The 140001-nt window shown below is 46.4% G+C and overlaps 10 protein-coding genes across 15 annotated transcripts; 5 read left to right on the top strand and 5 right to left on the bottom strand.

Moving 5' to 3' along the window:
- Positions 1-1857: 1857 nt before the first annotated feature.
- LOC105696267 lies at positions 1858-12287 on the bottom strand. Of its 3 annotated transcripts, XR_001103701.2 has the most exons (8): positions 11509-12287; positions 10429-10683; positions 10062-10254; positions 9721-9934; positions 9322-9461; positions 7357-9074; positions 5319-6793; positions 1858-4613 (listed from the first exon to the last, which is right to left on the bottom strand). XR_001103701.2 is itself a non-coding variant. In XM_012418622.2 (7 exons), the coding sequence occupies exons 1-7, from the start codon at positions 11889-11891 to the stop codon at positions 5986-5988; spliced, it is 3558 nt and encodes a 1185-aa protein (XP_012274045.1). In that variant the 5' UTR covers positions 11892-12287; the 3' UTR covers positions 1858-5985. The 3 variants fall into 3 exon arrangements, 2 of the variants coding, with proteins under 2 accessions (XP_012274045.1, XP_012274044.1); XM_012418622.2 differs by having other exon boundaries at positions 1858-6793; positions 9874-9934; XM_012418621.2 differs by having other exon boundaries at positions 1858-6793.
- A 764-nt stretch (positions 12288-13051) lies between these two features.
- On the top strand, positions 13052-17933 carry LOC105696294 (kelch-like protein diablo). Of its 2 annotated transcripts, none has more exons than XM_012418671.1 (6): positions 13052-13298; positions 13814-14263; positions 14526-14841; positions 14979-15676; positions 15749-16091; positions 16256-17933. In XM_012418671.1, exons 2-6 carry the CDS (start codon positions 13944-13946, stop codon positions 16445-16447), a joined length of 1869 nt encoding a protein of 622 aa, XP_012274094.1. In that variant the 5' UTR covers positions 13052-13298; positions 13814-13943; the 3' UTR covers positions 16448-17933. The 2 variants fall into 2 exon arrangements, with proteins under 2 accessions (XP_012274094.1, XP_012274095.1); XM_012418672.1 differs by having other exon boundaries at positions 13956-14263.
- A 2034-nt stretch (positions 17934-19967) lies between these two features.
- Positions 19968-21468, top strand: LOC105696296 (26S proteasome non-ATPase regulatory subunit 7). The gene is made up of 5 exons (XM_012418673.2): positions 19968-20226; positions 20308-20400; positions 20476-20654; positions 20734-20937; positions 21013-21468. Exons 1-5 carry the CDS (start codon positions 20052-20054, stop codon positions 21301-21303), a joined length of 942 nt encoding a protein of 313 aa, XP_012274096.1. The 5' UTR covers positions 19968-20051; the 3' UTR covers positions 21304-21468.
- A 280-nt stretch (positions 21469-21748) lies between these two features.
- On the bottom strand, positions 21749-29556 carry LOC105696297 (protein artichoke). The gene is made up of 11 exons (XM_012418674.1): positions 28902-29556; positions 27501-27700; positions 26527-27296; positions 26051-26451; positions 25255-25961; positions 24656-24980; positions 23970-24236; positions 23690-23843; positions 23358-23570; positions 22369-23295; positions 21749-22300 (listed from the first exon to the last, which is right to left on the bottom strand). The coding sequence occupies exons 2-11, from the start codon at positions 27668-27670 to the stop codon at positions 21768-21770; spliced, it is 4467 nt and encodes a 1488-aa protein (XP_012274097.1). The 5' UTR covers positions 27671-27700; positions 28902-29556; the 3' UTR covers positions 21749-21767.
- Positions 29557-29711: 155 nt separating this feature from the next.
- LOC105696299 (L-threonine 3-dehydrogenase, mitochondrial) lies at positions 29712-32957 on the top strand. Its single transcript, XM_012418677.2, has 6 exons — positions 29712-29900; positions 30223-30593; positions 30673-30936; positions 31041-31301; positions 31609-31875; positions 32489-32957. Exons 2-6 carry the CDS (start codon positions 30437-30439, stop codon positions 32650-32652), a joined length of 1113 nt encoding a protein of 370 aa, XP_012274100.1. The 5' UTR covers positions 29712-29900; positions 30223-30436; the 3' UTR covers positions 32653-32957.
- Positions 32890-35305, bottom strand: LOC105696298 (DNA primase large subunit). The gene is made up of 8 exons (XM_012418675.2): positions 35119-35305; positions 34853-35041; positions 34457-34794; positions 34158-34388; positions 33936-34073; positions 33485-33863; positions 33204-33368; positions 32890-33056 (listed from the first exon to the last, which is right to left on the bottom strand). Exons 2-8 carry the CDS (start codon positions 35001-35003, stop codon positions 32989-32991), a joined length of 1470 nt encoding a protein of 489 aa, XP_012274098.1. The 5' UTR covers positions 35004-35041; positions 35119-35305; the 3' UTR covers positions 32890-32988.
- A 197-nt stretch (positions 35306-35502) lies between these two features.
- Positions 35503-37186, bottom strand: LOC105696300 (nucleoside diphosphate-linked moiety X motif 19). Its single transcript, XM_012418679.2, has 6 exons — positions 37096-37186; positions 36891-37032; positions 36490-36823; positions 36181-36410; positions 35934-36089; positions 35503-35863 (listed from the first exon to the last, which is right to left on the bottom strand). Exons 2-6 carry the CDS (start codon positions 36972-36974, stop codon positions 35630-35632), a joined length of 1038 nt encoding a protein of 345 aa, XP_012274102.1. The 5' UTR covers positions 36975-37032; positions 37096-37186; the 3' UTR covers positions 35503-35629.
- Positions 36973-37753, bottom strand: LOC105696301 (succinate dehydrogenase assembly factor 3, mitochondrial). Its single transcript, XM_012418680.2, has 2 exons — positions 37373-37753; positions 36973-37302 (listed from the first exon to the last, which is right to left on the bottom strand). The coding sequence occupies exons 1-2, from the start codon at positions 37547-37549 to the stop codon at positions 37126-37128; spliced, it is 354 nt and encodes a 117-aa protein (XP_012274103.1). The 5' UTR covers positions 37550-37753; the 3' UTR covers positions 36973-37125.
- A 231-nt stretch (positions 37754-37984) lies between these two features.
- LOC105696302 (membralin) lies at positions 37985-115982 on the top strand. Of its 3 annotated transcripts, none has more exons than XM_012418681.2 (13): positions 37985-38382; positions 39297-39734; positions 39820-40055; positions 40149-40365; positions 40481-40622; positions 40806-41049; positions 41147-41237; positions 52657-52714; positions 60527-60610; positions 75931-76063; positions 109464-109563; positions 112855-113173; positions 113498-115982. In XM_012418681.2, exons 2-13 carry the CDS (start codon positions 39465-39467, stop codon positions 113683-113685), a joined length of 2082 nt encoding a protein of 693 aa, XP_012274104.1. In that variant the 5' UTR covers positions 37985-38382; positions 39297-39464; the 3' UTR covers positions 113686-115982. The 3 variants fall into 3 exon arrangements, with proteins under 3 accessions (XP_012274104.1, XP_023288985.1, XP_012274105.1); XM_023433217.1 differs by having other exon boundaries at positions 37987-38382; positions 113501-115982; XM_012418682.2 differs by having other exon boundaries at positions 37987-38382; positions 40815-41049.
- LOC105696303 (cytochrome P450 9e2) lies at positions 54056-57481 on the top strand. The gene is made up of 2 exons (XM_012418683.2): positions 54056-55547; positions 55756-57481. Exons 1-2 carry the CDS (start codon positions 55333-55335, stop codon positions 57062-57064), a joined length of 1524 nt encoding a protein of 507 aa, XP_012274106.1. The 5' UTR covers positions 54056-55332; the 3' UTR covers positions 57065-57481.
- Positions 115983-140001: the final 24019 nt, after the last annotated feature.

Raw genomic sequence — 140001 nt, forward strand, 5'->3', positions numbered from 1 at the left:
TGCAACACGACTGATATTCTAATACTCTTCAACTCTGTTCCCCGCCCCCGAGCGGCGCCACCGGTAAACTCGAGCGATCCTAACCTCAGATCCGCGAGTCAGTGGACGCTTCGAGGGGGACACCTTCCTACCGGTCTGCGATTCCTATTCTAGGTTCTCTCCCTCACTGCAGAAAGCCGCGAAAGAATCTAAGCGCCATCGAGAAATCTTTCCTTTCGCTTTCCACTTTAAACCGATCGTGACGCCATCTTTAGCCGGCGAGTCGAGTAAACACCATACGAGTATCTATCGGCTCGATGTGTTCAATTATCCGAGAGCAATTCCCCTCGGTAAGTATATTTCGATTAATTCTGCGAAATCTAAGAGAACGCACGATTTTAATTATAGCGTTTTCAGCTGGGCTACGTTTTATTGAACCAGTGTTGCACAAGTGGAGGACGAGTGTACACATTTTTCGTGTAGTTTGGTACACCGTGATATAGTGCTACCGTCTCAGACGAACGAGCAAACCTTTAAAAATTACATTTGTCAAGAATATAAAAAAAAAGGAAAAAAAAATGGCCCCTTTGAAATTTCATGTCAATGACGCGACCGTTTTCATTAACTATCGCAAAGATTTTTTCATTTCTGCTTGTCATTTGCCGCTCTCGATCCGAACTTGCGTTAGTCCTCCATGGGCGCCGCCATATTGTATTTTTCTTACTCTTGTTCCCTGCGACGGTGGTAAAAGTTTAACAAATCGAGTATAAAGTAATCGCACCATCAACCCGGCACTCCCAAGCTAAGCATAATACTCTGACACTGTTGAATACGTTTAGTGATGCTACTTTACACAAGTGCAGTTTAGTGTAGTCCAAATGAAAACGCTATTAAACTCGTTACATGCAATCTCAACGAAACGACGTCACAGAAACTCATAGAAACTCGCTGATCGAATCACCGGCCGTTAAAATACATTTCTGTCTACGGGCTCACATTTCATTCCTGTATATATTTATATATCACTATGCCGTACGACAAACCCTGATTATACAACTATACAGAATTAACGGCGGTTTTCCACAGACGACGACAAGCTACTCATCAATAACGAGCCCCACTTCCACCGCCAACTTCTTCGCTATTGGAGTCCTGCAACGCAATAAGGAAGCCATTACTGCGATACATCTACGTTTTTTTTCCACATCAAGTTAACCTTCTTCCTTTACAGGAAATGATATTCGTCGAAGAGATGCAGATCGATCTGGAGTCGTCGTCGTCCATGAAAAACCGCCCTCTACCTGGAACCCTTCCCAAATCAGCTGCGATATTAGTATCATATATGCAATACTCCTATATTGTTAGGTGAGCTTGATAACAAGAAAACCAAAGATACACCTGTACTTGAGGGAGTAAAAGTGGTGATGGGAGCCCTTCCCTTCTCCGTTTTTGGAGTAAGGGTCAAGCTCGAGTGTACGAGTAGTGCAATCTACGAATCGTCATAATATGATTATTATAGAACCAATTACCGTTTGCGGCTCGACCAGCGTTTATAAAAGTATTACATGTACGATTAGTATTGTCTGTTCAAGAAATCCCCAGAATCGGCAGAGCTTGCCATATCGATCGATAATCCTTTCGAACCGGGTATGCCCACAGTGGAAACCACCGATCGTGTCCAGACCATAGACATAAAAAAAACTAGAGTTTCGAGCCAAATACATTTGAGCGACAAACTCGTTAGGAATATAGGGACCAAGCATTTGCCTGTGGAGTTGAAAAGTAAAAACCAGATGAACCCGTCGTTTTGTTTCATATATGCAAGTTGAAAAAAAATGGTTCTTCTTAAATTTCGTAACGGTTTTTCATTCTAAAAAAAAAAAAACGTAATGATAAAAGACCAACGACTATTTTTTTCCTCCTTTAATTTTGCTCTCAATGTAAAAGGTAGAAAGACCCATTCAAATCTCGCGTCACGTTTGGACGTGGTAATATGGCTGTCCCCCTTGTTTAAGTAACCATCTTATTTTTTTATGCTCGGTTCCTATATTCCTCTGTCTATGGTCCAAACTCATTCCAATATGGCGGCCTAATATCCCCGGTAGGCGCAGAGGTCATAAAGTAGTCCGAACCGCAGGATAATTAACAAACCATTGCTCGCCTTTATTGCTCCAACAAAAGGCGTGACCGACCCTACGGCAACGGGATACCTTTAAATACCGACAAAACAATTCCTGCTAGAAAATTGCTTCGTACAAAAGTGCGCCAATGGAGTACCTAAGATTAGCCATTTAATACAGCGAGAAATCGAACGACACGGAGTAACCACAGATGTACAATGGCGGACACGAATGCCTCCCCTGCAGATACGGCATCGCCTGTGCAGGGTGGGAGGGCATTGATGTCTCCCAGTGTACGTCTATACGTTTTGTGCGTGCAACTGTAGACCCGGGTCTTACGTGGTATGTCTTCAATTCCAAAGTTTTGTATTCATCCAAAACAACCGGACAATGAACGCTACGCCTACGAGGGCCGCCATAAGGCATTCGTGAAATACTCGTAACGCAATATTTGTCCAATTATTACGGACGAATGGAAACCACCAGCCGTAATACTTCCCACCGCCATTAAAGCGGTGTATAACAAGAACGGTTTTTATCCTACGGTTACTACTACTAGTACTACTGCTACTAATAATAATAAGAGAGAGAGAGAGAGAGAGAGAGATAGAGAGAGTGACCGTCTTTGCACGTCCCTTGTATGCTATTAATTTTGGGAAACTCGAATAAACACTTTAACAATAAAGGACCGATGTAACGCATTCTCGGAGAGGATACCCCTTTTTATCGTATCAAATAGAAATCAAAGGTGAGGCTGATAAAGGAATCACGGATGATCAATTACCGGAAAAAGGACCTGCCGTTGCACACATTCACGAATCCTAAAAGACAACGCAGTCGCTGCATAAATGTGGAGTAAATCCTTATCTAATACTACGGCAGTGTTTTGTGGTACAATTTCAATACTTGCATCTTAAATTTCCCATCCGATTAAAACCAAAAAAAAAAACGGTATTTCGGAGATCCGAAACATGACGGCGATGTCGTCACTGCCGTTTATGTCAGTTCAAAAAAGAATCGTACATTATTTTCGTGCAAAATTAGGGAAGCCTTTCATTTATCTCGAATTGTACGCCGTTATATTAATTAATAAAGAAGAATCGGGAGAACAGAAAATGCATGCAACGACCACACTGATGTTCTTGACAATGTTCGTCTCATAATTTAAAACAAAAAAGAAAAATCTTCAGAAGCCTGCTCGCATGTGGAAAGAAATTGTGACTCGATCGCCCGTTAATTGAATGCTACAAAACCCTCCTTTTGCTTCAATGATACCGTTTTCAGTACGTGTTAATTTAAATAAAATCGATGAAATCGCAACCGGACGAGGCGCGATTTAAAATACGAATGGTGGCTCTTCGGTGATGGGTTCGCCATTTTCGAAATGAATTCCCTTAATTCGAACTTTATTGCACGAACGAAATCCCTCGTATCGCACCGAAATAATTAGATCGTACCGTTAACATAAACACTTGAACATAATTTAGACCTACGGTAAGATTTGCCGATGATATAATTTCTCAAATTACCCCGAAAGTATATTTAAAGTAAATATCATCTACGTTAAAATTACCCTAAAACGATCAATCTAAACCAAATAACGAAAGTCGTACTATATAATAAACAAATTAATTTTAATTGCACTTTCCAGATAATTTCTCAAGATTTATATACTCTCATTCCTAAAAACTTTTAATATCCAAAACATGTTATATATATATATATAGACATATGTGAAGAACTTTCTCAAATGTGGTAAACAATTTAAACATCTTAGAATGCTACTCTCTGGGCTCTACATATAAAATACAGCGGTACACTTCTTTTTTTTTTTTTTCATTTCGAACAAATGAATTGTCTATGTGTCGTTCTTCCTTGAACATTTGATATGTCTCCGAGATGGATCTCAGAGTAATCGAGGACCCCGATACCAAAGAGCCACCAAACTGTTTTCTAGATCACCACCAGGAGTGCCTCCAGAGTCGTGTGATCGATCAACAACATTAAAGAAGCTTCCTTCGCAGCGAGTTGAAAACATCTTGTCACAATTGCGTACGTCCTAATCATCTAGTGAGGTCCTAAAAAATAATTTGTACAACGGAGTCAACTTTTGAGCTCTCCGATACCCTGAGGTATATAACTCGAGTTAAGAACTTCTCTAAACTGGGCATTCCAAGTAGTTAGAATAAAACACCTCTTCGACCCGATACAAGGTATCAGCGAATAAAACAGGTTACCGTATTCTCTTATCATTTTCACACCCTGAAAGTATCACTGTTAATAAACATATAAATTTTCTCGAAGGTTTAGACAATTAAGGAGCACTGTAGCACTAGTGACACGGCGGAAAGAATATGGAGTGTGACGTAGAGGTCCTGGTGTGACAACCAACGGCATTTGAGATAATCCGAAAGACGTCTAATTGAACATCAAGGAGGAAGATATCCACGAGACGAACACCTTTCCTTTCAATCGAACAACCTCGATTATCGGTGAAATAATCTAATGGCAGTGCTGGAAAAATATTTAACACCCATGAAAGTACGTACGATAGAAACTTCGAGAGGCCGTGCGTACAGCTTTAAAGAATACTTTTTTTTAACAAGAAATCGCCTCGAGGGAGTAAAATTAAGCACTGAATACCAACGCGGACAATTCTTCTGTGGCAATAAAGGTGCGCTTTAATGCCACAAATACGCTGATCGGAGATCTCAGGAGATCTTATTTAACCTAGATTTAGGTTAGAAATGCTTAGAGGTGTTTAATTGAAACAAACGGTGCGGCATGATTTCGGAATAAAGTGTTGCGATTTCTAATCCAACGTAGTGGAAATAAACGAGCGTCAATTCAGTCTCACATGGGCGACTGCGCGGTTTCACAAGTTCGTCGATAAAGGGATGGTAAATCTTTCGAAGTTACGTATTATTCAATGAAGAGTCTCGAACGACCGTAATAAAGAACGAAAAACGTTACGTACCCCCAGGTTAGCGATAAGGCTGTTAACCTTTCCGAACGGAGGTTTAAATGAAATTTTATAAAAAGCACAACCGAGAACATCCACCCTATGGTTACACATTCGTTTGTTTCCATCTAACATTCCTAAGCACTGCGTTGCATGAATACCAACTCCTACAACGTAACAACCCCACCCTGGAGTTGAAATTTAAAAGGAAATCGCAACTGCAAGGAAGGTAAAAATTAGATGATCGGAGACATTACCTTCTAATATATCCAAATCCACGGACCAGGTCCAGTCATCTTGTAGATGTGCAGTGTTGACGTGTGATTCTCTTCGTTGATGCTACGCAAACGACCCAGCATGTTGACTACAGACAGGATCCCTGGCGAAGAAATCAGTCTGAAGTAGCCGAGGGTGAGCCATCTTCTAGGTACACCACTGGATCCACTAACTGCAACTGTTTCACTTCGACAGTTGAAAGAGTTGAGCGTGGAGTCTGAGAACTGTCTTCTAGATAGTTTGCAAAGCACAAAGAGAGCACCTCAGAGCAGCGGAGTGCCCGAGTAGAGCCTTGACGTGTAAACAGGTGTTCAGAGTGGAGGAGCTCGGCGAGCTAAGACAGTAGGGTCCCTTGGAGTGCTCCTTCTTCGGCACCCTCTTCATCAAAGATGTTCAGGAAGTGATCGAATATCGTCGGAGCGATCTAATCGTCTCCGAGGACGAGTGGGTAAATTCCTCCCTACGTATTGGGTTCGGTTACCTCGTAGAAGAGCAGTGCCAATGGGTCCTGAGGTCCGTCAAAGTTCCCCGAAGGGTACGTGGAGTGTTCCTTCTTCGGTACCCCCTTCATCAAAGATGTTCAGAAAGTGGTCGAATATCGTCGGAGTGATCTAAATCGTCTCCAATGACGGGTGGGTAGATACCGCCCTATGGATTGGGTTCGGTTACCTCGTTGAAGAGCGGTGCCAATGGGTCCTGAAGCCCATCAAAATTCCCCAAAGGGTCCAGGTCGTCGGTCTCCGTATTCGTATCGGTAGCTAAGAAATCAGTCTCGAGTAGTTCCGCGCAAACGTTCCTGCAGACGCCATTGGACCCATTTGGAGCAACCGTTTCGCTCCGGAGGTTCAGAGAGTTCAGCGTGGGGCTGGAGAGCATCGGCTCATTGGTCTCAGGATAGGTCTCTCTCAGTTGAACGGTGTGCAGAGGCGTCGAAGGGTAAGACCTGGACCCGTTGCTATCTTCGGTGTAATTTGGGGGGTACGAAGACAGAGCCGGCGGCAGCGGAGTGTTGGGGTAAGACCTGGATTGGATGATCTGGATGTTTAAATTCGACGTGGGCAGGTCCTCCAGGACGATGGGGTTGCTCTCGATGAGGGCCTCCTCTCCAGTGTTGTCGGGCAGAATTTGCAAGTTCTGCGTGCCCTCCTCGTCGAGGATGTTCAGAAGGTTGCTGATGTTCTCCGAAGTGATCTCTTTGTCTCCGATGAGGAATTGCTGGCTGTCCGATATGAAGTTGGGATCGACCTCGTCCAGAAGATAGGTCGACCCATTGTCGGCCTGGCCGATCGGGCCGACGAAGTCATTAAACTCACTGGGCACCGGAGTAGGAGCTATGGAACTGCTGGCCGATGGATCGAAGCTCTGACTTTGGAACGATGGCAAATGATATTGATGAGCGGACACTGGAGACATTAGATTGGGGTTCACCATCCGATGAAGAGGCACCGACTGGGACCTGCGGCAAGAATGCGAAATGTTACGTTTCCACTGTTTTGACATTCGACTACTTCAACATTTATTCAGACGGCACGACGACTACTGTTTTTATTAAAGCTCTAGCAACCGTGAGTCGGCCATCTTGAATTACAGCCTCAGAAGCGAAAAAATCGCCTGAAATTCCCCGCCGGTATTTTTCGAAGCGAATGACATTTTCCAGCAAAAACTAGCATTGGAAGAAACGAGATATTCAAGAAAACGTATCAGTGGGTCTTTTTTTAACGGATCTTGCGTTAGGAAACGATGTATATCAATTTACGAAAATCGACCTGCCAAGGCCAGGAACGATTCCGGGCATTAATCACAAAATAGACACAATATCTTCACAAACACGGACCGTCCGACACGTCTACCACATCCATAGATTATTTTAGCACCAACTTGAAAAAATAAATAGTGTAAAAGAATACCGGAGGGTAACTTCATGAGATTTTCCTTGCCTCTGACATGATTCAAAATGGCTAACCCACGGTTGCTAGGGCTTAAAAGATCTTCACTATCAAGGAACTCTCAATCCAGCACCTGTAGTATAGCTGCTCGTTGGTGTACTGCTTGCCATCGTGGAAAAGCTCGCTGATCTCCTGGTCCAGAGGCTGGCTCTTCCGATAGGCTGTCTTAATTTCCTGTAAATTCTCCTGACTCGGATAGTTTATTACCAGCTGCTTCTGCGGAGCTAAGTCCGAGGGTAAGAAGGAAGCAGGCTGCGGAGCTCCTCTTTCCTTGGACACCGGAGTGGTGACTTGTTGAGCAACCGCCACGACAGGAGCCTGTACTTCGGTGGATCTGATGCAGGTCAGCGGAGACTGCGGTGCTGACATCTGCCTGGTCAATTCGGGACCAGTGGTGGGCACTACGAAGGTCTCGGTCCTGGCGGTGTAGGGCACTCCACAGGATGTAGACCGGGAGAGGTTTTTCTGGGTGGATCTGGACCTCGAACTGGATTGAATGTTGCTCCTGGATCTCGGGACCGGGGTGTTCCTGGGTGAGACGAAAGGGCTAGCATTCGCCGAGTTAGGCTTCGAGGCCCTCCCGTTTATCGGGGAATGGGGTCCCGGCGAGATCGGCGTGAAATTGAAGATCTTGCGCCGAGTGTTGGGACTCTGGGGGACGGTATTAGGCGTGTTGCCCGAGTCTTGGATATGTTCTACAACGTTGGTCTCGAAGCTGACCCTCCTACGAGTGCTGGTGTGGCTCAAGTGGTTCAGCAGGGTGGGAAGTATCAGATTATGCTTCGAGGCAGGGTCCCTCTTTTCGGTGCTGACGATTCGCGCAGCCGCTCCAGCCGCTCCGGAGTTAAGTTCCATCGGGACGTGGGCGACCCCGGCCTTCAGGTTCTGCTGAAGGATCAGCCGGAGCTGAGAGACCTTGTCCGACCTGGAGATCCTCTCGGTCTCCGCGATAATGTTGGCCTCGACGTCCGAGCCGGAAGAGTTGCTCTGCTGGAAATACTGGAGCAGCTCTTCCTCCTGCTCCTGGGAGTTGTTCCCGCCGTTCAGGTAATCGTCCAGGGAGTCCGGATCGATGGCGCAGAGTTTCTCGTTCCTCTCGGTCCCGGCAGCCTCCTCCTGCACCAATCCGGCCTGGCTCTTCACCCTGACGGAAGCCTCGGCCGAGGCCTCCGCGAGACCCTGAGTACCGTTCGCCTTGTTGTCGACGGTCCGAGTCGATGACTCGATATCACAGTCCTTCGGTTCGCCCCGATCGGCCGACGCTTTGCAGCGGGCCGGCTTCAGGCTACTGGCAAGGATCACGGAGACCTTCCCGGGGCGCTGGGTGGACGCGAGCTTCGCCAACGACGAGGACGTCGTCGCCGACGACTTGCCAGCCTCCGCCAGCTTGGCCTGCTTCTCCGGACTGGACTCCGAAGGATGCTGACCGGTGGCTGGGTTGCCTCGTTTCCTGGGATTGCGCGACTTTGCGGCCTTCGGGGAGGTGATGTCGCTCGCCAGCACCAGCACGGCCTCGCCGTTGCTCCTAGACTCGTCGAACGATTGTACCGATAGGCTATCACAGTTGGATTGCAGGGAGACCACCGTTGGATCGCTGCTCTGGGAGGCCGATGGCTTCAGGACCTTTCGCTGTCGACCGGCAGGCTGAATCGACTGGTTCTGCTTGCTCGGTGCCAATCCACCGGAGGATGGATTCGCGCCTTGCGGTGACTGACTCGCTTTGCTCCTCTTGCCTCCCTTGCTACCTACTCCACCCTTATTATTATCTACAGTCTTCTCTTTGTTCTGATTCTGCAATCATTCCAATACGATTTGCGTGATAGTATCGCCTTATCGTTTAACCTGATTATCTGCTTCGATACAGCGATATTGCATAATTTCAATGATATTGCACGCGCATTAAGTTACATCCCTTTGGATATATACCATATGGAAAGGTATTACTTAACCGATACTACTAGTGGAACCCGATTATTCGACTGTTATCTGGGCAATTTACACGATTTCCCTGCAAGGCATACTGTAAACAAACGTGTACCTGTAAAACAGTATCAAGGTGTCTATGCTTCTGATCCCGAATGTGTTCGCGCTGTTGTAGCTTACGTTGCAGCTGCAGTTGCGCTTCCCTCAACTTCCCAGATTTCACTGGTGTCGGTGTAACAGCGAGTGCCGGTATTTCTGGTGTAAGAAATCATATTTTAAGTTTTAATTTCTTTTTTTTTTTAAACACACTTGCCATAGTATCTACACCAGGGCATAATTTAAAAATCTGTTTCTCATAAATAAGTAAACCCGCGGTGGCAATAAGAAATGAAATTTGTGCGAAAAGAAACTGTACTTTCACGTTTATCTAGAATTCTAGCAAATGAAACGAAGGGAACACAAAGGAGACGCGTTCTCCGCGATGCCGAAGAAACCTAGGAATGGATCTTTCAACCTTTATCGGTGGACGCTTGGCTCTCGCCGGAAGCACATAGGATGCAAACAGCAGCTAGAGATCTCGTATCGACGCAAAGGTTGTCGACGAGATGACGCGCCAAGGCGCTCAGCGTTGGAAATTTCAAGCTGAGCAAATTTTCAGCCCACTCACGAATTAATGTCGAGGCTGCGCCTAACATTTCCTCGGTGAGGTTCTCCTCCTCCTCGTCGCCCTAAAAATTACGTACATTATATTCATCGGTGACATTATATTACAGTTAGTACTAGGATATCTAATTTCCTACCATCAAATTATCTACCTACAGCTAACTTTTTAAGTTAACTTAAATGTCAACTTACAGCTGGCACGCCAGTCACCGATGGTAGCGTTGGGGGGTCCAATTTGATTCTCTTTCGCATGCCAGCATAGCAGTAACGAGAGTTTCCACGCGTACCAAGCCTGCGAGGTCTCACTCTAGGATAGACTTGCTTCATCACCTTCCCAAAATCCGCCGTCGACAGAGGTTTCATGGAGTTCCTTATACAAAACATGCTGCACAAAATATTTCTCACTGGTTATTTCGTACGTAACAGTTTGCCGTGAAAATCAAAAGGATTTTAGACTGCAGCAATATGAATCAAATAAAATCCTTTAACATAAAACACTCTAGTCGAAGCTATAAGAATTACAGTTTTGTAAGTCACGGAATGACGTAGCCACACTTACTTATATTCGTCGTAAACCTCCTGCTTCGGTAAAGAAACATCAGGATCCTCCTCGAGATGCGTCTTGATCCACATGATGGTCTGATGGATCTCATAACGATTGCCTAGTGGATTCAATGGCAGTCTCAGTGGATCGACGCTACCTCCTGGATTGGTCAGCGACAGCGGTAACTTCAGGTACAGCAATAGCTTCTCCTCCGTCTTAAGTTGCTCGACTTGTGAAAAGATATCCTGAACGCGGCACTTGGACTCTTCCCTACATTTTAAAGAATGTAAATATATTTTTGTGTACAAATGCTTCTAAACGATCGTTTGGTTTAAAACAAAGGATGACCACTATTTACTTACTACTTACTTTGCTTTCCTGTTTCATTTTCACATTCCCGTGAACAAAATCATTTACTAACCATAATAATGCAAGATGTTTATTTCTCTTAAGGATATATATGACAATATACCTTGTATTCCTTTTCAAGACAGATATTGCAATCTGATAAGAGGAACTTTTTTTTAAGCTTACCAGCTTTGTACAAATATTTTTAAATTCCATTCGATTAAGATATCTACGATCACGTAATACTCTCTAAATCTACTTTTGTAGGTCTACTCGTCACCAGGAAGAACGATCCCAGCGAAAGAAAGATTATGACAAAACGATTACACGTGTAAGAAAAATGCTTAACAGAAATAAGAACATTATCTAATCTCGGACAAGCCGCAGGCTTGAATTTGACGAACTTGCAAATATTTGCGATCCAATGCACATTCGTACCCATTGGGAAGTGCCCGTATCGATCAAGGATAACATCTTATGGGCACATGGTATAAAAAGGTTAACCGATTGATATAAATCCCAAATTATAATAAATCTAGGAAACACGATTTAATAAAACCATCTCTACCCGCTCTTTCTTTTTGCCTCCGGAGTAATCCATATAAAATCTGATGAAATACACGATACAGGGAAATGAAAGGGAGAAAAGACCTTCCTTCTACCATTTTGCCTTTCCAGATTTCCAAGATCGTCCTCGCATCCAAAATCGGAGGAGTACCGATAATCTCTGCCCCGACTTCCACTCACCCGATACTATCCTCGATCATGAGCCTGATCTTGTCGTGCTTAGCAGCAGGACCGTGATGAGCGAGGCCGGCAAACTTGCTGGAAAGGACGTCCTGCAGGAGGTTGGCCCCTCCGTGGAAGCCGTTGGAGACCTGGGCTCCAGTCTGGGAAGGCCTGGGGTTCCGAAACCGATGTACCTCCAGGGGAGCACTCCGATCTCGGGTGGCATCGTCGGCGCCGTTAACGGTCGCGGGGGCTGGGGCGGGGGCGGGAGCGGGGGCGGCGTCAGTCTCGTCGGCCTCGGCGTCGGCGCGTTCCTTCTTGATCTTCCTGGCGTCCCCCGGGGGCTCGGCGTGCTCGGGTTCGAGGAGCGGCTTCGACCGGGGACGGTTGTCAGCGCTCATTGTCTCGGCCCGGCCGCCCTAACCTCCGCCTACCTAGGCTCGAGCTGGGGCGCTCGCGAGCTCGGCGTCGTTCATATCGGTCGCGGCGGCGCGCGGCCTCTGGGCCCGGGTCAGCCGCGCTCCGCCATCCGGTCGGCGCCCGCCGCCCGCGAGTAGCATTCGAGCGGAGAGTACCGTGTGCCCGCGACCGCCGCTCCGCCCGCCGCTCTCGGTCCCTCTGGAGTCGGCTGCCTCTGCCTCGGCCTCGGCCTCTGGAGCGGGCGCCTCTGGCTCGGTCGGTCCGTCAGCGGGGGCCTCTCCTTCACGGGCGCATCGGACGCCGGCGAGCGCGACGGCGACACGCCAGTCGGCAGACGCTCCACTCGCGCGTGATCGCGCGATCCGCGAATTCGCCGGCAGACCACCAACCACCGAGTAAGCCGCGAGTGCCAGGCCCCGCCATTAGACCGGGGCATCATGGGAACAGGCCCGCCTGCCCCGACATCTGCTCCGGCTCCGGGAACTACAGCCTGACTTGCGCGCTCGCCACTTCCGGTTATGCCTTGCGTTCAGCAGCAGAGATGAGTTGGGAGACTGCTCACGGTCAGGGTCACGCGATCGCTTCTGTGCTGCCCCCCGGTGGAAAATGCGGATGACTAAGGCACTTGCCACCTGTTATCCTTCAGTGGCGGCGCAACACATTTCTAGTGGGGGCTCGCGCAATCGCGATGGCAGATACAGGGCGTTTATTACGTATTTTTGACGAGAGCGCTCACTTTTCGCACTTTCATCTCACGTGGGTTTATGCGCCGAATTACGTATTTGCTATATGAAGCGAGTGGCTGTGATTTATTTCAGAGGAGATACGCGTTTCTATACGTATCTAGGAGTTTGCGATTTTAAAGGGTTTTAAACTGTTTTTCACGGTTTTACTCGATTTTAAACTCTCGAGAATTTAAATACATTTATCGTGGAAATTCTCGAATCAGTAGGTAACGTTGGAATCTGTGATATAACAAGGACCCCGTCTATGCTAAGTATGGATCGGTTTAGTGCACAACCGAGGCGATCGCGACGCACAGTATAGCTGCGGAACAGAAAGCATAACTATCTTGGAAATTGTTCATCTCGGATCATACATTTTTACGATTGGCAGCACTGGGGCATTTTCGCGAGTCGACGTCGCCGTGCCGAGCTCTGTTCGGGCGAGTCACTCGGGCGTGTCGAATATTTGTCAAAATGACAGTTCGCGGGTGAAAATTTACTCGCGCGAGCTTCTCCCTTTTGGCGAGTTGTCTCTTCTGGGCTCGGCGAGCAGAAGACTTCCTCGATGCCCCAAGATCCGCAGCCTCTCTAGCCACGATTCCGAGGCCTACCGATCGCAACCTTTCCTTATTTCTCACCTGCTGGTTCAATAAATTATCAAAGGTGAGCATCCGTTAGCGACACGGCTCGGCTTTACTCTCGTTAGTTAACTGGTAACTGCCTGTCTCCTCTTATTAGGGATTTAGACTCGACGCGCCCGACGACTCACTCTTGTCTAACTCTTATCAGTTTTCGGTAAAGCTGAGATTTACATATCAGTCACCAAAGGTAGCTTGATAGAATGTTTCGTGAATCGAAAACACAAACTGAAAAGAATGTGACAACTCGACGATATGTTCCTACCATTGTGAACGATATTATTTGATTTATTTCACACTTCAATCGAGGTTAACTATAAGGTATAACGTAGTACGCATGGAGTGCAATGCTTGTTGCGATTATCAAACAATTCCTGGTAGGTTCGCTGCATAGAGCACGTTTTGATCAGAGGTCCCACAATGTTGGTACTTACGATGTCTGAAATCTATGTTATATTATGTTTTAAAGCTTTCGGATGTGACGACGGAATGTTTGATACCAATTAGAAATTGTAATCACAAAATCCTTCGCTCCCGCAGACGTACAAACCTCACGATTGATCCATCGTTCGCTGTAGCACGCACCGTACGTTCTTGGCACAAGAATAGGGGACCACGGATCCTTGGAGCACGCAGCAGTCGCTATTTGAGACCAAGTGGTGGTCGGTGAATGGTGTTGCAGATAGACTCGGTGTGGACCTGGGCGTCTCCCCCACAGCGGCTCCATCTTGCCGGGGGCAGCCGTGGTGGCGGGACAGGGAGTGCTGCTGTGGGTGGCCAGAACTCTCAGAGGATGGGTGAGATGATGGTTGAGCGTCCACCTTCGCCAGCGCGTCTTAGCCACTCCTCTGAGAAGCATCCACGTGCCACCTTAACCGAACTCAATGTCCTACGTCGTCATCGGGAACTCTGCGATGTTGTCCTCAATGTCGGGTGTAGAAAGATATTCGCGCACCGAGTCATACTCTCTGCGTGCAGCCCTTATTTCAGGTAATATAAACTTGGTTTGTACTATAATCTCGCCCTTTGGATTGTATAAAACAGAAGTACTTACTTTTTCTATTTCTAGTTTATATGTTACAATTGTGAATAAATTTTGTAGGGTCGTAACGAAAGTACTTATACCGAAAGCAGAAACAAAAACAAAAGAAGAAAAATCATAGTGCAAAAGTTCAAACGATGTGAAACCTTTTCATGTAGTGAAAGCAAAAATAAATATTCATTACAATCTTAATATTTTGTTACTTCACAGAGCAATGTTCACTGGTGAGCTGGCAGAATCCCGCCAGACCGAGGTGACAATCAGAGATATCGACGAAATGGCGATGGAACTGTTGATTGACTTCTGTTACACGTCACACATCATTGTCGAAGAGGCCAACGTGCAAACCCTCCTGCCAGCAGCTTGTCTTTTACAGCTAGCAGAGATCCAGGATATCTGTTGCGAATTCTTAAAGCGACAACTGGATCCTTCCAACTGCCTTGGCATTCGTGCCTTTGCCGATACGCATGCCTGCCGTGAACTGCTACGCATTGCTGACAAATTTACACAGCATAATTTCCAAGAGGTTTGTTTATGGTATCCTGCAGCTTTTCAACTAGAATGATAATTATTAAAACATTTATAGCTGATGATCGAAGTAGAAAGTATAAGAGTCGTCAATAGTGCCACGAATTTCACAGTTTTAAATATTCTGCCGTACAGGTGATGGAGAGCGAAGAATTTCTCTTATTGCCAGTTAGCCAATTGGTGGATATTATTTCATCGGATGAATTGAACGTGAGGACCGAAGAGCAAGTTTTCAGCGCCGTAATGAACTGGGTGAAGTATAATGTGACGGAGCGAAGACAGCATCTGGCCCAAGTCCTGCAACACGTACGGTTACCCCTGCTGAGTCCTAAGTTTCTCGTAGGAACTGTGGGCTCGGATCTTTTGGTTCGTTCCGATGATGCCTGCAGGGACCTCGTCGACGAAGCAAAGAACTATCTCTTGCTTCCGCAAGAAAGGCCCCTCATGCAAGGTCCTCGAACCAGACCCAGGAAGCCCACCAGACGAGGGGAAGTCCTCTTCGCAGTGGGTGGTTGGTGCTCCGGAGACGCGATAGCCAGTGTCGAAAGGTTCGATCCTAATACAGCAGACTGGAAAATGGTGGCTCCGATGAGCAAAAGAAGATGTGGAGTCGGGGTAGCGGTTTTAAACGATCTTCTTTATGCCGTTGGAGGCCACGACGGGCAGAGCTATCTGAACAGTATCGAGAGGTACGACCCCCAAACCAATCAGTGGTCCTGCGACGTAGCACCAACTACCTCCTGCAGAACTAGTGTCGGTGTAGCAGTGCTCGATGGATTCCTCTATGCCGTCGGGGGGCAGGATGGAGTTCAGTGTCTGAATCACGTTGAAAGGTGAACCGCAGTGTTACATAGCAGTTGTCAATTGATTTTTCCTCTCCACTGAGGCTGAGTCCGTTTCTTCAGGTACGACCCTAAGGAGAATAAATGGTCAAAGGTTTCACCGATGACTACGAGAAGGCTCGGTGTGGCTGTGGCGGTCTTGGGAGGATATCTGTACGCCATCGGAGGATCCGATGGCCAATCGCCATTGAACACCGTAGAGAGATACGACCCCCGACAAAATAAATGGTCCCAGGTCTCGGCGATGTCCACGAGGCGCAAACACCTGGGCTGCGCGGTCTTCAACAACCTCATCTACGCGGTCGGTGGGCGAGACGACTGTATGGAACTGTCCAGTGCGGAGAGGTACAACCCACACACCAATTCCTGGAGCCCCATTGTTGCGATGACTTCTAGAAGAAGTGGAGTAAGTTCCCGATAAAACGATACTAGCTTGTTATACGGCAACTTGTTACTTCATTACTTAATGTTCGCTTTCATATGTACATTGGCGTTGTAGAATTCTTCATTAAGGTATTTTGACCTATTTTGAAATAATGATTGATGCAACGAGGTTAATTATTGATACAGGTCGGCCTAGCTGTAGTCAACGGTCAACTGTACGCGGTGGGTGGCTTCGATGGCACGGCGTACCTGAAGACGATAGAAGTCTACGACCCGGAGCAGAACCAGTGGAGGCTTTGCGGTTGCATGAATTACAGGCGGCTAGGCGGAGGTGTGGGAGTGATGCGTGCACCGCAGACGGAAAACTACATTTGGTAGCTCAGGCCCCCCTCTTCAGCCCAACAGGCTGAATCTCCTTTGACACCTGTGACTCCTGTCACTCCGGTCACTCCTCCTGCACCACTCTCCGTTCCTAATGTCGCCGCGGCCAGTCGGAAGCGATATCGCCGCTCAATGAGCATCATATGAGCCGCGAGACGCTTCGAGGGGATGACTTGTGTATTTTCTCACGGAATCTTGTCTCGAACATAATTCCTAGGATTTAATTTAATTATACGTTCTCGATACGTACTTGGTACCGACATCGATAGACTAACTTCCGCAATGTGTTCATTTGGCAAGTCGGAGTCTACCGTCGTTTCGTCAAACAAGATTTCATTTTACCTTCTTGTTTTGTTTTGTTTTGTTTTTCTTTTCGTCCAGAATTTGAAGAAATCCCGAATTTCTAAGATATCCTAAAGATTTATTTATACAATTCCCTGGGAGAAGGACACAGTTATGCCTGGAGAAAGATCTTGCCTTTCTCGATTCCATCTCTCCTAAGTTCCCCGGCATACTTAGTTTTAGACGTCCAGTGACTAGTTCGATAACCAGATACGCAGATTTTCCTCTTCCGATAACAAGAATTTCTCTCTTTCGTGATACGTAACACCGTGGGAAAGGCAATTTCTTAATATTCGCAAGCTTGGTTCTAGCAGGGAAGATCCCCCGAAAAATTTTCGATAAATCACCAGCTTCCATTCTCATCGGTCATGCAAGGAACACTTGGTACGATTGCACCGGTGCATAAGAAAACGGAAAACGAGGAAAAAAATAAGCTACAACGGAGGGCTGCTTCTGCACCCGCACGCGCTGAAACGAGGGGCAAGACGCTTTGTATGTTCGCTGGAGAAGCCAGGGGAGCGCGTGAAGCTTGTTTTTTCTTGTTTAAGACTGACCGAAAGGCGAAATACTGCTGCTGCTGTGAATGCAAACCAAAAAAGGAAAAAAGAGAGAAAGGAAACTCCCGGAGGGAAAGGAAAACGCGCAAAGACCACACCGGAGTCTAATAAGACCCCTCCAATTTCTGCATCGAGCAGGCTGTAAAGGACTCCGTGAAGGCTTTCGCTTTGAGCTTTGGGCACCGTCATTGGAGATCGATCGTATTCCGAGAGTGCATCGCTTTACGGTCTTTCGATCGGCTCACGCTTGTCTTACGATTAGTTCAAACGGTCAGAAAGACCCGGACAAAAATGGATTTCCGTAGAGTAGGGATCTGCGCTGTCCTTCGACACAGCTTCGCGACGTTACTTTAAGAGAGAATCTATTTATTTCCTCTGCCAGGAAGTTACATCTCCGCGGCCTGGTTTTCTCTGGTCCATGTATACTCGACGACGTTAGCCTTAGCAAAGAACCGAAATGCGACATTCGATAGTTAAGGCGATGCGAAAGTGGCGTCAAAGAAGACCCGTTTATGAAACTTTTCACCGAACATGGTGTACCAAATCGTTATAAACTCTACAACGTGAACATGGAGGCTGTAAGGAAGGACCTGACATGCATGAAATTTCAATCTGTCAAAAGTTTGTTTATAGATATTTTTTGAAAAATTTTCTCTCTGCGTTCACATTGTAATGTTTGAAAATTCGGTTCGGTACACACCCAGTTGGAAGTAAAGTTTAATGAAAAATTGAACTTCCGGATGCCACTTTTACATCCCCTTAAACGCTCGCAAATTAAGTAAACGTCTGATCGAATAATCCTTTCTAGATGGAAATCAAACGTAAACGTCAAAAGAAATCTTTTCTCTTCCGTAGTTGAAGTGTGCAGAGTCTCTTCGCATCTGGTTTTATGAATATTCTGTATCGAGAGGTCACAGAACGCAGTACTTTAGTCTTCTCTCGATGCACCTTTCGCCAAATTGTGACAACGATTCGTGCCAAATGGACTCAGCGAAAACCATGTCACAAGGCACACCGAGTTTACCACACCGGTAGGCTGTCGAGCTCGTTAATGCGATTAATTTGCCTAACCGCAAGGTTAATTTAGAGGAGGCGTAACGCAGAAGTGGTTGTGAGTTTAAAAGCAGGAAACCCTTAGCTCCTAGTTAGCGTAAGAGTACGTCTCGTTATGGTTTAACCGCACGCTTCGCTGCACCTAGTGCAATCCGACGTAACGCTGCAAGCACAAAAGTTAGTGGGTTATTAATTATCGATTAATAACAACTAGGACGACTGCGACGACGACGACGACGACGACGATTGAGTTGCGGTTAACTCGACGTGCACGCGGACTGCCTAGAAAGAAAGGAAGAAAGAAAGGAAAAAAAAAAGATACGAAAAGGAGAAGCTCACCGGCGCGACTCCGTAGACACGTTTTTACCCCCCTAGCTTCGTGATTAAGATAGCGACGTTAATTTAAGACCGTTTATTATTATTTAACTTACGCCGAATGTCGTCGAGCGACAAGCTGACCATCGATGCATCTGCTTACTTCCCTAGAAATTACCTAGAGATATAGTGCTCTCAATTTGGCACTATTCGGGGCTATTTTAATAAGCGCGGAGAGATTCCCTCGGAGACATTGGGGAAGCAGGCAGGTGTATTAGTGTCGTTTTAGTTTAAAAGGCATGCCTCTTCGGTAGCTTCGCATTCCTATATACCAATCGTCTTGCAAGATACATCGGGTAAGCTTAGCAATTGAATGCACCGTTACTTTACGTACTAAAGCTCTCGACTAAATTAAAGTTGCGTATTAATTGACTCGCCAGGAAATCTAAATTCGTTATAACGTCTTCTTATAGGTTCCTTGTAAGCCTTGGTGATAATTTGAGCATCTCCGGATAACATGGAGATTGGTATCGTAGGGACGACGCTGCGTTTCGGGACTAGTTGCGATCATTGTACGGTGAACCGTCGGAATGAAGAGTCTAGAAATTAAATTTAATAACGTTACATTAATGAGCGATTCTACGGAACGGTGATATTGTAGTCTCGAAAGAAGTTGACATAAGTGAAATTATGGTTCGATGACTGCAACATGTTCCGGGATGGGCTTGGATCTCTACCGAGCTTGGCATCCGTGCTAGTTACTTTTTCCCGGGATCCGTAAGTTATTAAGATTGAACTGTGAAGTGATCCGTCTGCAGCTTTCCGTTAGTTTATAAGGAAAAAAAAAAAGAAGGAAAAGTAAAACGATGGAGGCGCGTGCGTCCGCCCTCCCGCACGCGCCGTGGAGGAGTACACACACACCTACTCGTCAGACCATACTCACACATACGTACACATACACAAGACAAATTTTTTTTAATCTTTTGTAAAAGTACCTTGTAAATGAGCGGTTGATTTTGTATATATTGGAATCTGTCCAGAATGTTATTGAGAAAATATATTGTTAAATCTGAGAAACGGGGGCCACGTGAAAATCCAACGGTGTTTTTCATTTCCTATGAATACCGAGAGCGTATAAAGTGCGGTTAATAAAAAAGTGAATCATCACTGGATAGTTGGTACTTTTGGTGGCAAGCCTGTAACAGAGACTGTATGTAGTACATACAGCCGCAAGTCATTGTTGGCGGTGTGAAACTCGAGATATTCCCGAAACGAGAGTTGGCGAGTCTTGACTGGATTTGACGGCCCCGAGAAGTTGAAACAAGCGGCCAAAAATGCCGAGTCAAGAAATTGCCACGACGAAGGTTGTCGTCCACCCGCTCGTCTTGCTGAGCGTGGTGGACCATTTTAATCGAATGGGGAAGATCGGTAATCAGAAGAGAGTCGTTGGAGTGCTTTTAGGGTGCTGGAGAGCTAAGGGAGTCCTTGACGTCTCCAACAGTTTTGCAGGTTAGGATCTCGTATTTCTGAAATCGTTTTATTTTACTGTATTGGGAGTGTTGATGCTGGGAGGTTTAATTGTACTTTTAGTTCCCTTTGATGAGGACGATAAAGACAAGTCCGTTTGGTTCCTCGATCATGATTATCTGGAGAACATGTATGGCATGTTCAAGAAAGTCAACGGTAAGTCGTGGGTTTATTGGAAAGAGACCGTTGTCTTTGTTTATGGCTCGTAATGGTTTTTGTTTGAATTTGCAGCTCGTGAGAAGGTGGTAGGCTGGTATCATACTGGACCAAAACTCCACCAAAACGACGTCGCTATTAATGAACTTATTAGACGGTATTGCCCAAACTCTGTATTAGTGATTATCGACGCTAAGCCTAAAGATCTGGGACTTCCGACGGAAGCATATCAGGCTATCGAAGAGGTTCACGATGTATGTGTGTTGAATCGATCATAAAAAGTACAAAATTATACTCCGATTAGAAGTAATACTGTGAATTTATGGTTTGCAGGATGGTTCACCGACGTCGAAAACATTTGAGCATATCCCAAGTGAAATTGGAGCGGAGGAAGCCGAGGAGGTCGGCGTGGAACATTTACTGAGAGATATTAAAGATACTACGGTTGGTACTTTGAGCCAGAGAATTACGAATCAACTTTTGGGACTTAAGGGACTTCATGCGCAAATCAGAGAAATCAGAGATTACCTCCTACAGGTCTGTTTTCTATTGGTGAATTAAATACATCTTAATATTTGGAATTTTTAAAACATTGCCATTGAAAAATTACAGGTTGGTAATGGCAAACTGCCAATAAATCACCAGATTGTCTACCAGCTACAAGACATCTTTAACTTACTTCCAGACATGACGCAAGGCACTTTTGTCGATTCTCTTTATGTTAAGACAAACGATCAAATGTTGGTAGTTTATCTAGCCGCCCTTGTTAGGTCAATAGTTGCGTTACACAATCTCATTAATAATAAGTTAACGAATCGTGATGCGGAAAAGAAAGAAACGAAGAAAGACGATAAGAAAGAGGAAGAGAAAAAAGATGAAAAGGAGAAGAGTAAGGTAAAGTGATGAGTACATGTGCGAGCTATTGAAATTGATTTGTTGCGTCGAATACTGCCACTGTCAGGGGCGAGTCTTCTATGCAGTTTGTACGTCGCCTCGCGATAGGACACTGCATTAATTGTACAGAATGTACTTTTAACAATAAAAGTCGCCAGTTTAAAGTGTAACCAATGTAAAAAGGTATGGCGAACATACTTTGATGGGATGTATTCCCCACTTCGTTTGGTGTGTGCAAGAAAGTGTTAACCATTTTATACGAACTAGGTATTGTATTTTTTAAGTCTTCTGAGCCTCTACAAGAATGAATCGTAACATTAATAAAGCATCATTACCTACATGTGTGCCATTTAAAAGCTTCAGGCGATGGATCCTGTTCCACTGTCGTTAATATTCGCAACGACTTTATTAAAATTATCTTATATTTACACAAGTTAATTTAAAGCTAAAATAAAGCTTTTCAACTTGTCTCCTCATTCTACCATTCGAACAAGGATGTACACTTGAGTCCATAACAAAGTCCACCAACCACACTTTGCAACTCCTATATTTTTATAAACCTCACCAACGTATGGCTCCACATTACTATCGTTGTAATGCTGGAAGTACCAACTGAAGGCACTATCTTCTATTTCCCTAAGACGTTTCTCCGGAGACAAGGTCGATTCATTCTCTGTCTTCTCCTTATACTTAGTGCTTTCCACTCTGGCTGTCTCAATAAAGTCTATCGGAGAGCTTTCCGTATCATTCTGAATTATTTTTGTCGACACCACCAGACTAGGTGAGGACACTTTGGTAATGGTTGGCCTCCCTGAGGAACGAACCCCTAATGGAATCTGTCCACCAGGAACCAGGAAAGCTGACAAGGCGGAAGCTTCCATGGCATTGCTGGATCGAGTCGTAGAACAAGTAGTGCTTTCTTTTGGAGTAGAAGTTGAAGACTCTCTCAGGGAGGATTCCAAAGCCTGTGGTCGATCCGTCCTGATAGCCTCAGCCTGGATTTCGACTAAAAAATGGTAAGTTTTAATATATCAATTTATTAATTATTAAAAGGTATCTCTCCAAATATCCTACCATCAGGGCCATCCATTTTCACGCTGGAAGCTGTAGGCTCCCTAGAGATGACCTTCGAGTCCTCTTCGAAGTCCCATGAGCTGGTCTCTTTTGAGCCGAAGACCTCCATCGTAGCTGTCGCAGACTCCTTCGTAGAAAATTTAGGTGTCGTCCATACAACTTTACTGGTATGTCCTTCGCGTGAACCACCTGAAGTCCTACTCAATGTCGAATTTTCTCGATAACTCATGGTCTCATAAGCTTCCGTAGAAGATGAAGCTTCCGTAGCTCTGAGTCCCCTCGACTCAGAAGAGTTAACCCTCTTCAATAAATTCAGACTCGCGTTTAACCGCTTTTCCAGGGGTCGAGGAGTGGTCCTGATGTTGTCGGAGACCCTTGGCTTCTCAGTCAAATTTTTCTTGCGAGTTTGGCGAGGATCAGGCATGGGCATGAAGCCAGACTCGCCTCTGGGAAGTGGGACGAAGCCACCCCGATGGATCTCTGGCTCCGTAGGTGGAAATGCTCCGAAGTGACCTCGACCTGGCCTTGCGTCGTTCTTTCTTTGGCTCTTCCTTTTGGAGTTCCCCCAGAGGTCGAAACTGAGACTCGGCAAAGGAACCCCGAAGAAGGTGAAGCCGGAGCTGCTGGGAGAAGGAAGCCCCGTGGAAGATGGGCTCGTCTTCGTTAAGTTTTTGCTGGGAACCTTCGAAGATGACGTCGCTCCTGTAATTTCTACAGGTCGACGAGGGGTCTCGGGAGATGTAGAAATTATTGTCGATGGCTCTGGAGTCGCCGTAGACGAAGGGCCACCCATTCCCGAGTTTTCGGACACGTAGTCCAGGTACTCATAGTCGTAGAGGTACTCGGTACCATTAGCTCCGTGGACAGGTCGCACCTGGGGCGTCGTTGCCTCCTTCAGATCCATCCACAAGGAACCTCCTCCGTACACTGACATCAAGATCATACGATTAATAACTGAACTTTGCAGAACATTCCTGAAGAATGCTTACGAGATGAAGAAGAAATCGCCGAGCCGTCTATCATCTCTGTCTCGCATCCAGGAACTACTGGCTCGAGTCTTCGAGTATCTCCTTGACATTCCTGGCGAGAAAGTCTCACTTCCCTGAAGAGGGACCCATCGGCACATCTAGGACCCTCGGCTGAAGCTTGCTGTAACCAACCTCGGAGCCAGAGCATCCCACACGTGCAGGAAAGAGGATTACCTTTCAACAAAATCCAGGTACAAGTAGATACATTGCTCATCGTTTAATATATTTAATGGCTAAAATTGAAAATATTTACGATAAATAATTAAGCTTCTTCAGGAGGGAATTTAACATACCGTCTATGTCCAGGACGGCGATATTGGACCGCAGCTTTTTGAAGGCATTCTCTGCGACCGAAGCCATCCTGTTACTTCTGAGACTGAGGACCCTGAGTCGCGGCATGTCGTCGAAGGGCGAACCAAGTATCCCGCAAATCCGATTGTCGTCCATCTACAATAGAGATCGCAATTAGAATTTCTACGAAGGCGTAACGGGGAGATTACTCTCCTCGTGACGACGAAGTTTCGCTCTCTACAAGAAAGTCGTTTCCGCGCCTCCACGCTCGAGCTGTCTTACCTTCAGCTCGACCAACCATTCCATGTTGGCCAGGCTCTCGCTCGCAACCCTGGACAGTCGGTTATGGCTAAGGTCCAGAACCTCCAGGGAGGTCAACCCTTCTAACCCGACGTACTGAAGATCGGGGAAGAGATTGTAACTCAGGTTCAGGAACAACAGGTGCGGAACGTCCACGAAAGCGTCCGGCAAGATCTCCCGGAGACGATTCTCTTGCAACTCCACGCTGCGGAGCAGGGGAAGCTCCATAAAAGCACCTCCTGGTATCATCTGTTAACAGCAAAAATATAATTCAATTCTGCGACTGCTCCAAAATGTTCAGCGATATGCCCCGTAACCCTACACTGATAAAAATGCCCACGTAAATTTACTTAATTATCGGTTACATTGTTATTTCGGTGGCGCAATAAATTGCAGGAAAATTACACCGTCTCTGCAATGTCACATCAGGCGACTAAGTTAAGTTAAAGAAAATTATAACGTGATGTTACAGTTAATTCAAGTAAATATGCACTGACACGGTAAATACGCAAAGTTACGTTAGTACATTTTCTAATTGGTAACACCTCTTTGTCACGATTTTTGGAGTGGAACTTCATTTCTGAGGTGTGTAAAGATATATGCAAATTCCCATCGATCTTTAACAGTGCAAGATGAATTAAAAAGGTATGCTTTAGGATGGTCAGCACCTGTAAAAGGTTTTTTCCTAGTCGCAGGGCCTGCAGCTCCGGCAGAGCCCTGACTGCGCCCCTTTCGATGGTCATCAGTTCGTTGCTTTCGAGATCAACGAGACTCAATTTCGGTAGGCCATCAAAGGCTCCGCTTCGCAGTTCCCTGATTTTATTCCTGGTCAGTTTGAGCTCCAACAAAGACGAGAGGCTGCTCAAAGCTTCCGGCGACAAGCCGTTGAGTTCGTTGTAACTCAAGTCCAAGATGCGAAGAGCGGTCAGACCGTACAGGGATCCAGGCAATTCCGTCAAAGCATTATGCGAGGCGTACAGTTCTCGAAGCTCCCTAGAAACACGAGGTATTAGTCGCAGCTTTAAGTTTAATGAATTTTAATTAAACACCCTGATTGGATACTTTCGTTCTATAACAAGTACTTTCGTTCCCCAGCGAGAAAACCTTGGCGCGACACAGCGAGCCGCGACCACACGAGTGGACTTTCTACCTAATTGTCGGTAAAGACCGACATACTCGTTCATTATGCAACGTGAAAATTGCCCAGTGAAACTAGTTTTTTAGTTGGGGAGCGACCCGATGGAATAATCGAGACGAGGGGACCCACCGGGTGCCGGTGAAGACAGCGTGAGGGATTTGCGCCAAGCCGTTTCCGCTCAGGTCCAGTTTCTGCAGCCTTGAATTCTCCTGGAAAACGTCCGGTCTGAGGACCTCTAGACGGTTCCCACTGAGACTCAGATCGCTCAACGACCTTACAGGTCTGAGGCCACGACCATGAATGGACATCAGTCGGTTCTCGTCAAGGATCAACCGTTCAAGGCGAAGAAGGCCGTCGAAGGTGCCATCTTCCACCGACACCAGAGCGTTGAATGCGAGGTCTAACTTTCTTAGATTTGGAAGTTCACTCAAGGTGCCTGGTGGTATCCTCTCGATCCCGTTTGCACTGATGTCTAGGGATCTTAGAGATGGAAGCGCCAAGTCCCTCGAAGACATCGACGGCAAGGCGACGATCCTGTTCAGGGATAGGTGGAGGTGCTCGATGTTCCTCGGCAGACCCGGTACCACCTCGACGAGTCTGTTCCGACTTATGTCGAGCTCGTAAAGGTTCGTGAGATGTGAGAAAGTCATCGGATGGAGGACGGAAAGGGCGTTTCCTGACACGTTGACGTGCTCCAGGGAAGGAGTGCCCAGGAAGGACTTGGGGTCCACCAGTCCAATCGCATTTCCACTGAGGTCGAGTCTTCGGAGGTTCGGCAGGCTCTTCAGCAATCGAGGGTCCAGGTGGCGGAAGTAATTTTCGGCGAGATCCAGACCCTGGAATAGAGAAGCCAGAATTTAAGCAAAGGAGCTCTTCTGTAAATTTCCCGTAAAATATTCAAAATAGAAGGAGTAGAGCTGCCTACCTTCAAGGCTGGCAAATTCCAGAACGGTCCCTCGAGCAAGTTCGACAGGGAATTATTCCTAAGCCTGAGTTCCCGAAGCGCTGGCATAGCGGTGAACGTCTCCCTCTGGAGGAAACTCAGGCCGTTATGGTCCAGATGAAGGCGTTCCAGGGTAGGGTGACCCCGAAGAGCACCGAAAGGGATCTCCTCTAGTCTGTTTCTACTGACGTCGAGGAACTTAAGCCTTGGAAGAGCCTCCAGGACCGATCGCAACTCGGCTACTCGACCTAGATCGTTGTTGACGAGCCACATCTCCTCGAGCCCGCTGGCACTTCCTCGAGGGAAAAAGTCAGGGTGTATTCGGCGCACCAGGTTGTGATTGAGGTCGACGACTCGCAGGGCAGGTAGTCTCTGGAAGGCACCTGAAAAAATGAGTATTTTTACCTACCATCCCACGAAATTATCCGATTTTACCTGAAATTGTTCAACTTTGTCACCTGGAAATATTTCAGTGATGGCATTCCGGGACAGGTAAAGCCTCGACAAAGTAGGCAGGTCGACGAAGGACGTTTCTCCTAATCTCGTCAGTCTGTTGCGATCCAAGCGAACGACGGTAAGCATTGGAAGATCTGCAACAGCTCTGCCAACCATGGCAGCATCGCTCATGGCATTGCCAACGAGGGAAACGTCTCTTAACTCGGGTAAGGCAATCATCGCTCTAGGATGTATCCAATTGATCCCGCACTCCGTGATGTTGACCAGGGTTAATCTAGGCAGATCACGCAGCAGACCAGCTTCCAGTCTGACCAGGTTCTTGCTCCCAAAGACGTGGAGTTGTTCCAAGCTGGGCAGATCTCGGAAGTTCCTCGGAGTCAGTTCCAGCAGAGCCGGGGAATTGACTTGCAGGTACCTCAACTTCCTCAGGCCTGAGAACTTCGGCAACCTCTTCATGGATTTGCTTTGCAGAGTGATCGCCTCCAGGCTGTGCAGATTCTCCAGACTGTCTATCGGCAGAGAGCGCAGATCAGGCTCCACCAGGAAGAGCTCCAACAGCGATCCATGAAGACCCTCTAACCACCCCGAAGAGACCCTCTCCAGGCGATTATTCCTCAGCATGAGCCTCATGACTCTCAGACTTCCAAAAGCTCTTCCTGGAAGACTCGGTAGATTATTATTTTCCAGGATCAATTCATCGATGGAGCGACTCGCGTAGCGACCCACCGCTTCAAGGCCTTCGAGGACCTTCGGCAATTCGCTATGACTGCACCTAAAATTGTACCTTCATTAAGACGCCTTAATTACCCTCCGGCAGTTGGTTCCAAATTTTGCATACAAGTGTTAGACCGGTGGGGACTAATTGCAGCCTCGAACTAGGTTCAATATTCGATGCGCAACTTTGTCTGAGACGAGTCCATGTACCGAGGTGATTTTTTTAGCAACCTAATTAACCGATCTCTGGATTCTCTTTTACCAAATCTGTATTTCAGAGTCCCTCGTCGAGCATCTACATGGCAGGATTACTTCTTGGGGAGGGCATGCGTACATAGGAGTATTGGAATGAGCTACTGCGACCCCCGTGCAGCAGAAGACGAGGAAACTCGTCGTCACCAGGAGACCCTCGGTCCTCCTCGAACGAGCCATAGTGGGTAACAGGACTTTCTGTCGAGTAGCCTGAAAAATCGTGAAAAAAAAATTAATATTTTAATCCTAAGAGCGGGATGGATGCCACAAGTACTCGCAGAATTGTTGCTATATTTTTCATTCTATTCCTGGCTCCTAATCTCCGTTTAAACTCGCTGTTAACGCGAACCGCTGCTGGTCTTTGAAGCTATTCGGCTGCGCTTCACGGTCGCAGGCGACAAAATTGATGTTCGCATACCGTAAGCATGGCCCGACCCGCTACGACAATTCCTGTTTTCCGTAATAATTGCGCTCTTGCGTGTGCAAGGCGTTTACGTTGAAGTCTCCCGAAAGGCGAGCCTAGAAGGTGGAGGACTTATGTGTTCCTCGAGAGCTGGCTTTTACGGCGTACATGTTAAAAGTTAAGATAAATTCCCCTCTAGGTCATTAACTAATAGTAACTTTGTTATTGGAAAGTATTATTGACGCTATTGTACCGCGTTAACTTTAGGTAAAAGGAGAAAGAAAGCCGAGCGGTCTTGCTGGAAATAGGGACTCGAAGGACAGAGCACTTCGTTGCACCGGTGAAAGTGATTCCTACTTCCTGCACATTCTTTGCAACCTCTAATCATACGTAGTTACGTAAAGCAGTTAAGTGGCAAGACAATCGTCCAGTAGTTATCGCAAGAGTTCTTTGATCTTCGCCCGATGTTCGATCACGACGAAGAAGTTGCGTACACCTTAATTAGATATCCCAGTCAAATGGTATTCATTAATTCACCGTAGTAGGAGATGAAGCGATCGTTTATACGGCCATTAATCCTGAATGAGAAATTCCGGACGGTGCATCATCGTCACGGATGATTCCTGCATAAATTGGTTTCACTCTCGGGTTTAAATCCAAGGTTAAATCTTGCCCTTTTAATGATACCATTTGCGGCGTTTTACACTTAAGAGGTGTCTAAATTACGAATTAAATAAATTTTCATCCACGCTGATCGCCAGGGTGCTTCTTAAATATATTTTGTTCCTTTTAATGGGTTTTTGAGGGGGAAAAAAAGAAATCAGGATATTTAAAATCCTTTATCCTATCTTATTATTACTCTTGGTATATTTTTTCACGACTCTTGGGGAACACTTGCGAGGCCTATAAATTAGAAAAACAGCCGACGACGTATTATAATACTGCATTACGTTTCGTTAATTTAATTCTATTCTATTATGTCTTTATATATATTCACTAGGTACCCACCTGTGCAATTGCAAAATCCTCGAGTACGAGTAAGAGTGTCCTCCGTTGTGGCTCGCCTCGCCGTCAGCACGGAGCATCTTTCAGGGTTTGATTCTTAACACGCACTAAATTTCCAGCAAAGAAGAAGGCTTCTTCCCCGATGCAGTCCCTAGGAGCAGGCCACGGGGAAAGGTGGCCCGGTAGGAGGGCAGAGTGGAACGTGGAATTGCGAAGTGTGTATCCAGAGACCGTGAAGAGACGCTTCCAGGAAATCTTCCCTTCCCCCGAAACCTCAGTTAAATCTAAAAAGTGACAAAACGAGTACAGTAATTACCTAACTAGGAAGTTAAGAAAAATGTCCAACACCTTAGGCACTAAAATCCAGGGTACATCATCACCCTGAATTTTTTCCATCGCCGGTATCTAATACTCTCCGCAGGTAAATTACTCCAAATTAATTAACTCATAATTTACTGTAAAATCTAGTACATAAGTTGTTAGAATTTCAGGGCGAGTATCCAGGATTTCATGAGATAGGGTATTTGATTGTCGACCATTAGCTGGTATTGCCACAAAGGGAGAGTTGGGAGAAAGAAAAGTGAACGGGTCCAACTTCCACCAGGAGCTGGCAAGAGTCAATCGCGCGTAGAGCCGCAAAGACAAGCCCCCTGAAGAGTGCTCGGATCGGTAATCGCATGAGACAGCACGTATTAAATTCAAAAACCGGTTGCTAGCTGATTCCGATGTCACGGACGTTTTAGAGCGCGTAAACAATTCGAGTCCCTGGATCACGCCATCCAGCTTCCATCGCCGTGGGAGGTGCTCGCGAGATCCTGATATTACCCTGATCTTACCTGCTATCTTTCGCTATTTTCGGCGCTCTTCCGAGTACATACTATTGTACATAAAGGCTTATATTCGACCTCCCGTTTCAGGTTATGCGTGTCCTCGTTTCACAGATACGAGCTGCCAAGGAAGACCTGAATCTACACAATCAGGCCCGAAAATCGTTCGGTTCAGGTATTCGCTTCCTAATTTTTGTCTAAATTTTGTCTACCTACATTGAGAAAAAATAAATAAATAAATAAGATCCTGCGATTAAGTACGTGAAATGGATCGAGCGACCCTTTGCACCGATCTTATGGAGAACATTCCTATTTCTCATCTACCTTGCCATGTGAGGGATATTTTTACACATGCGAAACACCGTATAATTATGTTAAAGTCTACCCTAGCATAGGTACGCGTATAGATGGATGTTGTCTTCTCGCTGAACTGGTTTTTAAACCGCGTTGCTCTATACATACACATAATAGCGCACGATAAGGTGATCTTTCTTCAGTTGCAGGTCGACTGCCGAGCAGAAGGAGTCGCTGTTCGTGAATACTCGAATAGCTCGGTGATCGGGGTCCAGCCCAAGGCCGTTAGTTCCTCCCATTTCCCTGCGGCGATATCGAAGAGTAAGAGAAACGTTGGTAGGGGACAGAATTTCGCCCCGTGAGAGAAATCCGTCCACTCTAAAACTTCCGTTGCTTGGAGCTGCGACTCGGATTAAAATGATCGGCAGAGTTTCGCTTCAAATTCGAAGCCAGGGAGACCTGGGAAGAGTCTTCAGGAGCTTCAGCGTTTCCGTTCCTCGTCGACACACATCCGTATTCGGGAACGAAGGCGATTCCGAGGCTTCCCGGAAATCTCCGAGGATACTGATAACAGGCAAGTCGTACAAATTTCAAGTTCTACGTTGACCGATTAGTTTTTACTTTCTGTTTCTGTTATCCTGCCCATCATTCAGGTGGCCTTGGACAGCTGGGCATCGAATGCGCGAAGTGTCTCCGGAAGATCTACGGAAGAGACAACGTTATCCTCTCTGACATCATTAAGCCTTCCGATAACGTTACCCAGGACGAACCTTTCGCCTTTGCGGACATCCTTGATTTCAAAGGACTGCAGAAAATCGTGGTGAACGAGAGGATCGACTGGCTCATCCACTTCAGTGCTCTTCTCAGCGCCATTGGAGAACAGAATGTACCTCTGGCTATTAAGGTCAATATCGAAGGTACTCCGTCTTCCTTGAAATTATTTTTCATATTTCTTAGAGCTTGGACAAAATTCGTAAGAATTTATCACATATTTCCTAGCCATGTGGTGCGTTTTTTATAGGCATGCACAACGTCATGGAGTTGGCTAAGCAGTATCGACTGAGAATCTTCGTACCTTCGACCATCGGCGCGTTTGGTCCTGACTCTCCCAGGAATCCGACTCCAAATATCACGATTCAACGTCCTCGGACAATTTATGGGGTCAGCAAGGTCCACGCGGAACTCTTGGGGGAATATTATCACCATAGGTTTGGCCTGGATTTTCGCTGTTTACGGTTTCCAGGAGTCATCAGCTGTGACCCACCGGGCGGCGGAACTACCGGTACCTGAACTCGAGCAAACGTTCTTCATTAATTAATTTAATATTAATAACATCCATCTATAATTTATCGTGGCTATTTGGTTCAAAGTAAGCGTACCTTGGAATCTCTCTTTTCGGCCACTTTTTGGAATAACCAGACCGGCTCGGCTAACTGCACCATCATCGAAATACCAGTTTATCGTCATTAGGAAATTTGTCGTGCACAAGAGCACCGAGTAATTTCTTAAGATAATCTTTCCGTCATTTCCTTTTCACTTATAATCCAAATCAACCGGCAGTTAGTACGTTTGCATTTCTCTTTTCGCAGATTACGCAGTCGCGGTGTTTCACGAAGGGTTGCAAAATAAAAAATACGAGTGCTACCTAAAACCGAAGACTCGTTTGCCCATGATGTACATCGAAGACTGTTTGTCGGCCCTCGTCAAGTTCCTAAACACGCCTAACGAGCGATTAAGAAGAAGAGTTTATAACGTCTCGGCGATGAGCTTCACTCCTGAAGAATTGTTCGAAAAGCTGAAGCAACACGTTCCCGATCTGGATATTACGTACAAACCAGACAAGCGACAGCTGATAGGTAATTATTTTCTCCTAAAAGGATGGGTTTAATTAAGACCAAATAATTTTTTTTTAAATGTCTTCTTCCTCGTCGACATTTGTTCCGTAAAGGAATTGGCCTGTAAAGTAGAAATTTAAAATGAACTGGAATAAGGAGCGACGCGACTAGTGCATGTGCGTGAGATCGTCGAACCGCAAAGGTACTATTTCTTAAGAGCAACAGAATAGAGGTGACTGACATAATTCTGGTGCTTTCAAAATAAATTCACCACTAGAAAACACTGCTCTTTGACCAATTACAGTTTTGTCGTGAAGCTGCACTTTTAACACCTTTGTAAATTCCGAGGAAGGATAAGTAAACTCACGTATAGATGTCTCGAATTCAATTTACATACGTTTCAATTCTTCCTCCCTAGTTATGAATTATGTAATTTGCTAATCAACATCAATTTTTCTATCGATCTTATCGATGCGTACTTTCAGCTACGTCGCTGGTAACTCGAGAAATATTTATCCTCACCTGCGGAGAGTTTTTTTTTAATGAGCGATAAGGAAATACGCTCACTACTTTAAGTGAGGTAATCGGAGCTAACGTCATTGCGGTGATGTTAATTAGATGTTTACGTTTACAGCTGATACGTGGCCGCAAGTTTTCGATGACAGCGAGGCTCGCAAAGATTGGGGATGGCAGCATAAATATGATCTTGACAGACTCGTTCAAAGCATGATTAGAGACGTTACCGAGAATTACATACCAAAGTACCAGACTTTGAAAAAAGTTCACAGCTACGTGTAATGGTCGAAGAAACATAAAGTGAAACGAATACTCTGACAAGCTGTTCTCACGTGGATATCTGAAACCGATACTACTACTTAAAAACGTATTTAGCAGAAATGTAATCTTTTTTTAAAACATTGCTTATCATTTTTAGTGAAGTTTCACCTATGTCTGGCTGATGCATCGGCTGAAAAATAAGTGATTAGTTTTTTAAGGTATAATTTAATTACCATATTGTCTCCCAATCGCATGGAATTTTGCTCATAAATATTTATTCACATTAAATTGTAATATGAAAACTTCTGTAAAACTATTTATATGGATCAACCACATCTTTTCTTGAAATAGTGATTATTATTGTTGTGCCGTGTCCATTGGTTCGTCGACATCCATCAGTCCCTTGTCTTTGGACGGTTGAGTATCTGAAATAGTTTTTTAGATAAGGAGCTTATAGGCATTTAATGTAATCCATTTTTTAATTGTAACTCTTTAGTTAAAGTGTGAGAGGAAGTGCGATTATTGAATACATAAAATCATATATTATCTTGGAAAAGGACTTGCGAGCTCACCTGGTGCAATGGAATTTCCAACCAATAGTTCACGACTCTTGTGAAAATATCTGTTCGGATGTAGAATGATTTCTTCTTCCAGTGTATTGTGTAGTTTCTGAAAATATTTGGAGCACGCCACTTGGTAATGGCCTTCCTTAGCTGTATCTGCAATCTCTGTAACCGCTGAAAAAGGTAAATTTTATAGACATTTAAAAAAGGATAAGAATCTTTCAAAAGAACAAACAGTATTTTACAGGTAAATATAAGAGATGTTATTTGGAAGGATGTCTATAAATTACCAGCAGAATACAGTCCATAACCAGTTAACTTTTGCTTCAGCTCCTCGTATGACACATGCCGGAACGGACAACCATGGCATTCGCCAGGTCCGACTGTAGAATTTATAATTTTGTTACAACTCATGGGTGTATAGTTTGTACGCTTTCCTTCTTTGCCATACGAATGTCTAATATGATAGCTATATTTCTTGTCAAATGTTTCCCCATCCATATTGTGACAGAATTCTGTTTTCCAAAAATTCATTGAATCTTCCAGGGTGACGCCAATACCCTTGATAAATAACCCGTACTGCACACGTCCACTATTTTTGAGATGATGTTTGGTACGTAGAGCTTCATGTAGCACCCTCATGCAAAGGGGATATGAAATTTTGGACAACTGGAAATTAAATTATCAGTAGAAAAGAAATAGATAAATAAAAGTTTTGGAAATAATAACCGGTATCCATACCTCATCTAGGGAATCGATAGAAATTTCAGTGGTGTCCCATTGAACATTATCCTTCACTGTATTAGTTTTGCAAAGGTTTTCCAGATACGTGTATATTCGTTCATCATCGGAGCATTTAGACAGGCTGCGATGAGCATACTGTTAAAGTAAAAAAAAAATACTCAAGGTTATTTAAAGTAAAAACTTGGAATTGAGATGAACTGAAATAAAAATATTTGACACCTGTAGATGAGCGCACAAACTCCTTTTGTAATGTGATAGGAACACCCACACTAATTCAGTTTGAGGCACATATGCAAATCCATCCTTAAGGAAAACCTTGCGACTCCTTACCAGTTCAGTCACATTTTCAAATCGAACTTTATAAAACTCAGTTTTATCAATATTAACATTGAGCCTTGCCGTCGAGTCATGCAAACGTGTTCTAATTTTTTCCTTCTCTTCTTCAGAAATCTTGAAAAATAATCAAAGAAATGATCGATAAAAATGCGATGGTTTAATTATGGAATCGAAACACTTACCGGTAAATGACCCAAACCACTAATCTCTAGGAGCCGATCTGTACCTTCTTTGTTTAAAGCAGAGAACCTTAATTTAAATAGCTCTACTTCTTGAACGGTAAACCAACGCCTTAAATCATTATTTCGACAGAAGGATAATCGTGCTATAAAATGAGATATATGGTCTCTACGTCTAGCTTGAAGCTCTACGTCTGTATGTCTTGAGCATCCAGAGCCATTAATTAATTTAGCAAAATAAGTCAATCCATCTTTATTTAAAGCATCGCACAAAGCTTCTCTACGTTCAACTGGAGATTTCAGATTCTTCCAAGAAAGGATAGTCTCCACTGACCTCAGAACTGTACGACAATAACATTTGGTTGTATTACAATAAAAAAAGAAAAGAAATTATCTCACCTTTAACTCTTTCTCTGCCAAATTCTTCGAATTCACTGAGAGAAATCTCATCCATAGGTGGAAGTTTATAAAATTGCATGTCATGGGGATACAATTGTTGCAAATTACTAATTTCTTTCTGAACCGGAACATGCTTCCTAACAAATTCCATCTTCTGTATTTTAACCGAATTAGTTTGTTGCACGTCACCTGGAGCAGAATATGATTATACGTTTAATCAAGCACATTTATTTCTCTTTTAACGTAAGCTCATCCATACGACTTACAGTCCTCCAAATTATAACCAACTATTTACTCCCGCCAAATTTCGTAAGCGGAAAATAATGGCAGCGCCATCTGTCGTATATAATTTAAACTGGCCAATGCTTGTCTTAAATGGTAATTATATTCCCTGGATAACTTTCCAGTAACTCTTCTTGTCACTTCAATTCTTTTTCGCTGGACGGTGCAACGAGATTCGAACATTTTTAAACCTTTTCGCTGCAGAAGGCATTGAAATAATTGTGTGTATACTTATTTTTTACGCTATTGACTAAAACTCTAATATTCAATAATAAAATAAAAATGAAACGATAGCAAATCATTTTCTACCTACAAAATTGGTGCCTCTACAATATTTTACACATACACAAAAGAAGCAAAGGAACGAATGGAAACAGAAAAACCAGTACATTTATTTGTAACTAACATTAAAGTTATATCGTCAATTTTTGTACATAATATACATACACGAAGCTGTCTAAACTGTTTTTTAAACAGTAATTCTTCATGTGCTTCTTATAACATCGACGATACATTTTCTTCTATACTTTTGAAGTTTTCAACTACTATTCTTCTCTCGCCAGAATCATGAAATTCGATTCTGTTCTTTACAAAGGATATTCTCTGGAAATCTTCTATGGTTTTATTATCTTCAATAATAGCCTCTGTTTTAATCAAATCTACTTTTGCGGGATACATGGAATCCCCAGGAAGAATGGCCACAAAGCCATTAGCTAAACTCACTTTCACCTATGAAAAAAAAGAAAACTTATTAAACTACGAATCAGTTCATTATTAATTGAGGTACGTGGCTACTTACTGGTAGCCACAATTGCGTTCCTATTGAATTGCGTAAAATGGCACATTTAAACAAGTCATTTATTTGTTTGAACTTTGACATCCTCGTTATTTCATACAGCTGCGGTGATGGTAAAAAAATGTCCGCGTTGGATAAGAAATTATTCGGATAGTCCCACTAGAACAATAGTCAATGTTAATGATTTATACATAATTTAGTAGCGTTCGTATATTCACAAGGTTTTTTGCCTGAAGTTTCTTTTAATTACTTGGAGATCAGCCATTTCTGTGTGTTGCAGCTTAGTTTGAGGTAATGTTGGTAAAGCAGCAAAATAGAAAATGGTGTTATAACGTTTTTTATCCAGGAATGCTGGAGTTAACCAGTTACTCCATTCCTGAAGAGCCCATAAATCTGGAACGCACTGTAAGGACTCGCACATCTCATAAAATTTGGAGGCATCTTTTTGTACTTTGATTTGCCATGAGTTCACCTCTTCACCTGTAATAAATATTTTTTCTTGACATATTCAATTCTGCACATGCAAATATTTTACAAGTGAAGAATATGCTTGCGTCACCTTCGATGTACTGCCCCCATTTTAAATCTTCAGGGTCTTTCTTCTGCCGACATAGGAGTATGCCGCTCTCTTCAAATGTTTCACGAATAGCAGTTATACGTAGCGATATCTCCTTACGCAGTTCGTTAGGTTCAGATTTGAATATAAGAGGTCGATTGTCCGATTGAGGTAATAGAGATGTAAAAAAATTATTAGTTAATCCAAATTTTAGAAAAAGTTTCTGCCATTTTAAATCTGCATCAGCTATTTCTGTAAGTCCACCAGGAAATACATATGCCCCTGGCATGAAACTTGATGTCTCTTGGCGTTTGAGACATAGTAATCGATAATTACACTGAAATCATAATGGAAATTGTAATAACGAGTGATCGATACAAGTATCTAATGCATTATACACTTACGCTTTGACAAGCCAATGCTTGATCGAACTGTGAATTATGGCGTACTGCCAAAATCAAGCTGGCTGAATTTTTCCAAGCTTTCATTTGATAAATTATAATACTTCTTTCAAAACTTCAAACATAAGAGAAAGCCTACTGTTTACTATAATGTTACTGTAATTAGTAAACAGAAAAGTGTCATATTATAGTAAGAATAATTTCATACATTTCGCAATAAATAATTATTGAATCATTTTTAAGTCTCTCCCTTGCTTTCCGATTTGCCTAGTGCCGCTACCATTAATTCATATAATTGATAGACTTGTTCATCTCTAAGTTTATCTAATTCTTGTATCTCCATATGTTTTCCTAAAGGTTTTGCAGTACGTGGGCCCTGTAATCCAAGCTGCTCGGCTAATGACACTGCATAATCCTAAAATTCACAGAAATTTATGATTCGATTATAAGATATTGATATAACATACTCTGTCGCAAGTACTTACCGCCCATTCATTGATAAACACATTTGCTTCTGTCGGTGAACATTTTTTATGCCTTCTGAATTCGTCGCGAACGTAAGTATTCCCCAGAGATTGGATTTCTTCGGGTAGACCTCGATGAAGTTTTAAAATGGTCTTATATAACATTCTCACACGTTGCACGTGTGTTAAACAGTTCATAATTTACAAGTCAGTATCCATATTCAATCAGGATTTTACATAATAAAAAAGACAAGAATATAGTTCTCCGATAAATTCTCAGTTACGCAACGTCAAGTCAGTTATCTCTAAAAAGAAAGTAGGAATAAATAGATGCTAGAATAAGACTACATTATCATACAATTATGCAGTCGATAAGTTTTAAGGTTATGAATTATTTAAAAAAAAGACCACGGTACAAATTAGCGCTGCCATCCAAATAACTCGTTAAGAATATACACGCACTTCAAGCAATCGCCACCAGATGTCATAGAAACACTTGTCTCATTGAGTGACGCGTCAATGCCTATCTCAGCGCTACGTGATAGCATCAGAAAACCGTCGCATAGAAATTTCCCAGAACCTTCGCAATGATTTTTATTCTCCCTGGTTTAGTTCGCAAAAGATCTCCTAGGTTAACATGGCGCTTTTGTCGCCCCTGCGTTGTTGGCAGCGCCAGCGATCGTCGGTTCCCCGAAAGCTCGCCAGGTGGCCAACGAGTCCGTTATCGGTGTCCGTGTCAAAACATAGGATGATGAAGCGAGGTCTCGGTTTCCGCTCGGCTTAGTTTCTTTTGGAGTGATGTTTCATTTCCCGAATTGATTCCGCAGCCGCGTTTTACTGTCGCTTTCGTGCCGGTACCTAACCCCAAACTCGGGCCCAGCACTCGAGCGCGTCAGGGCGCCCTTGGCAGGCCGACGGCCCCGCGTCCGAGGCGAGTCCAGGCCGAGACAGAGACCCGGAGCTGCCAGTCGTACGATCCGTCGCGACTCCGAGCGACTTCGAGGATCACGGAAGCTCGCCCTCAGTTCACAGTGAGTAGCGATATTTAAATCAACCCTGGCTGCATGATTCAGGCCTTTTTCCTTCCGTTTTATTACGTAACGTCGACATACGACCTATCCGTCACACCGTATGTTGTGTGTTTACTCTCACCATTTGTTTAAGCACGTTCCGTTACTCGAGAGAATTGTAGGGTTCGCTATGAAAAAGCACACTAGAAGCTGGGACGCAGATCTCCAGAGAGCTTACAGAGTTGTCGGAGAGATCGGTCAACCGAGAGGTTATGGCAAGGTGACGGAGTGAATCGATGCAACCTTTCGGAGCATTGGCCAAGATGTGGCGATTGAAAGATGAAATGTGCTATTTGAAAGTTAATTTTCTTCTAGACGTGTGTAAATACTTAAGTCGAAAGTATAGAATTAGGTTTAAGAGGTCTGGAGAGAAGCGATTAAGCTTGGAGTATTTCGGTCGGGTTTCGTTGGATTGAGTTATTATTTTTGGTAGGTTGTTTTTTTTTAAAAGGATAGATGAAGGCTATGCTTTAAGGAAGTTTATGTATTCTTTTGGTAATCGATATCATGTCGGAACGATGTATTGTATTTATTATGGCATGTACCTTATTAGTTACTACCAACAGTATTTTTAAAAGGATTTATAGGGTAACATGCACAGGTTTTTAAGATAAAATGATTTTGGTATGGTACGATAATGCAATCAAGATAATCCATATATCTCATACTTGTGCAATGAAATGCACAAGTGAAAGTTACAACCTTGGCACCTTCCTATGGATTTCATGTTCTTTTTATTTAATGATCTTGTGTCTGAGTACTCATTGAATGAGACAGATGATTTGTATCATTTTAAAGATCACAGTTTTATATCAGTGTTAACAATGTTTTTTAAGATGAATAGCGTAATAATTGATATTGATTTGTATTTGCAGGAACAGGACATTTTGGAGAATATTCCTATTCCTCTGGAAATGACAACGTTCATACGAGGATATCCACCAATGAGAAGCATTCCAAAGACTCCGCTAAGCACCCACTGTTGAGGACCTCTTGGACACAGCGGAGTGCCAGCCGAAGGAGTCCAGAGGTGACTTCAAAAGATGCCAGATTTAGATGTCGCCACTGCTCCGGCAGCGAACAATCAGGACGCCTTGGTTCAGGATAATAATCATAGCCTAGCCGGTGCCATTGGGCCCGTTTTAAATAATAATATAATGAACAGAGCCAGGAACAACAACAACAATCAAAACCCGCTGTTTAATATGCGGGACAGATTGTTTCACGCTTTGTTCATCAAAGTAGCCTTAGCTTACGCAAGAGCCTTTCCAAGGCCTGTCCGGAGATTCATAGAATTCATAGTTTTATTAAAGGTAATTAATCGTCCATTTAACATGGTGTGGAATAACATTTACCGTATGAGCAAATGAAAGTTTACCAATTTGTTTTTTTTTCCAGGCAATAATGGCATTTTTTGTGCTGGCATACATTCACATAGTGTTTTCGAGGGCCCCGATTAATTGTTTGGAGCACATTCGAGACGAGTGGCCTCGAGATGGTATACTCAGGGTCGAGATTTTGAGAAATGGAGCAGAAGATTATAGTATAGAGAAGAGTTACGCCAAGGAGGAGAAACTGAGACAAGAAAAGGTCGACGATCTGACCAGTGTCCTAGGAATTTTAACGAGAGATGGGTAAGTTTTGTTTCTTATTTATTTTTTATTTATCCAAGGTTAGCCGGATTGAATTCAATTGTTATTAATCCAATTTGCTTCGCTCTTTTGCAGATTTATTAATATTGAGCCCTCAGCGGTAGACGATGACCGGGAACCTGTCGAGATTCCTGAGGAGAGGGACAGGAAGAGCTTCAACACTACGGAGACAGAAGTCGACACCACCATTCCCACCGAAGTACAAGGCCCAAATTTGAGTACAAACAATGCTACGATAAGTCCACCATTGTCTACAAAACTTTGGAATGGGCTCGATACAGACGGTCAGGAGGTAAGAGGTTTAACAGAAATTGGATTGTTAATGGGTCGGGGCTTCAACCTACATTGTAAATTTGTTTAGAAGTTACCTTGACTAGTAACGGGTTGTTATTCCCTTCCTGTTTCAGCCGCCAACCGATACTTCGATACCGACCACAGAAACACATGGAAACGTTACCGACGAGTCTAATGCCAAGCAACTTAACGAAGACAATATAATACAGCCATTGAAAGGACAGGTGTCGGAGGTGGAGAAGATTGTTCGGGCAGGTAAACATTGACTTCTGTGTTCGTTGAAGGTGAAACATTTTCTTGAAGAGTAGTGCATAGCTGAAGGGGATGTGCAACGGAATTTAATTATATATTTATCGAAACTTTTTTGAGAAAATGAGAAGATAGCGCAGTTACGATGCTTAGGAATGCTCAATCTCAGTATCATTAATTCAAAATTAGTGTTTCCAGAGGACGAGTACATCGTGGAGTATTCCCTTGAGTATGGTTTTCTGAGGCTGTCGCCTGCTGCTCGGCAACGATTGAATATCCCCGTGAAAATTGTCACGTTGGATCCTCTGAATGACAAATGTTTCGGCGACGCATTTTCGCGATTGATACTCGACGAGTTTCTGGGATACGATGATTTGCTGATGGCCAGTATCAAAACCTTGGCGGAACACCAGGATAATAAGGGATTTTTGAGGTAAATTGATATTTCAAGGGTTTTTACTCGAGTCAGGGGGAAGATCTTCACGGAGACATTGTTTAGACTCGGCTGAAACTTTCGTTGTATCTTTCAGGAACGTCATAACCGGGGAACATTATCGATTCGTGAGCATGTGGATGGCGAGGACCTCGTATCTCGCCGCGTTTTTCCTGATGCTCGTATTCGTAAGTAGAGAGAAATTTCGATTTACATATTGTTGCAGAAGTAGCGATCGAAACTGTCTTTTAGAGTAGACATTTGCGGGGAAGCTCTTCCCCGAACAGATTTCTCCTAGGATTAAATAGAAATGGATGTGTTACGTATGAACAGAGGTACACACGAGATCTAAGAAAGAGGGAACGTATCCACGGACATTTTATAAAACGTCGGTGTTTCCTCTTTCGAGCAAGTCTTGCGGCGAGTAACAATTGTTTTATAAGAAACGTTTAAAAGGTGCGCGCGTTAACCATTTCCGGAGCTTCCGGATGTCTTTCGCCGTGGACCATTAGCGGCTCGGCGTTCGCGTCAGTATAGTGATACTAAAGCAAGATGAAGCGGGGGCGCAAGTTTAGGTGTAGTAATTTCGAATTTTCTCATTTTGCGGACGGTGGGTTGCCTCGCGCGGAACGCGGGGGCAACTGTGCTGTCGACCTCGTTTAAAAAATTCATAACCCGGCTACGAAGTTCCTGCCCGGCGTCCTCTTTGTGCCGAAAGGGCAGCGGGTAATACTTTGAAAAATGTTTACAGAAAAATTGGGCGCGGGAAGCCTCCGCTTTAACCTTGTTTACAGGGCGGAATATCCGGTTTTAAATAAGGCGATCGCTTTCCGCGGTCATCGTCTTCATTTAAGAAATCCATCCACGTCCTTTGAGGATACTCCAGGATACTCCAGGATACTCGTCGACCGTTTATATAATTCCCTTTACATAAGAGGCATCGTATCGAGGCTTTCGTGAATTCCTGGTCAACCTAGAGCGAAGAATTTCGAGGGTGGCAAATAACTGCGAGACCAAGTGCAGGACCACGGTCTTGGTTTCCCCAGTTTTCCCAAGGATCAGACCAAGACCATTTAACTCGCACTCGAGGAGACACAAAACTAGCCAAGGATAACCCCTGCGAGGTCTCTTAAAGTCCAGCCAGGAGACCCCGTCGTCTCCTGGAGGGGCTGGGATTTCCAGAGGACGACTGCCGGGCATTTCCAGGGGATCCCCCGGGATCCTTCGCGTCCCGATCCAGATCGGAGCCGGGGGCTCGGGCCGGATTTAGTTTCCAGAGAGAGAGGGCGTTCCCGGCCGCCCGGAGGAGAGCCACCCCTTTCATCCTGGGATCTCGCATGCGTCACCTATACGCACGACCGGGCCCCCGTAAGAGGATATGGCAATCAATTCAAACTAACCACTCGGCGAGGTAACTTGCGGAACCTCCGGGCCTCTCGTCCTGCCGCGTCCTGGCGCCTGCGACCCCCTTTGGCGTTGAGCCGTCGGTATAAATCAACGTTATTAGGGGCGTCGTATTCGCTGCGGTGCCCCCGGCCCGGTCATTTTGTATCAAATTATCCCGAGATATATCGCAGAGCCGCCCCCCTCCGGCCTCTGCCGGAGACGAAACGCCGTTCGTCATGACGCGGACGAACGCCAGAGGGGGAGAGAGGAATCCCGAGGAACTCGGCCGTTCTCTCTCTTATTCGAGGACCTTATTTGCCCCCGGAATAACGCCATCAAAGGGCCGCGATTAAGCCCGATCAGCTGACGAGGGGCCCCCCTTGATCGCCCCTTCGATCAGGGCTGCTTTCGAGATCTTCCGAGCCGATACTACGGAATCCCTCGGATTTCGACGACTCTCGAGGTTTGGATGATTGCGGAGGGCGGTGCGCCTCGAGTCGCGTAAATCGATTCAGAGGGTGTTAGCGGTGGGCGAAATCGGTCTTCGGCTTGGTTTTGGTCTTGCTGGCTGTGGCGGATCCCCGTAAGCGGACAAACAGCCGTTTAAGCTCCTCTTGTCAGGACAGATATCGTTGCTTCTTTTGTCATCTTGATACCGGGACTAAGCGTGAGTTGTGGTTATTTAAATAACGTGGATATTTATCTAATAGTCGATAGAGTAGATTTAATATTCAATGCAATATTGCATTTGTTCCTCGCTATTGGGTCCGTCGCAAGGGAGGGAATTCCTACGTCGCCTCTCTTCATGTCCGGGCTCGATTACCTTATTTCGTTGTTGTGGTTATTTAAATAACGTGGATATTTATCTAATAGTCGATAGAGTAGATTTAATATTTAATGCAATATTGCATTTGTTCCTCGCTATTGGGTCCGTCGCAAGGGAGGGAATTCCTACGTCGCCTCTCTTCACGGCGACGTCGTCGCAGTATCCTGGTTCGATTACCTTATTTCCTTGTTGTAGTTATTTAAATAACGTGGATATTTATCTAATAGTCGATAGAATAGATTTAATATTCAATGCAATATTGCATTTGTTCCTCTCTATTGGGTCCGTCGCAAGGGAGGGAATTCCTACGACCCGTCGTCTCTCTTCACGGCGACGTCGCCGCAGTATCCGGGCTCGATTACCTTATTTCGTTCGGTGAGCGGATTAAGAACGGGAATCGGATCACCGTAAATAACGGGTAGCTGTAAGGGTCGCCAGCTCGAGTTGCAGGCGCGGCCTCGTTGCGGCTGATGAACGAAATCGAGACCGGCCATGTTGATCGACGCCTGTTTGTCGGGCGCCTACCAGACTCGATTTTGCCCAACTAATCCTCGATTGAAAATCGGTTTCTTATTTATTTAGGCATTATTCTAGCATAGCGATCGATTCCCAGGTTTATCGACTCTTTTCCGCGGTGCGGTGCTCCAGTTTGGCCGGTTAATCATTACGTCTACCGCGTCACTTGATGGCCACCTTCGTGATCCCTATTCTATGTAAATCGGGCCAAATGGCTGCATAATGCGCGCGCCAATGCCGTCTGCCCTAGCTTTATAAGTTAATGCATAAATCTCGTTCGCTTTACGACCATGTATGTATGTATGCACGTAAAACTAGTCGATGCGGCACCTAGAGTCGCGGAATACGTGAATTTCGTTTCTGGCGGTGGATATGCAAAATTCTGTCGAAAGGTGACCACGTACGTAACGATAAGTCGTAGCGATCTCGAGTCCGTGCAGATATATCGAGCTCGTTTTCAGCGTCCATTTTTGCATTGGTTTATCGAAATAATTTATCGTTAGGTGTGCGGCCATATTGGATCTCTCGAGTCTTCTCGTCGCAACGATTTTTCGGCGTCGAGGAAGACACGCGCCGTTAACCTTAACGGAGGAATAAAGCGGTTCGGCGATAAAGGCGTAACGAGGGAGGGAAGGCCATTTTTCGGCGGGAAAATTCTCGGAGATTTCAGCCATTTCGTCGCTCGCGGTAGTATTCATTTTCTCGGTAACTCGGCGTCCGCGGTAGGGAGGCGCCTCGATATCTCGATATCTCGATATCTCGATATCTCGCGGAATCCCGCGATCGAGTTTCGCGTCGAACCCGGGGAGGATCGACGCTCGCCTAGAAGCGTCGGGGAAATTTAATAAAGGAGGTTACTGCCCTTCGGACACGTCAAGGCCCCGTTCCCGAAGGTCATATTCATTTTTACGACGTCTCACGTTTTATGCCGCCCCTCTCCCCCCGGGGAAGTTTGAGGTTACGGGCCGCCCCGGGAACCGCCGGGCGAAAGATTTGTCGGGGAACGCAGGCGGAACCTCGCCTTTTCCATCGGACACCGAAATTTATGTAATCACGCGCTGAGGATATCCGATCGCTGCAGCGTCGTGGTTTACAGCTTGTTAGCTGATCGGGGATATGTTGCACCGCGATGGCGAACTTCCAAGATGGCGGCGGCTGCCTTTCAGGGGAAGCCTACGCGAGGGGCCGAAAAATATTCCTCTTCCCTTCCGACGTTCCGATTCCGGATATCAATACACCAATTTAGAATTCATGTTGTTAGGTAATCAGAGAAATATTGCTCTTTGACGAATTTCCAAGATGGAAGGGTTCCAGGAATTTCCGATATCGGGGAGATGTTGCTCCTCGACGAACTTCCAAGATGGCGGCGGCAGACGCGAGGGCCCGAATGATATTTTTTTTCTGTTTCAACGTTTCGATACCGAATATCAAAAGAGCGCCGAGAAATGCACTTTCTCTCTTTTGACATTTCGAATCCAACGCGACATCCAAACACTACGGGATAAACCAGATCCTAGAAGGAATTAAACGACTCGGCTCCACTCTCTCGGCCGCCATCTTGGAATCCTTGATCTGCCCACCGGCCTCGACTGAACTTTCGTGTTTTTTTTTTCTCTCTATTTTCATTTGGAAATCGACGTTCACTCCAGTCGCCAAATTTGGGCTCGTCTCGTTAAACGGCGACGACGCAATTGGCGACTAATCCGTTCGGCGTAACTAAAGTGGAGCACACTTAAGGCCTGATTAAGGCTCCCCCGATAAACGCTTATCTCCGGAGGCCTTCCAATACGATTTTATAACCGACGCGTAATTAACGGGGCGATAACCGGCGTTCTTTTCTGGCAAGGTGGAAATGGAATATCAACGGGGGCGGGAAGTTATTTGGAATTTCGCGCTCTTTGGACGTGTAAAAAATGCACCCGCTGTCTCTTGAGCCAGCCGAGGGGAAGAATTGGGTCGAGCGGCGCACCCCGTGACGCGTTATTAAACAAATTACTTCGCCGCGTCATTAGCATTGTCCCGGCCTCGAGATATCTCGAGGCAAGTCGTTTTAATTATCCTCGAGTGCGAAAGCAAAGAAAGCCGCGATTCGCGAAAATAAGGTGCGCAGATTTATCTTAACGAGCGCCTGGATGCTGCCCCCTCCTCCTTTTTTTTTTTTTTTTTCGAGAAGCGATACCCCTCGGACAATAGGAGGGGGCGGAAAGGCTCTCTCTAAAGGTAAAAGATATCAATGCGAACTTGTTGGAACAATGCCCTCGCCGGATTGGTAATTATCCCGCTTCGTTTTTGTTGTCGAAAGGAGAATCCGAGATTCTGGAATTCTAATTTACTCGGTTCGAGCGCTGTCGCGAGACGTCGCTTTTAAGGCGGCTATTGGTAAATTATGTCGATTTCAAATCGATACGATTCATCGGTACGGGGGTAGTTACCTTCCTCTTTTTTTTTTAATTAAGACATCTGGTAAATATATGGGAAGGATTAAGAATTTCTTTCTGGAGATTCGACTACACCTCCCCCTGGGTGAAGTAGTGAGGGATATTCCATGGTACCGTGGAACAAGGACAGCAATTAGTTTGACAATGCCCTTTGACTCTTGTTAAGCCTGCTCTCGGGTAGTTTCAGTTTGTAGTTTGTAGTTTAATGGGACATTCGTAACCTTCGAGAATGATGTCAGATTCTGTGATGTCGGTGATTTATCCGTGAAGAAAAATTGTGGAAAATTGGAAAATAATGGCAACGCCACGGTGGATCGCAGGGCGGCGTTTCGATGAATATTTTATTATGGGATTTAAAAAATTTTTGAAAATAGAGGGGCGGTCGGAAAATCGTTATCAAAATGCAGGGACGATTTCGGGAGGCGAGGAGGAGGCACGTGTCTTAGGTGCACTAATGACCCAGGGATGCGGCCTGAAAGAAGTGTGGTGAATGAGCCCATCTCTATCTCCAGCCATAAAATTTCAATCATGCCATTGTGCACTTTTTTCCGCTGTATGCGGATACCCGGTATATGGGCCCCGCCATAATGGCTCTCCCGTGACAATACCGAACATTTACTTTGACAATGGGCTTAAATTTGCGTCAAGCTCCTCCTTCATCCCCTTTTCTATGCCCGACCCCATGTGCGGCTTATGTAATACGGACGCACAGGTGTGTACAGGTGCGCCGTACATGGACGGACTCGTCACATAGGGCTGAAAGAAGGCTCGCAAAAACCGTCCCGTTTGCTCGCGGGTTTAAGGTGAAGTGAAACATCCTTCAAATCAGTCGATTCGAATACAACACTTTTTTTTTAAGGGCATTAGGCCAAACTGTCCGAAACTTTGACACATCACTCCTGATCATCTAAGAATTGTCCTGACACATTCAAAATTTAGATTTATCAAAAAAATTTGTTAACTCAGTCCAGACCAGAACCAAAATGGCGTCGAGCTCTCATATTTCGATCAATATACAATTATCGAAGGCTCTGATATGAGAATCGAAAGGGTCAGGACAATTTTACGACAATTTAGAACACTCTGATAATTGATAAACTCGCATTTGAACGGGATAAAGGCAAAAAAAGTGTTGTATGCGCTTCTATGCTAAAACGATGGTAATACGAGGTCTCGGAGTGAAAATTTAATTAACCTGGAAATCAGAGATGGCGCAGGGGGTCTCTCTGCAATCAATTAGGGCCCCAGAAAGCACGAATCCGGAGGATTTCTGGAGTTTTACTTCGATTTCTTGATATATATTGTACCCCAAAACGACAAGTGGAGTATGCCATTTGGTGCAATATCCAATATAATTCGAGACAGCTGTCAATATAAAAACGAACGTCGGCAACGTAGGCATTTAGACAAATCTTCTATATCGACGTCGATCAAGTTCCTCGACGTGTTTCACTTTACCTTAATCACGCTGATCCGCTTAACTAATGCACCTCGAATTTTACGCGGTCGCGTAATCTCGGAAAAAAAAAAAGGGTGTAAACAGCGCGCCAAGTCCGAAACGTGTAAATAAGAATCGGTAATCCCTCTCCTCCTGTACTGAAATAGAAAATGTTCGTCGAACCAAGGAATTATTTCCTATGAAAGTACTAAACCGATGCTTTGTTAATTCGAAGAATGAATGAAAATAAATTCGATGCGACGTTTCTTCGAAATTCTGACGACGCATTCGAGGGAAGTAATTACTCTTTGAAATAAACATACATTTCTTCGGTGGGTTTTGCAACCTTGCGGAATGAAGCGCCGGTAAGTGGATTTAAATCCGGTGCTTAGATCACACCTTTTAAGTTCGAGCTTCCGTTGACGCGGTTCGTAAACTCGCGGCGGGGAAACGTATACACTGGGCGGTTTAATTGACACGTCTCTCGGCCGGTGTCAACGTCATCGACGTGGCAGCGAAGCGCGCCGTTGAATAGCGCCGGGCGTAAACGGATTATGTCGCGGTTATGCCTGCAAGCTACTTTTACTTTCCGCTCATCCGAGTTATCTGGCTCCCCGGAAGGAACGGGATTAGCGGGAATTTTAACGGTTTGGAGGTTAAGACTCCCGCCGAGAGTGTCCAAGCAAAGGGACTAGAAAAGCAGCCGCTTTGGCCGGGAGCACTCCGACGCGAAGGGGGAATACCGTTCGCAAAAACGTGAAAGATTAGTAGTCACCCTCCCAAAAAAAAAAATAAATAAAATAAAATACAGGGAAAAGAGAGGAATACCGGGGAAGACTTCAAATGTCGGAGATTAAAGGGGGGTGGAAAATGTACGCCGGTGGATCGAGGGCTAGAGGGAAAAGGACGATGTTGGGTTATCTCATTCGATTTATTGAGTCGCTAGACGACTCGCTTAGGGTAAATACAAATAATAAGCGACGCCTCGGTTCCAGCTACGTCCAACGACGGCGTTACGGGGATGCCGTTATACAAGAGAACGGCCTCTCGGGTCGTGACTCCGGGGGTCGCTGCGGAACGCCGCGCGGAGCTCGGTGGGGTGGTTGCGCCGGGTTGCGTAAGCGCGCGCACACTGCACGGAGGCAGCGCAGGGACTGCAACATGGGCCGCGCGGGGCGAGGGGAGGGGGGCCCCGGCCCGTGCCGTGACACGTGATCGCGCGGTGCCACCTGGCGCTCCTATTGGTCCGCCGTGGTCACGTGTTCGAGCCTGCCATCGGCTGCCAGCCCTGCGCCCCCAACCCCTCCCCGCCCCTATCCCGCTGTCTTTTCTGTCATGCCCACGCGTGTCCCGCGTCACAATGCGCGCGGCCGTCCCCGTGGAAGGGTCGGGTCGGCGGGGTGCCCCCGGATCCTTTCGACCGCGGGACAAAGCGATCCGAAGATGTGCCACCCCCCTCGCCCCGAGAGGTGCACCTGCGAGTCGTGGGGTCAGCCTCCACCCCTGATCGAGTATCGATCGCGGGCGAGATCTTCCGAAACCTCTCTCTCTTCCTCGTACCCCTTGCATAATGACCTCCCTGGGGATTTATATTTTTACTCTGTATTTTAGTATCATTGTTAGGGTTTACAGTACTCGCTTTGTTCACCTGGTCTAACTTTGTTACTACTACTACGAAGTAATATTTAATTCGATGAGTAATTACTTATACTGAAGTGAGAATAAATTGGATGGAATGTTTCTTTGGAATTACGTCGGTATGTTCGAGTTTGAGAGGAATAATTCTTTGCATTAATGAAGGATTTCTTTCGTTCAATGAATTATTTTTTCTTTGTCGCTCTAGATCGAATTGCGCTCTTGGGGGCTGATACCTAACCTCTGAAAAAATTCTCTGCCCAGAGAATCTCGCATTCGAGACCAATGCGTGGAACGAGGGGGCTGGGAAGTTTGAAAAGTTTCGCGCCGCCCGGTGCGCGCGATTAGCTCGGGGATCGAGAGATCGATTCCCGATCGTCGCCGAGACTCTCGTCGATCATCTCGCGGAAGTATTACTCGGGGAGAGAACTCGGGCCGATCCATCAGCGCGCATTCGTAATGTGCGGGGGACCGATCGATCATCGCGCTCGCGGGTCTCGTCGTCCCTCCACCCTCGGGGTCTTTTCGCTCGGCGATTCCTTTCGGTTTAATTTCTTTCGCCGGCGATCCCCCGCCTACTCGGCTTCTCCCCGGAACTCTGAGGGAATTTGTTAACGAGCCCCGAAATCAGCCGATCGCGGCTAACCTCAAATCGCGCGATCCACTCCATCTTGAATGGAAACCGAGCTCCATCAAAGAGGTTAGGTTTCATCGCGTAGTCGTGTCGATAAATAGGGCTAAGTCACGAATGCAAGAGATCTTTCTCCGTTTTCGGACGATTTCTTAACCCCTTAACCATTTTTTGTGAATATCATAGCCTAGGGTCTGGTCGGTGCACAATTAATGTTACATGGCACTTCTTTTATTTACCTTGTAGTTACCTTTAATCGAAGTTAATAGCGAACGGATTTATAATCGATAGCGGACAATGGCGATATTAAATACCACCAAGGGCTTGTCTTCCTCGTCGAGAATGAAAGGAAAAAAAAAAAAAGAAAGAAGAAAATTGGTTAATCGACGAATGGCCGTTCTTGCGGGCGACTCGGTAAGGACACCGTGGTAAGGACGCCTCGCGGGAGATGCTGAAAGGCCCTTTCGGAGTCAATGAAGGATTTATCTCGTGTCATTTGCATACGTCCCGAGAGCCGGGTCGGAGCAGGCGTTGCGCAATCCATCCCGGGGATGTGGACGATCCGAGCCCTGGGGGGGAGGTTACGTGTACCTCGCGGTAAAGAAGGACCAAAGGGCCGACTTTTCCCCGGCATTGCCCAGTAATCATCCCGGCTAACTAATGGGGTGATTAGGAGCGATTTTCCTGCTGGATTAGCGCCGATCGAAATTGGAATTTCGTTAACGGTAACGTAATGGCCGCTCGCAATGAGCGCTTTAATGGCGCGCCGGGGGTGCGGACGCTACCTGCCGCCAAATCAGGACGAAGTGCTCGCATAATGAGAGTCGCCTATTCATTCGGGGGTAAACCGCACCCCCGGGGGTCGGTTTAACTAGTTTTTGACTAAACTGGCCGGTTATCGCGCCCGGTTATCTCCCAGAGAGGTCCGATAGGCGAGGCGACGACTCGCGATTCGCGCCCCCCAGATGACGGGGAAGGCTCGTTCGTCGCAAATAACGGATTATCCGGAGGGTGTCAGGTGCCGGTCCAATCTGCGCCCCGTTCGATTGTATTATTCGCTCAACCCGGTAACCGATAACGCGCTTCAATCCGGGCCGGGGTCGCTCGAAACGCGATTTGCCGCCAGGACTGTCTTCACCGCGCTAAACCGCGACGGGGGGTGCAATTCTGATAAGGCAAAGTGGGCCAAACGAGAACCCCCCCCGGCTCCGGCAAATTGCCCGGGAATTTCAAACCCGCGCACCTGGTTACTCGGAGCCGAGGACTCGCCTTAGAGATGTATTATATCACGGAGGAGACACGTCGAGGGTGGAGATTAACGCGCACGTTTTCGAGAAAGAAAATCTCCGAGTCGAGGTGTTTACGGTGGAGGGGAAAAATTGCGGGGCAAACGGGGGGAGATAAATGCGAGGGAAATAATCGCGCGTATAGGAGAATGGATGCACGGGTGTTAATATTAAAATGTACGTTTCGGAGTAGAAACAATGAAGTGTGAATATTCAGGTATAATGGAACATAAATATGGCAGGGTAAATAGTGGGAATATGAATAATGGAGTGCACTTATTGGAGGAGAAATACGGAAACGTTCGTTTTGGTGCACAAGTCATTTAAGGTGAAGTGAAACACCCTTCAAATCAGGCGATTCGAATACAACACTTTTTTTTTAAGGGCATTAGACCAAACAAAAAATACTGTGCCGAAATTCAATTACCCTGTTGTAGATACTTACAATAAGCGGAGACTGTCTACGATAAATGAAACTTTTGCACCCTGTCTTTGAGAAACGTCCTTCCACTTATTACAAAGAAGCCAATATATATGGATCGTTCATGAAATTAATTAAGGCTTCGGAAAAAATAATTGTGTGTATAAATTCATTGGATGAAATGATTAATTTACGAGAGAAAAATTGTTAAATTAATGCTATGGTGTTTTCGGTATTTCTATTCGAACAAAGAAGCCAATATATATGGATCTTTCATGAAATTAGTTAGTCCGTCAATTTGACGGATTTCGTAGATATAGGTATACTACATACAGATTTTAAAAATTAGAAGGCTCATGAAAAAATAATTGTGTGTATAAATTCATTGGATGAAATGATTAATTTACGATAGAAAAATTGTTAAAATTAATGCTATGGTTTTTTCGGTATTTCTATTCGAACAAAGAGGCCAATATATATGGATCGTTCATGAAATTAGTTAGTCCGTCAATTTGACGGATTTCGTAGAGATTGGTATACTACATACAGATTTTAAAAATTAGAAGGCTTAGGAAAAAATAATTGTGTGTATAAATTCATTGGATGAAATGATTAATTTACGAGAGAAAAATTGTTAAATTAATGCTATGGTTTTTTTTCGGTGTTTCTATTCGAACAAAGAAGCCAATATATATGGATCGTTCATGAAATTAGTTAGTCCGTCAATTTGACGGATTTCGTAGATATAGGTATACTACATACAGATTTTAAAAATTAGAAGGCTTAGGAAAAAATAATTGTGTGTATAAATTCATTGGATGAAATGATTAATTTACGATACAAAAATGGTTAAAATTAATCCTATGGTTTTTTCGGTATTTCTATTCGAAGTTTGAATTCCGACAAATTGACGGGTCCCGTGAACCTAGTGTTAATTAGACGAGTAATCGCCTCTTATCGGGCCTGCACTTTGCGCCTCGATGTTCCCGATAATCGGACGAATAACAATGAAATTTGTTTATTGTTCCAGACGGTCTCGATCTCGATGTTATTGCGGTACTCCCACCACCAGATCTTCATCTTCATCGGTAAGTGCACAAGGCCGGTCGGTCTCTCTCTAGCCCTGTTATCGCTGCATTTCGCGATATCACCGATCGGTGATAAGGAAACGTGCCCTGGGATTGCACTCCCTAGAATGCGGCCCGGATTCGGGATCGAACCCGTGACGCTGCTATGCATCGAATCGATTTATCCGGGAACGTCAGCGGTTCGATAATCGAAGTGGCCGGTCAATATTTGAACTATCCTCCGGATCGATCGCTCGATAAGGGGACCAGTTTTTTCCCTGGTTTCGACGGAGCCAACGGTGCGTTTATCGGTCCCCTGTCCAACGGGTCAATGACCGATTGCGACGATCCCCGCCCGAATCGCTGACATCTCTGATAATCGCCGGACGTTACGTGGATTTCTATTAAAAAAAAAAAAAATACTGATTATCGGCCCCGATACGCCGTGCCACCGAGGAGAGGCTTCCTATTCCTTTTTTTTTTTTCCCCTTCGGTGCGAATATTTGGACGCCATCCAGATGGAAAACCGCGGGAGGATTAAGAGGAGGCTTGGGGGCCGACGACCCCCCGCGAAGAGGGGCTAATGTTAAGTCCGCCTTTTCGAGCACGTACGGAAGAAAAAAAAAGAAAAGGAAAACCCGACAGATGCGAGAATCGATACTTGGGACACCCTTCGCTCCTCTTTTATTCCCATCGTTGTTAACACTTGCGATGATCTGCGAAGAGATTCTCTACCTGGACGAACTTCCTTGGTTGAATTTTTTTAGGGGTAGTTTATACAGCGCTCATCGTCGAAATTGACATTTTTGAGGTTATGCTCGAATACGTCCAAAGAGGTGTCAGGGAGAGTAATGGAAATTCCTTTAAATCGAGGATATGATTTTTCCTCTCAATGAAAAGATTGTTCCTTGCAATTATACATGGTCCAAGCAACAATGTATATGTCGACAGTGATTGTTTAAGTTAATTAATCTTTATTCTCGGGGCGAGTCGCGAATCGATACGTGGGCGACATCCTCCGTGCCGCTCTTCCTCCTATCGTCATCGGTGATTAAACGACATCCTTCGCTCCTTTTATTCCAATTGTCATCGATACTCGAGATATTACGCGCTATGGGCAGATGTTTAGTCGGAAACACTTGGGTCCATTTATTCCTTTTTTTTTTTTATTCCCATCACTTGACGCTCGCGAGGTTGCGTGTAACCGGCTGGACAAGATGGCGGCGCGTTTCGTGCACGCCTCCAGATAGGTCGGAGGACTATTATTAACCCGGCCGTTACGCAACGTTCAGGGTCAGTAGTAGTTCATTTCTTTTCCTGCGCACTTACGGTGACTTAATCTGTCATCAAGTGCACGGAAGGAGCGCGTCGATGCGTTTTAGAGGCCAGCCAGTTCCGAGTGGCGCAGTGGGACTCCGGGACCGACGCGGAGCGGCCGTGTGGCAGCGGGTCCATTGCGGAATTCTCGAGAGAATTCCCCAGGTGTAGGCCGCAGACAATACCGAATTCTTCATTCTACGTGGAAACGCCGAAATTACCCCGACTCGCGGGCGTAGAAATTGCGTCGCAATTGAGGACGACGCGTTCGATGCGACTCAACTCGACAGTGATACGAAATCGGTGCTCAGTCCGTAAAAATTAATAATCAATACGATCGCACTCGGCCGCATAGATTGCCGCGGTCCATTTGCGCAGAGTGATAAATCCCGAGATAAATCGGGTACCTCGTATTATTTTTTTTTCAATTTTTTTTATACCGCGCGGGGTTGATATCTCGAATGCATTTGGCGCGAAACTCTACCGAGGTCCTCGAGGGTGGGGTTCTTAGGTTAGGCGCAGGACGGAATCCTTCTGGGAGGGACTCGGGGATTTTTTATTTCGCCGGTTGATGTAGTTTACATTAATCTGGGATTTTTATCCCTACGGATGGATCGTGTTTCAGGTTAACTCGCGTTTTTCCCCGGTTTCCATTCCGCGATATCGAGCAGGGCGGCTTTCCCTTTACGTCCTCCTGTGTACCAGGATTCTCCGGTGTCGCGGACCAATAATCATTCGAACCTGCCTCCCGGTTACGTTTCAATTAATTTTCGTTTGCCGAACCAACCGGACGCTGTTCACCCTGGCCGCGGGGTCCAGGGCGGACCGCGCAACCTGCGGATGAAAGTTGACGGGGATGTACTCTGAGGGTCGTGGGATGGTCGCCGAAATTTCTCAAATATGGAAAATCGGGGGGTACCATTAACGGGGGAAGTTACCTCCGAGAGGTGAAGAGTCTCCGAGGGGTCGTAGAATTTTCTGCGAATTTTTTTCATCGCCGACGTCGGCTTTACTCGCCCAGGAATTTCGGTATCTCGTATCGCAGGCTGATAAACATTCCGAATTCGCGGCTCGTGTCGCCTTGGGGGGAGAAAAAAAAGGTAAAGGAGATCTGGGTCGACCGAGTTCGTCGACGTCTTTGTTTCGGGTCTTTCGTAAATCACCGGTTTTTCTCACCGCGCCGCGCGTTTCGTTTCCGATAACGACTCGGCGACGAGGGAGCTCCTTCCCCGGCCGAAGTTTGGACACGTGACGAGGATTCGACGGGTCACGGAGCAGGTGTCGATATATTTGGCCACGTTAGGAAGAGGTAGCCATTCGCGATGGAGCCGCTGCTGGTCGCCCTCGTGCTCGCCCTGGGAGTCGGCCTCTTCTACCTGGGAGCCATTCTGCATCGCCAGTACACGTATTGGAGGAAGCGAGGCGTTCCCTTCGTCGAGGTCTTCCCGTTAATCGGGAACAATGGAGCCGTGCTGCTCAGGTTCAAGACCTTCCCCGCCTTCATCGAGGACGCGTACTACCGATATCCTGGGGCCAGGTACCAGTGATGGGCGGAATTGGCCTTGGTCTTGCACTTGCGGCTACATTTGCAAGGCCAGGACCAGGACTTGCAAGAGGTGCAAGGTCTAGACCATGACCTAGACCCGATCGTATTTGCATAGTCGAGACCAAGACCAAGACCTAGACTTGACTATATTATTGGAACCGAGACCAAGACCAAGAGACGTTTTGCTCATCGCTACCAGGTACCACGGGCTCTTCGACTTCAACAGCCCTGTGGTGATGCTGAGGGACCCGGAGCTCATCAAGGACGTATGCGTGAAGAAGTTCGATCACTTCCCGGACCACCGGACCTTCGTCGACGAGGAGATGGACCCGATCTTCGGCCGGAACGTGTTTTCCCTCCGCGGGGACCGCTGGCGGGACACGAGGAACGCCTTGACCCCGTCGTTCACCGCCACCAGGATGAAGTTTCTCTTCCAGCTGGTCTCCAGGTGCGCCGAGGGGTTTGCTCAGTACCTGGCGGACCACCCGGTCGACGAGGTCGAGGCCAAGGACGCCTTCACCAGGTACACCAACGACGTGATCGCCACCGCCGCTTTCGGGGTCGAGGTTGACTCCATGAAGAACAGGACGAACGACTTCTACGAGAGCGGCAGGGACACCGCCAACTTCGGCAGCATCCCGAGGGTCATCAAGTTCCTCATCTTCAGGGTGTGGCCGCGACTCCTCGGGTACCTCGGGGTGAGCTTTCTTTCGGCTAAGTCTACCCGGTTCTTCAAGGACCTGGTGGCCGACACGGTGGAGCAGCGCCAGAGGAAGGGCATCGTCCGACCGGACATGATCCAGTTGCTGATGCAGGCCAGGGATAAAGAGGGAGGCCCGGAGATGTCCATCGACGACATGACCGCTCAAGCCTTCATCTTCTTCGTGGCGGGCTTTGACACCACCTCGACCCTCCTCTGCTTCATGGCTCGCGAATTGTCGCTAAACCCCGACATCCAGGAGAAGCTGCGCCAAGAGGTCGATCAGCTGGTCGAGTCTGTCGACGGGGACGAGGAGGGGGTCACCTACCAGACCCTTGGGAAGTTGAAGTACATGGACATGGTCATCTCCGAGACCCTTCGCAAGTATCCCCCCGCACCCTTCTTCGACAGGCTCTGTTTAAAGCCCTATGACCTCCCAGCATCCATGCCAGGGCACCGGCCGATCACCGTCGATCCTGGGACCGTCATCTGGGTGCCGATTTATGCCTTGCATAACGATCCGCGATACTTCCCGGAGCCGCAGAAATTCCATCCTGAGCGATTCAGCGAAGAGAACAAGGACAACATCCAGCCTTACACCTACATGCCCTTCGGCGTAGGGCCCAGGAAGTGCCTGGGCACGAGATTTGCCCTGATGGAGACCAAGATACTGTTTCTTCATCTACTGAGGCGATTTGTCATCAAGCCGACCCCGAAGACCCGGAGGGAAGTGGTCTTCAGCAAGGCGTCCTTCAACATGATGATCGAGGGCGGGTTCTGGGTCAAGTTCGAACCCCGCAAGATTTAGGAGATATTTTAATTATTTAATACACTGATATGCGCTTATTAAAAGGGACCTTCGCGTTACTTTCCTTCGATTGCTGCGTGGTTCTAGTGACATTGCGATTTTCCTTTTTTTATCCCCATTTTATACGACTTGGGCCAGAGGGCATGTTGCGATCTTAGGATTCCGAGGAGCGACTGGATTTACGCGTAAACCGGAATCGATGCCGTGTTGCGCAAGTTATGATAATAACGAGTCGCGAGACCGTGGACCTAGGGAAACTGCGATGCAATTGATAGTTAATTGGGATAATTGGTACCCAATGTAGTCCTTGGTGATGACGCACAGAGAGCACTCTCTGGAGTTGTATTTACTGTAGGAGCGTTGTTTTTCTATTTAAGGGCATCTGGGAATGCGCTCTTATTAAATGCTGGAGGGTGATTTTGTCGGATTTTTTCATCCCACTGTTTTATTAATTACTGCCCACGTCGAGAGGCGTGCGGTCTGGCCCTGTACAGGTGCATTATGTTTGTACAGTGCGCTTATGTTTTTTTTTTTCCCCCTTCGTCAGAAATTCCTGTTAATGGCAAAAACCTTTTGCAAGGGGCGTTCGATCCAAGGGACGCTTCGTGGGCTTTGTAAGGGGAGGTAGTTCCTTCTTCGGCAAACAGTATCGGCGATTGATCCAATTTCACCTCGTTTCTCTCCTCCCCCCTTCTTCCGAAAGTCCTGTCTCGAATTTCCGCAAGTCGAAACCAATCAAGGCCAAATATTGTCCGACTGAGGCCTGGTCTGGGCGACGGTTGCATTCTCCATCTCGCCTCTTTTAAACTGAGGGAAAACGAGGATAACCTTAAAAAAGCCGGAGAAAAATGCAGCGCGGAAAATAAAACATGGCCGCCGATGACGCGGGGCACAGCTGCGCATCTCTCCCGCCTCTAAAACCGAGAATCATGAAAAAAATGACACCCTGGATTATTATTAATCGCCCGGTTACGGCGCTTATACTATTTTCATAATCTCCCGACAGTTTATCATTAATAAACGGCATTCATTAATAAACGCTCGAGGTAAAGGGGAGACCAGAAGAAGTGGTTCTCCCTTCCGACGTGTCGAATTCGATTATTTCTCATCCAGGATGCTTTACGTTAAAATTATTATCGTCACACTATTCTGACCCTTAGGACTGTCATGATTTGTCATTAAATTATGTTTTGTCTCCATCTATTCCTGAATTATATCTTACGGATGTTTGAAGTAAAAAGAAAATCTTGGGGGCGATGGAAGACGCTCGGCGTTTTCCGGCTTTCTTCGGCCTTCTTCGGGTGCCTCCTCGGTACTCGAAGATCCTCCAGGTGATTCCTGTCGGTACAGGGAGCTCTTAATTACCGGCCGTCGGTCCCTTCTTTGCCGACGAATCCTCGTGGGGCGCGGAAAGGACGTCGCCACTTCTGGAGCTAAAGTGCTCCGTCTCGTTCGGGGGATACCTCGTGTCTCCTGGCACCTTTTTCTCTCATTTTCTTTCTTCCTTCGGCCTCGAGGCGCCATTCTCGCGGCCCTTTTCGATAATCGACTCGAATTCATGTACGCCACTGCCCGTCGGTACTCTTTAATTACTTGGGCGCGAGTTCTCGTTAAAATTCCCGCGCAATTGGCTCGCTGGTCCAGTGGAACGTTCACGGGTCACCTGACGAAAATGGAAGTGTAAATAACTGTCGTTGATAACGCGTAATCGCCTTGTTTACACGCCGGATCGCCGTAATAATGTTTACGGATCGCGAGCCCCGTAATGAAATCCCAGGCTCGCAGGGATAATTCCTGAATTTTGGAAAATTCCTCGATGCGCGTTTTATTCCCACTCCCTTATGCCAGTTAAGGGTCTTATGGTTGTTTATTACCACGTAATAAATTGTTCGAGGTTATAGAACTCATTGCGACGGTTTTAATGAAGAACTTTTGCGAATGATCTGAATTTTGTACCGACCGTTTTGCAGGGGTTGTAACACGGTTCTTTTGGACATCTCTGGAAGGATGGAAGGGAATATAAACAACGTTGCTATGTTCTCGGGTTAATCGTTCGAAATACAAATTTGCATAGAGAAACGGTGCTGCGTCTTGGTTCCCCTTCTTTCTTCTTCCGGAGCTCGCTTCGTTCTTCCTTGATTTCTCGGTTGCGCGTTTTTCACTTCCTCTTATTCCGGTGTCTTCGATATTTCCTTGATTTCCTTGACTTCCAATAGTGGCCGTAAGTAGTAGTCCGGTTTTTTTCGGGGTTTATTTCGGAGTGGTAGATTTTTTTCCCGAGGTTCCTCGCGTCGAAAGGACGCCATCTTGGAAATCCTGGAAAATGGAGAGAGAAGGATACCTCCCAGTCAGTGAAATTCGCCACCTCCGATAATCGGAGGTTTCCGGTTATTAGAAATTCCGGGCGGCACAGGGCGTTTTCGCAAACCGCGGGAACTACGGCGATAATAAGCGGGGAGAGAGCCCGGGATAAAAAGGCAAAAGGACGGAAAAAGATGGCGGACGCGGCGGGAAAAGGGAGCGGGAATTGACGAAGGAGTGGAAGGAGAGGAAGCCCCTCCTCGTCCGGAGGGACGGGGGTGTTATTGGTCCGGGTGGGCAGAGTCGGGCGAGTTTTAATAACTAGTGGGACCGAAGTTACTATCTGGCAAAGGTGAAATCTAAAATTCATTAAACCCGATACCGAGGCCGCCGCCCGGCGCTCCGGTAATTCGTAAGCGGCGAGGCCGGCCTCGCCTTAATGGCGGATCCTTTCCAATTCGCCTTCCGATGGTAGTTAAACTCGAATCTCGAAGGAATCGGCCAGCGTTATGTCGCTTTACGAGAGGATTTTCCGACTTTTTCCTACTTGGCCGCCGAAGAGTCTCCGATGCGCGGCCCAAGATGGCGGCGCAATATGGCGGCGCCCGTCCGACCTCAAAATCCCGATTCTACTTATTGTTAGTGCACACTTTTGTTCACCTATCTCGTAATATCCCTGGACGAGATCTACGCGATTTCACTTCTCGAAATGGTGGACGCCCTTTGTATGTACAATGTACTACAAGCGGCGCCTAGTATACCGTGAAGCGAGAGACGAGAAAACTTCCTCCGGGAATTCAGATCGAGATCGGCGAGAGGACTCGCCAACTTCGAGATTAATTCCCGGGTTTTTGCCAAGGCGGAGGCGATCCCCGGCCGGAGAGCGTTTCGTTCCCTCCGAACTTTATAGCCGATGTCGTTCGAGTTATTGCTAATAAATATTTATATCCGTTCGTGCCTCCACGCTCGACTTGTCGGATTCGCGGCCCGAGTCGCTCCTTTGTGAGCCGCCTTAAGCTTTGCCTTCCCTCGGAACGACCTATCGGGAAGTCGTCGAAAACTCGCGCGCGATTCCTATTTACGCTTCCTGGTCGAAATTTCTTATTTAACGCGGTGTATACGGGATATGGGGGAATGTTAATCATTCTTTCTCTGTCCCAGTGGATCTTCTTCAGATGCTGGAGTTCAACGTCACCGTCTCGTTTCCGGCGGCCTCTCTGTTGACTGTCATCCTAGCGCTCGTCGGTAAGTCTTTACATTCAGATTTCTATGCCACTATCGATTTACAAAAATTCTGAGGTAAGTACTACCCACAACGTAAGTACAGAAATTAATTCAAGCCACTGTCGCAACCCTAAGCCATGGAAGAAAAATCTTGAAAATGGTCATTTTAAAGTTTTTGACATTTTATTCATTATCGCACTCGAGGAATTCTAATTGAAGAGCTCTTTGAGCAACTAAATAGGAAGAAAGTCTCCCGAGGTTGTTTTCTTAATTGCGGTTATTTTACTCATCTTTATGAAATCCGTCCTGACGATCGATCACATGACGTGCGATCGTAGATGTTTATGCCGGACGTCGTATTAAAACGTCAAAAAAATTCTGAGTTAAGTACTACCCACAACGTAAGTACAGAAATTAATTCAAGCCACTGTCGCAACCCTAAGCCATGGAAGAAAAATCTTGAAAATGGCCATTTTAAAGTTTTTGACATTTTATTCATTATCGCACTCGAGGAACTCTAATTGAAGAGCTATTTGAGCAACTAAATAGGAAGAAAGTCTCCCGAGGTTGTTTTCTTAATTGCGGTTATTTTACTCATCTTTATGAAATCCGTCCTGACGATCGATCACATGACGTGCGATCCTGGATGTTTATGCCGGACGTTCTATTAAAACGTCGCCGAGCAGATATATTAATCGAGACGTCGCGTCAACGTCGGTTTAAGTAAATTGCATCGGTCGAACGGCGCCGTGACTCCGTATAAACTGCTCGTCAATGGGACGAAGGATCCATTTTAACCCTTAACTCGTGTTAAGGTGAAGTGAAACATCCTTCAAATCAGTCGATTCGAATACAACACTTTTTTTTAAGGGTATTAGACCAAACTGTACGAAACTTTGACACATCACTGCCGATCATCTAAGAATTGTCCCGTCACATTAAAAATTTGGATTTTTCAAAAAACTGTTTTAACTCGGTCCAGACCAGAACCAAAATGGCGCCGAGCTCTGATATTTCGATCAATATACAATTATCGAAGGCTCTGATATGAGAATCGAAAGGGTCAGGACAATTTTACGACAATTTAGAACACTCTGGTAATCGATAAACACGCATTTGAACGGGATAAAGGCAAAAAAAGTGCGCTTCTTTGCTAAAACGATGGTAATACGAGGTCTCGGAGTGAAAATTTAATTGACCTGGAAATCACAGATGGCGCAGGGGGTCCCTCCGCAGTCAATTAGGGCCCCAGAAGTCATGAATCCAGAGGATTTCTGGAGTTTTACTTCGATTTCTTTATAATAATTGTACGAAAACGACAGGTCGAATATGCCATTTGGTACAATACCCAATATAATTCGACCCAGCTGTCAATATAAAAACCAACGTCGGCAACGTAGGCATTTAGAAAAATCTTCTTTATCGACGTTGATCAAGTTCCTCGACGTGTTGCACTTCACCTTAAAGGGTCAGGAATGACCCTTCGCAGTGAATTTCCTGAACTGACTGAAGTAACGAGGATTAAAACGTAAACGGGTAAATCTGGAGGATAAAGTTGCAAGAACATATTCCAGTTTGTAAATCCGTAGGAAAAAAAAAAAAGTGTCAACGTGTCAGTCGCGGTTTAAGTAAATTGCATTGCATGTTTTACCCCTTATCTCGTCTCGAGGGGTGAAAAATGGCCGTTGGCCCCGGATTTCTAGGATTTAGTGGACTAACGGAGGGAGCTAAGGGTTAGAGAGGCTTCGGGAAGAGGCGCGCCAAATCCGGGGGATACATAACCTCCAATTGGTACAAGGACCGTTATATTCGACCCCGTGAAGCGAGTCGCGGCACTCGGGGGGATGAATCGTTAAAGTCCTCTCGAGCGACTCGACGCCGGCGGAGGTTCGGCTCGGTTGCGGAGCTCATCGGCGGAGACGGTTAACGGTTAAAGGGGATTTTGCATAAATTTCTGACGAAGGCGCAACAGTTGGGCAGACCCACCCCCTCGGCCCCGCGCGAGTGGAGGTGGCGGTCCGGCATCGCGAGGCCCATTTCCATTCCCGGCTTCCCGGATCCTCTCTCGACGCCTCTCGCGTCCAATCGAGTCGTTTCCACTGCGATTTTCAGTGATACGCGTATATGCGTGTACATATGAGTACATGGATATGTAATTCTCCCTCCTAGCTGCAAGGGTTTCCGCTCGGCGGCGCCACCAACGAGGTCGTTCGCTCGTTCATCCCCGGGACATTTTAAGAACCCCCGTTTTACGCCTCTTTATTCCAAGCCGTTTAAGGGACTCGATTTTCAGGCACCCCTTTCAGTTTCCCTCCATCGGGTGATTCGAACAACGTCGAACAAAGTCTAAGGACCCCCCGAAAAAATTGCGTTGAGGTTAGATGAGTCATCTCATGAATGTTTTTTTTTTATTAAAGGATCGTTTTATATGCTTACGGATACTTTTCGTCTCAGCGGGTATTCTTTCAAGGGAGAGGTTAAGGTTCCTTGCTGAGCCTTCTTGAATTAGTCCGAGTAGCTTTTGTCGCGGAGTTTTCGTGTTTTCTACGTCGGTTAAGGTGAAGTGAAACACGTCGAGGAACTTGATCGACGTCGATAAAGAAGAGTTTTCTAAATGCCTACGTTGCCGACGTTGGTTTTTATATTGACAGTTGTGTCGAATTATATTGGGTATTGCACCAAATGGCATACTCCACCTGTCGTTTTCGTACAATGTATATCAAGAAATCGAAGTAAAACTCCAGAAATCCTCTGGATTCATGCTTTCTGGGGCCCTAATTGACTGCAGAGGGACCCCCTGCGCCATCTGTGATTTCCAGGTTAATTAAATTTTCACTCCGGGACCTCGTATTACCATCGTTTTAGCATAGAAGCGCATACAACACTTTTTTTGCCTTTATCCCGTTCAAATGGGAATTTATCGATTACCAGAGTGTTCTAAATTCTCGTAAAATTGTCCTGACCTTTTAGTTTCTCATATCAGAGCCTTCGGTAATTGTATATTGATCGAAATATGAAAGCTCGACGCCATTTTGTTTCTTGTCTGAGCTGAGTTAAAAAATGTTGTTCAAAAATCCAAATTTTCAATGTGTCAGGACAATTTTTAGACGATCAGGAGTGACGTGTCAAAGTTTCGGACAGTTTGGTCTTTTACCCTTAAAAAAAAGTGTTGTATTAGAATCGACTGATTTGAACGGGGTTTCATTTCACCTTAAGCGTTGAGGTTAGGTCCGCCGGATCCGAAGTTCCTCCCGGTGAACCAGCAGCTCCTTTGTTCCGGGAATGTGCGGTGCAAGTGTTAGGTTAGGTCGCTCACGGTGTACCTTCGGCAGCGGGTGTTGACTATGCATCAGGGTACACGACGCCACGAGTGGCGCCGCCATGCGGGCGATTGCGTCAACCACTTGCGATTCACTTTCGCCTCACGTTTCGACGAACGACGTCCGAATCGGTCGGGACGCGCCATAACGATTTTCAAACAATCTACCCCGACCATCTCGACGATGAATCGGGATTAATGCGAATCGAGGGATCGAGGAGAGTGCACGGAAAGTACTCGAAGTATATCGAAAAGCAAGATGGCCGCCGCACTTCGGCGACCCGCCGCCAGGGCGCGCGACCACTAGTTGCGCTCGGCGCAACAAAGCAAGATGGCGGCGGAGGTGGTAAATTTCCGGCCGCGGAGGGGAAGTTGTTATCCGGAGTAATAGGTTCCGGTTCCTGTGTCGCTTCCTGCCCTCCATCCGTCATCCCGCTCTTCGGTCCCGGATTCCCAAGATCTCGGCAACCTGTCGAGTCGTTGCCTCCGGTTAAACATATCTTTCTCCCCCTTTGCTTCCCTTTCTTTCTTCCTTTCTCTCTCGTCGGTCCTATCTTCTCCTTCGCGGATGAAAAATGGAGGGCCGGCCACTCGAGTGCCCGAGACGGAAACAGAGATTTCCCTGATTAAGTGTAATGATAGTGATAAGGGGATTTCTCGTTTAAGGTGAAGTGAAACCCCTTTCAAATCAGTCGATTCGAATACAACACTTGTTTTTAAGGGTATTAGACCAAACTGTCCGAAAATTTGACACATCACTCCTGATCGTCTAAGAATTGTCCTGACACATTCAAAATTTGGATTTTTCAAAACAATTTTTTAACTCAGTCCAGACCAGAACCAAAATGGCGTCGAGCTCTCATATTTCGACCGATATACAGTTATCGAAGGCTCTGATATGAGAATCGAAATGGTCAGGACAATTTTACGACAATTTAGAACACTCTGGTAATCGATAAACTTGCATTTGAACGGGATAAAGGCAAAAGAAGTGTTGTATGCGCTTCTTTGCTAAAACGATGGTAATACGAGGTCTCGAAGTGAAAATTTAATTGACCTGGGAATCACAGATGGCGCAGGGGGTCCCTCCGCAGTCAATCAGGGCCCCAGAAGGCATGAATCCAGAGGATTTCTGGAGTTNTTGTATGCGCTTCTATGCCAAAACGATGGTAATACGAGGTCTCGGAGTGAAAATTTAATTGACCTGGGAATCACAGATGGCGCAGGGGGTCCCTCCGCAGTCAATCAGGGCCCCAGAAGGCATGAATCCAGAGGATTTCTGGAGTTTTACTTCGATTTCTTTATAATTACTGTACGAAAACGACAGGTGGAGTATGTCATTTGGTACAATACCCAATATAATTCGACCCAGCTGTCAATATAAAAACCAATGTCGGCAACGTAGGCATTTAGAAACATCTTCTTTATCGACGTTGATCAAGTTTGTGAAGCTTTTCCCCGAACTGGGTGTACCGAATAATTTCAAACTTTACAATGTCAATGTGGAGGGTACGAAGAAGGTCCCGACATCCGTGAAATTTCATTTTTTTTTTATATTAAATTTTTGAAATATCCACGAAGTAACGTTTTATGAACGAGGCCTCTTCGACGCCTCTTTCACGCCACCTCAAGGGTTAATTCGGCGCGGTTGAGAAATGGAGGGTTCCTCGCGATCGGGTCCTTCTCCTTCCTGGAGAACGCTCGCAAATTGGAGAACATTGTCGGGAGCGAGACTGGGTATATTTCCCCAGGAAAATTCGAAAATGTATGCCGCGAGTATGTAGCCTGGGCCATTAGTTCCCGGCGAGGTATCGTGTCTGCTTAAAGGAGGAACCTCTTGCCCTCGGGGCTCGCCCTTGTCGCAACAGGTCTCCGCCATTTCGGTACCATAATTGCTGCTGATTCTCGTTATCCCGCTCGTCTCTACTCCAGGTCTTTCCCAGTACTCGAAGATGCTTTTGCACTCTAACCTCCGAACAACTCGGGATCCACCCCGATTGTCGCTCTTACCCGAATTAAATTTTCGGGGAACGACCTCGAAGTTGATCCCGAGGAAAGAACCTCTCCACCTCTTCTCACTTCCCTATCCTCCCTCTTCAAGGTTCTCTATTGGAATTTGTCCCAAAGATTGCTATATATATATATATAAAAATATATATATACATAAGTAACCAGCGATAATTTTCTTATTTCCGGGGGGTGCAATTTCCAGGACTCGAAACAAGTTGTTTTTTTTTTTTAATTTGGTGCCTTTGGGACATATTTAAGGTGAAGTGAAACACCATTCAAATCAGTCGATTCGAATACAACACTTTTTTTTAAGGGTATTGGACCAAACTGCCCGAAACATTGACACATGACTCATGATCATCTAAGAATTGTCCTGACACATTAAAAATTTGGATTTTTCAAAAAAATGTTTTAACTCAGTCCAGACCAGAACCAAAATGGCGTCGAGCTCTGATATTTCGATCGATATACTATTATCGAAGGCTCTGATATGAAAATCGAAAGGGTCAGGACAATTTTACGAGAATTTAGAACACTCCGGTAATCGATAAATTCGCATTTGAACGGGATAAAGGCAAAAAAAGTGTTGTATGCGCTTCTATGCCAAAACGATGGTAATACGAGGTCTCGGAGTGAAAATTTAATTGACCTGGAAATCACAGATGGCGCAGGGGGTCCCTCTGCAGTCAACTAGGGCCCCAGAAAGCACGAATCCAAAGGATTTCTGGAGTTTTACTTCGAATTCTTTATAATTATTGTACGAAAACGACAGGTGGAGTATGCCATTTGGTACAATACACAATATAATTCGTCCCAGCTGTCAATATAAAAACCAACGTCGGCAACGTAGGCATTTAGAAAAATCTTCTTTATCGACGTCGACCAAGTTCCGCGACGTGTTTCACTTCAGCTTAAAGGTCGATCCTTCGTTTTTATCGCATTATTTTCATTTTTTCGGTATTTCATGAGTTATAATTAAAATTTTAATCGATCTCTCGTACTTAGGTGTGCATCTCGGTATCTTTGTTTCTCGAGGGCCGCGTCGCGGCGGCCTCGCGAGTCGTCCTGGGACGCGGGGGTGCGGAAGAACGGCCGCGCGTTACATCAGGACGAGTTCGCGTGAAATCGGGCGGGCGCCGTTTCACGTTTAGCGCCCCCGGGCCGGCTGAAAGGCGGTTTTGCATAATGGAACGTCAAGTGACGTACGCTCGCCGCGGCGCGACGCCCTCGCGCATCGATTACGCGCGATCGGCCGCCTAACACGCCGTGAACGCATCTCGCCGATGGCGGCGGCTATCTTGCCCCCCTTTTATTTCGAGGCTCGATGGACTCTGCCTGTTTTTCTATTTTTTTTTTAATTTCATATTTCAAACTCGCCGTGAACGCATCTCGCCGATGGCGGCGGCTATCTTGCCCCCCTTTTATTTCGAGGCTCGATGGACTCTGCCTGTTTTTCTATTTTTTTTTTAATTTCATATTTCAAACTCGCCGTGAACGCATCTCGCCGATGGCGGCGGCTATCTTGCCCCCCTTTTATTTCGAGGCTCGATGGACTCTGCCTGTTTTTCTATTTTTTTTTTTGATTTCATATTTCAAACTCGCCGTGAACGCATCTCGCCGATGGCGGCGGCTATCTTGCCCCCCTTTATTTCGAGGCTCGATGGACTCTGCCTGTTTTTCTATTTTTTTTTTTATTTCATTTTTCATACTCTGCAGGCAGACACATGTTTCTTCGATGATTTACAGTGGATCCTGAATTTCCTGGACTCTGCCTGTTTTTCTATTTTTTTTTTATTTCATATTTCAAACTCTGCAGGCAGACACATGTTTCTTCGATGATTTACAGTGGATCCTGAATTTCCTGGATTCTGCCTGTTTTTTCTATTTTTTTTTTATTTCATATTTCAAACTCTGCAGGCAGACACACGTTTCTTCGATGATTTACAGTGGATCCTGAATTTCCTGGATTCTGCCTGTTTTTCTATTTTTTTTTTATTTCATATTTCAAACTCTGCAGGCAGACCCATGTTTCTTCGATGATTTACAGTGGATCCTGAATTTTCTGGACTGCCTGTTTTTCTATTTTTTTTTGTATTATTTATTTTCTATTTACTCTTTATTTTCTATTTATTTTTTTTCTATTTACTATTTACTATTTATTTTCTATTTCCCTGTACAGCACCCACAATGCCGGATTCTAGTCCAGGAGTTTTTTGGTTTTCCCGAACGAGCTTTAGCCATGATCTGGATTTTTTTTTTTTTCTGGCGATTCTAGAGAAAATTTGGGGAATTTTTTTCCTGGCAATTTTTGCGGGGGCCTCCTCGCTGCGAGGACCTCTTCTCCTCTCGAGGACGACGCTCGGTCTCCGTGGCGTCGCGTCTTCGCCTCGGCGGAAGTTAAGACCCAAATTCCTGCCTAATTAGCTCGTTAACGAGGCTCAGCCGATCGAAGGCGCAGCGGAGCGCACTCGGCGCCGGTGCGTTTCCGCTTCCGGTGGAGGGCCGCGATAGAATTCGAGTTCCTCCTCCGGGTCGGTGATTCGGTCGGCGAGGTCGAGGCGAGTCGGGGAGGGACTCGGGGTTGTGTCAACACGGGGTATCATCGATCTGTATGATACCGCGCGCGCGTATGGCATACGCGGGGGTGCGTGCCCCCTCGCCCCCCCCCTTCCTCCCACGCAACCGCAGCGCGGGGCTCCCGGGTTCCGTGGGACCCGGCGGGAGCTTTTGTCAACGTCCGATCTTAATTTCGGAAATTTCTGGACCGATTGCCCCTTCGACGAGGGTCGCCCTCGGGACGTCCGGGCAATATCGCATCTTCCCACGGGGCGCGGCGGCCCGGCTAATCGCGACTTTCTCGGCATCCCTAGGGAATCGGCTCGCTCCAGGTCCTCCCGATGGATCCTTCGACGGCAAACACGGTCCCGGGTTTTCCGAAAATTCGCCCCACCTTGGTCAATATTCCCGAGTACTCCTGAATAGTTCTCGAAAGAAAATGATCTCGGTGCCCCTTAACCCGGATTTTTTAATCGTACTCCAAAAAATCTCCTTGATATCCTTCGGTCAGAATTTTTTTTCTCAAATGTCTTCCTCGATGTTCTCTGACTGGATTATCCTGGATTTTTCTCTTAAGCATTGCCCGTGTAATTTTTTGCTCGTGATTTTCACTGGATTTTCCTTCAGAAAATTGAACCTCTACCTTTAGACCGTTTTCTAGGCGTGAGAAAATTATTAAATAAAATTCACCGGTATCGCTTGGCCAGAATTCACCGGTCAGAATTTTTTTTTCTCGATGTCCTCCGACTGGGTCGTCCTGGATTTTTCTCTCGAGAATTGCCGGCACCATTTTTTTGTTCGAGATTTTCGCTGGATTTCTCTCCGGAAAATTGATCCGCTACCTTTAGACCGTTTTCTAGGCGAGAGAAAATTCTGAAATAAAATTCACCGGTCAGAATTTTTTTTTCTCAAATGTCTTCCTCGATGTCCTCCGACTGGGTCGTCCTGGATTTTTCTCTCGAGAATTGCCGGTACCATTTTTTTTCTCGTGATTTTCGCTGGATTTTTCTCCAGAAAATTGAACCTCTACCTTTATACCGTTTTCTAGGCGTGAGATAATTTTTAAATAAAATTCACCGGTATCGCTTGATCTGGAGACACCGCGAGGAAGCGTCTCTAGACATTGTCAAGGTAATGGCGAGTCTTGAGAAAAATCCTCTCTCGTCTTTGGTTAAAAACCCGTCCTAGTCCCCCCTCGTAGTGCCGTATATCACGCCTCGGATATTTTCGATATTTCATTTCGCCCACCCCGCGGTGGACGCGCCGCGGCTCGATCAGGGTAAGCCGCAAGGTTGGTGCGTTTGCATAAATTGCGATTCGATCAAAGCCAGGTCGGTTCGGCCGAGCCTAAACGCGTCCGCCACGTGTGCGGTCACCGGGAAATATTATGTCCATTAGTCGGCGCCGCCCGGGCGGAATTGGTCCTCGACGCGGTGCCGATGACACTGGACCAACAGTCCTCTTCGAGCACCGATGCCCCATTGTAGCCGACCTGGATTAAAAATCGGAAATTCCCCCTCGGCGCGGGCAATCCCCTTGAGGGATTCCCCTAGATATCAGGGAAAAATTGCGCCCTGCGTTTCCGCTCCGATTTTCACTCCCCATCCCTAGACACGGAAAAGTAAAAGAAAACCTCCCTTATCACGACGTAACCATAAACACTTGAAAATGGACCAGAGAAATATTTCTCCGGGAAGATTTTTCTTGTGGTTATCCCAGGACTTGGCTGCCCTTATCAGATAAAAGGACTACCGTTGTTTTAAGGAAGTAAGTCGGTCATTATTTCTTCCTTCTTCTCGCGCGCGTCCCGACTTACCTGGATTTATTTAGAATCGTTCCCGAGGTGAGTTCCCAAAAATCGCCGAGCGTCCATCCCGAAGCACGTGGTCGTTCGCTCTTGACTCGTGTCATGCCGCGACGCGGAAGTGCAAACGTTTTTTGCCGTTGGTAAGATCATTCCTCTGACATGGTGAGAATTTTATCAGTGATGCATTTTTTTATGAAAGTGCAGAATTATTATTTTTTTTATTATTTTTTTTTTCCCCCAAGGGAAAATTCCGGATGTACAACTTGCGGATCAGGAATACCTGGGAGAAGCAATGCTCGTCTGAAAAGTTACTCCGTGGTCGGTGCTCCCAAGTCGCATTTTACAGAATTTTATCAACGGTGCATTTTTTAATGAAAGTGCATAATTATTATTATTTTTTATATTTTTTTTTCCCTCAAAGGAAAATCCCGGATGTACAACTTGCGGATCAGGAATACCTGGGAGAAGCAATGCTCGTCTGAAAAGTTACTCCGTGGTCGGTGCTCCCAAGTCGCATTTTACAGAATTTTATCAACGGTGCATTTTTTAATGAAAGTGCATAATTATTATTATTTTTTATATTTTTTTTCCCCCCAAAGGAAAATCCCGGATGTACAACTTGCGGATCAGGAATACCTGGGAGAAGCAATGCTCGTCTGAAAAGTTACTCCGTGGTCGGTGCTCCCAAATCGCATTCGCGCCGTACGTCACGTCTTTTCGCGGTCGGTTTCGCACCAAAGTTCGCTCCTCTCTGCATAGTCTATGCAGGTTTTGATAGGGACGCGGTGACGTCGCGGATTCACAGGGTAATCGAGTTCCAACTCGGTCGGGAATGATTTCGACAGTTTTCAGGGAGGCTGATTCGCAGGATGACAGAAACGACCTCGTCCGTCGCCATTGAATGGTCAGGTCTTCCCGTAAATCTCGCGATCTATATCCCCCAATAGAATAATAATTCAATAATTCAATTCCTAAATTACTCTTACCACTAATGCAATTCTCAGCACCTCGATAAATAAGTGGTGACTGCATTACTTCGGTAGATAATAGTAAAAAAAAAGAAGAAATTATCGTTTTCGCTAGTGACATACAAACCGCGATTTATTTCGACTGCTGATAAAAAACTACATTTTCGTATACAGTTACAGGGGAGCATTTTTGTAGATGCGAAATTGGAATGTGTGTATCTTGAGAGAGGCGATTGTTACGCGATTTGCAATTTTCGAACGAGAAATCCCTTTGCAGGTTTTTTTTCATTTTTTTTTATTTTTTACCTGTCCTCACCCGGAGCAGGAGGGCAGCGATAGGTGCATCGGGAGGATCGTAAAACTGGAATCGCGTACACGAAGGGCCGTTTACGCGTGATCGATCGTCGACCAGAGCATTCCCTCTCGCTCTTACCGGCGATCTACGCGTCTCTCGTCATACTTCATCAATCCCGACCGACCGCGAATCAGTTATGAATATGGGCGCAAAATTCGACACCCCGCGCGGCCACTCGGAAAATTGCTCGGACCCCCGTAATTCGGTGACAGTCACCGAGGGAAACCGCCGACAATTGGGTTTGCGGGATCACGGGAAGACCCAGGGTGTCGCGATGACGGTGCAGCTGCAGCCGCACCTCCACCTCGCCCCGGATACTCCATAACTCGCCCAATTGCTCCAGATACATCTTTCACCCTTAAGGGGATGTGATAGTTACACCTAAGATGTCAATTCCTGAAACTTTTCTCGAGACATACCGAGCAGTTTCAATATTACCCTATGAACATGGAGGCTATAAGGAAGGCCATGAAATTTCATGTTTTACAAACAATCATTAAAATGTCTAAGAAAAAATTTAATAACAAATTCCAAACGATTCATTACACCCAGTTAGGAGGAGAGTGTCGTAAACGAGACTTTGACGTGGCCTTAATTCCGATATTTCTGAAATTTTAGATTTTCTTGATTTTTTTAATTCTCAAAAAAATCCTCGGTGACTTAACTCGTTCCTACCCCTGGCTTAGCTGCTGTTTTAACACCTGCAGTTGCTCGCGTGCGTCCAGTGTAATTTTCTTTTTTTTTTCTTTTTTTTTCCAGGAGAGTACAAGTCTCTTTCCGTCGAGGTCGCGTGCGCGGGTCGCGAGTTTTGCGGATTTCCTCGGATTTCCCTGGGTGGGGCGTCTGCGGGGGCGAAGGGGAGGCCGGGGAAGGTGGTTTCCCGGGAAGGATTTTCGCGCGTTTTCAGCAGAGGCAAGATTATCGGGCGACCGTCGTTCCGGGGGGAATTTTAACGTCCTTACGAGAGTCCTAAATGGCTGGACCGAGCACTCGACGGGGTCCTGGCTTAGCCGTGGTGAAGGAATGCCCGACTAGTATGCATTTAAACGGGTGCATTATCCGACCGTTGCGCCATCTTGCGGGCCGCTCTTCCTGATTCATGCGAACGGACCCGCCGGCCTAAATCGGCCTCCTCGACGATCCGAAACGGGAATAAAACAGGACGAAGAGGATCTGGCCACCCTTCGTCCTGATTCCCGAGGACTATTAAGTGTAATCCGCAGAACACTCCGTCGATTTTACGTTTATACCCCATTTTTATTCATAAAAAGACTATTAAGTATAACCCACAGGACACTCCGTCGATTGTACGTTAAACGGTGTTTTTATCCATAAAAAACGCTATCGGGACCTTGTTTGTCGCTGTCTTGCTTGGTTTGCGTCTTTATGGGTTAATGCTCCGGTTTTAGGTTAGGATCTCACTTTTAGGTCAGCGTCGGGGGAAAACGACCCTGCCCGGCGATATTCGGATAAGCACCCGGTCGTTTGGCCGGCTTTCATGGCGGAATTGTCAGGTGTCAGAGCCCGTAAAACACGGGCGGAGCGAGCAGTGACGAATGGACAATCACTGGCCAGTCCCAAACGAGTCCGGCCCGGAATCGTGTAATGCAAAATCGATGCAACCGGCCGTCGTTGTTTATTAACCCCGGAAGTGGTGAGAAAATAAAATGAATAACGAGCTTCGTTCCCCGCGACGTCACGTCCGCGGTCTTCGGGCGTCGCGACGCTGCCGGAACATGGGGGGCCAAGTTGTTCATTAGCATTCTAGCTGGTGTCCTTGCTGTTTGAGTTGCGTTAAGGCGGTGTGTCCGATCAAGAAACTAATTAGCCGACGTCGCGCCCTTAGTCGTGGGCTCGTCCATCCTCCCCGTCGGGTTGAACTCTCGCTAACGATTCCGCGGTGAAGGATATCCCGGGGATTCCTCGGGACCGAAGGAAGAAGAAAATGGGAGCTCGCGGTATCCGTAGAATTTGGAGAACTATTACTGCTCGCTCAAGGGGTAAAAGAAGTATTCAAAGGGGTGGCTCACCCCTTAAAAATGAATTTTTTCGAAAAATTCCAAATGCACATTTCATAATTCTTCATTCCCTACATTTTGACGGTTGTTTCATGAAAATCGGTCGAGTGCCTCTATATGAAACAGCCAACTCACCCCCTTGCACGGACAACTTTGAAGCCTGATTTCACCCCCTAAAAGTGTTTATCCGCCGATAAAAAAAAACACGGGTCCCTTAGATTTTAGTCCTCTGTAACATATTTAAAAATGAACAAAATCGGAGGGGGACACCTCAGGTACCTTGCTTGTCAGTGTTGAGGTATAGTTGACGTCTCGCGATAGCCCTGAGATGAAATCTCATCGAACCAAAGAAATCGTTGAACGGCGTACGAAAAAATATTCGTTTAACTAACGAAATAATTAAGTCACTCAAATAAACTGGAATAAATTCGATGGAACAATTTATTCGGGGTTATGGGAATTAATTTCAGAGGGATAATTATTCTTTGGAACGAAGAAGATATTTCTTCGGTTCGATGATAATTTTATTTCTCAGTGTTGAGGTATAGTTGACGTCTCGCGATAGCCCTGAGATGAAATCTCATCGAACGAAAGAAATCGTTGAACGGCGTGCGAAAAAATATTCGTTTATCTCACGGAATTAAGTCACTCAAATAAACTGGAATAAATTCGATGGAACATTTTATTCGAGGTTATGAGAATTAATTTCCGAGGGAAAATTATTCTTTGGAATGAAGAAGATATTTCTTCGGTTCGATGATAATTTTGTTTCTCAGTGTTGAGGTATAGGATTCATGTTAAGAACTGGACGCTTCGGGTCGATTAATTATTCTTTTTTTTTCCCCCTTTTTCAATCACCTCGAAGCGATCTCGTGTTAACGCGCCCCCAATGCTGGAAGGGTGGATCAGCTGTAGCCATTATTCACGTTTAGCGATACATTCCTCTTAGTTCCATTTGTCGTGACTGGCTCGGCGCTCCCTGGAAGGGTTTTATTATTCCTGTCGGTCCCCCGCGGTTTCCGCGATCGTTACAATTCATTAGGCCGCACGCCAGCGGACTGTGCGACTTCTCGTCGGATTTCCTCCCGGCGTCCCTTCCGGTGCGCCGCCATCTTGTTCCTCCCGTCGAGCGATCGAGGCTTACCTTCCCGCCTTTTCTCCGCGTCTTCTCGGAGGGGTTTTCCCTCCCGAAAACTCGGGGGTTAATTATCCCCTCGGGAGTGCTGCATCCGCGGTTTCGCGTCGCCCCCTTAATTCCGGGATCAGAGTCGGGTCTGTAAGTCCGGATGCTTATACTCGGAATTATGGAGACCGCCGGAGATAATCGGGGCCGCGAAAAGGCGGCCGCCGCTAACGACTCTCCCTTTACTTTACGCCCGCCAATTTTCCAGGATCGAGGATAAAAAGGTAGGAGGGGACCCGTTGGTGCACCTCGTGGCCGGGACGCCTGCCGGGGAATTACCGCGGAACATTTTCGGAATTATGGCCGCGCCCGGTCGATATTTCTTGGGGGCCACCCTCCCGGGCCGAGAGTGCCGGACCGCGTGGCCCGTGCTCTCCATTTTATCGACATAATGGCGTGTACCGGCGTTAAATTCTCACGCGGCCCCGCCGGAAACGCGCGCGGAAGGGGTCGCGCGATTTAATTGCGCGGAAACTATTCGATTAATAGGACGAGCAATGGATATTCGCCCCGAGCGCGAGCCGGGAAAAATGGCGGCGCGGGCGAGCCCGCCTAACCGGCCCCGGCTCGATGTTTCGGAATTCATTTAACCGCTGAAATTCGACCGGCGGGAATTTTCGGACCGGTGGAAACCTCCAGCAGGGAGGAAGGATCCTTGATCCAGCCCCTGGCACTCGTTTGCGCTGGTTGAACCGTTAATACGACACGTTTTCGGTGCGGCTCCTCGATGAGCCGCCTGGCCGCCATCTTGGATTTTCGGGGAGGCTCGACGTCTTATCGCGAAGCGATGCTCCTGTAACGTGAAAAATTGGCAGAAAATGCAGCTGCAAGGGCGAAGTCTTAAGGTTACTCGATGGGGTAGGTAGCGAGGGGAGTCGAGGTTAGGAATAGGGGAATTTCTATCAAATAAACTTAACAGCGCGCGACCATTTGTCACCTCTTTCTCTCTCGCCCTCCCCCCGGCTGGGGAAGTAACCCAACGAGATGAGGAAGAAGAGAAATGAGAATCTTATGCTGAGAAATTACGGAGGCGCCTCCCACGCCCAAGATGGCGGCACCCCCCCGGAAAATCAGGCGACGAGGGGAGGAGGCTTTAATTGATAACTCTTGCTCGTCTTTGCGCAGGCATGGAGGCGATCATGTCGGAGTTCTTCAACGACACCACCACGGCCTTCTACGTCATCCTCATAGTCTGGATCGCCGACCAATACGACGCCATTTGCTGCCACACGCCGGTCACCAAGAGGCACTGGCTTAGGTGAGTCTAATGCGACTTTTCATTGATTTAAAAACAAAAGAAACACACCACCTTCTACAAAATACCTCCCCAGTCGGATCACTAGCTTTTTTAGGACAATTTTAAGGACACAAGATGTCCTGGAGGACAAATCTGAGATACTCAATCCGAGTCTCATTTGCGCGCCTCCGAGGTGGACGCGATCGAAAGAGGGTTTAATTAAACCGGATTAAGCTCTAATCCTTTGGTCCCGGATGAACCGGCTGGTTTCCTCATTATTTTAGGACTCCTAGAACCGAAAGAACCAAAAATCCCGGGGCGGCATCCTGTCCTCGTCGTTCTTTTTTTTTTTTTCCCCAAGCGGTCCTTGTCGATTGACGTCGAGTCGGTCCTCCCGGGTTTTGGAAAACCGGGTAGAAAGGCGTAATCTCGAAAAAATCGAGCGAAACGCCCCTGTCCTTAGTGTCGAGAAAGAGCCGGCACGCAAATTAAACACATTACGAGCTGTCTTTTGCATTGCGTCGAGGCTCGGCTTTTGAAACGCCCGGCCGTGCTCGGATAACTCCGAGTGGGCCGACAAAAAGAGGAGCCAAGTTGGAAAGTTTAATTATCTCGTATGGAGTCGCGCGTGGAACGCTTCCCGAAAAAGTCAGAAGTAATTAGTGTTGGGTTAATAACGCGTATATTATTTTTACACTTTATCGGGGAGATGGAATTTGTACAGGGCGTTCGGCTCTCCCCGAGGAGAGCCGTCGCTTTGAGGTTAGGTTTAACGTGATCACTCGCAGAGACAAAGCCGCCACTTTTTTCCCGTCGATGTTCAGCCGGTGTTCACGCGTCATTACAGAATTCCCCGATGGAAATTTCGCGGCGGGTATTTAGCCGGTAGAGCTCGCCCCACGGCGCAGCGATCGTCGCCCTAATTCCCCGGCCGATCCCGGGCAGAGCCGGGATACATCCCGAGCTGAAACGCCGCGGCATAGAATTCTATTAATCCCCGGCGTTTGAATCCCTTCTGTCGTCATTCCGTTTGCCATCATTATCGCCGATCGTTAAGGCCATTATTGGCGGACAAATCCGCGGAACCTTGCCCGCGGTTCCGCGGCAAATCGGGCCCCGGAAGTCCGGACATATTAGGGGCATTAGCGCCGATAATTGTACGAATCTCTCAGCCCTGGGAGACGAAGCGACCTCGGGATCGATCTCAGGAGGAGGCTGGCTCCCGAAGAGGGCGGATTTTCCAACCGCTATCCCGAGGATTGCCAACAGTGGCGGCGCCGATGGACTCGCGGTCGGGACGGAAGTCGGCGCTTCCGGGTCTCAATAACTGGCCGGATTTACACCGGATCGCCGGGGGAAACACCCGGAAAGGGGACCTTGCCGCCGTTTAGGCGGCAATTAAACCGATGTCGAGGTAGTGGCGGCGCCCTGGAATCGGTCCTGAGAGAGGACCAATCACCGGGTCCTCCTCTCGCGGGAAAACCGGGTCGATGATGTCCTCCTTCGGCGTTTGCGTGCCGCCATTACCGCGGGTCATCCGGTTTTAATTAGGAGTCCGACTTCCATTTGTTGCCTTCGGGCCGCCACCTCCTCTTCCATTCCCGCCGAGCGTAATTCCCGGTTGCACGGTGCTCCTCGATTATGCGACCTCTCGATGCTCTCATTGGCGTGCTTAGCCGGGCAGAAAATCTGCAAGGACCTCCCCAGGATGCCGACCTAACGATCCAGGGTCTACCTTGGAACGTCACGCTTTGGATGCCGAATTTAATCCCGGATGGGTCTTGGCTTCCTGGTGGCGGGAAAGTCCGGATAAAATTCCCTTGGATGTTGAATTCAATCCTGGGAATTTCATTCTTCCTTGGAGTTCTCTGGGAAGCCTGGATTAAATTATCTCTGATGTCGAATTAAATACCTGCCCAGGATGCCGACCTAACGATCCAGGGTCTACCTTGGAACGTCACGCTTTGGATGCCGAATTTAATCCTGGATGGGTCTTGGCTTCCTGGTGGCAGGAAAATCCGGATAAAATTCCCTTGGATGTTGAATTATATCCTGGGAATTTCATTCTTCCTTGGAGTTCCCTGGGAAGCCTGGATTAAATTATCTCTGATGTCGAATTAAATACTGGCATGAGGTTAGTTGCAGAACCTCGATGGTAATTGGCTTGGATGTTGAATTTGAAATCCTGGAAATTAAATTTCTAGCTTGAGAGTCTGGATGAAATTGCCGGATGTCGAATTATATGTGCCCATAATTATGTAAGTGGTCTAAGTCATATATTTTTTGTTTCGAAATTACATTGAATTAATTTCGTTTGAAATAATATGGCGTGAAATAACTGATAAACTCATTTCTTTTCTTAATTTTGACTTAGACCACTTTCATAATTATGGGCACATATGCAGGGCTTGGTGTTTTGCATTGACTGGGGAAAATGTTTCTTCGGGTTTTATATTTTTCTGGGATAAAATCCAAAGTTAACCCAGTTGCGACTCGACGACTCCTCGACTCGTTCCATCCTCCGTCGGGATGGATTAAATCCTGGGACGCGTAAATATCGCCCAGGTTTCTCCGTTGTTCCCTTTCTTCGATATATCCCGACGTGTATCCTGCACCTCGACGCACCCTGGCCGGAACTCTGAAAGTAAAATGAGGATCCACCGGGCGCCCATCTTGCTCTCCTCTTCGCGCCATAAATCGAACCGCGCGGGAAGAATGGCCGCGGGCCACGGATCCCGGAAACTCGGATGATTGTTTTCCTGATGCGCTCCTCCTCGGGCAAAGTTACCCGCGAGTTTTGTCGTTCCTGTATCCGCGCGATTCTTCCCCTGATTCTCGTTTTCTGCGATTGGCCTCCCCTTCGGTCCGCCACCTTCGCAGGTGAGACCAGGCCACGAAACAAACTGACGCTCCTGTCATTTATATTCTATTCCTGAAAGAATTGCTAAGGTACATCCCTTTTTTATTTTTATCACCTCGCAGGTGAGATAAAAAATCGACACTCTCAAGGGACCCTGATATTCGATTTATGAAATAATTCAGAAGACTTCATTATTTCGGCTTGTAGATGAAACTCGGATAAAAGTTGACACTCTTAACACTAGGTTTACGGGACCCGTCAATTTGACGGAATTCAAACTTCGAAAAGAAATACCGAAAAAACCATAGCATTAATTTAATAATTTTTCTATCGTAAATTAATCATTTCATCCAATGAATTTGTACACAGAATTATTTTTTCCTAAGCCTTCTAATTTTCAAAATCTGTATGTGGTATACCTATCTCTATAAAATCCGTCAAATTGACGGACTAACTAATTTCATGAACGATCCATATAAATATATTGGCTTCTTTGTTCGAATAGAAGTACCGAAAAAACCATAGGATTAATTTTAACCATTTTTGTATCGTAAATTAATCATTTCATCCAAGGAATTTGTAGACAGAATTATTTTTTCCTAAGCCTTCTAATTATGAAAAAAATCTGTATCTGTATGTTCGATTTCTTGATATATATTGTACGAAAGCGACAGGTGGAGTATGCCATTTGGTGCAATACCCAATATAATTCGACCCAGCTGTCAATATAAAAACCAACGTCGACAACGTAGGCATTTAGAAAAATCTTCTTTACCGACGTCGATCAAGTTCCTCGACGTGTTTCACTTCACCTTAAGGTGCTCTTATGCCGAAATAATTGAAAAGGTACATACTTGTACTCTCCCCATGGCGTTGCACCGGTCTGGTGGTGGGTACTCGTCGTTTCGCCTCTCTTATTCCCGGTCTGTCTGCTTCTTGATATAAGTTTAATTCAGATGTTCGCGGTTCGGCGAGCACGATGGAAGGACGTGGGAGCCGTTCTTTTCTCATTCCGAGATTACCTACATCGGATTTCTCCCATCCGCGGGGGATGCGGTTCTCCCTGAATAGGGAATTTCAGCGATTCGGGGTGATTCCTTTTTTTCTCTTCCTCTTTCTCCCTTTACTCCCATGATCGGTGGGAAGGAGCCCCAAAGTTCGGTCATGGTGGCCCTTCGAGAGTTCACGAGGCGATAAGCTGTCGAGAAGCCTTCACTTTTGTACAGGACCGATCCTTGATATCTTTCATGGTGACCCTAGACACTCCATGGGGTTGGGTCATCTCGAAACAATGAACTTTGTAATCTGTCCGCCGTTTAGTCCGGGGTCATCTCTTTCGGCAAGACAGTTCGGAAGGATCCTCCACGATTATGTGAACGTCATGGGGCTCCATGACGCATAACCGGAACGTGACGTTGCCCGCTATGACGACAATGGGATTTATGCTTCTGCTCGGGGCATTGATCAATCAATGCTGCGACTAATCATTATGCGTAATGACCGGACGCGATACGCCCATTTGTTCGTTACCTAATAACGAGGTTAGCCCTGGGAAGAATTGGCCCGAGTCGCCATTCATTCGGAATGAAACAGACCTGGATTTCTATTGGTAAAAATTAAGCAAGGGCACGTAAAAATCCTCAGACTCATTGATAACCACGAAAAGTATATTTTAATAGGAAAGGAACCTTTAAGGCGATCTTCTTTTACCCTCTTCTTATTTTTTTTTTATACCTCGCTTAGCATGTCTATTACCACCGACGCGCGATACATCACTCTCTACTCCCGTATTTCATCGTAATCTTCGACAACGCTTACCGAACTTTCCCTCAATTTCCTCGAAACTTTTAAAACAGACTCCTTGTTGAGGATCTATATTCCCATCGGGTTGACGTCAGAACTTGTGTTAAAATCCCCCGTTAATCTTCCTCGCGGTTCGTCTTCACTCGCTGCATGTGCATTTTCAAAATGGCCGCCGGATACTTGGCTATTTTTTGGCGGCGAATTAATCGGTCGTTTGAAGTTTTACGCAGAGAATAAAAATCGCGATTTAAAATAGACTCGCTGGGTTTTTATCTGCAAATAGAAATTACGAATTAAAGTAGACTCGCTGCATGTTCATTTTCAAAATGGCCGCCGGATTCGCGTACTTGGCTATTTTTTGGCGGCGAATTAATCGGTCGTTTGAATTTTTACGTAGAGAATAAAAATCGCGATTTAAAATAGACTCACTGGATTTTTATCTGCAAATCGAAATTACGAATTAAACTAGACTCGCTGGGTTTTTATCTGCAAATCGAAATTACAAATTAAAGTAGACTCGCTGCATGTTCATTTTCAAAATGGCCGCCGGATTCGCGTACTTGGCTATTTTTTCGCGGCGAATTAATCGGTCGTTTGAAGTTTTACGTAGAGAATAAAAATCGCGATTTAAAATAGACTCACTGGATTTTTATCTGCAAATCGAAATTACGAATTAAAGTAGACTCGCTGGGTTTTTACCTGGAAATTAAAATTACCGTCGGTCGCGATCTGTTTCTCCATTTCGACGTTTCTCGGCCGGAAGCGCGGCTTTTCGTTGCCGAAGAGCGAGGAGAGAAGAAGAGGGGAAAGATGAGGAAACGAGGAGGCAGAGCTTCGGCGCCCGGAGCTTTTCTATATACACATAATTCTCCGGCTCTTCGGGAAGTCACGGACGACTTGCGGGCTTCCTCAATTAAAGGGTGACTAGGAACTCTTAGAGGACGCTCGCTAAATGACACTCGAAGAGGACCTCTTCAGGGCGGAGGAAGCGTCGGTCGTTGAAGCACGACAGAGCCAGAAGAGCGATCTCGTGTACTTCCCCGCGGAAAAATGTAACTCCCTCGACGTGTCTTGAAAAAAAGCTCCCACCTTTCATAATTAATTGCAAATCGCGCTTTCCGCCATTTCTTCAATTTTCTTCTTTCTCCTCGACGTCTGCGCTGGCAGCTTTTCCTCTCCTTGCAAAACATACAAATGGAAACATCCTAACACAAAAACGATCTAGAAATCACCTTAATCCCCAATTAACGTCCACAATTAGTGGCCCCGAGTAGGAATGACATTTCCCAGTGTAGTACCTACATTGAGGGAAAAAAAATAAATAAATAAATAAATAAAATAGTTCATCGAACCAAAGAACAATTTCGTTGGTTCAAGTAACGATTCTTTGAGTTACCAAATTATCTCATTGGCTCGAATATTTCTCTGGTTGGACAAAGATCTCCCTTTTCGCGGTGTATCCCGAGATGGAGCCAGTAAAGTTCCGACAAAAGAAATCGGAATGATTAATCGGATCCTCGGCACTCTATCCTCCCTCGCGAGGTCGTCGATGGCGTCGCTCGCGTGCAGAAGCGGAGGTAAGGATTCATCGAAATGTAATTTTCCTCGGCTGGCAGGAAGGGAACGAAGTTTAAAGGCACGCCATGACGCCTGTGGGTGGTATTAGGTATCCGGTCGGAAAAGGTGTATTTTTAATTTAGCTCCCGAGGAAAGCCCTCCTCTCCTCCGTTTCCACTTCTCTCCTTCCCTCCGCCTCTCTTTTTCCAGCATGCAGCTTTCAGCATAAACCGTCCGCCTTTTCTTCCCCGCTTTGTCTTCGGCCTCCCTCTACGTCTCTTATAATCTTTTCTCTCCCCCTCCCCCCTCCCCCTCCCCCCTCCCTTGGGGGTCCTTTTACAGAAAAGAAGAGAGGAAGAACGCACTTGGAGTATGCATGCGGTGTCGGGTGTCACATGGGAAGGGACAATGTCGAGAGACACACGAGATGAGATTAGCCTCGTTACGTTCCTTCCGGCACCGCCACCGACTTCTTAGACTAGTACAAAGAGACCCGAGAGCCCAAAGGACCTCCGAATGGTCGCAGAAATCGCGACGCCATGACTTTCCACGGATACAAAACCCATGGCACTCGTGCCGAGGAACGGGGAACCGATAAGTCGAATTTTCCATCGAGCTATCGAATGTCATTCGCATCCGAGATACGTCAAAGATGGTGCTTATATTCCGTATCCTGCGTGATAATAAAATGAATACTCTAAAGGCTGGTCGTTAAAAGGGCGTAGAAATTATCGGATCGTTCCGTAAATTGGCGAGAAAAATTTGAAAAGGGTCCATGATTTCTTTCTTTTTTTTTTTTTGGGAATGATGCCAATTATGAGCAAATCTTGGGCGCACGGAGTTGACTATGTTTTCGATCTTGTCGGACCGAGATTAATTTTCACCGAGGTAATGGACAGCAAAAAAAATTGTCCGGGAATTTGTTGAAGGATCGGATGTTGTGTTGTAAATTTTTTGGGAATGATGCCAATGATGAGCAAATCTTGGGCGCACGGAGTTGACTATGTTTTCGATCTTGTCGGACCAAGATTAATTTTGACCGGGGTAATTGGAAAGCAAAAACAATTGTCCGGGGATTTGTTGATGGATCAGATGTTGTGTTTTAAATTATTTGAACGTTCCACCATGAAGAGTTTGGATTCATAGTCGGCCTCGGGTCTCGGGTTTTTTAGAGGAGGGCGTAGAGGAGGAGTAAGGGTTAATCGAAGGTGCACCGTCCTTTAAAAGCGAGGCTTAAGGTGAAGTGAAACCCCCTTCAAATCAGTCCATTCTATACAACACTTTTTTTTTAAGGGTAAAAGACCAAACTGTCCGAAACTTTGACACGTCACTCCTGATCATCTAAGAATTGTCCTGACTCATTGAAAATTTGGATTTTTTAACATTTTTTGACTCAGCTCAGACAACAACCAAAATGGCGTCGAGCTCTGATATTTCGATCGATATACAATTATCGAAGACTCTGATATGAGAAACTAAAGGGTCAGGACAATTTTACGAGAATTTAGAACACTCTGGTAATCGATAAATTCCCATTTGAACGGGATAAAGGCAAAAAGTGTTGTATGCGCTTCTATGCTAAAACGATGGTAATACGAGGTCTCGGAGTGAAAATTTAATTGACCTGGAAATCAGAGATGGCGCAGGGGGTCCCTCTGCAGTCAATTAGGGCCCCAGAAAGCACGAATCCGGAGGATTTCTGGAGTTTTACTTCGATTTCTTGATATATATTGTACGAAAACTACAGGTGGAGTATGCCATTTGGTGCAATACCCAATATAATTCGACCCAGCTGTCAATATAAAAACCAACGTCGGCAACGTAGGCATTTAGAAAAATCTTTATCGACGTCGATCAAGTTCCTCGACGTGTTTCACTTCACCTTAAGTCCACAAAAGTCCGCGGAAGGGGTGGTCCTCGATGATGGACTGGATGGTGGTTCCCTTCTGGACTGACCATGATGGATCTAGGGGTGCGGACGGTTTCGCGTTACCGGCTCGAGGAGACGTTTTCACCAGCCGCGGCCATAAAGGCCCGGCGCAAATATTTGAGGGAATTTCCGGCTTGTCGAGCAATTATCCAAATTGTCTCATGACTCCCTTACGGAGTCGCGCCACGTTCTTCTCGGGCACCTACCCGAGCGGGAGCATCCCCCGAACAGACCACGTACGGCTCGAAGGAACGAGGCCAAATAGGTTATGTCTGCCCGGATAGGTCGGTTCTGTTTTCCCCCAGAAATTCCTAGGAGTAGTTTCGCCCTCTTCGAATTATGCCATTACGCCAGGACAATTCTTAGATGATCAGGAGTGACGTGTCAAAGTTTCGGACAGTTTGGTCTAATGCCCTTAAAAAAAAGTGTTGTATTCGAATCGACTGATTTGAAGGATGTTTCACTTCACCTTAAAGATGAACAGTTCCTGACTCTTCCGAGGCGTTCCGTAGCTATATCCGCAAAGGGTTCTGGAGTTGTTTCGGAACCTAGGAGAACGATCTCTCCATCGGTGGGAAATCCTGCCGAATTACGGAACTCCCTTAGCAAACGGGGCCAACTTCTCGGGGCGACGCTCATTCGCAATTACCTCGGGTGGAAGAAAGATTTCGTTTACGAGCGCCGTCGTCCATTTTGCCAGGACAACGACGGCGCGACCAGGGCACATAACCTCCCGGAAATATCCACGTCTTCGGTTATTTCTCCTCGCTCATGGTTATTTCGGCCTCTCGGCGGAATTAGGATGTGTCCACTTTAGTCGGGCACGGAGGGTCGGAAGGGGTCTTACGTCCAGGGTGGAAGATGGCCGCGACGGGGGTGGAGGGTGCACTTCACTCTGGATCCGTAACGCAGCCATGGTTCCCCATGGCTCGTAGACACTGCACCTCCGGTTCCATTTGAGTCCAGCAAGACCGTCCCCTTCGGCTCCATTCCCGAGTTCCTTAAGCCTTTCCCTCCCCAGAGGTGCCCAAAACTTTTTCCTCGACCTGAGGAGTAAAACCCTAACCCCCTACCCCCTTCTCATTCTCCCCCGAGAAAAAATTCACCCCCCCCCATGAAATTAATTGTCAACCTCCCTCAAAAATGTGCCGTATCTTTCCCGGGAAAATTCAACAAGACTTAACCCTTCGGCCACTACCTAAAGGCGTCCGACGTTTGGTCCAAAATCGCCTGCACGCTTCGATGAATCTCGCCCATAAGTCACTGAGCTCCGCATTCAAAGGGTTAATATCGATGCACGAGTTCATGACGTAAAAGTCACGCGTTGTAGGGAAGTAATACCCACACAATAATCAGCCAAATGAAATTTCCTGATATGTAACATACAATTAAGAAAAATGTACGTAATACAAATGGGGCATTTTTTTTTTTTTGGTCTTTGGGGCATTTTTTCAGAATCTTCTCCTGGATATCGAGGATCCAACGAGGTAAGACTCAGGAGATTAATTATGAAAGAAAAATTTGCAGATTGGGTCCGCGTTGTCGGGGCGTTTGAAGAATGTGCGAAGTCGTTCGGGGGAGGAAAATCACTCCGGGGAGGAAGTGAGTACCACTGTTTGCGAGTATTTGGGGAGAACGTACCTATAGCCTGAGTTTTCGGTCCACTGACCGAGCCTTCTGCTCGGAGTGGCCGTACCTAACCTATACCTACTTACATTTACGGAAAATGCGCTCCTTTCGCCGTTCCGCCCGTTCCGCCCGTTCTGCCACGACGTCGGATCGTCGTTCTTCTATTTGGGACAATCTGGAATTTGCTCTCACCATACCTTCCCTGTCCCTCCCTTAACTCCAATTCCATTTAGGTAGATGTCTCTTGTAAGGCCTGTAAAAAAAACGGAATATTAATATCCGCCCGGCATTGTTCCCCCGTCTCGAAGGGAAATTCTTTAGTGATAAATACCGCCCCACTCGAAAAAGAGTAAAAGCCGTTCGCCACTTTTTTCTTTCCCCCCATTTCTTTTTTTTTTCCCTCGCAAAATCGACGCCAATTCTCGCAACGTTGTTCGCAAATACCGGACGTCGAGGGAAGAGCGAACGTCAGTCGCTTAAATAAATCGGGAGACCTGCAAAGTGAAATCCGTCGGTGAATAAATAATAATTATCCTCGGGGCAAAAAATTCGGACCCGAATAATGCGTCGTAAATTCGTAAACCGCGTCCGAGGAAAATCCGATTCGGACGCGTCCGTGAAGTATACGTGCACGGAGGTGCACCGATGAACGTAAGGTCTTTTTTTATTCATATCTGGATGTACATACATTTTGATGTTATTTTTCATTATTTTATATTCTTATTTTGTATAGAAACCGATTTTTCGTGGGGGCGTTTATGTCGGGTTTAAGGGGGTGTAAAGGTGACGTCCAAAAACCGATCGTTCATGAAACTTTTCGCTGGCCAGGGTGTACCGAATTGTTTCAAACTTTACACCGTGAATACGGGGACTACAAGGAAGGTCTTGACACGCGTGAAATTTCAATTTTTTATAAAAAATTTTAAACATATCTATAAAAGTATTTTTTTATTTTAATTGAAATTTCATGGGGGTCAGGACCTTGCCCATAGTTCCCAAATTTACGTTTTAAGTTTAAAACGACTCGGTATACCCAGTTGGAAAAAAGTGTCATGAACATAAACTCATTTCACAAACTCTTCGAGGCCGCTTTCGCGTCGCCTTAAACGTGGACGATTTTGGAGACATTTCGTGGGGCCGATTTTAATGGCGACCGGGGAATAAAGTAGACGGCTTCGTTACCGAATTAGAGCTCTTGATACGGCCGTCTGGAAAATTTGCAGGATGGCGGGAAGACGAGCCCTTTCCCCGGGAAGCGCTCGAGGACGTCGAGGGCGTCGAGGATGTCGAGGACGCCGACGCGGCGGTGCAGGCCGAAGTGGCACTCGAATGCTTACAATCAGCTGGGCTTGTCCGCAAATAACACTGGAGTATGATTATGATTGAATAAGGTCCGTAATTGCGGCTATTGAGCAATTATATAAATAACACATGCGCGCCCGGCCGGGCCGGGGTGTTATTTCAAGCTATGGCGGAAGGGCGGTCGGAAGGCGGGAACGGCGCGGGGTCGGGGCAAAATTACAGTGCAAACATTACCAACACCGAGGCCGACATCATAGGGGAGAGACCCGGTTAGGCCAGCCCGTGCACCGGCGATCATCTCCAATTGCCGCCGTAAAATCCCCTGCATCCCCGGACCTCTTCGACCGCGCCGAGTCGCTTTTTCGGCAGGATCAATTATCTCGATTTTCGATATCTAACTCGTTAAGTTTAATTATCCAAACCTCGCCCCGAAAGAAGGAACCGAGAAGGGTCGCTGAAATTTTCAGGGTGGAGGTTAGGACACCCACCCCGCTGGAAACCCCATTCATGTGGCTTTTAAGGTGAAGTAAAACGCGGTGAGGAACTTGATCAACGTTGATAAAGAAGATTTTTCTAAATGCCTACGGTTGGTTTTTATATCGACAGCTATATCGAATTATATTGGGTATTGTACCAAATGGCATATTCCACCTGTCGTTTTCGTACAATAATTATAAAGAAATCGAAGTAAAACTCCAGAAATCCTCTGGATTCGTGCCTTCTGGGGCCCTAATTGACTGCGGAGGGACCCCCTGCGCCATCTGTGATTTCCAGGTCAATTAAATTTTCACTCCGAGACCTCGTATTACCATCGTTTTAGCAAAGAAGCGCATACAACACTTTTTTTGCCTTTATCCCGTTCAAATGCGAGTTTATCGATTACCAGAGTGTTGATAGAGCGGTGGTCGGCCAGTATTGGGTCGCGAGATATCTCGTCAAAAGCGTTAATCGGCCAGTATCGGGTCGCGAGATATCTCGTCAAAAGCGTTGATCGGCCAGTATTGGGTCGCGAGATATCTCGTCCAAGGTAACGAATGGGTTAAATATGAAGTTTCACTGAATAAAGTGTCAAGAGTAGTGGAAATTTCTGGGGCGAATCGAGCGCAACCTCCGTGGTGCGAGGTTAGGTTATCCCCCACGCGGGGGAGCCCTATTCATGGGGTTTTAATCGCGGCGTCGCGTCCGTCTCGGATGTCCCGGCTGGCCGCCGTCAGACTGGCGCCGGCCGACGCCGGCCGACGCCGGCGTCTCCGGCTCCGTCGGTCGCGGCCTCGGCTGACTTAATTTTCCACGGCTCGCCCTCTCCTGTTCCACCAATTGGATCGGCGCTCCTCCCGTGGCGCCCTCTGGCGCCCGCCGAGCGGAACCCCGGAGCGCCCAGCGGGGCCTCCCACGTGGAGTCGATGGACTGAATTTAGCCCTGGTGGAATTACACTTCGTTCCGCCCGGCCGCCCCAACCTGTTTGCACCCTTGCCGACGAGATTCGCCGATCGATCGGCGTAATTGCGGACCCGCTGTCGCTCTCTTTAAGGTCTTCCGCCGCCATATTGGATCGCGCCGCGACTCGCCAAACCTTTTTATTCTAATGGAATGGCATCGCGTCCCTCGGCGGGCTCGGCCCCCGGAGATGATCCCGGATGTATCCTGGAAATCTCGTTTGCACTCTGGAAAAGGGGAACCCTCCGAACGGCCTCCAGGATACTCCCGCCTCCCTATGTCACAATGATAGGATGTCGCGACACGAATAGATCAGTCGATCCGATTCTACCGCCCCTGGCGGGAAAAGAAGAAACTTTTAAATAGTCCCACTTTTGGAAGCGGGTCCGTTTCGCGATTATTTCCAGTGTCCTAGGAAAGGAGGGCTTGAAAAAATTCTTTGGTTCCTTGAGGAAAGCTGGCGGAAGCGTTGAAATCGTTTGTAATGGTTTATGGTGATTTTGATCGATTTATGGCGGTTGGGAGCTTGCGTTTGCTTAATTCGACCCTTTAACCCGAGCGATTTTCAAGTGGTGCACATACGGCGTTACACGAGGCCTTTTCAAAATGGCGGCCGAACAGAAACTCAATCCACGTTTCAAGTCCATCCGCGCGTTATTTGCTGCACGGTTAAGTGGATGATTAATCGCAAACAGGCCCGCCGCGGATGGAAAATTAGTCTCCGAAGGATAATTAACCGACATAATTGATCGTCTTGACTCGAAGGACTCGGGGAGGAATACAAAGTAGGGCCGCCATGTTGAAAAGTCCATCGCCGACGCTCGAAATGGAATCCGTCGTCGGGTCGACGAGCGTCTCGTCGTCCCGGCGAGGGAAAAGGTTGGACATTGAACGCATTTTCCTAGGAATTTTCCGCGGCGATGGGAATTACGCCCTCCTGGATTCCCCGGTAGATCTGGGCGTACCTAACCTCTCGACAGCCGTCCGCGGCGCTTTGCGCCGCGATTTCGGGGTCGGGGGCGGAAAAGGGTAAAAAACGCGTAAATGGTAAATCCCCGGGAAATTGGTAAACGGCGACTTTATAGGGCGGCGGGACAAAGCAAGCGCTAACGCCTGGACAATTTCATTACTCGAATCGGGAATGTCGCGCCGCGAAACGACACTCTATTAAATGGCGTCCTGGCCGGCGCCGGCTAGGAAGGCATATAGCCGTTCGCCTCGTGTCACTGGGAATCTATTTGCATAGTAATGGCGTAGCTTCCGTTTATAAATGCCGCGGCTCGGCGAGAAGTCGCTCACTCGGAATCCGACCGAAGTGCCGGAATTCCGAGGCCCTCTCCAGGGTGGGACGGCCGAGGTTCCCGCCTCGCGATTTCGAGCAGGAATTTTAGGCGACTCGGCAGAATTACCGCCGATTTGACAAGATCACCATCGACATCGCGAGTGAACTTAGTCAACGGTCCCTCGAAACCCCACCAAGCCACTCGGTTGCGCCAGAAAATCCCGATTACTCTCGCTGCTCACCTCGCGACTTTGCGCTCAAATTCCACGACCCCCATACCTCCCAGCGCCGGTTCGACTGGATCATCGTGAACGTTTCGAGTGAACATACACAGGGATCTATCGAAACCCCATCGATTCGCTCCAGTTGAGCCAGAAAATCCCGATATCGGCCGCAGTTTCGGGCGCCAAGTCGGCAGCTTCGGTGATAACGATCCTCCGAGCGAGGTCCTTTCGAATGGGTGGAGGCAGCCTCCGTCTCTCGGGTTGTCGCCAATTAAAGGAGTCTAACTTTATGCGCAGCGGAACGTTCGATGGCGGCTCGTAGGTCGGTCGGGTCCCGGATTGGCGGAGGCTGCGGACACCCACACATCGCCCACGCGGGATGTGCGGGAAATACGCCGGGATACCCGCGAGATGTACGCAGGATATACGCGGAATATACGCGGGCACACACCGCTCGCGCGGCGATACCGCGCCGACTAATAATCCCCGCAGCCGGGAAAGCTTACCGGGAGATGGGAGCAAGCGACTCGGGTAAACTACTCCTCGAATCATTATTGCTAATTGCATCAGCACTTTGATATTCCGATCTCGCCTCTCCGGTGGGCTGGCGGATGCGGAAACTTTAGGGACGGATCAGCCTCATCGACCATGTACATCCGAGATGTATCGACCTCGAAGAATTCGGGACCCCCCGCGGACCCTTCCAGGGGGGGTCGCAGAAGGTGTTAAGGGGACGTGAAAGCGGCATCCGAAAGCACAATTGTTCATAAAACTTTTCTACGAACTGAGTATCTCAAATAGTTTCATACTTTAAAGCGTGAATACGGAGACTCTAAGGTAGGTCCTGAAACTCGGGGAATTTCATTTTTTATAAATTATTTTTAAAATGCCTATAAAGAAATTTGAAAAGAATTGAAATTTCATGAGTTTCAGGACCTTCTTTGTAGTCTTCCTATTCACGTTGTAAAGTTTCAAACTATTCAGTAAACCGAGTTGGGAGAAAAGTTTTATAAACAAAACCTCTTCGACGCCACTTTCACATCACCTTAAGGGGACATGAAATTTTATTTTTTATAACAGATTAAAATATATTTAGGAACAATTTTTTTAACAAAAATTCAAATTTCATGAGTGTCAGAATCTTCCTCATACCCTCCATATTAATATTGTAAAGTACGAATCGATTCGGGACCACCCAATTTAGGGAAAAGTTTCACGAATGAGAATTTTTTAACGGCACTGTCACATTACCTTAAGGGATCACGAAAGTATGAAATGGCAAATCTTAAATTGTTTATAAAATATCTCCAAACCGAGTTCACCGAGTCATATGTTTGGTTCTAGTCTGGGATAATTACAATTTTTTTTTTTCCTTTTGAAAAATCAAATTTCACGACCATTGCGTTCTTCCTTGGGGTCTTTGTTATCACTTGCGGAAGCTTCGAATGATTCGTTGCGCGCAGTTTGGGGGAAAAAGAAAATTGTATAAATATTTTGACGTTTTCAGGTATATAGATTGACCCTTTCGCAACGCCTTAAAGATCGATACCGCGTCCTTCGGGGGACGTCGGCACATTTGGTGTCGCCAAATGGAAAATGGCGAGCTTCGCGGGGGGTCTGGAAAGCTGGGTCGCCTTAACGCGCGGAAATCGCGAGAGATTTCCGCCAGACGATCTCCTTCGCGCATGGCGGCCGTTCCGCGACTCGTAAAGCCGCGGTTTCGTTATGTTACGAGTTACTAACTCCTTTACGGTTTTCGAAATAAACACCGATATACCACCGCGTTGCGATCCCCCCTGCGAGAAATTAAGAATTCTCTGGAACTGCCAAGGCCTTGGCAAAGGGATGGGAGATCGAAGGGGGCGCCATGGAAACTCCCATTTTCATCCAAGTGTCGATCGCTTTCCTCGAGATTTCCCGATTTTTATACCTTCCACCCTCCGTCCTCTAACTAGCGATTTTTATATGTCGGGTCATACCCGCGCCCTTCCGCCCTTCTTTCTCTAACCTCTCTTAGACAAGTCGAGATGAAAAAGTAGGGTTAGAACGACCCTTAAATTATTATCGCACTTATACGCGTATCACACCTTACAACGTGTATATGGAGGCTCGAAGGAAGGTCTTAGCACCCATAACATTTTTTTAAATTTGTTTATTGGTTTTCTTTTCTCAATTTTGAATGGAATTTTAAATTTCTTGGGTGTCGGGACCTTCCTTGTAGCCTTCCTATTCACGTTGTAAATTTCGAAACGATTCGGTACACCCAGTTCGGAGGAAAGTTTCATGAACTGTGCACTCCTCAGTTGCCACTTTCGCATCCCCTTAATCCTCGAGATTTCCCGATTTTTATACCTTCCACCCTCCGTCCTCTAACTAGCGATTTTTATATGTCGGGTCATACCCGCGCCCTTCTGCCCTTCTTTCTCTAACCTCTCTTATACAAGTCGAGATGAAAAAGTAGGGTTAGAAGGACCCTTAAATTATTATCGCACTTATACGCGTTTCATACCATACAACGTGAATATAGAGGCTCGAAGGAAGGTCTTAGCACCCGTAACATTTTTTAAAATTTGTTTATTGCTTTTCTTTTCTCAATTTTGAATTAAATTTGAAATTTCTTGGGTGTCGGGACCTTCCTGGTAGCCTTCCTATTCACCTTGTAAATTTTCAAACGATTCGGTACACCCAGTTCGGAGGAAAGTTTCATGAACGGTGTACTCCTCAGTTGCCACTTTCGCATCCCCTTAATAAATCCCGTTTTTTGCGAGTCCTGCGCCGGGGTAACCGAGAGTCTCTAGGAAACTCCCTTAAAAATGAAGCGGAGACGCGTCGATTCGCTGTGCTTTTTACCGAGAGGATCCTAGCTTCTGGGGAGGAGGGAGCTACGGAAAACAGCCGTAATGGAGGTTAATTACGAAGGGGTAGTTGCAGAGAGAGAGAGAGAGAGAGAGGGAGGGAGGGAGAGGGACAGCGGGATCTCGGACGGGAAGTGGCGAGGCAGGGGGACGCTTTCGCCTTCGGCCTGTCGCTCTTTCTCTCCTAAGCTTCAGCTTTGGCTGAAGCAAAGTCTGCTTCGTTGCCAGGGCACCGTCACACCCCGAGGGGTAGGAGCGCTCCAATTATAAGAACTCTGCCCGGTCCCGTGCCCTCTAATTTTAACGCCTCCACGTTTTGTGGAGCTTCGACGCCGGATTCGGCGGACCGTCGAAAATCTTCCTCCGCCCACGCACCCCTGTTTTTATTTTTATTTTCTTTTTTTCCGGCCAAGAAACCCCCGTCAAACCGGGCCAATGAATATGCATTCGCCCCTGAAAAGCAAGGGATGCTTTCCAAGCTCGGCCGAGCGAGCCCTTCAATTCTCTTCTATATTTCATTGAACACTTTTCAAGGAAATACATTGTTTAAAAAAAAAAAAAAATACATTTCACTCCCAGGGATTCATCATTAAGACGATATGAGACTTCCGTCCAAACTGAAATTTCACCACGTGAATACGGAGGCCCTGAATTCCCTCGCAACCTTCCATTTTTATAAATTATTAAAAATCGTTTATAAAAGAAAAGTAAGTTTTAAAATGATTTGGAAAACAGTTTGGAGATAAGGTGCAAGACCCTTTACCCCCGTTTTGTATCACCTTAATCCGTGTCTTTTAAACGCTAGGACCTTAATCCGGGTTTTTTTATAGGTTAGGACCGATGATCGCGACGTGTGCCCTGGCGTCGTCTTTGGCTGCAGACATTTCCTTGTAGCCGACGTTGACCGAGTAGGCGTCAGGATCGATTTGCTCGTCGTTCGTTTGAGACCCTTATCCCGAAGGTGCGAGCGCATCTGGCGCGATTTCGCGCCTTGAAACCGATCGGGCGTGATTCCTCATAATTGGTAAGACTCGTCCCTGCCGGTCCCATCTTCCTCGGGATAAGGTCCTCGCGAGAACGTTTCCATGGCTCCTGACGTTCCGGGCGTCAGCTAGCTTTATTATTTGCTCGCCTCCTATCTGCTCCCTTGAATAAGAATTCCCTATCGCGAGATATGTGCGATTGGGACTCTCCAATGGAGAGAGAGTCGAAGGATCGATGCCGCCCCCTGATTTATGGAATACATTTTTCCTCCTTCCCTCCACCCGCTAAACGCCCGATTATCGTCTCCAAATTAAGGGGGTGCCAAACTCTCCACGGAAACTGGCCCTTCGCGACACTTTTCGTCGAACTGGGTGTATGGAATTCCTTTGAAACATTACAACGCGAATACGGAGGCAATAAGGAAGGTCCCGATCCCGGTGAAATTTCAATTTTATACTAAATTATTAAAATGTCTGTTAATGGATTTTTTATTTAATTTTAATCTCATGGGTGGAGGGACCTTCCTTATGGTCTCTGTATTCACTTTGCCATGTTTGACACGATTCGGTACACCCAGTTCGGAGAAATGTTTATTAACGAGACCTCGTTGACGCCACTTTCGCATAACCTTAAATCCGACGCCCCCCCGAAAATCGTGTCTCGGCCACCTCCACGAGCTTGCATCTGTTCGTCCAGGAATTGCACGTGGAATATTGATTCTGCCTCCTGAATAATGACTCCGAAATAAGGTGCAACTCGGGTGAATACCAACGGGCAATAATTTATTCATTAAACGTCGCGGACGATCGTGCTCAGCGATCGCCGGCTTTGATGACTCGGATGCATAATCGACGCCGAGATAAGTTCGCATCTCCGTCGATTATAATTTTCCGGGCGTTCGGGTAACCTCTAAATCTTGTTAAGGGAGGAAGGTGGCGTGTCCGAGGGCATGGAGAATTACTCGGTTGCGATTTTCCTTGACGTTTGCCAATCGCGACGCTCCAGTTCCGCCGTCGTTAGGACGCGATAATGCCGGCCGATAAAGCCGGTCCTGAAAATAGACGTGGAAAGTCCCCTTTTGCGCAATATACCCGCGACAGTTTTCCTCGTTTTCGTCCTTGCCTGTTATTTTCGTACCTGTCCTTGTTCCTGGGAAAGGCGCCACTCGGCCCTCCTCGTCGGAGACTGATTTCGGCAACCGATACCTTCCTTCGCGATGTGTCGCAAATTGACCCACCCTTTATTCCCTGACGTTCGTCATGGAACGTAATACGCGTAAACAGAGTTCTCTGGCATTTCTCTGCCTTCTACGTCACCACCCAGGACGCCGGATTTAGCTTTGCCAGGTCCTTAAGGACAATCAATATGGCGCCGGTTCTTCGAGGCGGATCGCGCCCGACAGGTGGAAACGGATCCCCCTTCTTCCGCGTCATTTTTTCCGCGCTATAAAAATATCTAAATGCATCTGCATTTGTGTCTGAATACGTCTAAATGTATATAAATCCTAATTAATAAGTCCAGATATGACTAAATAAATGTCGAAACGGAAAGGTGGGCGAATATCTCGCCGCCATTTGGTGGGCGACTTTTCGATTCAAAATGGCGACGCGCGGTGAGGCAGATTTCGTACGACGGTGCAATAAAAAACCGGCTTCGCGATTTCGGCGAGGGTTTTAATTTCCGGGAGGGTCTCGACGAGGGTGTCGTCGGGTCGTGCTCGCGTGTGCGCGGGAGTGGAAACGGATGATCTCTACAAGTTAATTTGTAACTTGAGCTTCTGCCGCCAGGGGGATCAGGGACGAGGCCGGGGAACACGGTGCCTCGATGTTGTTTGTTGCGCTAATGCCTAATTAGCGGAGTGGTATCGCGTCACGACGAAAGCCGTCGCGTCGGTGCCTTCCCGTGAAAATCGCTCTCGCGGAGGGAAAGCAGCTTTGATTTCGTCGGCCACCTCGACTCCAAGATGGGCGACCCGTTCCAGGAATCCTCGACTCCCTCTCAATTGAGGAGCTTTCGGAGCGTGGAGTCGAAATTGTCCTCGGAATCGTTGATTGGTTGTTTATTGCGGTCGATTGCAATTTTTCGGTCATTTTATGGTTGTCGCTGTCGGCTCTTCTGACTCTGGCGGCGGCCATCTTGGATCCTCAAGAGCTCGTCCTGCAACCATTCGCGGAATTGCAGAACGGATAGCTGAAAGTGTTCCATTCTTCTTCTTCTCGGGGATTCCGCGTTTAGTTTCCGATTAGCTATTTATTGCATATTTATTACAGTCGATTGCAATTTTTGTGAAATTTTACGGTCAGCCGCAAAGGACGGCGGGTCGTACGTCGACTCTTCTCCCGATTCGGGCGGCGGCCATCTTGGATTCTCAATAGCTCGCCCTGCAACCATTCGCGGAATTGCAGAACGGACAGCTGAAAGTGTTCCATTCTTCTTCTTCTCGGGGATTCCGCGTTTAGTTTTCGATTAGCTATTTATTGCGTATTTATTACAGTCGATTGCAATTTTTGTGAAATTTTGCGGTCAGCCGCAAAGGACGGCGGGTCGTACGTCGACTCTTCTCCCGATTCTGGCGGCGGCCATCTTGGATCCTCAAGAGCTCGCCCTGCAACCATTCGCGGAGTCGGAGAACGGACAGGTGGAAGTATTCTATTTTCCATCCGAGTCGGCGCGTCGGCAGAGGACTTCCTTTAAGTTTTCTCCTTTGTCGGGGATTCCACGTTTACCTCGGAGCTTCCTCGGCGGGCCCCTTGACGTGCGGCTTTGACTCCCTTCCGATGGACTCTCCTCTTTCTTTCTCTCCTCTTCCTTGGGACGCGCCCACGGCGACAGGCTAGTCTCTACACAAAGGTTGCAAATTTGATTTTCAACTAAATTCTGGGGTCCAAGGAAACGACCGATTCCTATCGAAAATAATCTCCGGTAATCCGGGAGCAAAGCCCCTTGACACGTTTAGAGCTCCGGGCTCGAGGCAGGAATTCTCGTCCAGGAATCCGGGAGTCCTTTGAAAACTCCATTTTGGACGCGTTTTTCCACCCGTGCAGGGCTTACAAAGGGAAACGGCGACCGTTTCCTGCGGCCCTTCGGAGCAGCGTCGGTGAATCCAGTCGGCGAACGTCGCGACGCGCCGATGGAGGAAGAAGAGTTCGACCGGACACCTCTATTTTCATTTCGACAGGGAATTTGAGCTAGTAAGAATTTTCCAAGACTTACCAACTACCGATCCACATTTCCAGTCACTTGAAAAAAAAAAAAAAAAAAAAACAATCCACGTGCCCATACAATTTCTAAATTCGAGGTTCACGCCTCTCGACCAGCCAGTGGATAAAGGAGAACTTGATCAGACGTATCCCCTTGTTTTCGACGGTGCAATCCGATTTATGATTTTTACCGGTCGACATCTGGACTGGTAAGAATGTTTCATGACTTGAAAACTATAACCACTTAAAAAAAAAATCCACGTCCCATGAAATGTCTAAACGCGGCGCGCCAGGGGAAAAAGGAGAGTTCGGTCAGACGCCTCCACTACTCGTACTCCCTTTTCAGCCACTCACTTCAGCTTCTAAATTTCACCGGTCGAAAATGACGCCAGGAAAAGTTTCCAAAGACTCAGAAACTATCGATTCCCACTTACAGGCGCCCTTATAAAATCCGAGGGAAGTCAAAATCCGAATTCTCAGGGCGTCGGATAGTCGGCTCCCCTTGGAGGCAAATTCCCTAGGGCCGTTTCCGCACGATGGACGTTAACGATATCCTCAATTAGCGAGATGCCGGAATGATGCCGGTTTCTTTGAGGGTTTCGATGTATCGATTTCGACCCTGCCTATCGAAAAGCCGCCTGCGGTGTGGAGTAATGCACCGGTCGTGTAACTCCATTGACCGCCCGCCGATTGACGCGTTTCCTCCACTTTGGCCGAACAAGGGGAGCCGATGTTTCCCTTCTCGATGACACTTTGGGCCGGATCGGAGAATCGAGTACAGCGATCGCAGGATTTCCCTCGATTTACTCGACCTATAAATGGCTCGAGTAGTCGCGAGGAAACGTCGCGGTTTAGAGTCCCCGAGGTCGCGCCTCGCCACCTGGGACATTTTACACATGATCGATCAAGTCTGGTCGATTTCAGATTTATGTCCCCTGCAGTGCATTAAACGACCCCGTCGGCCGTTCTCACGATCGGCCTGCCAATGGCGGGTGGTCTATTAAACTTTAATTCAACCGTATGCGAGAAACGCGAGGTGGCGTCAAGGAAGCTTCCTTTGCCTGCTCGAAGGTCCACCAGGAAGTCCTTTCCCGTGTTCCACAAAAAAAAATTTTTTTAAGGGAAGTAACCCTTGTTCTAATTCCCAGCGAACGTAAGATGGCTTTGAAACTACAAATAGATGCTAATTGATCCGTAGAAATTGCAAATCGCTATCAAGTATGTAACCACCCTAAATGACCAAGCCTAGTTATTTCGGACCTCTGGTCATTTAGGGACATTTGCTATCGGCTAGTTTCTTCCCTGAAATATTAACCAATCCCGGGATTATTGGATTGGCTTGCCTCGCGAAATTTCGTTTACGGATTTCTGTGATGATCGTCTTTTGGGACTAGTCCTCAAGCGACCGATCAAACTTCCATCCAGAGGGTTGCATTATATCCTGGCAGGATTTTGGAATCATTACGTTTAAAAATTCAGAGCCTCGCAGACGGCCGATGAAATTTCCATCCCAACAAAATTTCCAAATCACTTCGAATGGAATTTAAAATCGATTCGAAGTGATTTCCAATTTACGGTGCGTTTTTTAATTCCTGAATGTCGAACCCTTGGGAGGGCATCACCGGCAATTTTTAACCAGAAAATCCGGTGGCCAAGTATTGCATTATTTTCTAGTAAAAATGTGGAATTACTTGCTTTAAAAATTCGGGGCAATTCGAAATTTTAGAATTTAGGGCGCAAATTCGAATACACGAGCCACGGGGTCCATGGTCGGCGCCATGGAGGGTCTCGACTTGCAGATCGTTTTTTCCCGGTGTCAGCCCAGAAAGGCGCGGCCTGGTGATTAATCATGCGATTCCACGAGGTGGACCACTCCTGGGGATCCTTCGTCCTGGAGGTCGTATCGCCTGGCAGGTTTATCCTTGCCCTAATGCGCGACGAGCCGTCGTAATATAATAGAGCGAAGTGGAGGCCGAAAATGGTTATTCCGCGGGAGTACGTCGGATTAAGGTGCTCCCGGGTCCTCCAGGACTCTCTCTCTCTCCGGAGGTCCTGGAAGACGCGGACCCGGAGGATATAGAGCCGACTTACGCATTCGTATTCCGTTTGGTGCGCCGAGCCGGCGAGGATGTTTGCGCCGGGTTTAAAACCTCGCCCCGGAGCCGGGGCTTTATTTCTCAGACATGGAAATGCGATCCGAGGACATTCCTCGGGATACCCGACGCCCTGCGTCTCTACCAGGGATGTCACTCGCGAGTCCTTGTCTCAGGACGACTCGAAGGATGTCCAATAAATTAGGGCGCACCTTCCGTTCCTGCCGACCGGCCTGATGAAAAGGAACGGCTCCATTTCTGAATACCGCGATTTACCTGGAAAGGAAATTTAAAAATAACCAGAGACGGTCCCGCGCCGAGAAAGAAACAGATTTAATTCAACCAGAGAAATATTCCTTCGGTAGCTCTAAAGAAGCGTTCCGTTAAATTCAAGGAATCATTATTTCACCGAAATAAAATCCAATTAATCGGACGCGATGTTTTCTTGGAGTTCCGAGGAACTTATTTCGGCCACGTAACGATTCTTCGATTGGATTTGTATATGCCTTTGGTTGGAGAAATTTTCTAGAGAAAATTCTCATCGCAGGATTCTTAGAGTCCCAGGGTCACTTTAGAAGAAACACGAAGATTCATATTAAGGTGGAGTGAAACCCCCTTCACATCGGTCAATTCGAATACAACACTTTTTTTTTAAGGGCATTAGACCAAACTGTCCGAAACTTTGACAAGTCCCTCCTGCTCATCTGAGAATTGTCATGGCACATTCAAAATTTGGATTTTTTAACAAAATTTTTTAACTCAGTCCAGGCCAGAACCAAAATGGCGTCGAGCTCTCATATTTCGATCAATATACAATTATCGAAGGCTCTGCTATGAGAATCGATGGGGTCACGACAATTTTACGAGAATTTAGAACACTCTGGTAGTCGACAAACTCGCATTTCAACGGGATAAAGGCAAAAAAAGTGTCGTATGCGCTTCTATACTAAAACGATGGTAATACGAGGTCTCGGAGTGAAAATTTAATTGACCTGGATCTCACAGATGGCGCAGGGGGTCCCTCCGCAATCAATTAGGGCCCCAGAAGGCATGAATCCAGAGGATTTCTGGAGTTTTACTTCGATTTCCTTATAATTATTGTACGAAAACGACAGGTGGAATATGCCATTTGGTACAATACCCAATATAATTCGACCCAGCTGTCAATATAAAAACCAGCGTCGGCAACGTAGGCACGTAGAAAAATCTTCTTTATCGACGTCGATCAAGTTCCTCGACGTGTTTCACTTCACCTTAAGCCTTTCTCTCTTGGGCGAGTTTTCAGGGGGTAAAAATCCGGATTTCGACGGGAATACTCGAAGGGTCTCGTCCTCCTTCTCGGGGCGTCCATCGGCGAAGGACTCGCGCAGGATCGAGTGGAACGGCCGCTGCAACGGGGGATCTTGTAAATACATTATCCAGATTTGCCGATCGCATTTCACGGAGCAATCTGGCCGCGAGGAAAGGACGCCACGTGGCCGCTCCCACGACGTTTTCCTTCCTCCCTGGAGCCGCAAACTCGCTTACGTATTTATCCCGCGGCCGCCTTTGGCCGGCGACGACGCTCCGGCCGATACTTCGTTTTCCGCCAGTCCTGCAGCCGAGATGGGGCCACCTCCCAGGGGCCACAATGGACGCCTAACCTCATTTCCCGCTCGGTGGACCCGCCCGACCCCGAAGACCCGTCATCGTCCCTTCGCGTTTTAACCAGGAATCATTCGATCAGCTTCCGTCGCCTCTCGTTTGATGTGCGGCTCTTTGATGACGCCGGGATTCGCACTCCTGGCTTCTGGATTCCTCGAAGACGACCCCGAAGACCACCTTCGCCGCCCTTCCCGTACCCCTAAGTCAACTGGTTACCTTATACAAAAAATCAACACCCCAATTTGAACCAAAGAAATATTTCAACGGTACCAAAAATACGTCTCATGAATTCAGAGTGATTATTTCCCTGGAATAAATTCGACACGTTTCTTCGTATTTACGAGGATTTTTTTTTTGAGGTTAGTCGAGGGAATTAATTTTTCCCTTCAATTAGAGATATATTTTTTTGGTTCGGGTGAATTATTTTTCACCAACCAAAGAAATATTTCAACGGTACCAAAAATATGTCTCGTGAATTCAAATAGTGATTATTTCCCTCGAAAAAATTCGACGCAATGTTTCTTCGTATTTACGAGGATTTTTTTTTTTTTCTTTTGATGTTACTCGAGGGAATTAATTTTTCCTTTCAATTGGAGATATATTTTATTGGTTCGGGTGAATTATTTTTCATGGTTTTTCAGCTTTTTGGCGGATACGCAGGTCGGTAGGCCGAGTGGAGGAGCACCTAGTTTCTGGTCGCGCCACCCTCGACCTCCGCGAAGGGTGGAGTCGCCGGTGGGCGCGAAAGGGGATTGTTTGCGCTCCGCTCGCTCCGTCCGTCGTCGACGGTTTCGTTCGTTCGTTTTGTCGGCACTCGATGCCCCGCGGGACCCCGCCACCCCGTCGACCGGAGCTCGGATTGCTTTTATACCGTGGATTGATTGACAATATACTTAGGTTAGGCGAGTGGACGGTATAGTTATGGAGCCGGCCTCCCGCGACGGGGTGCTTTTCTCGCCCCCGTTGTCCACCTTCTTTCCTCCTGCTCTGCTCGTCGCATTAACTCGCTCTTTTCTTCTTCCTCCTCCTCCATGTCGCAGCTTTTGTCCGCTCGTAATTCCGGGAGTCTGAATTTTTACGCGGAATTTAATATGCTGGATTACGTTATGCTCCGAATTTTTATCCGGAATTTATTATATTCGGTTTAGTTACGTTTCTAATTTTTACGCGGAATTTAATATGCTGGATTAGGGTATCTTCTGAATTTTTATGCCGAATTTATTATATTCGGTTTAGTTATGTTTCTAATTTTTACGCGGAATTTAATATGCTGGATTAGGTTATCTTCTGAATTTTTATGCCGAATTTATTATATTGGGTTAAGTTGTGTTTCTAATTTTTACGCGGAATTTAATATGCTGAATTAGGTTATCTTCTGAATTTTTATGCGGAATTTATTATATTGGGTTAGGTTACGTTTCTAATTTTTACACGGAATTTAATATGCTGGATTATGTTATCCTTCGAATTTATTATACCAGGTTAGGTATTTCAAGTGAGGTCGTTGAGTAACGATGCGATCGGTTCGCGCACGGGATATCTTTTTAAACAATTTCGAGATTTAGCAGTTAGTAAATCCAGAGAGGACGGCGAAACTCCACTCGCCGAAATAAATCGTGGTTTTTCGAAGGCACAAGTAAGAAATAGTATTCCTCGGCGCGGCCCGAAAGCCCGGGGGAGGAAGGAAGAGCATCTCGGGCGTATCCATTGACTCGGATTCGCATATTTTTATATTCGCCGGTATATGTATATCGGCAGGACTTTACCTTCCCTGCGAAATCCGGCCTGGAGTTCCACTCGAGGTGAAATAATCCGGAGTTCATCTCTTCGTCTTCGCGTCCTCTTCGGACACGCTTCTTCCTCCCCCTCCCGAAAAATCCGAAAAAAGAAATCCAGGGCTTACCATTCGGGAATTTCCGAATTTCCCATCGGCTTTTCGCATGAAAGTTGAAAAGCCGATTTCGTTATTCCTCGGCGGAGCATTCCAGGAATCCAAAGTGGATTCGGAGTGGCCCCTTTTCCGTATTCGGACCTGGGTACTTTGCCTCTTCCTCCTGGAGATCTCGTCTCCTGGAGCAGAGGATGAACTACGACAGATATTCGCACCTAGGGACACCTAAAAAATGTCCCTACCCTCAAAAGACCCATTCTTAGAACCAGAGATTTTATATTTCTCCAAATAGTACCAAGGAAACATTTTGTCGATTCAAAGGATATTTATTTGACTGGAATAAAATCGAATTATTATTTGCATTAAAAAACACATTTCTTTGGTGTACCATTAGAAGTATTTCTTTGGTTGGGTGAATGTCTTTTCTCAGGGTGGAATCCCTAGGGGAGCTGATTTAAGGACTCCGAAAAAAATCGGACCCCTCGTCGAGTTTTCGAGAAATTTCGTCCAGAGCGTCGAGATTCGGCCAGAAATTGCTTTTCGAGATTAATGTCCACGTTAATATGAAAAGGAAAATTCGGCCCGGAGAAATGCCCCGCGGAAAAGGTCTCGTCCAGAATTGGGATCTCCTTTTGAAGTCGGAGGGGCAGATCCTGCGGGATCCTCCCCTGGGAGGAGTCCCTCCCTCTCTCCCTGTTCCCGGAATCCGAATTATCCCCGCAGACCGGGATAGGAATTTCATTCCCGAAATTTCGAAGAGTCAATGAAACTTTGCCGGCCTCGCACTTTCGGTCTCGAGGACTTGTCGAGCCGCGAATCGTTTCGAGGTCCTTGACACGGTTCCATAATTCGGCGAAATTCCTGGCATCTGTCCAGGAATTTTGCTGGGCGATTTTCCTATTTCTTGTACTTATATATAAATGAAACTTTGCCGGCCTCGCACTTTCGGTCTCGAGGACTCGTCGAGCGGCGAATCGTTTAGAGGTCCTTGACACGGTTCCATAATTCGGCGAAATTCCTGGCATCTGTCCAGGAATTGTACTGGGCGATTTTCCTATTTCTTTTACTTAAATATATATATATGTACTTATATATAAATGAAACTTTGCCGGCCTCGCACTTTCGGTCTCGAGGACTTGTCGAGCCGCGAATCGTTTCGAGGTCCTTGACACGGTTCCATAATTCGGCGAAATTCCTGGCATCTGTCCAGGAATTGTACTGGGCGATTTTCCTATTTATTTTATTTAAGTATATATATGTACTTTTTTCCCCTTTTTTCCCTTTGTCGAGGACGATGCTTTCACTTTAATTTGTATCGAGACTCGCTTATCCTGCAGAGGGGCCGAATCCGAGTTTGCGTATCGTTTCTTGCGGTCTTCGGGATTACGAAATGATGTTAAGGCTCCCTTCGAGAGGGTCATCTAGATGCAAAAAAGTGTGGCGAGCTGGCGGGGTCGTTACTTGAGTGGATCTTCGGAAAATGCTCACCTTCTCGAGATCAGTGAAAGCACTCATCCGAAGTTGCGTCCTAAGGACCTCGCAACTTCTCGGCGACGCTTTCGGGAGGCCTGCAAAACCTCCTTTTTATCGTTTTACCCCGGAATTCCCGCGAGCCCTGCGATAGATTTTTTATTTTACCTCCCAGCCTCCGAACATCCAATAATTTTCGCCCGGAGAGTAATTATTAAATTTCCAGAAAAATTCCGCAAATGGACGTCGACTTTTTACAGAAATTCTGCGGCCGAATATAATTCCAGGAATTATCATCCTCGCGATTAATCCTGACGATTGTTTTGGAAAGCCAGTAGATGTTCGATTAAATAAGAGAAACGGCGAGAAGTATTTTATTTTCTTTAACGGCGCGAGGTATAAGAATTTTTTATCAATGCAGGAACGATCGTTATATTCCGAGAAAAGTCGGAAAAAGAAAACGCCGCCTCGGTCCTTCCATCGCTCTTACTTTTTCCGAGGGAGTTTAATTCCTCGAATTATTTTTCACCTGTTTCCACCTCTCCCCGACTGGTTTCCACGGTGTGCTTTTTCCTTCGGCTTTTTTGCGCAGCTTTTTTCCGCCCGGTTTTTTATTCGGTCCCTCCACCCCCGTAGACCTTCGATGTATTGTTATTTCAGATACAGCTGTTATTTTTAGTTACCTTGGAAAAAAAGTGTCGATGGGGTCCAATTTACCGTATCAGTGATTCAGTTTGTCGTGCCGGCTTTACAAATTGGACTTTCCGAGGTATTTGCGAAATGGGGATTTTTTCCCCCGTTTGTTTTGTTTTGTTTTTTTCTTTCTTTCTTTCCCGTGCTTTTTATTTCATACGCCGCCGTTTTATGCGCGCAAAGCATCGCGGCACTCCGGTTAATGAAAATTAAGTTTGCTTAGGACATTAAAAGTCGGAGCCATCTCCGGAAATCCCGTCCGGTGCGGTGTGGCATTTTAGCAGGTGCAATTTTTCCTGATTTTCCTCATTTTCCAGATTTTCGGGGAATTCCGTCGTCTTGGATCCCCCATATGCAAAAGGCATGATCTGATAACAATGAGGGGCTTTCTCCTCCCATAAGAGGATCAGCCTAAGTGTGCACACGTAATGTAAGGAAAGTAAAGGTTGGCCCGAGGAATCGATTCGGAAAAGTCTCGGGCGTACTCTAGAAAATTAGCCGTCATAGCCGAGTCAAGAGGGTACATAGAGTCCCCTGCTCCTCCTCGCCAATGACTCCCCTAACCTGCGTCTTTTAAGTGTGCTCGTGTGGTCCCGACCTAACTCCACCCTGATCCGCAAATATTGACGACCCGGTAACAACTCCTCGTAAAAATCACTTGATTATAACCCCCTCCCCCCGCCCTCCGAGGGCAAGATCGGCTCGATTTTATTTCCTTTATATTTCCCCCTCCCTATTTCTCCACCCTCGACCCTCCACAATGTTAAGAAAGAACCCTCATAATTTTATAACAATTTTTCAAACCCTCATTCGGACTAGGTAGGACTTTCATTCAGCTAACTACCCCGAGAAAAAAAATCCCATTTAACCAAAAATTGGCTAATTCAAGGAATAATTATTTCCCTCGTATTAACTCAAATGGTCAAGATTTCGAAGATATAATTTTATATGTAATAATTTATTCCAGCTTATTTGGACATCTTGAGAATCTTTTTAACGGTGCAGGGGAAACGTGAATTTTCCACTTTAACCCTTTTACCCCCCACACGTGGCGAAGGGGTAGCACTTTCGAATTAATTTCTCCTTCGAGTTGTCGCGGGAAAACAATCATTTATACCCGAGCGAGATTACCGGGCTAATAATTGTTCGAATTTCGCGAGTATTTTTAGACCGCGACGGAATTATTTCACCGAGTACGTGCATATAATGCGCGTATAATGCATTGCGCTCCGCAATTCTCATAATTTCATATATAATCCCCCTCCCCCGCCGATTGCCAACGCGCAATTTTTGCGGTTCATCCTATTATCGGTGACGATCCTGCAATTCGCCGGAAATGTCTCGCCGCGCGCGAAATTAATGTAATTTATTGGGCGTTTTATGAGAGGAGGCCATTTTATTGGAAGCGGACGAATGGACATCGGCGATAGTTGGTTTCCTCGTAAAAAAGTCCTCGGGACTGGGAGAGGGGTCCTGCGCGGCGAGGACCCAAGAAAGGTGGACACTAAAAAATTGTAACGACGCTTCCCGCGGGAAGGTTTATCTTTTTCCCCTTTTTTCCCCGGAAAAAATAAGACCTCTCACGGATCGGCCCTTTTATGGCCTTTCAGCCCTTTCTTTGTCGCGGTTTTCCAGGTCGCGGGGGGGATTTTATAAATTCCGCAAATTTTATACAACCCGCGAATTTCTTCCGGCAAATTTTAGCCCGGTGAAAAATCGAAAAGGTCCAGAGAGCAAATTCGAGGTATGGTTTTTCCTTCATTTCCTCCGGGGGGGAAGCGGATGTACGAAATTCGGGAATTCGGAATTTCCATATATGTGTCGACACGCGCGGAGTATTTTATAAATCCCGGGAATTTGTTTATCGTGCAAATTTGAGACGTGTAAACAATCGGGCAGATCGAGAGAGCTGATTCGAGGAAGTGTTTTTCCCTCATTTCCTCCTAGGGGGGGAAAGCGGATATACGAAATTCGGGAATTGAGCAAATTTTCGACCTGTCAAAAATCGGGCAGGTCGAAAGAGCTGATTCGAGGATGTTTTTCCTTTTTTTTTTTCTTTTTTCCTAGAGGCGGAAAGCGGATATCAGAAATTCGGGAATTCGTATGCCTCGTATGTCTCGAGGTGCGTTGGGGAGATCACGTAACAATAGAATCTCACTTCCTGTCCCCTCTTAGACGCACTCCGATGTCTTTCTTCGGGGTCCGCGAATCCGAGGGACGGCAGAAATCTGAGAGCTCCTGATCGACAATGCGACGTCGCTCCATTATCTTGTAACGGGGAAAATGTGTCTCCTCGTGTCGTTCGAAGCCCTAAATACAGAGATGGACCCCCCCCGGATTAGGTTCCCTTTTTCTCCTCATCAAGTAGGACACACTTTTCCTCCACGTCATTTTTTAAGGATCGATCGGATCGATCACGACCTCCAAATATTGCGGACCAATTTTCCCACTGATATGTGCCCGAACAATATAGCGTCAAAATCGATATCCGCATAATTCCGATTGCTCTACGTATGAGTTCACTCCGCTTGCGGGGTCGGAGGTCACCGTTCCTTTGACGGAGCCAGATTGCCGGAAAATTGTTATAAGAGCGGGTTAAATCCCGGTCGGCATATTCGGAAGTAAACATGCCGTGACGGTCTGCCAGCGGGGCTCAAAATCGCTTTGCTCCTTAAAAGCTTGGAGCGACGTTCGAACAGGTGCATCGACGTCCATCAGCAAATATCGGACCTTTAAAAAATACTCAACCTCTCTAGGGATTTATTATCACTCTAATAAATGGTAATATAAATAAGGGATATTTAAGGTTAAGTGAAACATCCCTCAAATCAGTCGATTCGAATACAACACTTTTTTTTAAGGGCATTAGACCAAACTGCCCGAAACTTTGACACATCACTCCTGATAATCTAAGAATTGTCCTGACACATTCAAAATTTAGATTTATCAAAAAAATTGTTTAATTCAGTCCAGACCAGAACCAAAATGGCGTCGAGCTCTGATATTTCGATCGATATACAATTATTGAAGGCTCTGATATGAGAATCGATAGGGTCAGGACAATTTTACGAGAATTTAGAACACTCTGGTAGTCAATAAACTCGCATTTCAACGGGATAAAGGCAAAAAAAGTGTTGTATGCGCTTCTTTGCTAAAACGATGGTAATACGAGGTCTCGGAGTGAAAATTTAATTGACCTGGAAATTACAGATGGCGCAGGGGGTCCCTCCGCAGTCAATTAGGGCCCCAGAAAGCATTATTCCAGAGGATTTCTGGAGTTTTACTTCGATTTCTTTATAATTATTGTACGAAAACGACAGGTGGAATATGCCATTTGGTACAATACACAATATAATTCGACCCAGCTGTCAATATAAAAACCAACGTCGGCAACGTGGGCATTTAGAAAAATCTTCTTTATCGACGTCGATCAAGTTCCTCGACGTGTTTCACTTCACCTTAAATCCGGCCAAATAGCAGGATTAATTTTAGCTCGGTCAATTCGCGAACCATTACCCCTGTAAACCCATATGCAGAGGATTCCGCATCGGATTCTGCATCATCCTCTGCAGAAGGTGCGACAGATTCCTGTAATACCTGACATAGACTTACTAAGCCTATTACCGATTTGCCACGGCCCAGTAATTTCGGCCAGGATGGTCCGGTTTGCACGTTTCCGTCTAGGATTTCAGTCCTTCCGGTGATGCCTCTTGCTCGAGCATTTTTATATGGATATACAGAGAGGTTACGGTGCAAAAGGCGAGGCAAAAGTGCTGAAATCCGGCGAAATCTCTGCAGCTTAAGGTGCGTTCTCCCCGGGATCCAGGATTCGGTTTGGACCCCGATTTCGATTCCTGCCGATTCGAGATCAAAGCAACCTGGTCGGAGATTTCGCAAAGTACCTCCCAGAGGAGGTATCGCCGATTACGGAATTGGCAGGATTTCCATCTTCGACATTTTCTTCGAGGTGATCCGAAATTCACCCGGGCCGTAAAGATATTTACAAAATTAAAAAAAGGCCCCCATAACGTGCAATTTGGCACCTGATATTTTTCCTGCGAATGAAAAATATATTAATAAGTTTTAAAAAATTCTACATCTGAAATCTCGGGTTTTATATCTCGACTAACCTCGACGGCCGAATTGGCAGGATTTTCATCTTCGACATTTCCTTCGAGGTGATCCGAAATTCACACGGGCCGTAAAGATATTTACAAATGAAAAAGAAGGCCCCCATAACGTGCAATTTGGCACCTTACATTTTTCCTGCGAATGAAAAATATATTAATAAGTTTTAAAAAATTCTATATCTCAAATCTCGCGTTTTACATCTCGACGGCCGAATTGGCAGGATTTCCATCTTCGACATTTCCTTCGAGGTGATCCGAAATTCACCCGGGCCGTAAAGATATTTACAAAATGAAAAAAAGGCCCCCACAACGTGCAATTTGGCACCTGATATTTTTCCTGCGAATGAAAAATATGTTATTAAATTTTTAAAAATTCTATATCTCAAATCTCGCGTTTTATCCCGACTAACCTCGACGGTCTTCCTTTATGTTTCAGATTCTTCTACCTCTACCACTTCTTCTTTTACGCGTACCATTATCGATTTAACGGGCAGTACAGCAGCTTGGCACTTGTAACATCCTGGCTTTTCATTCAGGTGAGTTTACGGGAAAAAGTGGGCCGCATTAAATCCCCTGCACTGTCTTAAGGTATTACATCCCTCCGGAAGATTACGGGGAGGAAGTAAGTAGAGCCTTAAAAATGGCGATCGTCGATGTCCGCAATCGGCGGCTTTGTTGGCATTTTTTAAAGTACAGTTCCATCCCAGCATCCCTGTTCCTGGATGACAGTAAGCCTTGGAAATATTTGAGACGAGCCATCCGTGTAATTCCTGCAAAGTGCGTAAACGGAATCGCGTCATCCGGCCATCAGCTGGGCGCATCCTTTCGCGTCCGGGACAGGTCCGAGGACTGTCCGTGCACCGGTTGCACCGTCGAATTATTTCCATCGATCGAGCCGTCAGGGGCGCCGGTCTCGTTGCGTTTACGTAACTTATGTTCCAACAATGGCTGTGCCCGCTTTCGCGGTCCAGGGCCGTTTCGTCTCGCTGTCAATCGCAGCGGACGCATCGATGCGCCAGGTATTACGTTCCTTTGGCTCGGCTCCACCCGAGCGACGAAATATCATCTCTTACCTGGATGAAAGGAAGGAAAATGACGGTTCCAGGGAAGAACCTTCGCCCATGTCCTCAGGACCGGGTGAAAACGACCTGAACAACTGCCGATCACTGCTAAAAAAAAAAACATCATAACCTTTCAGAATAAAATATTAAAAATGAGAAATCAGATGAGAGGGAGATATGGCAAGGTGCCTCCAGGAACGTCCTCGATACCAGGTGAGATTTTGGAGAACGCCCGAAGTCGGCCGAGGTCGATGGCTCGTGGCGTCTTAACCAAGGCAATTAACTGAGAGAATTACTTCCAATTACAATTATGAGTAAATGCGCAATTTTATCAGGCGATGGACTCGAGGAGGCTCGTTTTGATCGCCGGTTTCAGGTCACGGCTGATTGGCCCCGGAGCGTCATTATAGTCGTACCTCCGAGACGCGGTTATCCCCGAGGCCGGCAATCCCTCGGTGAAAATGTCATATTCCCAATTTCCCCGGCGCCGAGTCGGCCTGATTCGCCGGCGCCTCGACACTTTTCCGAGGCCAATCCATTTTTCGAGCCGGATCGGTCCTGGATACCATTTCCTCCGCGTCACCGGCAGCTGCGCGACGCTCCGGACGTCTGTTTTCAATATTCTGTATCTTCCGCTTCTCATCGACTGGACTGTGCCCAACGTGCGGCCCGATTGACTTCCTCTCCACCCTTTTTCTCCCTCTGGACTGCAGTTGCAACTGCACCTCCACGTACACATCGATATTTCCGACGCGCCGCGCGAAAGGCGAGGACTCTAGCCGGCGGCCATCTTGTTTTGCAAGAATTCCGCCTCGTCGACCTTTCGCTTTTCCTTCTCGTTTCTCTCGCTTCTATTGCATAAAACTTCGACGAAAATCAACCCTTCGTTGCAAACAACGGGATGAGTTCTTTTTCTAATGATTTCCGTCCTTTTATTCTGATTTTCTGTACATACGGAAGAGTGATTATTCCCCATTTTCGTGCAGACGTGACCGAAAGTCCTCGAGTCGACGATTAGTGCAATAGATTAGGTCGATAAGGCGTTCCGCGGCGTTTTAGCTAGCTAAATCCCTAAGCGGGGATTTATTGAAAGCGGCGGAAGGGAGATAGGGAAATAATCGGAACCCCTGCGAAAACTTGGCACACGTGTTGCGGTCTAGATAGCGCATCCTTCCGCCATTGCTGCTCGCTTTATGTGAAACTTGGGAATGGAATTAATCGGACGCGATGGCTAAAGTACATCGCGAGATATTTTTCGTAGATCGGCGAGGTATTAAAGTTTCCTCCTGAAAGACCGAGAATACCGGTTGTATTTTTTGAAGGCCCCGGGGGCGAAGCCTCTTCGTCGCCCTCGCGCCGCCATCTTGGATGGCACCGACGTGGCGTGTTTGTTTATTCAAGAAAGTGCCAACCGGTGTCAACGTAACTAGCGAGTAGACAAATTAACCGCGAAGACCTCCACTCGCGTCGGCACGGCTTGATTAAAGGAGGAAAAAGGAAAACGCGGGGGGAAAAACGAAAGTCCGGCGTAACTTGTCGGCACCGAGGAATTAAATTCCGCCCTCGAAGTGCATTTACGCGCCCCCTACGCGTTTTACGTCTTTCTCAAGCTGGATTATATGGAAGGAAGTGGAAAGTACCTCTTTTGTCATTTCTTTCTTTATTTATTTTTTTAATTATATTAGAGGAAATTCGGGAAGGGCGAGTCGTGGCCAGAAAATGGAGAAACGCATCTCTTGTGACCTATGCAAATTTTTCGTTTGTTTCTTTTTTTCAATTCGAACTATTGCGCGATATATCCCATGAAATTCTATCCATGCAATAAATTGCCGCATCCTTATCACCGAAGCGATAACCGGCTCCGTAATTAACCGTGGAAGCCGCGTAAAAACTTGGCTGGGCGAAGAAGTCGCGGGGAACTTTTATTGCATTATGATTGACTAACGCGGTCGGGGCGAGATTGCGAGGGGAGGGTCGGACAGGTGCATCGGGGACTTGGAAAGAGGGAACAGGGGGAACAGGGACAAGAGGGATGACAGGGGATAGTTGATTGCAAGTTTGTCGGGCGTGTGCGTCGAACGGCATCGCCGCGACCAGAGTCGCCCTAGTCCTCGGCCGAGGCGCTTGTTCGCGGCTCGTGTGTCGCGAGCGGCCAGCAAATTTATATGGAAATCCGCCAAATTTGTTCTATATCGGCGCACTCTTTCCAGCCCTCTCTGGCCGATCCCGATTCCCCCGGCAGCCGGTCGGATTGCCCCTTTGACCGCGACTCCTGCGGAATACACCTGTGGAATGGAGGGTGGGTCGGCTTCTTCCTCCTTCTCTTCGTTTTCTTCGTTTTCCTGTTTCCCCTGCGGAGTCACCGCATTTTCGCCCCCACGAAAGTTCTAGGGGACTTCGAGACGAAGCCAACGATCACCATTTCGTCGAGTTTCGACGGATGGATCGGGAGATAAAGGGGTGGGAAGCCGAGACCTCGAGGCTCTCGAAAATCCTTCGAGGTGTCCTCGTAGATTCGAAAAAAAATCCTGTCCTTGATCGCTATTTCCCCTGTTGGCCGTGAAATCCCGGGGATATCCTGTTTTTTTCACCTCCTGCGTGATCAGGAATTTTTTCTCGAATTCCTGCGTGATTACGGAATTTTTTTTCTACCTCCTGCGTGATCTTCTTCTAGCCTCTGCGTGATAAGGGAATTCCTTTTCGAGTTCCTGCGCGATTAGGAAATTCTTCTCGAGGTCCTAATCACGAAAAATCGTCTCTTTACAGCACTCCATGCTGTACTTCTTCCACCACTACGAGCTGCCGGTGATCCTGCAACAGGCTCAGCTGCAGCAGCTGCTCTTCAGGAACCACACCCAGCCAGCCCAGCCACCCACCCCTAGCACGGCTCCCACGACGCCAGGACCATCTCCTGCATCCACTCCGAGTCCTAGTCCGAGTCCTACGCCTCCTACCGAGCAAACCCAACAAAACTACGTCAGCGAACTTTCTCAGCTGGATCCTGATCCTGACGGTCCTGGGTCCGAAAACGAGGACTTCGCCCCGCAGGACGCAGGACTGAACTCAAGGATGCCCGACTACGCAGGTTGACCGATCGCCTTTAAATTTTGACTCTTCAATTATTAAATGAAACTTTGAAACAAAGCTTCCAATAACCAGCCCAAATTCCTACTTTTAATCTTTTTGTCATGGCCAATTGCAATTATAACAATATTTTTTCGTTAGTGTGGAGACAATCCGCGTGAAGCACTCTCCTTTCGCGATGCGCGTTATTTTTCAATTCATTATTGGAATGGAAGTGGAAAAGGGATTTTCCTATGGAAGTTAATTTTTTTTATTTTGGTAATGTTTGTTTAGCAATGACAGATTTTTTTTTATATTTTTTTTATGAGTGATTTTCTCTTATCAGCAGAAGTTCGCAGCGCGCAAAGCCCCCCCACGACGAGCGTAGCCGAGGAGCCTCGGGAGGAAACTCGCGTTCCTGAAGAGAGGAAGACCGACGTCGCGACGGCGAGCGACGCCTCGAGCCCTCCTCAGGGTTTCGAGGTGATAGATTCGACGGAGGCCACGACGCATCTGGACGCCGAGGCGTCTTAGGCCAGTTCCTGTGACCGAGGGTTTTGGGTGGACGGTCCTCTCGTCTCTCGTCGCAGCTTCCGGCACCGTCTCCGGGTCCAGGGCGCGGGATGTCAGCTGATCCGGGGATGGCGAACTCGATTTCAGGAGATTCGGGCGGGACGACCATAGGACGAGACGAAGATGACCCGGAAGAGACACGTGGAGGCATCCGATGACTTTGAATTTCTTCAGGGAGAGGGATTTCTTCGAGGACTCGCGGCGAAGATGAGAGATCCAGGAAGTGGAGTAACCTGGCAGGTGCAACAGGGGAAAGAAGAAAGGGGGACCCTGAAGAGCTTTAAAATGGAGGCGAAGAAAAAGTAGATGGCTGAAAAGCTGTAAGGTGAACACCCTGAGGAGCGACACGATCAGCCCCACCGAATGGCTCTTCGATGACGCTGTAATTAGTGTACATTAATCAGGATTAATTGAGAACCGAGAACGATCGAAGTTCCTGGCTAGGCCTCGGCACTCCTCCTCCTGGACCACGAAGAGGATGCCGAGATCTCCCGATTTTCTCATTTCTCTCTTCGAAGCGTAGTCTCCTTCAGTCGTCGGGAAATTCGACGATGATCGCAACGACGACGCGAAATCCCGAGTCCCGAGGACAGGCGTTCCTGGAAAACCTGAAGAGCGGCACCGAGAGTGCCGTTGACCAAGTTCGATCCGTGATAGGGAATGATAAGAGGCGCCGAGAGATACGCTTATCGACATAATTGCGCGCAGTGCCAGGAAGAGCCTCTATTACTGGCGGAAAATATAAGCGATGGGATCCGAGGTCCTCTTCTTGCTCTTCAGGGTCGCCATTTGCAGATCGGTCCACCTCGATGACCGGATCATTGGGAACCTGAAGTGCAGCGAATTTAATGGGAATTTAATCCAATGTTAATTCGTAACTCCACGTCAAGGTGAGCTTGAAGTACCTCAGGGTCCACTTCAGGGTCTAGATGATGAGTTCCCCGTTCTGGCGAGGAATGGCGGCTCGAGACCACGAAGACTACCTTCGTAGCTGCTGGCAGGACTACGGGTACCAGAAAAAGAAGAACGATGACCACCTTAAAGAGAGGAACCGGATGAGCCCTCTTCGCATCTCAGCTCTTCAGGGTCGCCATTTGCAGATCGGTCCACCTCGATGGCCGGATCATTGGAAATCTGAAGTGCAGCGAATTTAATGGGAATTTAATCCAATGTTAATTCGTAACTCCACGTGAAGGTGAGCTTGAAGTACCTCAGGGTCCACTTCAGGGTCTAGATGATGAGTTCCCCGTTCTGGCGAGGAATGGCGAGCTGGAGACCACGAAGACTACCTTCGTAGCTGCTGGCGGGACTACGGTTACCAGAAAAAGAAGAACGATGACTACCTTGAAGAGAGGAACCGGATGAGCCCTCTTCGCATCTCAGCGTTCAAGTTCGTCTCTTGGTCGAAGATTTCGGACCGGTGATCGCGTCTGCTGGCGGGACTACGGTTACCAGAAATAAAAAATCTCTAAATAGAAAAATGAAAAATAAGATACGTCATAGGGACGAGTACTGGACAGGGCAATTCGGAAGGGCCGGCTTCGCGACTCGTCGGTACCGCGTTAGGATGTTAAGTCTCTTAACACTTATCCATACTTAACGCAAAAAAAAAAAAGAATGCAAAGCGAGGAGTGGCGAACGTTCTCAAAGCCTGGCGCGCTAAAACTATTTAAAAGGTGACAGCTAGGTACTTATTGTACGTATGTATATTTATTGTTTACTATCGATATCGTCGATGTAAGGATCCGAGGTGGAGGAGCCGATCCTCCACGAGGACCTCTAGAAACGAGCTACCACGCGAATCTTGGACCACTGTCGGTAATTAACGTCAGGCTAATCACTCTCCGAGGAATTTTCTAAACGGAATGAGAAATTGATCGGAAAAACCGCGTGCGGTGTACATATGCTCGTTAAGGACGCGCTCGTTTACTCGTTAATTGCGTTACGGTAATCGTGCGTGCACTTTGGCCAGGATCATCGATTGCAAGGGCCATTCGAGAAGGTCGCAGGGCAAGGATCGATTCGGCGTGCGTTTGCGTATGTCGTATGCCGGAAGAGGGAAGGAAAACCCGAGTTATCGATCTCTCTCTCCGGAGTATCTTTTATCGCGGTTTTACTGTCCCGAACCTACACGCGTCTCTCTGCCTCTGTAACATAATTTCCCGATTATTTATGTTCTGTGAAAAATCCTTTTTGGTTGTACATAGTACTACTATACATATATAAATATTATACAATAAACGCAAACCTCTTATATATACGTATCATATACGTGTCGCAGACCTCGGGCGTACGCGATAGAGGTGGTCTCTTTCTACATAATCCGTTGTAACGTTTTCCAGGCACAATATATGCAATATCCAATGAATCCAATCTTAGGAACCAGTTGGAACACCCCCGAAGGTGTAGGTACGGATTCCCCGAGCCACGGGATGCAAGATTTAAAAGGGATTTCCTCGGAATTGAAATTGATCGTCCTTCGGGGACGGATAACGCAGGCGAGCTCTAGGTAAGACGGGGAACGGCCAGACGCCGAAATAGACAAATAGACCCGGACATCTTCGGGAATCAAACAGGTGGCGCCCGGTAAGTGCACCCGGGACCGAAAGCGACACGACGCTCCTACAAATGTAACGATTTATTTCCATTAGGGCATAATTAGGAGAGAGTCGCGCGGCCGAGTGTCACCCGTCAACCCCTGGCCACCCTCCGCCGTATCCAGGATCCCTGCCCCGGACTTCCTGCACACCCTCCGTTGCTACTCTTCCGGTCGCCACGAACACCTTCGGGAGCATCGACCTGAGATTCGCCATCCGAACCTCCGGTTACCATCGCACATTTTTTATGTGAAACTTCCGTTGCCAGGGGATAAGCCAAATTCCCGACACGAAAAAGCGTCACGATGAAGAATTCCCGGGGGGAAAAAGAGAAAATATCATGGGGTTTGGAACCACGTCTTGTTTCTCTTTTCCGCCTCACTTTTCTGCTCCTTATCTGTTTCTGTACTTTTTTACAGAGCTTTAAGGTGAAGTGAAACATCCTTCAAATCAGTCGATTCTAATACAACACTTTTTTTAAGGGTAAAAGACCAAACTGTCCGATACTTTGACACCTCACTCCTGATCAGCTAAGAATTGTCCTGACACATTGAAAATTTGGATTTTTCAAAAAAATGTTTTAACTCATTCCAGACCAGAACCAAAATGGCGTCGAGCTCTGATATTTCGATCAATATACAATTATCGAAGGCTCTGATATGAGAATCGAAAGGGTCAGGACAATTTTACGACAATTTAGAACACTCTGGTAATCGATAAACTCGCATTTGAACGGGATAAAGGCAAAAAAAGTGTTGTATGCGCTTCTATGCCAAAACGATGGGAATACGAGGTCTCGGAGTGAAAATATAATTGACCTGGAAATCACAGATGGCGCAGGGGGTCCCTCTGCAGTCAATTAGGACCCCAGAAAGCACGAATCCAGAGGATTTCTTGATATATATTGTACGAAAACGACAGGTGGAGTACGCCATTTGGTACAATACCCAATATAATTCGACCCAGCTGTCAATATGAAAACCAACGTCGGCAACGTGGGCATTTAGAAAAATCTTCTTTATCGACGTCGATCAAGTTCCTCGACGTGTTTCACTTCACCTTAAAGGATCTTTCGGATTCCTGGCTCCCGAGTCGCAGCATCCCCTGGACCGGGTTCTCGACTCTGACGATATCCTCTGAAAAATCCCAGGACCCGTGATTCCGGTGAGTGCATCGAATCGTCGGCCACTCCTGGAGGTCCCGTCCGAAAAGTCGATGGTCCTGAAAATATTTCCCGGATGTCCTTCCCCTCGAGAAGCGGTGCACTCCGGGTGGACGCGTATCGAGATTGAAAAGGGTGTGGGACGAACAATACGGGGAGTTTGGTATTAGCGGCGAGTTTGGTGTCCTGCGAGGATCCGCTCGGATCCTGCGCCGGGGGAAAACAGAAAAGCCGCCGGGGGCCGAATTTGCATCCGGTAAAGCAACCTCGGACTACTTTATTTGATTGGCTGCCCACGGGCTGCTCTCCATCCGCGTTCCGGAGCTCCGCACGGATGAAGGTGCACGAATGCCGGGATCCGATGGTCGTTTCGAAAATGGACAACGGTCCCGGGATAGGGAGATCTTTCGCCGCCATCGCCGGGGGAGATCCACTTTATTATTTCCCTTCGCGACCGGGAACCTTCCACAAGAGACGGTGTCTCGATCGATCGCTATCGGTCAAAGTCGGATCTCCAAATAATTATTTATATTTAATTTTACCTGGCTTACGTCCCCATGGATATCCAAAATCGAGGAGGGCTATCGGTCAAAGTAAGATCTCCAGAACGGAATCTGGAAGGAATTTTTAAACGCGCGTTTATACAATTTTTTTTCAACATTTTGAAATTATTTATATTTAATTTTACCCGGCTTATGTCCCCATGAATATCCAAAATCGAGGAGGGGTATCGATCGATCGCTATCGGCCAAAGTAAGATCTCCAGAACGGAATCTGGAACGGATTTTTAAACGCGCGTTTATACAATTTCTTTCAACATTTTGAAATTATTTATATTTAATTTTACCCGGCTTACGTCCCCATGGATATCCAAAATCGAGGAGGGCTATCGGTCAAAGTAAGATTTCCAGAACGGAATCTGGAAGGGATTTTTAAACGCACGTTTATACAATTTTTTTTCAACATTTTGAAATTATTTATATTTAATTTTACCCGGCTTACGTCCCCATGGATATCCAAAATCGAGGAGGGCTATCGGTCAAAGTAAGATTTCCAGAACGGAATCTGGAAGGAATTTTTAAACGCGCGTTTATACAATTTTTTTTCAACATTTTGAAATTATTTATATTTAATTTTACCCGGCTTACGTCCACGTGGATATCTAAAATCGAGGAGGGGTATCGATCGATCGCTTTCGGCCAAAGTAGGATCTCCAGAATCCGAAACGTAATCTGGAAGTGAGATAACCCGAGGGCATTAAATTTTGTACGCGTGGTTTAGAATTTTCTTTTATCTTTATATTAATTTTTTTATTGCTTAGTACCTCTTGCGGGGATGGCGATTCCATGAGTTAAGGTCTATCATGCCGTTTCTCGGGTTAAGGGTGAATCGAAGGGGGCAAATTGCTGCCGGTTGGTGGTCGACCTATTGAACCACCACACGCGGCGCATCCGACCATTCGTGTCATAGGGCTGGGTGATTGATAAATAACGCCGGGTGCCGTAATTGCAATAAACAAATAAACTAGTGGCACCTCCCGCGAGGTAAGGGTGGCATCGATCAATCGCCATCGAGCTCGGGATGCAATCGAGAGCCCAGGTGGTCGACGCCGATAAAGACCTCCTCGAAGACCTTATCAAATACCTTATCAAAGACCTAGCTCTCAGTTTTTCGGAATTAGGCCCAGAATTAGTCCGATCTCCGGGACTTTATAAGAAGCTCGAAGACCTTATCGAACCCTCTCAGTTTTTCGAAATTAGGCCCAGAATTAGTCCGATCTCCGGGACTTTATAAGAAGCTCGAAGACCTTATCGAATGCCTCCCTCTCAGTTTTTCGAAATTAGGCCCAGAATTAGTCCGATCTCCGGGACTTTATAAGAAGGTCGAAGACCTTATCGAAGACCTCGCTCTCAGTTTTTCGGAATTAGGACCAGAATTAGTCCGATCTCCGGGACTTTGTAAGAAGCTTAACCAACGTGAACCACCATAAGAGGAATTTCCTCGTCCGAGGGATGCTGGACTCTTCAGCATCCCTGGTAATCTCGATCGACGTTTTTAATACGCCGCCTCCAAAGGATAGTCTCCAGCTAATACTTAGCTGGCCGGCTACCCAGAAAGGGTGGCTTAATGACAAAACGTTGATCGATTTCCTCCTGTCCACCGCCGATGCTTGACGTCGAATAATCATCCGGTTTAATAAAAACGGCTTATCCGGGAAACAATGGACTGTCGCTCGCAGGACAGACGCCGCTTGGCCAGACATCACAAACTCCGGCCTCTTCCTCTGAGAAGGCGATTTCCCGGAGAGAAGGCGCTTTTCCGCGTTAAGCGGCAATGGCTTCCCTAACTTTCGCGGAAATTAACGTCGCCGTGTAACGCGGGGGAGCGTTTCCTGAAAGAAATCTGCCCTATGGATTGAAACCGTCTGATCGGTGCAAAAAGCTCGGGTATAAAAAAATCAATATCGTCCATTTAAGGTGAAGTGAAACACGTCGAAGAACTTGATCGACGTCGATAAAGAAGATTTTTCTAAATGCCTACGTTGCCGACGTTCGTTTTTATATTGACAGCTGGGTCGAATTATATTGGGTATTGTACCAAATGGCATATTCCACCTGTCGTTTTCGTACAATAATTATGAAGAAATCGAAGTAAAACTCCAGAAATCCTCTCGATTCATGCTTTCTGGGGCCCTAATTGAATGCGGAGGGACCCCCTGCGCCATCTGTGATTTCCAGGTCAATTAAATTTTCACTCCGAGACCTCGTATTCCCATCGTTTTAGCAAAGAAGCGCATACAACACTTTTTTTGCCTTTATCCCGTTCAAATGCGAGTTTATCGATTACCAGAGTGTTCTAAATTGTCGTAAAATTGTCCTGACCCTTTCGATTCTCATATCAGAGCCTTCGATAATTGTATATTGATCGAAATATCTGAGCTCGACGCCATTTTGGTTCTGGTCTGGACTGAGTTAAAAAATTTTGTTGAAAGATCCAAATTTTGAATGTGTCAGGACAATTCTTAGGTGATCAGGAGTGACGTGTCAAAGTTTCGGACAGTTTGGTCTTTTACCCTTAATAAAAAGTGTTGTATTAGAATCGACTGATTTGAAGGATGTTTCACTTCACCTTAAGGGGATTTTCTTTACCCTGCCTGACATTTCTTTGAGCGGGTCTGATCGCAGGATTTCTTTCGTAGCAGTGCACGTTTGGTCCTGGTCTCAGATCCAGGGTGGATTTTATCACCTTCCTCCGTTTATTTAGGGTCCATTTACTCGGACATAATCGGCAAGGCCGAGTCTGGGCGTGATCCAGGTCTCGGATGCATTTCGAAACCTCTTTCCGAACTGACCTCTCGAGTTTGGCAAGTTTGGGACTGTCGTGGACACGTCCGTTGCAGACGTCGACCAGACTGCGGCCTGCTGAAAACCAAATTATATCCGTATAAATTCGGCGGGACGTTTCCAGGGGCGGGTTTCCATTTTCCCTTTTCTTTCTACGAGCCCTCGAGACGCCGGAAAACTGGACGATGTGCTTTTTTTAGCTCGCTCGATAGGGCTTTTCGCGGGACAGGACCTCTCCGCTCCCTTAATTCGATCGATACGAAACGTGTTTCGAACTCCGGGAGGGGAACGCGTTTCCACCCCTCCGGGTTTAAGCTAAATCGTATTTCTACTTAGTGTCGAATAAAGACGGATCGTGGAAAACAATATTGCCTCTCCTCCGACTTCGCGTCCTCCGTGGTCACAGGTTGCGATTCGATCTCATTTCCACCGCGAATCGAGAAATCGACGTCGATTTACTCTCTTCTCCCTCTTTGCTTACTACCCCGTTGAAACGTCACACACCTACCGTAAAGAAAAACGAAAATTATTTTTCCATCCCCTGATTTCGTTAACGTGAAATTTCCGACGTCATGGAGTGCTTTCAAACGTAAATAAACGGGAGAGTAACGAAAAGTGAAACGCTTCATTGTTTACCGTTAATTGGGATCTACGTTCTTTTTTCACAGTATCGAGAGAATTTCTTTCTATCGGTATTTTAATTGATACTTCGGGTTAAAGAAAAATATGAAAATGCCGCGGCGGCCATCTTTATTTAGCGGTTCTTGTGTTTCCTTCATAATTTCTATATGGGAATCTTGCACTGTGGGGGTTGTAAATACGGATTGATGACGAGGCTCGCCTTGATAAAGTCGATGCTCATTGATTACCACGGAGAGGAGTAAGTCACCAATTACAGCGTCGCAGGACACACGTGTCGAAGACGTAACTCGTCGTTCAATAGGTCGACCACCAGCTGGCACCAATTTGCCCAGTTCAATTTACTGGAGCCCTAGAAGCAGCAGGATCGGCATTGCGTCCCTGATCAGTATTCTCCGTTGAGCCTTATCAAGGTCCCGAAAAAGGATTCTGGAAGCTCCGAAAGCGCCATTACTCCCATGGCTGGGATAATTCTCGTAATGGCGGAAGAAAATTGAGAGACATATTAAAACGATTGGAAACAGTCGACACACCCCTAGGCTGTCAAAATAGGTGGAATAAACAACCACCAGCTGACACCAATTTGCCCGGTTTAATTTACTCGAACCCTACCCTAAGAAAATGAATTCATTGGGCCAAGGAAATATATTTTCTTCGTTCAAAGAATTGCCTGGAATAAACTCGAATAAAGGTTTATTCGTAATTGTGACGATTTACTTTAGATTAATTGTCCTTTGGTTCAATGAAATTTTTTTTTGTCAGGGTGGAATTACAACATTGATCGGTATTCCTTATCAAGGGTCCCGAAAATGAATTCTAGAGGCTCTGGAAGCGCCATTACTCCCACGATTGGGATAATTCTCGTAATGGCGGAAGAAAATCGAGTGACATATTAAAACCATTGAAAACAGTCGATACACCCCTAGGCTGTCAAAATAGGTGGAATAAACAACCACCAGCTGACACCAATTTTCCCCGTTCAATTTACTCGAACCCTACCCTAAGAAAATGAATTCATTGGGCCAAGGAAATATATTTTCTTCATTCAAAGAATTGCCTGGAATAAATTCGAGTAAAGGTTTATTCGTAATTCTGACGATTTACTATAGGTTAATTGAGTGAAATAATTGTCCTTTGGTTCAATGAAATTTCTTTTTATCAGGGTGGAATTACAACATTGATCGGTATTCCCCGTCTCGAGTCGAGCCTTATCAAGGGTCCCGAAAATGAATTCTGGAGGCTGTGGAAGCGCCATTCCTCCCACAACTGGGATAATTCTCGTAATGGCGAGAGAAAATAGAGTGATATATTAAAAACCCCGGATACACTGTCGGCACAGCCCTAGGGTATTAAAACGTGGAATACCGCCCACTCGTGTAGGGCGCCTTTTTATAACGCGCCTGTCCGAGCAAACGTCGATCACTGCTCGTTCTGGCTTCGCTCCAATAGCTCCGGGTGATTCCGAGCCACCGGAAATACGCGAAATTTCATTTACGCTTTCTATCGGCGCCTCTGAAAGGACTTTTTCATCCCCGAGAAGGAGCGATGCTAGAAGGCGACGTTTAAGGCGATACGAAAGTGGAATCCGAGGGGTCGGTCGTTAAATGAAACATGTCTGAATATCAGTACTTCATATTTTACCACGTGAACATAAAGTCCCTAAGGAAGGTCCCTACGCCCATGAATTTTTTTTTAATTTATGTAATTACAATAATATATATATTTTTTTATTAAATTCTGCGGGTGCACCGGATAGCTTGAAAATTCACCAGGTGAATATGGGGTTCTTTTTTTTTTCCACTTCCTGGATTAATTCCGGAGTTCCGGTGTATTTTCTCAAGGTGTACAGTTCCAGTACATCTTGACATAATTTCTTGAGTATGAATGTGGCTGTCGTCGATGGAGTTGAAAAATAAAAGAAAGATGGCGTCTTTCGTAGAGCGAGTTAAGGTGAAGTGAAACATCCTTCAAATCAGTCGATTCGAATACAACACTTTTTTTTAAGGGTAAAAGACCAAACTGTCCGAAACTTTGACACATCACTCCTGATCGTCTAAGAATTGTCCTGAGACATTCAAAATTTAGATTTATCAAAAAAATTTTTTAACTCAGTCCAGACCAGATCCAAAATGGCGCCGAGCTCTGACATTTCGATCAATATACAATTATCGAAGGCTCTGATATGAGAATCGAAAGGGTCAGGACAATTTTACGACAATTTAGAACACTCTGGTAGTCGACAAACTCGCATTTCAACGAGATAAAGGCAAAAAAAGTGTTGTATGCGCTTCTTTGCTAAAACGATGGGAATACGAGGTCTCGGAGTGAAAATTTAATTGACCTGGAAATCAGAGATGGCGCCAGAAAGCACGAATCCAGAGGATTTCTGGAGTTTTACTTCGATTTCTTTATAATTATTGTACGAAAACGACAGGTGGAATATGCCATTTGGTACAATACACAACATAATTCGACCCAGCTGTCAATATAAAAACGAACGTCGGCAACGTAGGCATTTAGAAAAATTTTCTTTATCGACGTTGATCAACTTCCTCGACGTGTTTCACTTCACCTTAACGATCGAGTTTAAAGTTTGGGGAAAAAGTCGCAGGAGAGATCGGGGTTAATTAAGAAGCAGTTCGACTCCCGTAGGATACTCGGGGAATATCGCGGAAAATCGAGGCGGGATTCTTTTACCGACAATGGAGCAGCGGGTGTCCGTGCTCGCAGCCAATTTATCGTCCCCGAAGCCGGCGGGAAGTCGCACTAGCCGGCGGATGTATTTCGTACTCTCCCGCGCAAAGGCGACGGGAGAGTACGTTTCCTCGCACAATAAAAACGCACAAATAACCAGACGCCGAGGAGGTAGGGGGAGCAGAGAAGAAGCGCGTTATAAAAAGAGGCCGCGGCGCAGGGCTCGACGTCGGAGAAAGACACGTTTGATGTTCGGCTGGGTCGTTAGGAGTATCCATTGACTGTTCCTTTGGGAAAATATGAAGACGCGTATTTCTTGGCCCTATTTATGGCAGGGGTGATATCTCAGGCGACGATATTTGCCTCCTGGACCCTCCTGAATCTTTGGAAGGGACGCTAGCTAGCAAAAAGAGAAAAACCCCTGATTTAGGGGTGCGATTTTGTCGCCCGGGACGGGATTCTAGACGGAACTAGGAAAAACCTGCAAAGGTGTCGAAATTCAAAATGGCGTCGGGCAGAAGTTGCGCCTTGATAATAAGGGGTGGCCGTTCACCTCGTGGGGGGGGTAATTTCGTATAAAAGGAGTTCCTCGAAAATGAATTCCGAAAATAAGATCCTCTTCCGCTGGTTGCGACTACGGGATTTATTAGCTAGAACGAGGAAAGAACCGGGAAAGGTATCCGAATTCAAAATGGCGGCGAACCAAGGGGGTCGTTTCGAAAACAAGGGGCGACTGCTCACTCCGGGCACTCGAGGCTTTCATAAGCAGCCGAGGAATTTTCTAGCAGAATTTTCGCGTCGTCTTGCCGTGGCGTAGCGGGTAATATTTAATAATATCGGCCTGATAATAATAATGCGGCCTGCTGGTATAGAAGAGGTCCTAATTGAATAAACGACCGGAGGATGGCATCCAGCCCGCTCTCCCGTCCTCTCGCTCTTCGGCGGCGTTTCCTGTGGCGGGATTATTCGCTTATCGGTTCATTGTGGATTCCTCCTGTCTTTTATGAGCGGCGCCTGCTTCTCTTGCATGCTAAACATCGCCCTCCCCTCTTCCGCCCCCTCGCCACCTACGCGCCACTACGCCATTTCACGCCTTCGGAACTCTACGAAAGTTCGGCCCCTTCGGACGGAATTAACGGAATCGAGGTTGCTTTTGACGAGAAAACTTCCACGGCGTTTTCAAAACACTCCGTGGCTTAGGAGGGGGTGTCGCCCTCCAAGAGGAACCTATAGAGATTTTCGAAATTTCAGAATTTACCGCACATAAAAATTCATTTTGCACAGCTGAAGGATTTAAGGTGAAGTGAAACACGTCGAGGAACTTGATCGACGTCGGTAAAGAAGATTTTTCTAAATGCCTACGTTGCCGACGTTTGTTTTTATATTGACAGCTGGGTCGAATTATATTGGGTATTGCATCAAATGGCATACTCCACCTGTCGTTTTCGTACAATATATATCAAGAAATCGAAATAAAACTCCAGAAATCCTCCGGATTCGTGCTTTCTGGGGCCCTAATTGACTGCAGAGGGACCCCCTGCGCCATCTCTGATTTCCAGGTCAATTAAATTTTCACTCCGAGACCTCGTATTCCCATCGTTTTAGCATAGAAGCGTATACAACACTTTTTTTGCCTTTATCTCGTTCAAATGCGAATTTATCGATTACTATAGTGTTCTAAATTCTCGTAAAATTGTCCTGACCCTTTCGATTCTCATATCAGAGCCTTCGACAATTGTATATTGATCGAAATATCAGAGCTCGACGCCATTTTGGTTCTTGTCTGAGCTGAGTTAAAAAATTTGGTTCAAAAATCTAAATTTTCAATGTGTCAGGACAATTCTTAGATGATCAGGAGTGACGTGTCAAAGTTTCGGACAGTTTGGTCTTTTACCCTTAAAAAAAAGTGTTGTATTAGAATCGACTGATTTGAAGGGGGTTTCACTTCACCTTAATCGCGAAGGTGGAGGCGCGGGTAAAGTCGATCTCCTCTCTTCGAGATGTGACCCTGCGAGAATACATGAAATACAGCTTTTGAGAATGTGATGATTCGAAGCCTCGAAAATTTCCTTTCGCCCAGGTAAGGGATCCAAGCCAATCGCGCAGGTGAGGTCGCCCACCTATGGGGCGCAAAGTCGGGCCGGATAAGCGGAGCTCTCTCGATTCGAGGGATTTTAATTACCCCGCCGGCCTCGAATCGAGAGAAAACAAAAGTCCCGTGTCCACGGGATATCTCCTCGGCTCCTTTGGAGTCCCTCCCGGTGCTCCTCCGGCTCCGGCGGGAGTGATCCTGACGTTTTAGCCGCGGGAGTCGCCCCGGCAAAAGCGCCCCCCGTAATGGGAAAATATCCTGAAAACTTTCTGTTTCCCGAGCGCGTATTAATTTTCATATCGTGCCTATGGCGTGCGCGTTGCCGCAGAGCGGCGCACCCGTAGCCACCAGGAATAATAAGTTTCGGAATAATTTCACGCACAGCCGATCACATGAATTTCCTTGGCTCCCGTCCTCCGGGTTTTCCTTCGGCGCGGCTCCCTCCTCTACCTCGCCTCCGACTCTTTTCCTTCCCGGGTCATCGTCTCCTTCCTCCTCTTCGTCCTTTTTCCGAGGGCAGCCTTGCCGAAGTCTCGGGCCTCATCAAACTCCTGTCGCCCTTGATTACGTTCGAGGAGCGCCTCCAGGTCCTGGTACACTCCTGCTTGAGATTCGACTCGGACCGCGGCCATCTCCTATCGAACGGCTTCTTTAATTACGCCCTGGAACGTTTAATCGACTCCGTAGATCCTGGATGCAGAGATCGCCCCGACCTCCTCGCGCCTCGGGATCCGAAATTCACCTCTAATTGGTTCGAATAAAAAATATTTATTACAATTTTATAACATATTTCTGGAGGTTATAGTCAGTTTTCGTTACGCCCTGGAACGTTCAGTCGACCGTAGATCCTGGATGCAGAGATCGCCTCGACTTCTTCGAAGCTGAGTTCTTCCTGGGTAGAATTTGCATACTGGAAGTTTGCAAAATATTCCTGGAATTTTAGAAAATATTCCTGGAATTTTATAAAGTATTCCTGGAATTTTATAAAGTATTCCTGGAATTGTATAAAATATTCCTGGAATTTTATATGATATTCCTGGAATTTTAGAAAATATTCCTGGAATTTTATATAATATTCCTGGATTTTTTTTTCTCATATTATACTTGTAACGCGTGCTGTAGATTTCAATCTTGTATACCTTACGTAAATCTTGAATACCTTAAGGTATAATTCCAAATTGATTTAGAAATTCAGGATAACCACTGATTCGTGATTAAATGCTGGCTGATTCACATGTAAGACTTCGAATATATAATTTCATGACAATCTCATGCCCAAGCGGTGTATGAATTTTACTGAACGCGTTTATCAGCGCCGATATCGATTCGGTTGGCGCGTGCAAAACTCGAAACTGCAGACCGCACAGATACCTGATACAGAGAGTCTGTATTAATTTTCGTCGACCATGACAGGACCCCCCGCAAGGGCTTCGGCCGTACTTTGGCCGGAAGCTACGGAAACTACTTCCGCCATTGACCTTCCGGGTAAACTTTTCCTGGGAGTGCGGCAGGTTAGTGGCGGGAAAATTGAAACCGCGTCGCCGAGTCCGCTTTGAGGGGGAATTAAAAGTTGGTTATTTCTGCGCCGAAATTGTCGTTATTCCTTGCCGGAAATAATTTCGACGGGAAACCAGAGCGATAGGTCCCTCCCCGTGAAAGGGTGGGAAACATGAAGTAGTACAAGGAGACATAAAAATTTCGGAGAAAGTCTGAGAAAAACTTTCGCTAACCTAACGATGCCAGCGCTCCTTGCGGAAAATGAGGGAACTTCGGGCCTGCATGACCGAAACATTTTCCACCGATGAAAATGACGAAAATTATGATATCCAGAATTAGGTATTTTTAACGCGATAAAGACTGGCAGACGATAATTTCTAATGTGAAAATTTCATCAAATTTGCTCTCGGTCCTCGAAGGGGAAAAAAAAAGAGAAAAAAAATCTGAATGTCTTGGAAAGTGGGAACAATTTCAATACACGTTGCGGTGTATCTTATTATACTACTTCATGGGTGCGAACATTGTTACGGGTAGAATTACGTGGGGACGTTCTTTATTCGGCATGGCTTCTTGTTTCCACCTCGGGTGAGGTATTTCATCCCACGTCGGCGTCCTCCATTTCCCCGTTTTCCGCGTCGCCTTTTCTTTAACCTGGTCGAAGTCTCAGTCCTCATCAAACTCCTATCGCCTTTGATTACTTCCAGAGACGCCACCCCTCGCCCTGAAACCGGTGATACACTTTAGTAATCGTAAGTTGGGAACTCGAATGGTGATCATTTTCGCTCTGAGAAAGTATTCCAATTTCGAAGAAGCCGGTCGATAAGCGATCCGAGGTTTTCAAAAATATTTACCGACTCGGGAGGATGTAAATAGGTGGAGGAGGGCTCGTTTCCATCGGGTACACCCTCTTCAGGATTAACGACTTATTGCGCGATTTTTTCCAACTCGGTACCATGTCATTCTCCGGGCATTTTCGACAGTGCGCCTCCCATTTAAGGGAATGAAGGTCGTGAAACTCCAGGGGCCAGTCCATAAAAAAAGTAATGAAATCCTAGGCAAGGGAATTTACGTTTTTTTTCTCTCTCTCTCTTTCTTCTCCCGTGTTTTTTTTTTTTTTCCCCAGGGAAAAAATGAAGCGAGTTTTGAAACGCAGGTGGGAGGATTTACTCCGGGGAAAAAGAAAGGCTTGTGTTTTTCCCCAATTTTTTTTCTCCAGACCTCTTTTCCCGGATTAAGGTGAAGTGAACCATCCTTCAAATCAGTCGATTCGAATACAACACTTTTTTTTAAGGGCATTAGACCAAACTGTCCGAAACTTTGACACGTCACTCCTGATCATCTAAGAATTGTCCTGACACATTCAAAATTTGGATTTTTCAAACCAATTTTTTAACTCAGTCCAGATCAGAACCAAAATGGCGCCGAGCTCTGATATTTCGATCAATATACAATTATCCAAGGCTCTGATATGAGAATCGAAAGGGTCAGGAGAATTTTACGACAACTTAGAATACTCTGGTAGTCGATAAACTCGCATTTCAACAGGATAAAGGCAAAAAAAGTGTTGTATGCGCTTCTTTGCTAAAACGATGGTAATACGAGGTCTCGGAGTGAAAATTTAATTGACCTGGAAATCAGAGATGGCGCAAGGGGTCCCTCCGCAGTCAATTAGGGCCCCAGAAAGCACGAATCCAGAGGATTTCTGGAGTTTTTCTTCGATTTCTTTATAATTATTGTACGAAAACGACAGGTGGAATATGCCATTTGTTACAATACACAATATAATTCGACCCAGCTGTCAATATAAAAACGAACGGCGGCAACGTAGGCATTTAGAAAAATCTTCTTTATCGACGTTGATCAAGTTCCTCGACGTGTTTCACTTCACCTTAAGGTCCTCGAAACTCCGCCTTGACAATGATGGCGGCGGAAATCTATTTCCACTGAATATTTCCTCTACCTTCTTTTCTTCATTTATTAGAGATTTCTTCCTTCACGGTTTTCCGAGGGACAGTACGTGATCGATCCCTCGAAGTAGTCTCTGGTCTCGTCGGACTCTTGTCATCCTTGATTATATAGAGAGAACACTCGATCGTCCTGCGAACTTATTTTTCAATTGGTCGGCAAAAAGTACGCCGGAGACAAAATAGAGAAGGAAAACATCGCCGTGATTCCGGGAAATGTCGGAGTCGAGTCTTCCGGAAGTAATCGAGTCTTGGCTCATTGACGTGTGAATTAAATCCGCCGTTGATAATCCTTGAAAATCATTTTCTTAAATTCCCCCAGTCGAAAGCTCTGCCTCTAAAATTCTGATCCCGACGTGTGACGTCCCCGAAAAATAGATCCATCAATTTTTTACAGAGGAAAAGCTTACAAGTAATTTTTTACGTATCAAAACCTGAAAATATTTATACAATTTTTCTCCAAACTGGGTGCACCATATCATTAAAAACTTCAGGTGTGATTATGGAGATTATATAGACCCTTAAACTCCGCCATCAATCCGGATATTATTTTTTACAAATTCTTGCATCGGACGCGTCTTCAACCCCGCGAAGATTGCGATGATAAACGAGCATTGCGCAACGTTCAATTACCCCGCGGAATGAAGGCAACGGGAAGTTTATATTAAATTGCATTTGTTTCCCTTCGGAGCGCAGTTTCGGTCTGGCCGTGCCACGCGAAGCGAAATAAACAGATGAGGAAGCGGATGCAAACGGGCACTGTGTTCCTTCCTTCCAATTTCTCAAACGATTGGTTACATTTATCCGATTTCGAGTATTCGCGCTGTCCCTCAATATGTACGAATCAAATATCCTCGAATACGTTTTCGAGTACATCGTCGAGGTCTGGATGCACCTGGATGCATCTCGTATCTCAGCATCCTTCTCTGCAAAGCATCGGTTGGTCTTCGAGTACCTAGAGTACCTAACAATCAATATTAACGATTAATCCCTTATGTTCAACAATTATAAAAAAAAATATATCAGTCATCTTCCCCGTCACGTTTCATGCGTTCGTAGATGTACCTGGATGCATTTCGTCTCTCAGCATCTTTTGGTTCTCTGCGATGCATCGGGTGGTTTTCGGAAAATTCCAGTACCTAGAGTACCTAACAAGCAATATTAAAGATTAATCGCTTATGTCCCTCAATTATAAAAAAAGGTATCAGTCATCTTCCCCGTCACGTTTCATGCGTTCGCAGATGTATCTGGATGTATTTCGTTTCTCTGCGATGCATCGGTTGGTTTTCGAAAAATTCCAGTACCTAGAATACCTAACAAGCAATATTAAGGATTAATCCCTTATGTTCCACAATTCTAAAAAAAAAATATCAGTCATCTTCCCCCTCACGTTTCATACGTTCGCAGATGTACCTGGATGCACCTCGTTTCTCAGCATCCTTCGGTTCTCTGCGATGCATCGGTTGGTTTTCGAAAAATTCCAGTACCTAGAGTACCTACCAATCAATATTAACGATTAATCGCTTATGTTCCGCAATTCTAAAAAAAAAAATATCAGTCATCTTCCCCGTCACGTTTCATGCGTTCGTAGATGTACCTGGATGCACCTCGTTTCTCTGCGATGCATCGGTTGGTTTTCGAAAAATTCCAGTACCTAGAGTACCTAACAAGAAATATTAACGATTAATCGCTTATGTTCCATAATTCTAAAAAAAAATATCAGTCATCTTTCCCCGTCACGTTTCATACGTTCGCAGATGTACCTGGATGCATCTCGTTTTTCAGCATCCTTCGGTTCTCTGCGATGCATCGTTTGGTCTTCGGAAAATTAGAGTACCTAGAGTACCTAACAAGCAATATTAACGATTAATCGCTTATGTTCCACAATTCTAAAAAAAAATATCAGTCATCTTTCCCCGTCACGTTTCATGCGTTCGTAGATGTACCTGGATGCACCTCGTTTCTCTGCGATGCATCGGTTGGTTTTCGGAAAATTCCAGTACCTAGAGTACCTAACAATCAATATTAACGATGAATCCCTTATTTTCGAGAATAGTAAAAAAATGAATATCGGAGAATTATCTTCCTCGTCGCGTTTCATGCGTTCGCAGCATCTCGAGTAATCAGAAACAAACACGAATTTCCGATCGACGCGATCCGCGGTAAGGTAAATACGAGATTTCAGTTGTAGCGCTGCGAAAACATTAATCAACCTCGGACGAGCCCTCTCCGAGAAAGGAGTTGGATTAATATTGATGGAATCACAAAAGCGCGGGTTAGCCGGACTTCGCTTGATGGTCCTTTGGCTCCGTCTCTGGGCTGGGATCTCTGGAGCGATTTCTGCATTTTTCTCCGCACCCACCCCCGGTCCGACCTGTCTTTTCCCATCCCGACGCTGACGGCCTCGGGCGAAAATCTGCGCTAGGGACTTTTGATCTGCAACCAGATGTTTGCGTTAATCTCTGTTTGTGTTACCCCTAAACGCTCTTCATCGGGCCTTTGGCCACGCCCGTGTTTGCTCTTCGTTATTATTTACGAAAATTCCGAGAGAGAGATCCGCCGGAGCACTGGGATTTTGTCGGATCCGATCTCGCTGATGGGGTTCCTAGAAGTCGACTTACGTCGTCGAATTTTCATCCTTGAATGGCTTTCAAAAATCCCTCCATGGGGTTGCTAGAAATCGATCCTTAGCGTCGAATTTTCCCCCTTGTATGGCGTCCAAAAAATCCCCCCATGGGGTTGCTAGAAGTCGACCTACCTCGTCGAATTTTCCCCCTTGCATAGCATCCAGAATATCGCTCCATGAGAAAATCATCTGCAATTTTTTCTAACAATTCTCCCTGGGGTTTTTTCGGTATCCTCTCCATTGTACTAAAATTCTATAAAAATCGTCGTCGAATTTTCATCCTTGAATGGCTTCCAAAAATCCCCCCATGGGGTTGCTAGAAGTCGATCCGTAGCGTCGAATTTCCCCCCTTGCATGGTGTCCAAAAAATCCCCCCATGGGGTTGCTAGAAGTCGACCTACCTCGTCGAATTTTCCCCCTTGCATAGCATCCAGAATATCGCTCCATGAGAAAATCATCTGCAATTTTTTCTAACAATTCTCTCCGGGGTTTTCTCGGTATCCTTTCCATTGTACTAAAATTCTATAAGAATCGTCGTCGAAAACGTCGTTGAATTTTCATCCTTTAATGGCTTCCAAAAATCCCCCCATGGGGTTGCTAGAAGTCAATCCTTAGCGTCGAATTTTCCCCCTTGCATGGCATCCAAAAAATCCCCTCATGGGGTTGCTAGAAGTCGACCTACCTCGTCGAATTTCCCCTCCTTGCATAGCATCCAGAATATCGCTCCATGAGAAAATCATCTGCAATTTTTTCTAACAATTCTCCCTGGGGTTTTTTCGGTATCCACTCGATTGTACAAAAATTCTATAAGAGGCACATTGAATTTCTCAACATATTCATCTAGTATATTACGTTAACTAAAGTCACTGGAGACCGCTCAGAGCCAGGGCTATTTCGGAATCCGAGCCGCGGTCATTATAGGCGGATAATTAACGCTTCAAAAACACGATACGGGGTAATTGAAGATGCCCGGAAATAATTGTCGGAGAAAACGGACACCGGGTGCGGGGGTGTAAAATTGTTACACGAACGGGCACGGGCAGTACAGTAAACTCCCCTCAATTCAACCTAATTCGCCCCCCAAACCCGCGCAATAAATCCGCAGAAAACATTTCGACATGAATTTAACACCCCTACATATTCTTCCCTAGAGAATAAAAATGAATAAAATAAATCCCGACACATTGGCCCCCAGTTCTTTTTTAGTGCAGCTTGACTTCCGAAATTCTACCACCATAAGTCAATTAACTGCGGTTAGTTAACTGAGTTTTACTAATCTGGGAGTCTTAAATCGTACATCACGCATCCTGGAATTCGGAAGCCCTTCCTCCGGTAGTTCTTATAGTGCTATGGGGAGTCCTAGGGCGCCGTAACGGAGTTAGGGCTTCGAGGGTGCAGCAGCGAGGAGGGCGAGTGATTTTATTTCGCCGGATGAGCGAGATATTATAATCGCGTTGTTCCATCGATTGACGTGCAGCACGGAGGGTGTGGTTGCACAAGTAGAGAGGCTAGGAAGAGAGCCGGGTAGGGCTGGCACCCAGAAGACGACCAGCCCCCTTAATAGAATGCCAATATGATTATGCGTGCCACGCTGCATCCAAACCGCGAAGCCCCCCTCGCCCCTCCATGGCCCCCTGTATTTGCATTCGAAGGATCGGCGACATGGCCGATGACACCACAATGTCATTTCCTCTCCTCTTTCGTTGCGACTGCCCGAAGCCCTGCTCTCGCTTCCTCGGGAGGAATTTGATTACCCTAAGACGTCGTTGGATCTTATTTCCGCGGTGACTCGCCTGGAGAAACTGCTCCAGAAATTCATGGTCTCCTCCTCTCCTTTTTCCTCTTTTTTTTTTAGGAATAATTGCACGAGTCCTTACGACCACACCGAGTCGAGGTCCATTTCTTAAAGCTCTGGGAATTCATTTTCTGCAATGAAGAGTTACCATGTATTAATTAACAATTTATTCTTGGTTGTAAATAAAAAGAAGAAGATTATTTCTGAATGATGGGAGAACCGAATAGGTCCTCTTATAAGGAAGGTATCTGAGGTGTCCTCCTCCGATTTTGTTCATTTTTAAATATGTCATAGAGGACTAAAGTCTAAGGGATGCGTGTTTTTTTTTTATCGGCGGATAAACACTTTTAGGGGGTGAAATCAGGCTTCAAAGTTGGCAATGAAAGGGGGTGAGTTGGCTGTTTCATATAGAAGCACTCGACCGATTTTCATGAAACAACCGTCAAAATGTAGGGAATGAAGAATTATGAAACATGCATTTAGGATTTTTCGNCCCCATAAAAGTGTTTATCCGCCGATCAAAAAAAATCGGTCAAGTGCTTCTATATGAAACAGCCAACTCACCCCCTCGCACGGCCAACTTTGAAGCCTGATTTTACCCCCTAAAAGTGTTTATCCGCCGATAAAATAAAAAAAACCCATCCCTTAGACTTTAGTCCTCTATAACATATTTAAAAATGAACAAAATCGGAGGGGGACACCTCAGGTACCTTCCTCGTTAGAGTGCGTTCAATGAAGATGACGCAGATCCAAATCGGCGATGACTTTTTCCCAGTTGATAAAGGCCGGAGGGTATTGATCTCCGCGTGAGAAACATTTGTCCATTATTGATGCCTCGCCATGTGCGCGATAAATCTGGTATCGCGTTCCGCACTCCATTTGTTATCTCTCGGAACCTGGACACGGTAGAGGGTGGATAACCTGGGGAAGTGCAAGAAAAGTGAGCTGAAAATTGATCAAAGGACATTTCTCCGTGGAAACGGGCCGAGATCTCGGATTCGGTAGTCAAGGGGATCTCGGGGAGAGCGGGTTCCATGAAACCAAAACCGAAGCGGCAGGTAAAACCGAGTATAAAATTATTTAACCAAACACTCGGTGCGCCATATGCTAGACAGATGGGCGGCCATATTTCCCTAATCATCTCGTCCACGTATGGGGCACCATACGTCACTCTCGTCTGACGTTGTGTAAACGTCATCGGTATCAGCTGTCCCGTCCCCACGGTCCCTCCCGGGTTTCCTTTTCCCGATTAATAAAGATAAGGACCCCCGTAATCGCGCCCTCCCCGAGACCCCACCTCTGAAATTTCATAAAAAGGCAATCTGGAATAAAATTGAGCGGGAACGGTATTTCGAATAGGCTCGGATATAAACGAGGGAGGAAGCGCGGATGGAGCCGGGATACCACTTGTATCGAAATCTCGAATAGGCTCGGATTGAATCGAGGCAGTCTCGAATAAAGTCGGATAGCATCTACGCGGGAGGGTAATTTAAATTTTATCAGAGCTCTGTCAGTTTTTCAAGTGAAACTCCTCGCGCCAGTTCCGCTAAGAAACGGGAGCGTAACGCTAAGTGAAACGCTCCTTTTCTATTATTCCTACGCGTTATTATTTACATCCATCGCTAGTATTATCATAGGGACGCTCTGAACCTGTCTATTAAAAATATTCACAAAATTCATACACTCTTGGTACATAATCTTATGACAGAATCATGAATTTCGCTAGAGGTTTGCGCCAAGTACATTTAAAAGCCTGCACAAAGGCACCGAATACTTAGCGCCCAAATTCGATAAACATTTTTCAATTAAGAGAACTTATTATGGACCTATGTTGGACATAATGAAAGTACGTTCCGGTTTGTAGAACCTGTAATTTCTTCATTCGATTAGGCTCGATGTTTATCCGTGTTTATGGTCTATGGTGCTTGGGGCGCCTCTCCGAAAAATGAGTAACGGCTGCGCCGATGATTTAATGGCGGTACACCTTACGTCGCGAGATATCTGGGACAGGCTGTTGTCGAGGGGTAGTGCCCGTCAAAGTTAACCTTTGTTTCACGCATGGGCGAGCTTTCGAGTTTATCAGTGTGTAGCAGGTGGTGCGCTTTATTTATAACGCATCCCTTCTTGGCGAGGTTCCACGGCGCGCGCTACGCGGACTGGTGGCGCCGCCGCGCGGCTTTCCCCCGTACTGCGGCGCCTCTCCCTGCCGTTGCGTGCGGCGCGTCACACCCACGATGGGTCTAATGGTGTGTGAACGGATTCTCCGTGACTTAAAGTCGATGCCTCGGGCTTCCTGTGGTCGCGGCTGCCCACGGAGAAATGGATGTACAGCGGGATCAAACGGTACCGGCGATAACGGTGACGTAACAGGACTCAGATAAAAAGAATTCCGAACGGTAGGACGTTCGAACCGATCTATTGCGCGTCCAAGATGGCGGCCGTCGAGAGACCGGTAACTTCGAGCCCCTGCACCTATCGGGTCATTTTGGGCCCGATTGAAAAGACCGAGTAACGGAAAATTACCGTCGAAGCTTCTCTTCCGATCGACCTTGCGATTTATGGGCCGATCGATGACTTCCGGGGCATTTGGCAGCGACAAACCGCCCTCGAAGTTGTCAACCAGGCGACGCGTTCCCGCTCGGCCGCCATTTTTCGAACGACTTTCGCGAGGCACTCACGCGGCTCGGTAATGGGCTTTAAAAGAAAGCGCCTCGCTGCCGGCGGAATCTGCAGCTGCTATTTGGCCGCATCATGGAGACGATTGGCCAGACTCTATTTGAGGGGTCTTAAAAGGGTGACCTGCGTTTCTGGAGCAAACGCCGAAGCTCGGAGTCGCTCGCTTCTGAACGCTTCCACGATCGGTGGGAAAAAGTCGTTTCTAGGCGACATCTACATGGTACGTTATAATTGTAACGTTTCTCGTTGGACACGCATTTGTAATGCAGTTTATTCAGTTTCAGAGCTCACAGCATGTCCAGCGAGAGAGAGAGACGACGTCGGCTTATTAGTTAATTCCCCGGGCCGTGGCGAGGCAGTTTTCGGACGTCATCTTGAATTCCCCCCCGCGGGCGGGAAATTCAAATGTCCCCAGGGACGGGCGCTTAATGAAAACGCACTCCGATTACAGTGGCTTTTCCCGGCACGAGTTGGCCCGACTGTTAGGACCCCCGGCAAACTTTGGAGATTCGTTTTCTCACGCTCGCGCCTTCCGTTTTAATTTACCGGCCCGCCAAGTCGAGGCTCCCGAAGTCGTCCCTGCAATTCCGCCGCCACGTCTCCCGATGCACTTCCCGGTGGATTCGATTCCTCAGCCATTACCGAGGAAGACCCGGAGGAAGGGAACGAGGAATCGGCAGCCGGTCCGGCCCTGGTGCCTCGGATGCCTCCCGGAGGACATTGTCTCGCGGGGCGTCAAAGGGGCGTCGAAAGGGCACAAAGATGAAATTCTTAGCGGGGACAGAATAGGAGAGCGGCGCGCGCCGAGAATGGCGGAATTAAATTTATTCAGGCAGTGCCAATAAGTCGGAAAGTCGCACCCTAAAAGCCGGAATCCGCTCGACTACGAGCTCCCCCGTGGCCGCCCGACGCCCCCGACCCCCCGCAACGTCGGGCCGCACTTTGCCGTGTTTTATTGTGCGCTCCCAGTCCGGATGCGAATGCCGTAACGAAACGGATACCGAAGGCTCCTCGCAGCCGGATTCTGCGATTCCCTGCCACCCGAGTCCTTTACGGGATAGTTATCCGCTGCTTTCGACTTCCTGGCTCCCTCCTGGGACCCGGACCGGCTAATTCGGGACGCAGAAGGGAACCTACACCCCCTTCATATTCTTTTCTCTCCTCGCTCAAAACTTGCGCCAAAAATGCCATACTCTATTTTATCCCACTACACGTCCTGATTACTAAACGCTGGATTTACGGAACCCGCCAATTTGTTCATCATTAAAATATAAAGTGTAGGTTTTATTTTTTTTTAGAGAGATACGTATCGATTTTTCTTGGTAATATGATGGATGATGGATGTATTCGTTTAAGTGAGGGTTGTAAGGAAAAATGGACTTACAGTCATTGTAAATCTGGGGCTTAGGAAATTTGGTATTTTATATGTGAGATTTTTTTATGTCTCCCCGTTGCGAGGGTGCGAATGTCTCTTTTAACCGAGCAATTGCGGAGCGTTACAATTGAGACCGGGATAATCGATCGTCTTGAGCCGAGCTATAACCTTGTTGTTCCTTGGCGAATGTTTTGACCTGAAACGTTTATTACGGCAGTTATATTATACGGGGGCCGTACATGCAAAAGCGGAATAAGTTCTCCACGTTTATTGCACAGCAGATCATGACTTATGCGATTTGCGATTGAACAGGGTGTAAGAGGTTTAACGGGCCATAACATCGGTTATGTCATGTATGATTTGAAACCGTAATGGGTCTCTGAGCCCTCGTTTTCCCACGACCTAAAGCCCCATTAACAGATAAATCTATTCTCCGTGCAATCCCTGCCCGGTACCCAACTTCCACCGCGAATTACAAGTCGAGCCCTTAATTTCGAGCTCAGTTAATGAAAATGCAACTTATGGACCGAGCGAGGCCATTTCTGGAAGTGAAATAAAAACCGAGTTTAACTAAAACCGCCGCGTTGCATCGTAGGATTTCCCTCGGATTTCCTTCCGAATTGATTGCTAATCCCCCCGAGAAACTTTCTCATTTATGGCCTAAACGGACAATTTAAATTTTTTATTGCATTTCCTCGCGAATTTTCATTCTCCCGATAATCGGCCGGATTTTTTTTCGAGCCTACGGAATAAAAACCGAGTTTAACTAAAACCGCCGCGTTGCATCGTAGGATTTCCCTCGGATTTCCTTCCGAATTGATTGCTAATCCCTCCGAGAAACTTTCTCATTTATGGCCTAAACGGACAATTTAAATTTTTTATTGCATTTCCTCGCGAATTTTCATTCTCCCGATAATCGGCCGGATTTTTCTTCGAGCCTACGGAATAAAAACCGAGTTTAACTAAAACCGCCGCGTTGCATTGTAGGATTTCCCTCGGATTTCCTTCCGAATTGATTGCTAATCCCCCCGAGAAACTTTCTCATTTATGGCCTAAACGGACGATTTTCATTTTTTACAGCACTTCCTCGCGAATTTTCATTCTTCCCGATAATCCGCCGGATTTTTCTTCGAGCCTACGGAGTAAAAACCGAGTTTAACTAAAACCGCCGCGATGCATCGTAGGATTTCCCTCGGATTTCCTTCCGAATTGATTGCTAATCCCCCCGAGAAACTTTCTCATTTATGGCCTAAACGGACAATTTTCATTTTTTACAGCACTTCCTCGCGAATTTTCATTCTTCCCGATAAACAGCCGGATTTATCTTCGAGCCTACGGAGTAAAAACCGAGTTTAACTAAAACCGCCGCGATGCATCGTAGGATTTCCCTCGGATTTCCTTCCGAATTGATTGCTAATCCCTCCGAGAAACTTTCTCATTTATGGCCTAAACGGACAATTTAAATTTTTTATTGCACTTCCTCGCGAATTTTAATTCTTCCCGATAATCCGCCGGATTTTTCTTCGAGCCTACGGAATAAAAACCGAGTTTAACTAAAACCGCCGCGTTGCATCGTAGGATTTCCCTCGGATTTCCTTCCGAATTGATTGCTAATTCCTCCGAGAAACTTTCTCATTTATGGCCTAAACGGACAATTTTTATTTTTTACCGCACTTCCTCGCGCATTTTCATTCTTCCCGATAACCGGCCGGATTTTTCTTCGAGCCTACGGAATAATTCTCCCATTCGTTCTCGACTCGGTATTGGTCGTTGATATTTTTAATCCTCATTTCGCTGATCTGGGAACTTCGTTCTA

The sequence above is a fragment of the Orussus abietinus genome, unplaced genomic scaffold, assembly GCF_000612105.2.
Source record: "Orussus abietinus isolate OABI.00-Male unplaced genomic scaffold, Oabi_2.0 scaffold37, whole genome shotgun sequence".
NCBI classification, from domain to species: Eukaryota; Metazoa; Arthropoda; class Insecta; order Hymenoptera; family Orussidae; genus Orussus; species Orussus abietinus.

Excerpts from the sequence above, each read along its gene's own strand:
- LOC105696303 (XM_012418683.2), top strand. The coding sequence starts at position 55,333 with ATGGAGCCGCTGCTGGTCGCCCTCGTGCTCGCCCTGGGAGTCGGCCTC. Across the intron at positions 55,548-55,755 it reads TACCGATATCCTGGGGCCAG|GTACCACGGGCTCTTCGACT; the intron begins GTACCAGTGATG and ends CATCGCTACCAG.
- LOC105696296 (XM_012418673.2), top strand. The coding sequence starts at position 20,052 with ATGCCGAGTCAAGAAATTGCCACGACGAAGGTTGTCGTCCACCCGCTC. Across the intron at positions 20,227-20,307 it reads CGTCTCCAACAGTTTTGCAG|TTCCCTTTGATGAGGACGAT; the intron begins GTTAGGATCTCG and ends TTGTACTTTTAG. Across the intron at positions 20,401-20,475 it reads CATGTTCAAGAAAGTCAACG|CTCGTGAGAAGGTGGTAGGC; the intron begins GTAAGTCGTGGG and ends TTGAATTTGCAG.
- LOC105696301 (XM_012418680.2), bottom strand. The coding sequence starts at position 37,549 with ATGAACTGTTTAACACACGTGCAACGTGTGAGAATGTTATATAAGACC. Across the intron at positions 37,303-37,372 it reads TGTTTATCAATGAATGGGCG|GATTATGCAGTGTCATTAGC; the intron begins GTAAGTACTTGC and ends TGTGAATTTTAG.
- LOC105696300 (XM_012418679.2), bottom strand. The coding sequence starts at position 36,974 with ATGAAAGCTTGGAAAAATTCAGCCAGCTTGATTTTGGCAGTACGCCAT. Across the intron at positions 36,824-36,890 it reads AAGCATTGGCTTGTCAAAGC|TGTAATTATCGATTACTATG; the intron begins GTAAGTGTATAA and ends TTATGATTTCAG. Across the intron at positions 35,864-35,933 it reads GAACGCAATTGTGGCTACCA|GTGAAAGTGAGTTTAGCTAA; the intron begins GTAAGTAGCCAC and ends TTTTTTTCATAG.
- LOC105696294 (XM_012418671.1), top strand. The coding sequence starts at position 13,944 with ATGGTGTTGCAGATAGACTCGGTGTGGACCTGGGCGTCTCCCCCACAG. Across the intron at positions 14,842-14,978 it reads CACAGCATAATTTCCAAGAG|GTGATGGAGAGCGAAGAATT; the intron begins GTTTGTTTATGG and ends TCTGCCGTACAG. Across the intron at positions 15,677-15,748 it reads TGTCTGAATCACGTTGAAAG|GTACGACCCTAAGGAGAATA; the intron begins GTGAACCGCAGT and ends CCGTTTCTTCAG.
- LOC105696302 (XM_012418681.2), top strand. The coding sequence starts at position 39,465 with ATGCCAGATTTAGATGTCGCCACTGCTCCGGCAGCGAACAATCAGGAC. Across the intron at positions 40,623-40,805 it reads GGAGAAGATTGTTCGGGCAG|TGTTTCCAGAGGACGAGTAC; the intron begins GTAAACATTGAC and ends ATTCAAAATTAG. Across the intron at positions 113,174-113,497 it reads AAGGATGCCCGACTACGCAG|CAGAAGTTCGCAGCGCGCAA; the intron begins GTTGACCGATCG and ends TTCTCTTATCAG.
- LOC105696298 (XM_012418675.2), bottom strand. The coding sequence starts at position 35,003 with ATGGAATTTGTTAGGAAGCATGTTCCGGTTCAGAAAGAAATTAGTAAT. Across the intron at positions 34,074-34,157 it reads GTTTGTGCGCTCATCTACAG|TATGCTCATCGCAGCCTGTC; the intron begins GTGTCAAATATT and ends TTACTTTAACAG. Across the intron at positions 33,057-33,203 it reads TGGAAATTCCATTGCACCAG|ATACTCAACCGTCCAAAGAC; the intron begins GTGAGCTCGCAA and ends AAACTATTTCAG.
- LOC105696267 (XM_012418621.2), bottom strand. The coding sequence starts at position 11,891 with ATGAGCGCTGACAACCGTCCCCGGTCGAAGCCGCTCCTCGAACCCGAG. Across the intron at positions 9,935-10,061 it reads CGGTGACTGGCGTGCCAGCT|GGCGACGAGGAGGAGGAGAA; the intron begins GTAAGTTGACAT and ends CGTAATTTTTAG. Across the intron at positions 9,462-9,720 it reads CCAAGCGTCCACCGATAAAG|AAATACCGGCACTCGCTGTT; the intron begins GTTGAAAGATCC and ends TTCTTACACCAG.
- LOC105696297 (XM_012418674.1), bottom strand. The coding sequence starts at position 27,670 with ATGGCTCGTTCGAGGAGGACCGAGGGTCTCCTGGTGACGACGAGTTTC. Across the intron at positions 27,297-27,500 it reads GACTCTGAAATACAGATTTG|GTGCAGTCATAGCGAATTGC; the intron begins GTAAAAGAGAAT and ends GTACAATTTTAG. Across the intron at positions 26,452-26,526 it reads CATCACTGAAATATTTCCAG|GTGCCTTCCAGAGACTACCT; the intron begins GTGACAAAGTTG and ends TCATTTTTTCAG.
- LOC105696299 (XM_012418677.2), top strand. The coding sequence starts at position 30,437 with ATGATCGGCAGAGTTTCGCTTCAAATTCGAAGCCAGGGAGACCTGGGA. Across the intron at positions 30,594-30,672 it reads TCCGAGGATACTGATAACAG|GTGGCCTTGGACAGCTGGGC; the intron begins GCAAGTCGTACA and ends CCCATCATTCAG. Across the intron at positions 31,876-32,488 it reads AGACAAGCGACAGCTGATAG|CTGATACGTGGCCGCAAGTT; the intron begins GTAATTATTTTC and ends TTACGTTTACAG.